General features: G+C 44.9%; 5 protein-coding genes across 12 annotated transcripts in view; 3 read left to right on the top strand and 2 right to left on the bottom strand.

Annotated features, from left to right (window-relative positions):
• The window catches only part of LOC124004207 (mitogen-activated protein kinase kinase kinase 12-like), a 65,466-nt gene extending 18,872 nt beyond the window's left edge, over positions 1 to 46,594 (top strand). The window contains exons 4-16 of the mRNA XM_046312971.1: positions 391 to 582; positions 6,078 to 6,236; positions 17,402 to 17,560; positions 17,823 to 17,931; positions 26,502 to 26,611; positions 28,769 to 28,885; positions 35,395 to 35,529; positions 36,478 to 36,714; positions 37,023 to 37,213; positions 41,288 to 41,592; positions 43,970 to 44,037; positions 45,633 to 45,930; positions 46,390 to 46,594. Coding sequence (XP_046168927.1) covers positions 391 to 582; positions 6,078 to 6,236; positions 17,402 to 17,560; positions 17,823 to 17,931; positions 26,502 to 26,611; positions 28,769 to 28,885; positions 35,395 to 35,529; positions 36,478 to 36,714; positions 37,023 to 37,213; positions 41,288 to 41,592; positions 43,970 to 44,037; positions 45,633 to 45,930; positions 46,390 to 46,485 — 2,176 coding nt within the window. The 3' untranslated portion in view covers positions 46,486 to 46,594. The remainder of the gene's footprint in view (positions 1 to 390; positions 583 to 6,077; positions 6,237 to 17,401; positions 17,561 to 17,822; positions 17,932 to 26,501; positions 26,612 to 28,768; positions 28,886 to 35,394; positions 35,530 to 36,477; positions 36,715 to 37,022; positions 37,214 to 41,287; positions 41,593 to 43,969; positions 44,038 to 45,632; positions 45,931 to 46,389) is intronic.
• Positions 46,492 to 48,609, top strand: LOC124004206 (proline-rich extensin-like protein EPR1). The gene has a single exon (XM_046312970.1). It carries the CDS (start codon positions 46,492 to 46,494, stop codon positions 48,607 to 48,609), a length of 2,118 nt encoding a protein of 705 aa, XP_046168926.1.
• Positions 48,610 to 51,313: 2,704 nt separating this feature from the next.
• On the bottom strand, positions 51,314 to 67,226 carry LOC124002534 (poly(rC)-binding protein 2-like). 8 transcript variants are annotated; one of them, XM_046309993.1, is made up of 12 exons: positions 66,939 to 67,226; positions 65,402 to 65,541; positions 64,248 to 64,304; positions 64,030 to 64,146; positions 63,571 to 63,702; positions 62,240 to 62,374; positions 61,996 to 62,070; positions 61,351 to 61,392; positions 58,178 to 58,277; positions 56,796 to 56,857; positions 56,459 to 56,628; positions 51,314 to 52,639 (listed from the first exon to the last, which is right to left on the bottom strand). In XM_046309993.1, the coding sequence occupies exons 2-12, from the start codon at positions 65,468 to 65,470 to the stop codon at positions 52,603 to 52,605; spliced, it is 996 nt and encodes a 331-aa protein (XP_046165949.1). In that variant the 5' UTR covers positions 65,471 to 65,541; positions 66,939 to 67,226; the 3' UTR covers positions 51,314 to 52,602. The 8 variants fall into 8 exon arrangements, with proteins under 8 accessions (XP_046165949.1, XP_046165951.1, XP_046165953.1 ...); XM_046309995.1 differs by having other exon boundaries at positions 56,796 to 56,851; XM_046309997.1 differs by having other exon boundaries at positions 58,178 to 58,250.
• Positions 67,227 to 67,389: 163 nt separating this feature from the next.
• On the bottom strand, positions 67,390 to 69,914 carry prr13 (proline rich 13). Its single transcript, XM_046310001.1, has 4 exons — positions 69,810 to 69,914; positions 69,450 to 69,504; positions 68,867 to 69,345; positions 67,390 to 67,861 (listed from the first exon to the last, which is right to left on the bottom strand). The coding sequence occupies exons 2-4, from the start codon at positions 69,463 to 69,465 to the stop codon at positions 67,712 to 67,714; spliced, it is 645 nt and encodes a 214-aa protein (XP_046165957.1). The 5' UTR covers positions 69,466 to 69,504; positions 69,810 to 69,914; the 3' UTR covers positions 67,390 to 67,711.
• Positions 69,915 to 75,585: 5,671 nt separating this feature from the next.
• LOC124004304 (NLR family CARD domain-containing protein 3-like) lies at positions 75,586 to 111,565 on the top strand. Its single transcript, XM_046313117.1, is given in 11 exon segments — positions 75,586 to 75,749; positions 81,682 to 81,865; positions 84,041 to 84,157; positions 87,120 to 87,204; positions 87,331 to 87,553; positions 98,794 to 99,712; positions 99,714 to 100,583; positions 100,719 to 100,892; positions 105,416 to 105,568; positions 106,379 to 106,425; positions 110,722 to 111,565. Coding segments are annotated over 10 exon segments (3,267 nt in total). The 5' UTR covers positions 75,586 to 75,749; positions 81,682 to 81,686; the 3' UTR covers positions 111,222 to 111,565.
• Positions 111,566 to 144,179: the final 32,614 nt, after the last annotated feature.

Here is a 144,179-nt window from a genome sequence, read left to right as displayed (position 1 = left end):
TACAGTACAGTAGAATACAGTACAGTAAAGTAGAATACAGTAGAATACAGTACAGTAGAGTATAATACAGTAGATTACAGTACAGTAGAATACAGTTGAATATAGTACAGTAGAGTATAATAAAGTACAATACATTAGAATACATCACATAAGAATACAGAAGAATACAGTACAGTAGAATACAGTACAGTAGAATTCAGTACAGTAGAATACTGTACAGTAGAATACTGTACAGTAAGGTATAATATAGTAGAAGACAGTACAGTAGAATACAATAGAATATACCCATGCCCCGTGTTACTGTATTCTGATGGAGAACTGTGTTACTAATCCTCCCTTGCTTCTCTCCTCGCTCTTCCCTCTCCTCCCTCTCTGCTCTCCTCCATTCAGGGGTATCTGCACCCAGGCCCCGTGTTACTGTATCCTAATGGAGTACTGTGCCCAGGGCCAGCTGTACGAGGTGCTGAGGGCGGGTAGGAACATTACCCCCTCCCTGCTCATCGACTGGGCCATGGGCATGGCAGGAGGCATGAACTACCTCCACCTCCACAAGATCATCCACAGAGACCTCAAGTCGCCCAAGTAAGTAGTCATGATAACTATGCTTTAGCTTGGTAGCAGATCTATATGTGATTGAGCCAATTACCTCTGTTGTGTTCCTTGTCATGCCAAACATATGGTGGTACAGAAAGTAGATAACATTGAATATCATATGTTTTAGGGGTGTTACCAGACCTCAATATCATATTCTTGTTTGAGTCATTTGAATAGTTCTAGGGACTGTGTTGGGTCTCTCTGTGGCTAGCGTACCTTCCCCTGACTGTCTCTCTGTGGCTAGCGTACCTTCCCCTGACTGTCTCTCTGTGGCTAGCGTACCTTCCCCTGACTGTCTCTCTGTGGCTATTTGTACCTTCCCCTGACTGTCTCTCTGTGGCTACCGTAACTTCCCCTGACTGTCTCTCTGTATCTACAGTACCTTCCCCTGACTGTCTCTCTGTATCTACCATACTTTCCCCTGACTGTCTCTCTGTGGCTACCGTACCTTCCCCTGACTGTCTCTCTGTATCTACAGTACCTTCCCCTGACTGTCTCTCTGTATCTACCATACTTTCCCCTGACTGTCTCTCTGTGGCTAGCGTACCTTCCCCTGACTGTCTCTCTGTGGCTATTTGTACCTTCCCCTGACTGTCTCTCTGTGGCTACCGTAACTTCCCCTGACTGTCTCTCTGTATCTACCGTACCTTCCCCTGACTGTCTCTCTGTATCTAGCGTACCTTCCCCTGACTGTCTCTCTGTGGCTACCATACCTTCCCCTGACTGTCTCTCTGTGGCTACCATACCTTCCCCTGACTGTCTCTCTGTATCTACCATACTTTCCCCTGACTGTCTCTCTGTGGCTATTTGTACCTTCCCCTGACTGTCTCTCTGTATCTAGCGTACCTTCCCCTGACTGCCTCTCTGTATCTAGCGTACCTTCCCCTGACTGTCTCTCTGTATCTACCGTACCTTCCCCTGACTGTCTCTCTGTATCTAGCGTACCTTCCCCTGACTGTCTCTCTGTATCTACCATACTTTCCCCTGACTGTCTCTCTGTGGCTACCGTACCTTCCCCTGACTGTCTCTCTGTGGCTATTCGTACCTTCCCCTGACTGTCTCTCTGTATCTACCGTACCTTCCCCTGACTGTCTCTCTGTATCTACCGTACCTTCCCCTGACTGTCTCTCTGTATCTAGCGTACCTTCCCCTGACTGTCTCTCTGTGGCTACAGTAACTTCCCCTGACTGTCTCTCTGTGGCTAGCGTACCTTCCCCTGACTGTCTCTCTGTGGCTAGCGTACCTTCCCCTGACTGTCTCTCTGTATCTACCATACCTTCCCCTGACTGTCTCTCTGTATCTACAGTACCTTCCCCTGACTGTCTCTCTGTGGCTACAGTAACTTCCCCTGACTGTCTCTCTGTGTCTATTCGTACCTTCCCCTGACTGTCTCTCTGTATCTACCGTACTTTCCCCTGACTGTCTCTCTGTGGCTACAGTAACTTCCCCTGACTGTCTCTCTGTGGCTAGCGTACCTTCCCCTGACTGTCTCTCTGTGGCTACCGTACCTTCCCCTGACTGTCTCTCTGTATCTACCGTACCTTCCCCTGACTGTCTCTCTGTGGCTACAGTAACTTCCCCTGACTGTCTCTCTGTGTCTATTCGTACCTTCCCCTGACTGTCTCTCTGTATCTACAGTACCTTCCCCTGACTGTCTCTCTGTGGCTACAGTAACTTCCCCTGACTGTCTCTCTGTGTCTATTCGTACCTTCCCCTGACTGTCTCTCTGTATCTACAGTACCTTCCCCTGACTGTCTCTCTGAGGCTATTCGTACCTTCCCCTGACTGTCTCTCTGTGGCTACAGTAACTTCCCCTGACTGTCTCTCTGTATCTACCGTACCTTCCCCTGACTGTCTCTCTGTGGCTACAGTACCTTCCCCTGACTGTCTCTCTGTATCTACCGTACCTTCCCCTGACTGTCTCTCTGTGGCTAGCGTACCTTCCCCTGACTGTCTCTCTGTGGCTACCGTACCTTCCCCTGACCGTCTCTCTGTATCTACCGTACCTTCCCGTGACTGTCTCTCTGTGGCTACAGTAACTTCCCCTGACTGTCTCTCTGTGTCTATTCGTACATTCCCCTGACTGTCTCTCTGTATCTACAGTACCTTCCCCTGACTGTCTCTCTGTGGCTACAGTAACTTCCCCTGACTGTCTCTCTGTGTCTATTCGTACCTTCCCCTGACTGTCTCTCTGTATCTACAGTACCTTCCCCTGACTGTCTCTCTGAGGCTATTCGTACCTTCCCCTGACTGTCTCTCTGTGGCTACAGTAACTTCCCCTGACTGTCTCTCTGTATCTACCGTACCTTCCCCTGACTGTCTCTCTGTGGCTACAGTACCTTCCCCTGACTGTCTCTCTGTATCTACCGTACCTTCCCCTGACTGTCTCTCTGTGGCTACAGTAACTTCCCCTGACTGTCTCTCTGTGTCTATTCGTACCTTCCCCTGACTGTCTCTCTGTATCTACCGTACCTTCCCCTGACTGTCTCTCTGTGGCTACAGTAACTTCCCCTGACTGTCTCTCTGTGTCTATTCGTACCTTCCCCTGACTGTCTCTCTGTGGCTACCGTACCGTCCCCTGACTGTCTCTCTGTATCTACCGTACCTTCCCCTGACTGTCTCTCTGTATCTAGCGTACCTTCCCCTGACTGTCTCTCTGTGGCTACAGTAACTTCCCCTGACTGTCTCTCTGTATCTACCATACCTTCCCCTGACTGTCTCTCTGTGGCTACCGTACCGTCCCCTGACTGTCTCTCTGCGGCTAGCGTACCTTCCCCTGACTGTCTCTCTGTGGCTACCGTACCGTCCCCTGACTGTCTCTCTGTGGCTAGCGTACCTTCCCCTGACTGTCTCTCTGTGGCTACAGTAACTTCCCCTGACTGTCTCTCTGTGTCTATTCGTACCTTCCCCTGACTGTCTCTCTGTATCTACAGTACCTTCCCCTGACTGTCTCTCTGAGGCTATTCGTACCTTCCCCTGACTGTCTCTCTGTGGCTACAGTAACTTCCCCTGACTGTCTCTCTGTATCTACCGTACCTTCCGCTGACTGTCTCTCTGTGGCTACAGTACCTTCCCCTGACTGTCTCTCTGTATCTACCGTACCTTCCCCTGACTGTCTCTCTGTGGCTACAGTAACTTCCCCTGACTGTCTCTCTGTGTCTATTCGTACCTTCCCCTGACTGTCTCTCTGTGGCTACCGTACCGTCCCCTGACTGTCTCTCTGTATCTACCGTACCTTCCCCTGACTGTCTCTCTGTATCTACCGTACCTTCCCCTGACTGTCTCTCTGTATCTACCATACCTTCCCCTGACTGTCTCTCTGTGGCTACCGTACCGTCCCCTGACTGTCTCTCTGCGGCTAGCGTACCTTCCCCTGACTGTCTCTCTGTGGCTACCGTACCGTCCCCTGACTGTCTCTCTGTGGCTAGCGTACCTTCCCCTGACTGTCTCTCTGTGGCTACAGTAACTTCCCCTGACTGTCTCTCTGTGTCTATTCGTACCTTCCCCTGACTGTCTCTCTGTGGCTACCGTACCTTCCCCTGACTGTCTCTCTGTGGCTACAGTAACTTCCCCTGACTGTCTCTCTGTATCTACCGTACCTTCCCCTGACTGTCTCTCTGTATCTACCGTACCTTCCCCTGACTGTCTCTCTGTGGCTACAGTAACTTCCCCTGACTGTCTCTCTGTGGCTACCGTACCGTCCCCTGACTGTCTCTCTGTATCTACCATACCTTCCCCTGACTGTCTCTCTGTGGCTACCGTACTGTCCCCTGACTGTCTCTCTGTGGCTAGCGTACCTTCCCCTGACTGTCTCTCTGTGGCTACCGTACCGTCCCCTGACTGTCTCTCTGTGGCTAGCGTACCTTCCCCTGACTGTCTCTCTGTATCTACCATACCTTCCCCTGACTGTCTCTCTGTATCTACAGTAACTTCCCCTGACTGTCTCTCTGTATCTACCATACCTTCCCCTGACTGTCTCTCTGTGGCTACCGTACCATCCCCTGACTGTCTCTCTGTGGCTAGCGTACCTTCCCCTGACTGTCTCTCTGTGGCTACCGTACCATCCCCTGACTGTCTCTCTGTGGCTAGCGTACCTTCCCCTGACTGTCTCTCTGTATCTACCATACCTTCCCCTGACTGTCTCTCTGTATCTACAGTACCTTCCCCTGACTGTCTCTCTGTGGCTATTCGTACCTTCCCCTGACTGTCTCTCTGTATCTACAGTACCTTCCCCTGACTGTCTCTCTGTATCTACCGTACCTTCCCCTGACTGTCTCTCTGTGGCTACAGTAACTTCCCCTGACTGTCTCTTTGTCTATTCGTACCTTCCCCTGACTGTCTCTCTGTATCTACCGTACCTTCCCCTGACTGTCTCTCTGTGGCTACAGTAACTTCCCCTGACTGTCTCTCTGTGTCTATTCGTACCTTCCCCTGACTGTCTCTCTGTGGCTACCGTACCGTCCCCTGACTGTCTCTCTGTATCTACCGTACCTTCCCCTGACTGTCTCTCTGTATCTACCGTACCTTCCCCTGACTGTCTCTCTGTGGCTACAGTAACTTCCCCTGACTGTCTCTCTGTATCTACCATACCTTCCCCTGACTGTCTCTCTGTGGCTACCGTACCGTCCCCTGACTGTCTCTCTGTGGCTAGCGTACCTTCCCCTGACTGTCTCTCTGTGGCTACCGTACCGTCCCCTGACTGTCTCTCTGTGGCTAGCGTACCTTCCCCTGACTGTCTCTCTGTATCTACCATACCTTCCCCTGACTGTCTCTCTGTATCTACAGTAACTTCCCCTGACTGTCTCTCTGTGACTACCATACCTTCCCCTAACTGTCTCTCTGTGGCTACCATACCTTCCCCTGACTGTCTCTCTGTGGCTACCGTACCTTCCCCTGACTGTCTCTCTGTATCTACAGTAACTTCCCCTGACTGTCTCTCTGTGACTACCATACCTTCCCCTAACTGTCTCTCTGTGGCTACCATACCTTCCCCTGACTGTCTCTCTGTGGCTACCGTACCTTCCCCTGACTGTCTCTCTGTATCTACCGTACCTTCCCCTGACTGTCTCTCTGTGGCTACAGTAACTTCCCCTGACTGTCTCTCTGTGTCTATTCGTACCTTCCCCTGACTGTCTCTCTGTGGCTACCGTACCGTCCCCTGACTGTCTCTCTGTATCTACCGTACCTTCCCCTGACTGTCTCTCTGTATCTACCGTACCTTCCCCTGACTGTCTCTCTGTGACTACCATACCTTCCCCTAACTGTCTCTCTGTGGCTACCATACCTTCCCCTGACTGTCTCTCTGTGGCTACCGTACCTTCCCCTGACTGTCTCTCTGTATCTACAGTAACTTCCCCTGACTGTCTCTCTGTGACTACCATACCTTCCCCTAACTGTCTCTCTGTGGCTACCATACCTTCCCCTGACTGTCTCTCTGTGGCTACCGTACCTTCCCCTGACTGTGCCTGTTTACTCTATTCTAGTATGTTGATCACCTATGATGATGCAGTGAAAATCTCTGACTTCGGGACGTCTAAGGAGATGAGTGATAAGAGCACCAAGATGTCGTTCGCCGGTACGGTGGCCTGGATGGCCCCAGAGGTGATCAGGAACGAACCTGTATCAGAGAAGGTCGACATCTGGTAAGATAAAACACCTTCTTACATTTTCCTTCGTGCTTTATAGCATTATTTAGTTTGATATCAACCCATCTGAAAAAGAGACCTGTTAAAATAAAGGTTAAATCAAATAAAATCTTTACAAATCATTTAAGTATAATATTTATAATTTTAGCGACCGCTCTTATCCAGAGTGCCTTGAGCCGACCCTGCCTTTCTGTTTATTTATTTCTGTTTCCTTCTCCCTCCCTCCCTCCCTCCCTCCCTCCCTCCCTCCCTCCCTCCCTCCCTCCCTCCCTCCCTCCTAAGAGAGGAATGCTGGCTAATTCAATTATTGATTTGCCAGATGCTCTTGTGCTCTGGAGAGGCTGAAATATCCTTTCTATAGCCTGTGTCCTGGCCCTGGGCCTAGAGCACACTACACTGGATATGGGGAGGGTCTGATTTCACACTGATCCTACACGACTGAAAGATGAGAGAGTGATTTCTCCCAGAGTCGGATGGTAGAGTCTGATTTCCACACATTTTAACATTTTTTTTGTGAACATTTTAGTAACACTCTAATTTAGGGTCTTACAATCAATGCTTTCAACTATATAAATGTAGGTCCATGATCATTTCTACACAGTTTTGATGTTTTTGTTTTCTCACTTAAATGTGGACTGACGTTGTTTTCCCCCCAACACCACCCTCGGGCCGGTACAAATAGGCTCGAGTTTGACACGCGAACTAAGAGGAGAATGTAGACAGTATGTATCTGTATCTATCTCTGGTTCTACATTACCAGTCTACATTATGTCCTGCCCTTATCGCTGTGTATTCTGAGAGAAAAGATGATTTGAGGTGTGCTGTTTGTTCTGTCTGGTCTGCCTTAACATGCTCTGACAGTTGTGCCAGACATCTGGCTATATAAAAAAGTACATTGGGTCTACTGTAGACGGTAAAATGAGAAGTCATTTTTACAAACTCCATTTAACGAGAGTGTTCCTAAGGAAACCATTGCATAAAGGGCAAAGACTGACAAAGACTGTGACAAAGACTGTGACAAAGACTGTGACAAAGACTGTGGCAGACTTTCTCCCTCCCACATGATGCTATTGGTGTTCTCTCCCTCCCACATGATGCTATTGGTGTTCTCTCCCTCCATCATGATGCTATTGGTGTTCTCTCCCTCCATCATGATGCTATTGGTGTTCTCTCCCTCCCACATGATGCTATTGGTGTTCTCTCCCTCCCACATGATGCTATTGGTGTTCTCTCCCTCCATCATGATGCTATTGGTGTTCTCTCCCTCCATCATGATGCTATTGGTGTTCTCTCCCTCCCACATGATGCTATTGGTGTTCTCTCCCTCCCACATGATGCTATTGGTGTTCTCTCCCTCCATCCTGATGCTATTGGTGTTCTCTCCCTCCCACATGATGCTATTGGTGTTCTCTCCCTCCCACATGATGCTATTGATGTTCTCTCCCTCCATCCTGATGCTATTGGTGTTCTCTCCCTCCATCCTGATGCTATTGGTGTTCTCTCCCTCCATCCTGATGCTATTGGTGTTCTCTCCCTCCCACATGATGCTATTGGTGTTCTCTCCCTCCCTCCATCCTGATGCTATTGGTGTTCTCTCCCTCCATCCTGATGCTATTGGTGTTCTCTCCCTCCATCCTGATGCTATTGGTGTTCTCTCCCTCCATCCTGATGCTATTGGTGTTCTCTCCCTCCCACATGATGCTATTGGTGTTCTCTCCCTCCCACATGATGCTATTGGTGTTCTCTCCCTCCATCCTGATGCTATTGGTGTTCTCTCCCTCCATCCTGATGCTATTGGTGTTCTCTCCCTCCATCCTGATGCTATTGGTGTTCTCTCCCTCCATCCTGATGCTATTGGTGTTCTCTCCCTCCCACATGATGCTATTGGTGTTCTCTCCCTCCATCCTGATGCTATTGCTGCTCTCTCCCTCAATCCTGATGCTATTGGTGTTCTCTCCCTCCATCCTGATGCTATTGGTGTTCTCTCCCTCCCACATGATGCTATTGGTGTTCTCTCCCTCCATCCTGATGCTATTGGTGCTATCTCCCTCCATCCTGATGCTATTGGTGCTCTCTCCCTCCCACATGTTGCTATTGGTGTTCTCTCCCTCCATCCTGATGCTATTGGTGTTCTCTCCCTCCCACATTATTCTATTGGTGTTCTCTCCCTCCATCCTGATGCTATTGGTGCTCTCTCCCTCCATCCTGATGCTATTGGTGCTCTCTCCCTCCCACATGATGCTATTGGTGTTCTCTCCCTCCATCCTGATGCTATTGGTGTTCTCTCCCTCCATCCTGATGCTATTGGTGTTCTCTCCCTCCATCCTGATGCTATTGGTGTTCTCTCCCTCCATCCTGATGCTATTGGTGTTCTCTCCCTCCATCCTGATGCTATTGGTGTTCTCTCCCTCCATCCTGATGCTATTGGTGTTCTCTCCCTCCATCCTGATGCTATTGGTGTTCTCTCCCTCCATCCTGATGCTATTGGTGTTCTCTCCCTCCATCCTGATGCTATTGGTGTTCTCTCCCTCCATCCTGATGCTATTGGTGTTCTCTCCCTCCATCCTGATGCTATTGGTGTTCTCTCCCTCCCACATGATGCTATTGGTGTTCTCTCCCTCCCACATGATGCTATTGCTGCTCTCTCCCTCCATCCTGATGCTATTGGTGTTCTCTCCCTCCATCCTGATGCTATTGGTGTTCTCTCCCTCCCACATGATGCTATTGGTGTTCTCTCCCTCCATCCTGATGCTATTGGTGCTATCTCCCTCCATCCTGATGCTATTGGTGCTCTCTCCCTCCCACATGTTGCTATTGGTGTTCTCTCCCTCCATCCTGATGCTATTGGTGCTCTCTCCCTCCATCCTGATGCTATTGGTGCTCTCTCCCTCCCACATGATGCTATTGGTGTTCTCTCCCTCCATCCTGATGATATTGGTGTTCTCTCCCTCCCACATTATTCTATTGGTGCTCTCTCCCTCCATCCTGATGCTATTGGTGTTCTCTCCCTCCCACATGATGCTATTGGTGTTCTCTCCCTCCCACATGATGCTATTGGTGTTCTCTCCCTCCATCCTGATGCTATTGGTGTTCTCTCCCTCCCACATGATGCTATTGGTGTTCTCTCCTCCATCCTGATGCTATTGGTGTTCTCTCCTCCATCATGATGCTATTGGTGTTCTCTCCCTCCATCATGATGCTATTGGTGTTCTCTCCTCCATCATGATGCTATTGGTGCTCTCTCCCTCCATCCTGATGCTATTGGTGTTCTCTCCCTCCCACATGATGCTATTGGTGTTCTCTCCCTCCATCCTGATGCTATTGGTGTTCTCTCCCTCCATCCTGATGCTATTGGTGTTCTCTCCCTCCATCCTGATGCTATTGGTGTTCTCTCCCTCCATCCTGATGCTATTGGTGTTCTCTCCCTCCATCCTGATGCTATTGGTGTTCTCTCCCTCCCACATGATGCTATTGGTGCTTCCTCCCTCCATCATGATGCTATTGGTGTTCTCTCCCTCCCACATGATGCTATTGGTGTTCTCTCCCTCCATAATGATGCTATTGGTGTTCTCTCCCTCCATCATGATGCTATTGGTGTTCTCTCCCTCCCACATGATGCTATTGGTGTTCTCTCCCTCGCACATGATGCTATTGGTGTTCTCTCCCTCCATCCTGATGCTATTGGTGTTCTCTCCCTCCCACATGATGCTATTGGTGTTCTCTCCATCACACATGATGCTATTGGTGTTCTCTCCCTCCATCCTGATGCTATTGGTGTTCTCTCCCTCCATCCTGATGCTATTGGTGTTCTCTCCCTCCATCCTGATGCTATTGGTGTTCTCTCCCTCCCACATGATGCTATTGGTGTTCTCTCCCTCCCACATGATGCTATTGGTGTTCTCTCCCTCCATCCTGATGCTATTGGTGTTCTCTCCCTCCCACATGATGCTATTGGTGTTCTCTCCCTCCCACATGATGCTATTGGTGTTCTCTCCCTCCATCATGATGCTATTGGTGTTCTCTCCCTCCATCATGATGCTATTGGTGCTCTCTCCCTCCATCCTGATGCTATTGGTGTTCTCTCCCTCCCACATGATGCTATTGGTGTTCTCTCCCTCCATCCTGATGCTATTGGTGTTCTCTCCCTCCATCCTGATGCTATTGGTGTTCTCTCCCTCCATCCTGATGCTATTGGTGTTCTCTCCCTCCATCCTGATGCTATTGGTGTTCTCTCCCTCCCACATGATGCTATTGGTGTTCTCTCCCTCCCACATGATGCTATTGGTGTTCTCTCCCTCCATCCTGATGCTATTGGTGTTCTCTCCCTCCCACATGATGCTATTGGTGTTCTCTCCCTCCCACATGATGCTATTGGTGTTCTCTCCCTCCATCCTGATGCTATTGGTGTTCTCTCCCTCCATCCTGATGCTATTGGTGTTCTCTCCCTACATCCTGATGCTATTGGTGTTCTCTCCTCCATCCTGATGCTATTGGTGCTCTCTCCCTCCATCCTGATGCTATTGGTGCTCTCTCCCTCCCACATGATGCTATTGGTGTTCTCTCCCTCCATCCTGATGCTATTGGTGTTCTCTCCCTCCCACATTATTCTATTGGTGTTCTCTCCCTCCATCCTGGTGCTATTGGTGCTCTCTCCCTCCCACATGATGCTATTGGTGTTCTCTCCATCACACATGATGCTATTGGTGTTCTCTCCCTCCATCCTGATGCTATTGGTGTTCTCTCCCTCCATCCTGATGCTATTGGTGTTCTCTCCCTCCATCCTGATGCTATTGGTGTTCTCTCCCTCCCACATGATGCTATTGGTGTTCTCTCCCTCCCACATGATGCTATTGGTGTTCTCTCCCTCCATCCTGATGCTATTGGTGTTCTCTCCCTCCCACATGATGCTATTGGTGTTCTCTCCCTCCCACATGATGCTATTGGTGTTCTCTCCCTCCATCATGATGCTATTGGTGTTCTCTCCCTCCATCATGATGCTATTGGTGCTCTCTCCCTCCATCCTGATGCTATTGGTGTTCTCTCCCTCCCACATGATGCTATTGGTGTTCTCTCCCTCCATCCTGATGCTATTGGTGTTCTCTCCCTCCATCCTGATGCTATTGGTGTTCTCTCCCTCCATCCTGATGCTATTGGTGTTCTCTCCCTCCATCCTGATGCTATTGGTGTTCTCTCCCTCCCACATGATGCTATTGGTGTTCTCTCCCTCCCACATGATGCTATTGGTGTTCTCTCCCTCCATCCTGATGCTATTGGTGTTCTCTCCCTCCCACATGATGCTATTGGTGTTCTCTCCCTCCCACATGATGCTATTGGTGTTCTCTCCCTCCATCCTGATGCTATTGGTGTTCTCTCCCTCCATCCTGATGCTATTGGTGTTCTCTCCCTACATCCTGATGCTATTGGTGTTCTCTCCCTCCATCCTGATGCTATTGGTGCTCTCTCCCTCCATCCTGATGCTATTGGTGCTCTCTCCCTCCCACATGATGCTATTGGTGTTCTCTCCCTCCATCCTGATGCTATTGGTGTTCTCTCCCTCCCACATTATTCTATTGGTGTTCTCTCCCTCCATCCTGATGCTATTGGTGCTCTCTCCCTCCATCCTGGTGCTATTGGTGCTCTCTCCCTCCCACATGATGCTATTGGTGTTCTCTCCCTCCATCCTGATGCTATTGGTGTTCTCTCCCTCCCACATTATTCTATTGGTGCTCTCTCCTCCATCCTGATGCTATTGGTGTTCTCTCCCTCCCACATGATGCTATTGGTGTTCTCCCCCTCCCACATGATGCTATTGGTGTTCTCTCCCTCCATCCTGATGCTATTGGTGTTCTCTCCCTCCCACATGATGCTATTGGTGTTCTCTCCCTCCATCCTGATGCTATTGGTGTTCTCTCCCTCCATCATGATGCTATTGGTGTTCTCTCCCTCCATCATGATGCTATTGGTGTTCTCTCCCTCCATCATGATGCTATTGGTGCTTCTCCCTCCATCCTGATGCTATTGGTGTTCTCTCCCTCCCACATGATGCTATTGGTGTTCTCTCCTCCATCCTGATGCTATTGGTGTTCTCTCCCTCCATCCTGATGCTATTGGTGTTCTCTCCCTCCATCCTGATGCTATTGGTGTTCTCTCCCTCCATCCTGATGCTATTGGTGTTCTCTCCTCCATCCTGATGCTATTGGTGTTCTCTCCCTCCATCATGATGCTATTGGTGTTCTCTCCCTCCCACATGATGCTATTGCTGCTTTTTCCCTCCCATGATGCTGTTGGTGTTCTCTCCCTCCCACACGATGCTATTGGTGCTTTCTCCCTCCATCCTGATGCTATTGGTGTTCTCTCCCTCCATCCTGATGCTATTGGTGTTCTCTCCCTCCATCCTGATGCTATTGGTGTTCTCTCCCTCCCACATGATGTTATTGGTGTTCTCTCCCTCCCACATGATGCTATTGGTGTTCTCTCCCTCCCACATGATGCTATTGGTGTTCTCTCCCTCCATCCTGATGCTATTGGTGTTCTCTCCTCCCATCCTGATGCTATTGGTGTTCTCTCCCTCCATCCTGATGCTATTGGTGTTCTCTCCCTCCATCCTGATGCTATTGGTGCTCTCTCCCTCCATCCTGATGCTATTGGTGCTCTCTCCCTCCCACATGATGCTATTGGTGTTCTCTCCCTCCATCCTGATGCTATTGGTGTTCTCTCCCTCCCACATTATTCTATTGGTGTTCTCTCCCTCCATCCTGATGCTATTGGTGCTCTCTCCCTCCATCCTGGTGCTATTGGTGCTCTCTCCCTCCCACATGATGCTATTGGTGTTCTCTCCCTCCATCCTGATGCTATTGGTGTTCTCTCCCTCCCACATTATTCTATTGGTGCTCTCTCCCTCCATCCTGATGCTATTGGTGTTCTCTCCCTCCCACATGATGCTATTGGTGTTCTCCCCCTCCCACATGATGCTATTGGTGTTCTCTCCCTCCATCCTGATGCTATTGGTGTTCTCTCCCTCCCACATGATGCTATTGGTGTTCTCTCCCTCCATCCTGATGCTATTGGTGTTCTCTCCCTCCATCATGATGCTATTGGTGTTCTCTCCCTCCATCATGATGCTATTGGTGTTCTCTCCCTCCATCATGATGCTATTGGTGCTCTCTCCCTCCATCCTGATGCTATTGGTGTTCTCTCCCTCCCACATGATGCTATTGGTGTTCTCTCCGTCCATCCTGATGCTATTGGTGTTCTCTCCCTCCATCCTGATGCTATTGGTGTTCTCTCCCTCCATCCTGATGCTATTGGTGTTCTCTCCCTCCATCCTGATGCTATTGGTGTTCTCTCCCTCCATCCTGATGCTATTGGTGTTCTCTCCCTCCCACATGATGCTATTGGTGTTCTCTCCCTCCCACATGATGCTATTGCTGCTTTTTCCCTCCCACGTGATGCTGTTGGTGTTCTCTCCCTCCCACACGATGCTATTGGTGCTTTCTCCCTCCATCCTGATGCTATTGGTGTTCTCTCCCTCCATCCTGATGCTATTGGTGTTCTCTCCCTCCATCCTGATGCTATTGGTGTTCTCTCCCTCCCACATGATGTTATTGGTGTTCTCTCCCTCCATCCTGATGCTATTGGTGTTCTCTCCCTCCATCCTGATGCTATTGGTGTTCTCTCCCTCCATCCTGATGCTATTGGTGTTCTCTCCCTCCCACATGATGCTATTGGTGTTCTCTCCCTCCCACATGATGCTATTGGTGTTCTCTCCCTCCATCCTGATGCTATTGGTGTTCTCTCCCTCCATCCTGATGCTATTGGTGTTCTCTCCCTCCCACATGATGCTATTGGTGTTCTCTCCCTCCATCCTGATGCTATTGGTGTTCTCTCCCTCCATCCTGATGCTATTGGTGTTCTCTCCCTCCATCCTGATGCTATTGGTGTTCTCTCCCTCCCACATGATGCTATTGGTGTTCTCTCCCTCCATCCTGATGCTATTGCTGCTCTCTCCCTCCATCCTGATGCTATTGGTGTTCTCTCCCTCCATCCTGATGCTATTGGTGTTCTCTCCCTCCCACATGATGCTATTGGTGTTCTCTCCCTCCATCCTGATGCTATTGGTGCTCTCTCCCTCCATCCTGATGCTATTGGTGCTCTCTCCCTCCCACATGTTGCTATTGGTGTTCTCTCCCTCCATCCTGATGCTATTGGTGTTCTCTCCCTCCCACATTATTCTATTGGTGTTCTCTCCCTCCATCCTGATGCTATTGGTGCTCTCTCCCTCCATCCTGATGCTATTGGTGCTCTCTCCCTCCCACATGATGCTATTGGTGTTCTCTCCCTCCATCCTGATGCTATTGGTGTTCTCTCCCTCCCACATTATTCTATTGGTGCTCTCTCCCTCCATCCTGATGCTATTGGTGTTCTCTCCCTCCCACATGATGCTATTGGTGTTCTCTCCCTCCCACATGATGCTATTGGTGTTCTCTCCCTCCATCCTGATACTATTGGTGTTCTCTCCCTCCCACATGATGCTATTGGTGTTCTCTCCCTCCATCCTGATGCTATTGGTGTTCTCTCCCTCCATCATGATGCTATTGGTGTTCTCTCCCTCCATCATGATGCTATTGGTGTTCTCTCCCTCCCACATGATGCTATTGGTGTTCTCTCCCTCCATCCTGATGCTATTGGTGTTCTCTCCCTCCATCATGATGCTATTGGTGTTCTCTCCCTCCATCATGATGCTATTGGTGTTCTCTCCCTCCATCATGATGCTATTGGTGCTCTCTCCCTCCATCCTGATGCTATTGGTGTTCTCTCCCTCCCACATGATGCTATTGGTGTTCTCTCCCTCCATCCTGATGCTATTGGTGTTCTCTCCCTCCATCCTGATGCTATTGGTGTTCTCTCCCTCCATCCTGATGCTATTGGTGTTCTCTCCCTCCATCCTGATGCTATTGGTGTTCTCTCCCTCCATCCTGATGCTATTGGTGTTCTCTCCCTCCCACATGATGCTATTGGTGCTTCCTCCCTCCATCATGATGCTATTGGTGTTCTCTCCCTCCCACATGATGCTATTGGTGTTCTCTCCCTCCATCATGATGCTATTGGTGTTCTCTCCCTCCATCATGATGCTATTGGTGTTCTCTCCCTCCCACATCATGCTATTGGTGTTCTCTCCCTCCCACATGATGCTATTGGTGTTCTCTCCCTCCATCCTGATGCTATTGGTGTTCTCTCCCTCCATCCTGATGCTATTGGTGTTCTTTCCCTCCATCCTGATGCTATTGGTGTTCTCTCCCTCCATCCTGATGCTATTGGTGTTCTCTCCCTCCCACATGATGCTATTGGTGTTCTCTCCCTCCCTCCATCCTGATGCTATTGGTGTTCTCTCCCTCCATCCTGATGCTATTGGTGTTCTCTCCCTCCATCCTGATACTATTGGTATTCTCTCCCTCCATCCTGATGCTATTGGTGTTCTCTCCCTCCCACATGACACTATTGGTGTTCTCTCCCTCCCACATGATGCTATTGGTGTTCTCTCCCTCCATCCTGATGCTATTGGTGTTCTCTCCCTCCATCCTGATGCTATTGGTGTTCTCTCCCTCCATCCTGATGCTATTGGTGTTCTCTCCCTCCATCCTGATGCTATTGGTGTTCTCTCCCTCCCACATGATGCTATTGGTGTTCTCTCCCTCCATCCTGATGCTATTGCTGCTCTCTCCCTCCATCCTGATGCTATTGGTGTTCTCTCCCTCCATCCTGATGCTATTGGTGTTCTCTCCCTCCATCATGATGATATTGGTGTTCACTCCCTCCATCATGATGCTATTGGTGTTCTCTCCCTCCCACATGATGCTATTGGTGTTCTCTCCCTCCATCCTGATGCTATTCGTGTTCTCTCCCTCCATCCTGATGCTATTGTTGCTTTCTCCCTCCCCACAATACTATTGGTGCTTCCTCCCTCCCCCATGATGCTATTGGTGTTCTCTCCCTCCCACATGATGCTATTGGTGTTCTCTCCCTCCCACATGATGCTATTGGTGTTCTCTCCCTCCATCCTGATGCTATTGGTGTTCTCTCCCTCCATCCTGATGCTATTGGTGTTCTCTCCCTCCCACATGATGCTATTGGTGTTCTCTCCCTCCATCCTGATGCTATTGGTGTTCTCTCCCTCCCACATGATGCTATTGGTGTTCTCTCCCTCCATCCTGATGCTATTGGTGTTCTCTCCCTCCATCCTGATGCTATTGGTGTTCTCTCCCTCCATCCTGATGCTATTGGTGTTCTCTCCCTCCCACATGATGCTATTGGTGTTCTCTCCCTCCATCCTGATGCTATTGGTGTTCTCTCCCTCCCACATGATGCTATTGGTGTTCTCTCCCTCCATCCTGATGCTATTGGTGTTCTCTCCCTCCCACATGATGCTATTGGTGCTTCCTCCCTCCCAAATGATGCTATTGGTGTTCTCTCCCTCCATCCTGATGCTATTGGTGTTCTCTCCCTTCATCCTGATGCTATTGGTGTTCTCTCCCTCCCACATGATGCTATTGGTGTTCTCTCCCTCCCACATAATGCTATTAGTGATTTCTCCCTCCCACACAAAGCTATTGGTGTTCTCTCCCTCCCACATGATGCTATTGGTGTTCTCTCCCTCCATCTTGATGCTATTGGTGTTCTCTCCCTCCCACATGATGCTATTGGTGTTCTCTCCCTCCATCCTGAAGCTATTGGTGTTCTCTCCCTCCCACATGATGCTATTGGTGCTTCCTCCCTCCCACATGATGCTATTGGTGCTTTCTCCCTCCCCCACGATACTATTGGTGTGCACCAGAGTTGCCGTGGTGATCCAGATCCAAGGTGTCATCAACAACAACCTTTCCATAGTTACTCCCCTGGGACGGGAACTCCCTTATCCCCCATCCTCTACCCGACGGCAGGGGAAGAGCCACACCCTGGCACCGGGCAGACTAGGGCTAAAAGCCAGGGGAGCCCAGTACACACATAAACACACACTGACCGACTGGCACTTTTTACACAAACATGTAGCCTACACAGCCTTGTTTTTGTATAAAATGGGAAACAATAATATAAAATGGGAAATCAGAAGTGTTCATTTTAAAGAGTAGTATGGACTCATGGCATCTCTCTCCTTCTCTCTGCAGGTCGTTTGGTGTGGTGTTATGGGAGATGTTGACCGGAGAGGTACCGTATAAAGACGTGGACTCTTCAGCCATCATCTGGGGGGTTGGAAACAATAGCCTGAACCTACCTGTCCCAGAGAGCTGCCCAGACGGATTCAAGATACTGCTGAGACAGTGCTGGTGAGACAGAGGGATGGGAGGGAGGGAGGGATGGGGGGAGGGAGGGAGGGGGAGGGAGGGGAGGGAGGGAGGGAGGGTGGTAGGGAGGGAGGGAGGGCAGGGCAGGGCCTAAAAGAAGGGGTGGGGTACAGGGTATAAAAGAGGGGATGGGAGGACAGGGCATGAACATGTTTAACAAATAGACAAGGATTTTAAGTAATCAGAAGATGTAGATTTTGTACATTGTAGTTGTATTTAAAGATATGTGTGTATCTGCCTCCAGGAGCAGTAAGCCCAGGAACAGACCTTCATTCAGACAGATCTTACTGCACCTGGACATCGCCTCCGCTGACCTGCTGTCCACCCCACAGGAGACATACTTTAAATCTCAGGTACTGTCACACGAGTAAACAGTACTAGAACTAGAGTACTAGACTAGAGTACTAGAATGGCCATTGACACGCTGGCAACATGACTACAGGACAGCCATCTTTAAATGAAATGTTCATTTTAGAGTTATAAAGGCTTATGTCACTAATATTTCCAAGAGAGACACTTTTGTAAAACAAAATCACTGGGCGAGCCGCCATACCCCATCAGAGAATATGGGTTGTGTGGGGGGGAGGGGGTCTCAAAGTCAAAATGATTCAAAACATGAAATTAAACAGATTCATACATGATATTTAAGATAATAAACTCACTGCCAACTGCGTTTATTTTCAGCAAACTTAACGTGTAAATAAGATTCAACAACTGAGAAAAAAACTAAACAAGTTTCACAGACATGTGACTAACAGAAATGGAATAATGTGTCCCTGAACAAAGGCGGTGTCAACATCAAAAGTAACAGTCAGTATCTGGTGTGGCCACCAGCTGCATTAAGTACTGCAGTACATCTCCTCCTCGTGGACTGCACCAGATTTGCCAGATATTGCTGTGTGGATTGAAGGAAGTGTGCTGTGGAGTGATTGAAATGTGCATCAGAAAGGTATTGAAAAGTTGAAGAAAACATCAGGGATGATCATCAAACAATCTTATCCTGTGCAGATTTCTCACTCTGCATTCCTACCGAGTCCTGCACAGCTTATGTTGTACATGGAAACAGAACACAGGTATAAGCTCCTATATGGGGCTCCTATGTATAAACTCAGGTTATGGGGCTCATAGTTGGTCATTCCTAGAATGAAAATGAATTCAAGACGCGCCAGAACCCGCTTTTATCTCTCTGTTTGTCCCAAGACGCTAAAGGTTATTTACATGACCACGGTTCTATGAAGTAAGTGGCACATTCAGCTGACTGAGGAAAACAAAACAAGTTCTTTCAGATTATTACCGCAAGCCGCCAATCAAGTCGCAGGGAGAAGCATGCGTCTCGCACGACGCGCAATGACTATGCCTGGTTTATGACTATGCCTGGTTTATGACAACGGCCACTCTAGTATAGTAGTGAGTCTCTATGAATACAGAAGAATACTGTTCCTACTAAAGCCAACTAGCAGCTCTTTCTGTCATGTTTTGTCATTGATTATCATGTCTTGTCCCTGTGCTTCCCCTTCTATTCGTTTCCCTCTGCTGGTCTTATTAGGTTCTTTCCCTCTTTCTATCCCTCTCTCTCCCCCTCCCTCTCTCACTCTCTCGCTCTCTCTTCTCTCTATCGTTCCGTTCCTGCTCCCAGCTGTTCCTATTCCCCTAATCAATCATTTAGTCTTCCCACACCTGTTCCCGATCCTTTTCCCTGATTAGAGTCCCTATTTCTCTCCTTGTTTTCCGTTCCTGCCCTGTCGGATCCTTGTCTATAATTCACCGTGCTGTGTCTATGTATTGCCCTGTCGTGTCGTGTTTCCCTCAGATGCTGCGTGGTGAGCAGGTGTCTGAGTCTGCTAGGTTCAAGTGCCTTCCCGAGGCAACCTGCAGTTCTTGATCAAGTCTCCAGTCTGTTCTCGTCTTTACGAGTAGTATTATGCCTTTTGTTTTGTAAAGTATCTTTACTGGATTAAAAACTCTGTTTTCGCCAAGTCGCTTTTGGGTCCTCATTCACCTGCATAACAGAAGGATCCGACCAAGGAATGGACCCAGCGACTACAGATGCTCGTAACACTGCCGTCGAGATCCAAGGAGCCATGCTCGGCAGACACGAGCAGGAATTGTCTGCTGCTCGCCATGCCGTGGAGAACCTGGCCGCTCAGGTTTCCGACCTCTCTGGACAGTTCCAGAGTTTTCGTCTCGTGCCACCTGTTACTTCCTGGCCTGCCGAGCATCCGGAACCTAGGGTTAATAACCCACCTTGCTACTCCGGGCAGCCCACGGAGTGCCGCTCCTTTCTCACCCAGTGTGATATTGTGTTCTCTCTCCAACCCAACACATACTCTAGCGAGAGAGCTCGGGTTGCTTCGACGTCATTTCACTCATTTTGTCAATTCACTGGCCGGGCTCGAGAGTGGGGCACAGCTATCTGGGAGGCAAGGGCTGATTGTTCTAACAATTACCAGAACTTTAAAGAGGAGATGATTCGGGTTTTTGACCGTTCAGTTTTTGGTGGGGAAGCTTCTAGGGCCCTGGCTTCCCTATGCCAAGGTGATCGATCCATAACGGATTACTCTATAGAGTTTCGCACTCTTGCTGCCTCTATTGACTGGAACTGAAGAGATTCTCTCTCGGAGGTTTCTTTGATTGCTCTTCGCCATCCGCATAGAACGACGGGTAGATTTAACTCCAAGGGCCCTCTCCTCCTCTGGCTCAGAGATTGGCCCATGCAGCTGGGAGGTTTAATGTCTGACCATCCCTCCCATTTCTTCTGGAGAGGGAACGGAGGATCACCAACCGCCTGTGCCTCTACAGGATTTGATGGACATTTTGTCAATTCATGTCCAGTAAAGGCCAGAGCTCATTCAGTAAGCGGAGGGCTACTTTGAGCGCTACTACTCTCTCTTCATCTAGATCCTGTACTACTATGTCGGTCCATCTACGCTGTGTCTCGGTTCGGGTGCTACATGCAGTGCCTTGATTGACTCTGGGGCTGAGGGTTGTTTCATGGACGAAGCATGGGCTGAATGACATTCCTTTCAGACAGTTATCCGCTTCCCCTTATGTTTCAGCCTTAGATGGTAGTCATCTTCTTACTCACAGTATCTGGTCAACCACGTGTGAGACTTTTTTTTTTTTTCGTTCACCTTTCACCTGTTTTTTGGGTCATCCCTGGCTAGTATGTCATAATCCTTCTAGTTAATTGGTCTAGAATTCTACATCCTGGAACGTTTTTGTCATGTGAAGTGTTTAATGTCTGCCATCACTCGAGATTCATTTCAAAGAAACCTGTCTCTGAAAGGCTGAGGAAGTTACTCCTCCGTTCCTTTTCTCGGTTCGTTATTTCCGCTGAAGGCATTCAGATGGATTCCCAAGCTGGGGTAGACTATACTCTCTGTTCCAACGTAAGGCTCCTGTGTCATTCGTAATTTCGCCGTAGTTGCTGCCCTCTCCGGCAACTTCATTGTTGAGGTTGACGCTTCGTTCCGCTCCTAGAGGTGGCGTGGGAGCCATTCTATCCCAGCGCTTCCAGTCTGACGATAAGGTTCATCCTTGCGCTTATTTTTCTCATCGCCTGTCGCCATCTGAGCGCAACTATGATGTGGGTAACCGTGAACTGCTTTTGGTTCGCCATCCGCTGTTTTTCAGCATTAGTTAATGATGTTCTGAGAGACATGCTGAGGCTTGAATGGCGAGATTCAGTGGTTGGAGGCCTTTTAGAGAATTGTCTCTACGACTGAGAAGTGCTCTTTTCATGTCTCCTTTACTTTTCTCGTTCCGTTTGGACAGACCATAAGAACCTTGAGTACATCCGTTCTGCCAAACGACTGCCCCTAATGCCCGGTTCAAGCTCGTTGGGCGTTGACAATTCATTGTTGAGGTTGACGCTTCAGAGGTTGGGAGCCATTCTATCCCAGCGCTTCCAGTTTGTTCATCCTTGCGATTTTTCTCATACCGTCTGAGCGCAACTATGATGTAACCGCAAAAACACAGTGGTTGGAGGGGGCCTGTCGTTTGGACAGACCATGAACCTTGATCCCGTTCTGTTTAGTTCTTGTTTTTCTGTGGTTTGTGATTTCTTCTACTGATCCCCCGTCTGTTTAGTTCTTCTGTGGCTTCTACTTCTTCCTTATGGGCGTGTTGTCGGGTTAACAGTCTGGGGAATTGAAAGACAGGTTAAGCAAGCACTCACGCACACTGCGTCGCCGCGCGCTTGTCCTAGTAACCTCCTTTTCGTTCCTGTTTCCACTCGTCTGGCTGTTCTTCAGTGGGCTCACTCTGCCAAGTTAGCTGGTCATCCCGGTGTTCGAGGCACTCTTGCGTCTATTCGCCAGCGCTTTTGGTGGCCGACTCAGGAGCGTGACACGCGCCGTTTCGTGGCTGCTTGTTCGGACTGCGCGCAGACTAAGTCGGGTAACTCTCCTCCTGCCGGTCGTCTCAGACCGCTCCCCATTCCTTCTCGACCATGGTCTCACATCGCCCTAGACTTCATTACCGGTCTGCCTTTGTCTGCGGGGAAGACTGTGATTCTTACGGTTGTCGATAGGTTCTCTAAGGCGGCACATTTCATTCCCCTCGCTAAACTTCCTTCCGCTAAGGAGACGGCACAAATCATCATCGAGAATGTGTTCAGAATTCATGGCCTCCCGTTAGACGCCGTTTCAGACAGAGGCCCGCAATTCACGTCACAGTTTTGGAGGGAGTTCTGTCGTTTGATTGGTGCGTCCGTCAGTCTCTCTTCCGGGTTTCATCCCCAGTCTAACGGTCAAGCAGAGAGGGCCAATCAGACGATTGGTCGCATACTACGCAGCCTTTCTTTCAGAAACCCTGCGTCTTGGGCAGAACAGCTCCCCTGGGCAGAATACGCTCACAACTCGCTTCCTTCGTCTGCTACCGGGTTATCTCCGTTTCAGAGTAGTCTGGGTTACCAGCCTCCTCTGTTCTCATCCCAGCTTGCCGAGTCCAGCGTTCCCTCCGCTCAAGCGTTTGTCCAACGTTGTGAGCGCACCTGGAGGAGGGTGAGGTCTGCACTTTGCCGTTACAGGGCACAGACTGTGAGAGCCGCCAATAAACGCAGGATTAAGAGTCCAAGGTATTGTTGCGGCCAGAGAGTGTGGCTTTCCACTCGCAACCTTCCTCTTACGACAGCTTCTCGTAAGTTGACTCCGCGGTTCATTGGTCCGTTCCGTGTCTCCCAGGTCGTCAATCCTGTCGCTGTGCGACTGCTTCTTCCGCGACATCTTCGTCGCGTCCATCCTGTCTTCCATGTCTCCTGTGTCAAGCCCTTTCTTCGCACCCCCGTTCGTCTCCCCCCTCCTTGTCGAGCGCACCTATTTACAAGGTACGTAAGATCATGGACATGCGTTCTCGGGGACGGGGTCACCAATACTTAGTGGATTGGGAGGGTTACGGTCCTGAGGAGAGGAGTTGGGTTCCGTCTCGGGACGTGCTGGACCGTTCGCTTATTGATGATTTCCTCCGTTGCCGCCAGGGTTCCTCCTCGAGTGCGCCAGGAGGCGCTCGGTGAGTGGGGGGTACTGTCATGTTTTGTCATTGATTATCATGTCTTGTCCCTGTGCTTCCCCTTCTATTCGTTTCCCTCTGCTGGTCTTATTAGGTTCTTTCCCTCTTTCTATCCCTCTCTCTCCCCTCCCTCTCTCACTCTCTCGCTCTCTCTTCTCTCTATCGTTCCGTTCCTGCTCCCAGCTGTTCCTATTCCCCTAATCAATCATTTAGTCTTCCCACACCTGTTCCCGATCCTTTTCCCTGATTAGAGTCCCTATTTCTCTCCTTGTTTTCCGTTCCTGCCCTGTCGGATCCTTGTCTATAATTCACCGTGCTGTGTCTATGTATTGCCCTGTCGTGTCGTGTTTCCCTCAGATGCTGCGTGGTGAGCAGGTGTCTGAGTCTGCTAGGTTCAAGTGCCTTCCCGAGGCAACCTGCAGTTCTTGATCAAGTCTCCAGTCTGTTCTCGTCTTTACGAGTAGTATTATGCCTTTTGTTTTGTAAAGTATCTTTACTGGATTAAAAACTCTGTTTTCGCCAAGTCGCTTTTGGGTCCTCATTCACCTGCATAACACTTTCTCTCTCTCTCACTCAATACCAATTTCCCTGCTGTCTGTCGAGGAAAGATATATGTTGCCTTGTAAAATTACAAGCTGATGGACAAGTGCCCGTGCATGCAATTACACAGGCAGTCACATAAGCACGACCCCAATAAACACACATCAGTTTTCCTGATTCATTTCCTTCTGTCTGCGCCCCGTTGCTTCTGAACCTGATGGCATCTAGTGACGCAAATACCAGCCCCATAACTGCCATCTCTCTGCCTCTCCTCCTCCCTCTCCTCCTTCTCTCCTCCTCTCTCTGCCTCTCCTCCTTCCCTACTCCTCTCTCTGCCTCTCCTCCTTCCCTACTCCTCTCTCTCCTTACTCCTCTCTCTCTCTTCCTTCCCTACTCTCTCTCTTCTCTCTCCCCCCCTTCTCCTCTCTCTCTTCTCTCTCCATCTCCTCCTTTCCTACTCATCTCTCTCTCTTCTCTCTCACTTCCACTTTATTCTCTCCCCTCTCCTCTTCCTCCCCCTCTCTTTTCGCCTTTCCCTTTCTCTTCTCCTCCTGCCCTCTCACTCACCCCTCCTGCCCCCTCCCTTTCTTCTCTCTTTCTTTCTCCACCCTCCCCCTTTCATCCTCCCCCCCTCTCCTCTCATAATGGATTTTTCCTGTGATGGCAGCAAGAAGTATTAGCTGCTACAGTCTATTCTATTGATTGCTTTAATGTGGAGGAGAGGCAGGTAGAAGGGGTTGGGAGGAGAGGAGAAGAGGTGGAGAGAAGGATGGGAGGAGGGAAGGAGAGGCAGGGAGGAGGGAAGGAGAGGCAGGGAGGAGGGGAGGAGAGGCAGGGAGGAGGGGAGGAGAGGCAGGGAGGAAGGAGAGGCAGGGAGGAAGGAAGGAAGGAGAGGCAGGGGAGGAGGGAAGGAGAGGCAGGGAAGGAGAGGCAGGGAGGAGGGGAGGAGAGGCAGGGGGAGGGAAGGAGAGGCAGGGAGGAGGGAAGGAGAGGCAAGGAAGGAATAGCAGGGAGAAGGGGAGGAGAGGCGAGGGGAGGGAAGGATGTTTCCCATGCCAATAAAGCCCTTGAATTGAATTGAAGGAGAGGCAGGGAAGGAGAGGCAGGGGAGGAGGGAAGGAGAGGCAAGGAAGGAATGGCAGGGAGAAGGGGAGGAGAGGCGAGGGGAGGGAAGGATGTTTCCCATGCCAATAAAGCCCTTGAATTGAATTGAAGGAGAGGCAGGGAAGGAGAGGCAGGGGGAGGGAAGGAGAGGCAGGGAGGAGGGAAGGAGAGGCAGGGGGAGGGAAGGAGAGGCAGGGAGGAGGGAAGGAGAGGCAGGGAAGGAGAGGCAGGGAGGAGGGAAGGAGAGGCAGGGGGAGGGAAGGAGAGACAGGGGGAGGGAAGGAGAGGCAGGTAAGGAGAGGCAGGGAGGAGGGAAGGAGAGGCAGGGGGAGGGAAGGAGAGGCAGGGGGAGGGGGAGGGAAGGAGAGGCAGGGGGAGGGAAGGAGAGGCAGGTAAGGAGAGGCAGGGAGGAGGGAAGGATGTTTCCCATGCCAATAAAGCCCTTGAATTGAATTGAAGGAGAGGCAGGGAAGGAGAGGCAGGGAGGAGGGGAGGAGAGGCAGAGGGAGGGAACGAGAGGCAGGGAGGAGGGAAGGAAGGAGAGGCAGGGAGGGGAGGCAGGGCAAGGAGGACATAAAGGAATGAGGGATGAGAGGGGTGGCTGCAGGCAGAGCAGAGTGCTCTCAAACTCCATTAGCTTAATAACAAGAGCCACACACACACAGATGGACCGTGACGGACGAACGGACCTGCACACGACCACACACAAACACTCTCTTAAAAACCCTTATGTCCTTGGACAAGACTAGACAGACAGCAGCTAAAAAGGCACTTGTCAAAGTCAGAATGGTACACAGGCAGGAAAATGTCCACGGTGTATTTTCGTTCAGAAAGTGTTCTGAGATGCTCTGTGACATGGATTCATTTTGACTGACACACATGGTATGTCTATGCTGCTGTCTAACTGTTATGATTTACACTATAATCTGTGTTTTAATTGACACTATAATCTGTGGTGCTGTGTTTTAACTGACACTATAATCTGTGTTTTAACTGACACTATAATCTGTGGTGCTGTGTTTTAACTGACACTATAATCTGTGTTTTAACTGTCACTATAATCCGTGGTGCTGTGTTTTAACTGTCACTATAATCTGTAGAGCTGTGTTTTAACTGTCACTATAATCTGTGATGCTGTGTTTTAACTGACACTATAATTTGTGGTGCTGTGTTTTAACTGACACTATAATCTGTGGTGCTGTGTTTTAACTGACACTATAATCTGTGTTTTAACTGACACTATAATTTGTGGTGCTGTGTTTTAATTGTCACTATAATCTGTGATGCTGTGTTTTAACTGTCACTATAATCTGTGATGCTGTGTTTTAACTGACACTATAATTTGTGGTGCTGTGTTTTAACTGTCACTATAATCTGTGATGCTGTGTTTTAACTGACACTATAATTTGTGGTGCTGTGTTTTAACTGTCACTATAACTTGGTCCTTCTGTAGCTCAGTTGGTAGAGCATGGCGCTTGTAACGCCAGGGTAGTGGGTTCGATCCCCGGGACCACCCATCCGTAGAATGTATGCACACATGACTGTAAGTCGCTTTGGATAAAAGCGTCTGCTAAATGGCATATATTATTATTATTATTATATTATTATTATATTATATAATCTGTGATGCTGTGTTTTAACTGACACTATAATCTGTGGTGCTGTGTTTTAACTGACACTATAATCTGTATTGCTGTGTTTTAACTGTCACTATAATCTGTGGTGCTGCGGTTTAACTGACACGGCGTCTGTTGCTGTATCTGTGTTGCAGGCAGAGTGGCGTGAGGAGGTGAAGCAACACTTTGAGAAGATCAAGTCAGAGGGGACGTGTATACACAGACTGGACGAGGAGATGATTATACGACGCAAAGAGGAGCTCAGGTACAGGAAGAGGGTCATGGATGGATGGATGGTGGATTCATGGATGGATGGATGATAGATGGATGGATGGATGGATGGATGGATGGATGGATGGATGGATGGATGGATGGATGGATGGATGGATGATGGATTAATGGATGGATGGGTGATAGATGGATGGATGGATGATGGATGATGGATGGATGGATGGATGGATGGATGATAGATGGATGGATGATGGATGGATGATGGATGGATTAATGGATGGATGGATGATAGATGGATGGATGGATGATGGATGGATGGATGATGGATGGATAGATGGATGGATTAATGGATGGATGGATGATAGATTGATGGATGCATGGATGCATGGATGGATGGATGAATGGATGGATGATGGATTAATGGATGGATGGATGATAGATGGATGGATGGCTGGATGATAGATGGATGGATGGATGGATGATGGATTAATGGATGGATGATGGATGGATGGATGGATGGATGATGGATGGATTAATGGATGGATGGATGATAGATGGATGGCTGGATGATAGATGGATGGATGGATGATGGATTAATGGATGGGTGATGGATGGATGGATGGATGATGGATGGATGATGGATGGATTAATGGATGGATGGGTGATAGATGGATGGATGAATGGATGGATGGATGATCGATGGATGATGGATGATGGATGATAGATGGATGGATGATGGATGCATGGATGGATGGATGAATGGATGGATGATGGATTAATGGATGGATGGATGATAGATGGATGATAGATGGATGGCTGGATGATAGATGGATGGATGGATGGATGATGGATTAATGGATGGATGATGGATGGATGGATGGATGGATGGATGATGGATGGATGATGGATGGATTAATAGATGGATGGATGATAGATGGATGGCTGGATGATAGATGGATGGATGGATGATGGATTAATGGATGGGTGATGGATGGATGGATGGATGATGGATGGATGATGGATGGATTAATGGATGGATGGGTGATAGATGGATGGATGAATGGATGGATGGATGGATGATCGATGGATGGATGGATGGATGGATGATGGATGGATTAATGGATGGATGGATGATAGATGGATGGCTGGATGATAGATGGATGGATGGATGATGGATTAATGGATGGGTGATGGATGGATGGATGGATGATGGATGGATGATGGATGGATTAATGGATGGGTGATAGATGGATGGATGAATGGATGGATGGATGATCGATGGATGGATGATCGATGGATGGATGATGGATGATAGATGGATGGATGATGGATGCATGGATGGATGGATGAATGGATGGATGATGGATTAATGGATGGATGGATGATAGATGGATGATAGATGGATGGCTGGATGATAGATGGATGGATGGATGATGGATTAATGGATGGATGATGGATGGATGATGGATGGATGGATGATGGATGGATTAATGGATGGATGGATGATAGATGGATGGCTGGATGATAGATGGATGGATGGATGATGGATTAATGGATGGGTGATGGATGGATGGATGGATGATGGATGGATGATGGATGGATTAATGGATGGATGGGTGATAGATGGATGGATGAATGGATGGATGGATGATCGATGGATGGATGGATGGATGGATGATAGATGGATGGATGATGGATGCATGGATGGATGAATGGATGATGGATGCATGGATGAATGGATGGATGATAGATGGATGATAGATGGATGGATGATGGATGAATGGATGGATGCATGGATGGATGGATGGATGAATGGATGATGGATGGATGATAGATGGATGGATGATGGATGCATGGATGATGAATGGATGGATGATGGGTGGATGGATGATGGATTAATGGATGGATGATAGATGGATGGATGGATGATGGATGGATGATGCATGGATGGATGGATGAATGGATGGATGATGGATGGAAGATGGATGGATGAATGGATGGATGGTTTAATTCCTTAATATTTAAGTGAATGAGTGAGTTAGTGAGGGAGCGAATGAACATGCAGAAAGAATCCTACAGTAGATACATAAATACCGTACAGACAGACAGTACATTAATAGCTAGCTGCATTGTGATGTGTTTGCATTAACCCCTATTTGTCTCGTTGGCTTTGTCTCTCCCTCTCTACCAGACATGCCCTGGATATACGCGAGCACTATGAGCGGAAGCTGGAGAGAGCCAACAACCTCTACATGGAGCTCAACGCCGTTATGCTACAGCTGGAACTCAAAGAGAAGGAGCTACTCAAGTAATAACCTTAGTCATTGTTGCACACCTTACACACAATATCCATGTTAAAACTGTACGAGTGTGAGTGGACCATGTTAAGTCCTTAGTGATGTGGACACCGAGGAACTTGAAGCTCTCAACCCACTCCACTACAGCCCCGTTGATGTGGATTGGGGTGTCGTCGTCGTCGTCCCCCCCCCCCCCTCCGTTTCCTGTAGTCCACGATCAGCTCCTTGGTCTTACTGACGTTTCGGGGGAGGTTGTTGTCCCGGCACCACACTGCCAGGTGACTGATCTCCCCCTGTAGGCCGTCTCGTTGTCACCAGTGATCAGCAAACTTAACGATGGTGTCGGAGTCCCACGCAGTCATGGGTGAACAGGAAGTACAGGAGGGGACTAAGCACGCACCCCTGGGGGGCCTCTGTGTTGAGAGTCAGCATGGCAGGAAGTGGTGTCGCCTACCCTCACGAGCTGGGGTCGTCCTGTCAGGAAGTCCTGGATCCAGTGGCAGAGGGAAGTGTTCAATCCCAGGGTCTTAAGCTTGGTGACGAGCTTGGAGTGGACAATGGAGTTGAACACTGAGCTGTAATCGATGCAGAGCATTGTCTAAATGACAAAAGACTTAAAATGGTCCAGTCACACACGTACAGTTGTAGAGAAGGCGCTACAGCACCTCTCCCCCCTCAGGAAATGGAAAAGGTTTGGCATTGGCCTTCAAATCCTCAAAAAAGTTATACAGCTGCACCATTGAGAGCATCTTCCCGCTATACATATCTATCTATATCCAGTATCCCTGTCTCCTTCCCCCTATACATAACTACCTCCATCACTCCAGTATCCCTGTCCCCTTCCCCCTATACATATCTACCTCCATCACTCCAGTATCCCTGTCTCCTTCCTCCTATACATATCTACCTCCATCACTCCAGTATCCCTGTCTCCTTCCTCCTATACATATCTACCTCCATCACTCCAGTATCCCTGTACATTGTTAATATGGTACTGACCCTGTATATAGTCTCCTTACCCCAATACATATCTACCTCCATCACTCCAGTATCCCTGTCTCCTTCCTCCTATACATATCTACCTCCATCACTCCAGTATCCCTGTCTCCTTCCTCCTATACATATCTACCTCCATCACTCCAGTATCCCTGTACATTGTTAATATGGTACTGACCCTGTATATAGTCTCCTTCCCCCTATACATATCTACCTCCATCCCTCCAGTATCCCTGTCCCCTTACCCCTATACATATCTACCTCTATCACTCCAGTATCCCTGTCTCCTTCCCCCTATACATATCTACCTCCATCACTCCAGTATCCCTGTCTCCTTCCCCCTATACATATCTACCTCCATCACTCCAGTATCCCTTTCTCCTTCCCCCTATACATATCTACCTCCATCCCTCCAGTATCCCTGTCCCCTTACCCCTATACATATCTACCTCCATCCCTCCAGTATCCCTGTCCCCTTACCCCTATACATATCTACCTCCATCCCTCCAGTATCCCTGTCTCCTTACCCCTATACATATCTACCTCCATCACTCCAGTATCCCTGTACATTGTAAATATGCTCTTGGAACTGACCCTGTATATAGTCTCCTTACCCCTATACATATCTACCTCCATCCCTCCAGTATCCCTGTCTCCTTACCCCTATACATATCTACCTCCATCCCTCCAGTATCCCTGTACATTGTAAATATGCTCTTGGAACTGACCCTGTATATAACCCTGTCCCCTTACCCCTATACATATCTACCTCCATCCCTCCAGTATCCCTGTACATTGTAAATATGCTCTTGGAACTGACCCTGTATATAACCCTGTCCCCTTACCCCTATACATATCTACCTCCATCCCTCCAGTATCCCTGTACATTGTAAATATGCTCTTGGAACTGACCCTGTATATAACCCTGTCCCCTTACCCCTATACATATCTACCTCCATCCCTCCATTATCCCTGTACATTGTTAATATGCTCTTGGAACTGATCCTGTATATAGTCCCCTTCCCCCTATACATATCTACCTCCATCCCTCCAGTATCCCTGTCCCCTTACCCCTATACATATCTACCTCCATCCCTCCAGTATCCCTGTCCCCTTACCCCTATACATATCTACCTCCATCCCTCCAGTATCCCTGTACATTGTTAATATGCTCTTGGAACTGACCCTGTATATAGTCCCCTTCCCCCTATACATATCTACCTCCATCCCTCCAGTATCCCTGTACATTGTTAATATGCTCTTGGAACTGATCCTGTATATAACTTCTTCCCCCTATACATATCTACCTCCATCCCTCCAGTATCCCTGTACATTGTTAATATGCTCTTGGAACTGATCCTGTATATAGTCTCCTTACCCCTATACATATCTACCTCCATCACTCCAGTATCCCTGTACATTGTTAATATGCTCTTGGAACTGATCCTGTATATAACCCTGTCTCCTTCCCCCTATACATATCTACCTCCATCCCTCCAGTATCCCTGTACATTGTAAATATGCTCTTGGAACTGATCCTGTATATAGTCTCCTTACCCCTATACATATCTACCTCCATCCCTCCAGTATCCCTGTCCCCTTACCCCTATACATATCTACCTCCATCCCTCCAGTATCCCTGTACATTGTTAATATGCTCTTGGAACTGACCCTGTATATAGTCCCCTTACCCCTATACATATCTACCTCCATCCCTCCAGTATCCCTGTACATTGTTAATATGCTCTTGGAACTGATCCTGTATATAGTCTCCTTACCCCTATACATATCTACCTCCATCCCTCCAGTATCCCTGTACATTGTAAATATGCTCTTGGAACTGACCCTGTATATAGTCTCCTTACCCCTATACATATCTACCTCCATCCCTCCAGTATCCCTGTACATTGTAAATATGCTCTTGGAACTGACCCTGTATATAGTCCCCTTCCCCCTATACATATCTACCTCCATCCCTCCAGTATCCCTGTACATTGTAAATATGCTCTTGGAACTGATCCTGTATATAGTCTCCTTCCCCCTATACATATCTACCTCCATCCCTCCAGTATCCCTGTACATTGTAAATATGCTCTTGGAACTGACCCTGTATATAGTCCCCTTACCCCTATACATATCTACCTCCATCCCTCCAGTATCCCTGTCCCCTTACCCCTATACATATCTACCTCCATCACTCCAGTATCCCTGTCCCCTTCCCCCTATACATATCTACCTCCATCCCTCCAGTATCCCTGTACATTGTTAATATGCTCTTGGAACTGATCCTGTATATAACTTCTTCCCCCTATACATATCTACCTCCATCCCTCCAGTATCCCTGTCCCCTTACCCCTATACATATCTACCTCCATCCCTCCAGTATCCCTGTCCCCTTACCCCTATACATATCTACCTCCATCCCTCCAGTATCCCTGTACATTGTAAATATGCTCTTGGAACTGACCCTGTATATAGTCTCCTTACCCCTATACATATCTACCTCCATCCCTCCAGTATCCCTGTACATTGTAAATATGCTCTTGGAACTGACCCTGTATATAGTCTCTTTACCCCTATACATATCTACCTCCATCCCTCCAGTATCCCTGTACATTGTAAATATGCTCTTGGAACTGACCCTGTATATAGTCCCCTTCCCCCTATACATATCTACCTCCATCCCTCCAGTATCCCTGTACATTGTTAATATGCTCTTGGAACTGATCCTGTATATAGTCCCCTTACCCCTATACATATCTACCTCCATCCCTCCAGTATCCCTGTACATTGTTAATATGCTCTTGGAACTGACCCTGTATATAACCCTGTCTCCTTACCCCTATACATATCTACCTCCATCCCTCCAGTATCCCTGTACATTGTTAATATGCTCTTGGAACTGATCCTGTATATAGTCTCCTTACCCCTATACATATCTACCTCCATCCCTCCAGTATCCCTGTCCCCTTACCCCTATACATATCTACCTCCATCCCTCCAGTATCCCTGTACATTGTTAATATGCTCTTGGAACTGATCCTGTATATAGTCTCCTTACCCCTATACATATCTACCTCCATCCCTCCAGTATCCCTGTACATTGTAAATATGCTCTTGGAACTGACCCTGTATATAGTCCCCTTACCCCTATACATATCTACCTCCATCCCTCAAGTATCCCTGTACATTGTTAATATGCTCTTGGAACTGATCCTGTATATAGTCCCCTTCCCCCTATACATATCTACCTCCATCCCTCCAGTATCCCTGTCCCCTTACCCCTATACATATCTACCTCCATCAAATCAAATCAAATCAAATCAAATCAAATTTATTTATATAGCCCTTCGTACATCAGCTGATATCTCAAAGTGCTGTACAGAAACCCAGCCTAAAACCCCAAACAGCAAACAATGCAGGTGTAAAAGCACGGTGGCTAGGAAAAACTCCCTAGAAAGGCCAAAACCTAGGAAGAAACCTAGAGAGGAACCGGGCTATGTGGGGTGGCCAGTCCTCTTCTGGCTGTGCCGGGTAGAGATTATAACAGAAAATGACCAAGATGTTCAAATGTTCATAAATGACCAGCATGGTCAAATAATAATAAGGCAGAACAGTTGAAACTGGAGCAGCAGCACAGTCAGGTGGACTGGGGACAGCAAGGAGCCATCATGTCAGGTAGTCCTGGGGCACGGTCCTAGGGCTCAGGTCCTCCGAGAGAGAGAAAGAAAGAGAGAATTAGAGAGAGCATATGTGGGGTGGCCAGTCCTCTTCTGGCTGTGCCGGGTGGAGATTATAACAGAACGTGGCCAAGATGTTCAAATGTTCATAAATGACCAGCATGGTTGAATAATAGTAAGGCAGAACAGTTGAAACTGGAGCAGGAGCATGGCCAGGTGGACTGGGGACAGCAAGGAGTCCTCATGTCAGGTAGTCCTGGGACATGGTCCTAGGGCCCAGGCCAGTTGAAACTGGAGCAGCAGCATGGCCAGGTGGACTGGGGACAGCAAGGAGTCATCATGTCAGGTAGTCCTGGGGCATGGTTCTAGGGCTCAGGTCCTCCGAGAGAGAGAAAGAAGGAGAGAAGGAGAGAATTAGAGAACGCACACTTAGATTTACACAGGACACCGAATAGGACAGGAGAAGTACTCCAGATAAACAAACTGACCCTAGCCCCCCGACACATAAACTACTGCAGCATAAATACTGGAGGCTGAGACAGGAGGGGTCAGGAGACACTGTGGCCCCATCCGAGGACACCCCCGGACAGGGCCAAACAGGAAGGATATAACCCCACCCACTTTGCCAAAGCACAGCCCCCACACCATCCCTCCAGTATCCCTGTACATTGTTAATATGCTTTGGAACTGACCCTGTATATAGTCCCCTTCCCCCTATACATATCTACCCCCATCCCTCCAGTATCCCTGTACATTGTTAATATGCTCTTGGAACTGATCCTGTATATAGTCTCCTTACCCCTATACATATCTACCTCCATCCCTCCAGTATCCCTGTACATTGTTAATATGCTCTTGGAACTGATCCTGTATATAGTCTCCTTACCCCTATACATATCTACCTCCATCCCTCCAGTATCCCTGTACATTGTAAATATGCTCTTGGAACTGATCCTGTATATAGTCCCCTTCCCCCTATACATATCTACCTCCATCCCTCCAGTATCCCTGTCCCCTTACCCCTATACATATCTACCTCCATCCCTCCAGTATCCCTGTACATTGTTAATATGCTCTTGGAACTGACCCTGTATATAGTCCCCTTCCCCCTATACATATCTACCCCCATCCCTCCGGTATCCCTGTACATTGTTAATATGCTCTTGGAACTGATCCTGTATATAGTCTCCTTACCCCTATACATATCTACCTCCATCCCTCCAGTATCCCTGTACATTGTTAATATGCTCTTGGAACTGATCCTGTATATCACTTCTTATGTTCTCATGTTTTTATTATCTGGTGTACTTTTGTTTCTACCGTATGTTATACTACATTAATATAGATTATTGCATTGTTGAGTTTTGAGTTTGCAAGAAAAGAATTTCGCAGTACTTTGAGGACTTAACATTAAAACTTGTGTATACAATACTCATCGTCATCTGTCACATGGAACTAGAGGGAATAGCAGACATGGTATAATTAACATATAAGGCACGGGGGGTGTGGTTTATGGCAAATATACCATGACTAAGGGCTGTTCTTGTGCGCGACGCAGCGCGGAGTGCCTGGACACAGCCCTTAGCCGTGGTATATTGGCCATATACCGCAAACTCCCGAGGTGCCTTATTGCTATTATAAACTGGTTACCAACGTAATTAGAGCACGAAAAATAAATGTTTTGTCATACCCGTGAAATACGGTCTGATATAGCATGGCTGTCAGCCAATCAGAATTCAGGGTTCGAACCACCCAGTTTATAATATATAATACCAACTATATGTTTCTTTTGTGGCTTAGAAATGAACGAGCAAACTAACAAAGCGATGTTGCGTGTTTCCCAGGAGGGAGCAGTCACTGGATAAGTACCCAGGATGCATCAAGCACCACAGCTCCAGACAGGAACGCTCGTCCAACTCCATGGAGAAGCTCATCAAGAAACGCAACGTACCTCAGAAACTTCCCGCGCACAGCAAGAGGTGAGACTGAGGAGGGAGAAACCAACGTGGTGTTCACACTTCTCACTAGTTTGTCACCATTTGTTATTCAAATCCACGTCAGTGTAGTTTTGATTAGTGAAATACATTGTGGTAACGGGAACAAATCAAATCAAATCAAATGTTATTGGTCACATAAACATGGTTAGCAGATGTTAATGCGAGTGTAGCGAAATGCTTGTGCTTCTAGTTCCGACAATGCAGTAATAACCAACAAGTAATCTAACTAACAATTCCAAAACTACATGGCGTAGTTATAATCTAGTATTACTTGTTATAGGCATGTACACAGTCTTTACTGTTGATAGTTTCGTTGGATACCAGGGGAAAAGGAAACGTCTGCATTCATTTCTCCTCTCTACATTTTAGTCATTTAGCAGATATCTTATCCAGAGCAACTTACAGTTAGTGCATTCATCTGAAGATAGCACCTTTTTTTAAAGAATTTAGAATATATACATAACCATAATAATATATATATATATAATATAAACTATACATATATATATATATATATATATATATATATATATATAAACTGAGCGTGCCATTGGAACACAGGACTGATGGTTGCTGATAATGGGCCTCTGTACGCCTATATAGATATTCCATTTAAAAAATCATCCGTTTCCAGCTACAACAGTCATTTACAACATTAACAATGTCTATACTGTATTTCTGATAAATATTATGTTATTTTAATGGACAAAAAAAATGTGCTTTTCTTTCAAAAACAAGGACATTTCTATGTGACCCCAAACTTTTGAACTGTAGTGTAGGTGGGACAACCACATAACTTAGTCATAGTAAGTACATTTTCCCTCAATAAAGTAGCTACGGCAGACAACTTGACTGACTTTATTGAGCCATGCTCAGTGTAGAGAAACTAAAGACTTTACTCACTGTGAATCCACTGTGTTGTTCCAGTAGACCAGACCTGTTAAAGTCAGAGGTGATCCTTCCCAAGCTGGACTCCTCCATGACTCAGGTGACCATCCCCTCCTGCCCCCAGAAGGGATCCACGTCTCCGGGGAGGTCACGTCGGGCCAAGCCCCGCTACAGGAAGGCGGGGAAGGGCAGCAGTGGAGACCTAGCTGGGCTGAAGGCTGCGTTATCGTCCACACTGGGTCTGGCTAATACTACGTCTCTAACCACCTCCACACCCAGGTATTTATGTTGACAACTCTCCATACTGGATGTGTGGTTGGATGAATTTGTTTAATCTAAGACATGTATATAAACCTTTTATGTATCATTGTGTCCATTCTGTCGATGTCTCAAGGAATCTTTCCTGGATTCCTAACATCCTCTATGCTTGCCTTCTTCTCAAAACCCATTAGAGGTTGAAGGTCGTAGAGGAGGGCAAGAATGCGAGGAATCGGAAAAACGACAAATTGAGATAGAGCCAGAGTGTAATTTTGCTGCAAACCAAATCGCCCTTCAGGGCCCACAATAAAGATGTATTCTTCCCCCAGCAGCAAGCAGCATCTGGACCCCAGCGCAGCTCTGAGAGGTCTCCAGCATGATCTGCTGCTGAAGAAGATGTCCTCGTCCAGCCCAGACCTCATCTCTACCAGCATGGAGGCAGAGGGTCGCCGCAGGGGACTGGAGAGACCTGGTCTGGAGAGAGGGGGTAGCCAGAGCGCATCCGCAGGCCTAGGAGGAGGTGAGTTTATATCATTAATATTGTCCGATAGGAACATTTGTATACAGTGCAGTCTGAAAGTATTCAAAACCCTTGACTTTTTCCAAATGTTGTTACGTTACAGCCTTATTCTAAAAAGGATTCAATTAAAATATTTCCTCATCAAGCTACACACAATACACTATAGACTCAAAGATGAAACAGGTTTTTAGAAAGTTTTGTAAATGTATTAAAAAATTTAAAAAACAGATACCTTATTTCCATAAGTATTCAGACCCTTTGCTATGAGGCTCGAAATTGAGCTGAGGTGCATCCTGTTCCCATTGATCATCCTTGAGATGTTTCTACAACTTGATTGGAGTCAACTGGTAAATTGGTAAATTCAATTGATTGGACATGATGTAGAAAGGCACACACCTGTCTATAGAAGGTCCCACAGTTGACAGTGCACGTCAGAGCAAAAACCAAGCCATGATGGCATTGTCCGTAGAGCTCCGAGACAAGATTGTGTCGAGGCACAGATCTGGGGAAGGGAACAATATCTGCAACATTGAAGGTCCCCAAGAACACAGTGGCCTCCATCCTACTTAAATGGAAGAATTTTGGAACCAGCAAGACTCTTCCTAGAGCTGGCTGCCCGTCCAAACTGAGCAATCGGGGGAGAAGGGCCTTGGTAAGGGAGGTGACCAAGAACACGATGGTCCCTCAGACAGAGCTCCAGAGTTCATCTGTGGACATTGGAGAACCTTCCAGAAGGACAGCTCGCTTGGACATAAAGGACACTCAGACCATGAGAAACAAGATTCAAGATTCTCTGGTCTGATGAAACCAAGATTGAACTCTTTGCCCTGAATGCCATGCGTCACGTCTAGAGGAAACCTGGCACCATCCCTACAGTGAAGCATGGTGGTGGCAGCATCATGCAGTGGGGATGTTTTTCAGCGGCAGGGACTGGAAGACTAGTCAGGATCGAGGGAAAGATGAACGGAACAAAGTACAGAAAGGTCCTTGATGTAAACCTTCTCCAGAGCGCTCAGGACCTCAGACTGAGGCGAAGGTTCAACTTCCAACAGGATAACGACCCTATTCACACAGCCAAGACCACGCAGGTGTGGCTTTGGGACAAGTCTCTGAATGTCCTTGAGTGGCCCAGCCAAAGCCTGGACTTGAACCCAATTGAACATCTCTGGAGAGACTTGAAAATAGCTGTGCAGCGACGCTCCCCATTCAACCTGACAGAGCTTGAGAGGATCTGCAGAGAAGAATGGGAGAAACTCCCCAAATACAGTTGCACCAAGCTGGTAGCATCACACCCAAGAAGACTCGAGGCTGTAATCGCTGAAAAAAGGTGCTTCAACAAAATACTGAGTAAACGGTCTGAATAACATAAGACAGTCACAGAACTATAGACAGTCACAGAACACACATCACTATAGACAGTCACAGAACACACATCACTATAGACAGTCACAGAACACACATCACTATAGACAGTCACAGGACATACAGCACTATAGACAGTCACAGGACATACAGCACTATAGACAGTCACAGGACATACATCACTATAGACAGTCACAGGACACACATCACTATAGACAGTCACAGGACATACAGCACTATAGACAGTCACAGGACATACAGCACTATAGACAGTCACAGGACATACATCACTATAGACAGTCACAGGACACACATCACTATAGACAGTCACAGGACATACATCACTATAGACAGTCACAGGACACACATCACTATAGACAGTCACAGGACATACAGCACTATAGACAGTCACAGGACATACATCACTATAGACAGTCACAGGACACACATCACTATAGACAGTCACAGGACACACATCACTATAGACAGTCACAGGACATACAGCACTATAGACAGTCACAGGACATACAGCACTATAGACAGTCACAGGACATACATCACTATAGACAGTCACAGGACACACATCACTATAGACAGTCACAGGACATACATCACTATAGACAGTCACAGGACACACATCACTATAGACAGTCACAGGACATACAGCACTATAGACAGTCACAGGACATACATCACTATAGACAGTCACAGGACATACATCACTATAGACAGTCACAGGACACACATCACTATAGACAGTCACAGGACATACAGCACTATAGACAGTCACAGGACACACATCACTATAGACAGTCACAGAACAAACATAAGACATGATGAGCCAAACATACGTAAATAAATAGAGTGCAAATAAATATCGTAAATAAATATAACCTAAATAAATATAGTGTAAATAAATATAACCTAAATAAATATAGTGTAAATAAATATAACCTAAATAAATATAACCTAAATAAATCTAGTGTAAATAAATATTGTGTAAATAAATATAACCTAAATAAATATTGTGTAAATAAATCTAGTGTAAATAAATATAGTGTAAATAAATATTGTAAATAAATAGTGCAAATAAATATAGTGTAAATCAATTTAGTGTAAATAAATAGAGTAAATAAATCTAGTGTAAATAAATCTAGTGTAAATAAATATAACCTAAATAAATATTGTGTAAATAAATCTAGTGTAAATAAATATAACCTAAATAAATATAGTGTAAATAAATATAGTGTAAATAAATATAACCTAAATAAATATTGTGTAAATAAATCTAGTGTAAATAAATATAACCTAAATAAATATAGTGTAAATAAATATAGTGTAAATAAATATAACCTAAATAAATATTGTGTAAATAAATCTAGTGTAAATAAATATAACCTAAATAAATATTGTGTAAATATATATAGTGTAAATAAATATAACCTAAATAAATCTAGTGTAAATAAATATAACCTAAATAAATATTGTGTAAATATATATAGTGTAAATAAATATAACCTAAATAAATAGTATAAATAAATCTAGTGTAAATCAATTTAGTGTAAATCAATTTAGTGTAAATAAATCTAGTGTAAATAAATATAGTGTAAATAAATATAGTTTAAATAAATATAGTGTAAATAAATATAGTGTAAATAAATATAGTGTAAATAAATATAGTGTAAATAAATATAGTGTAAATAAATATAGTGTATAGTGTAAATAAATATAGTGTAAATAAATATAGCCTAAATAAATAGTGTAAATAAATATAGTTTAAATAAATATAGTGTAAATAAATATAGTTTAAATAAATATAGTGTAAATAAATATAGTGTATAGTGTAAATAAATATAGTGTAAATAAATATAACCTAAATAAATATAACCTAAATAAATATAACCTAAATAAATAGTGTAAATAAATCTAGTGTAAATCAATTTAGTGTAAATCAATCTAGTGTAAATAAATATAGTGTAAATAAATATAGTGTAAATAAATATAACCTAAATAAATATAACCTAAATAAATAGTGTAAATAAATCTAGTGTAAATCAATTTAGTGTAAATCAATCTAGTGTAAATAAATCTAGTGTAAATAAATATAGTGTAAATAAATATAGCCTAAATAAATATAGTGTAAATAAATATAGTTTAAATAAATATAGTGTAAATAAATATAGTTTAAATAAATATAGTGTAAATAAATATAGTGTATAGTGTAAATAAATATAGTGTAAATAAATATAACCTAAATAAATATAACCTAAATAAATATAACCTAAATAAATAGTGTAAATAAATCTAGTGTAAATCAATTTAGTGTAAATCAATCTAGTGTAAATAAATATAGTGTAAATAAATATAGTGTAAATAAATATAACCTAAATAAATATAACCTAAATAAATAGTGTAAATAAATCTAGTGTAAATCAATTTAGTGTAAATCAATCTAGTGTAAATAAATCTAGTGTAAATAAATATAGTGTAAATAAATATAGCCTAAATAAATATAGTGTAAATAAATATAGTTTAAATAAATATAGTGTAAATAAATATAGTTTAAATAAATATAGTGTAAATAAATATAGTGTATAGTGTAAATAAATATAGTGTAAATAAATATAGTGTAAATAAAGTCAGTTATGGTTTATAGTCTTCTGTATTTAGGAAACTAGGAAACTGATGCTGGTTGGTATTAATGACTTACAGGCGGAGGAGGAGGTGGTGGAGGAGGGACGGAGGATGGAGGGGTGGGGACAGATGACCAGACAGAGACCCCACCGCGTAGCAACACCCCCAGCGAGGACGCGGCATCCATACCGTTCTCCAGCAGCCCAGACTCCCCCTGTGGGAGGGGGGCAGCGGCAGGGAGGGGGTCGGTGCTGGGAGGCCCAGGAAGGTTACTTCAGGAGGGGGAGGACAAGGAGGAGGGCACAGGGATCATCAGGTCACCCAGGAGCCAACACCTCACACCTGCAGCCCTGCTCTACCGGAAACAAGTCACCCGCAAACAGGTAGTCATCAGTAGTACGGCACAATGGATGGTATCTGGTGGCTTTAATATACTAACTAACCTAGAACCAGGAGATTCTCCTGACCAGTTATACTAACTAACCTAGAAACAAGAGATTCTCCTGACCAGTCATACTAATTAACTAACCTAGAACCAGGAGATTCTCCTGACCAGTTATACTAACTAACCTTCAGACAAGAGATTCTCCTGACCAGTTATACTAACTAACCTTCAGACAAGAGATTCTCCTGACCAGTTATACTAACTAACCTAGAAACAAGAGATTCTCCTGACCAGTTATACTAATTAACTAACCTAGAACCAGGAGATTCTCCTGACCAGTTATACTAACTAACCTTGAGACAGGAGATTCTCCTGACCAGTTATACTAACTAACCTTGAGACAGGAGATTCTCCTGACCAGTTATACTAACTAACCTAGAACCAGGAGATTCTCCTGACCAGTTATACTAACTAACCTTCAGGCAAGAGATTCTCCTGACCAGTTATACTAACTAACCTTGAGAAAGGAGATTCTCCTGACCAGTTATACAAACTAACCTAGAAACAAGAGATTCTCCTGACCAGTTATACTAATTAACTAATCTAGAACCAGGAGATTCTCCTGACCAGTTATAATAACTAACCTAGAAACAGGAGATTCTCCTGACCAGTTATACTAACTAACCTTCAGACAAGAGATTCTCCTGACCAGTTATACTAACTAACCTAGAACCAGGAGATTCTCCTGACCAGTTATAATAACTAACCTAGAAACAGGAGATTCTCCTGACCAGTTATACTAACTAACCTTGAAACAACAGATTCTCCTGACCAGTTATACTAACTAACCTAGAAACAGGAGATTCTCCTGACCAGTTATACTAACTAACCTAGAAACAGGAGATTCTCCTGACCAGTTATACTAACTAACCTAGAAACAGGAGATTCTCCTGACCAGTTATACTAACTAACCTAGAACCAGGAGATTCTCCTGACCAGTTATACTAATTAACTAACCTAGAACCAGGAGATTGTCCTGACCAGTTATATTAATGAACTAACCTAGAACCAGGAGATTCTCCTGACCAGTTATACTAACTAACCTTGAGACAGGAGATTCTCCTGACCAGTTATACTAACTAACCTAGAACCAGGAGATTCTCCTGACCAGTTATACTAACTAACCTTCAGGCAAGAGATTCTCCTGACCAGTTATACTAACTAACCTTGAGAAAGGAGATTCTCCTGACCAGTTATACAAACTAACCTAGAAACAAGAGATTCTCCTGACCAGTTATACTAATTAACTAACCTAGAACTAGGAGATTCTCCTGACCAGTTATAATAACTAACCTAGAAACAGGAGATTCTCCTGACCAGTTATACTAACTAACCTTCAGACAAGAGATTCTCCTGACCAGTTATACTAACTAACCTAGAACCAGGAGATTCTCCTGACCAGTTATACTAACTAACCTAGAAACAGGAGATTCTCCTGACCAGTTATACTAACTAACCTTGAAACAACAGATTCTCCTGACCAGTTATACTAACTAACCTAGAAACAGGAGATTCTCCTGACCAGTTATACTAACTAACCTAGAAACAGGAGATTCTCCTGACCAGTTATACTAACTAACCTAGAAACAGGAGATTCTCCTGACCAGTTATACTAACTAACCTAGAACCAGGAGATTCTCCTGACCAGTTATACTAATTAACTAACCTAGAACCAGGAGATTCTCCTGACCAATTATATTAATTAACTAACCTAGAACCAGGAGATTCTCCTGACCAGTTATACTAACTAACCTTCAGACAAGAGATTCTCCTGACCAGTTATACTAACTAACCTTCAGACAAGAGATTCTCCTGACCAGTTATACAAACTAACCTTCAGACAAGAGATTCTCCTGACCAGTTATACTAACTAACCTTGAAACAACAGATTCTCCTTACCAGTTATACTAACTAACCTAGAAACAGGAGATTCTCCTGACCAGTTATACTAACTAACCTAGAACCAGGAGATTCTCCTGACCAGTTATACCAACTAATCTTCAGGCAAGAGATTCTCCTGACCAGTTATACTAACTAACCTAGAACCAGGAGATTCTCCTGACCAGTTATACTAACTAACCTTCAGACAAGATATTCTCCTGACCAGTTATACTAACTAACCTAGAAACAGGAGATTCTCCTGACCAGTTATACTAACTAACCTAGAAACAGGAGATTATCCTGACCAGTTATACAAATTAACTAACCTAGAACCAGGAGATTCTCCTGACCAGTTATACTAACTAACCCAAGAAGTAGTCTTGATTCCTCTTATCTTTCCTTTTCACTTACACATCTTCCCTTTTCTTCTGCAGAGACGTGGTGTGTCCTCAGAGGAAGAGGAGGGAGAGGTGGACAGTGAGGTGGAGTTACCACGGAGACGGTAAGAAAATACATCTTATACATTATACAGTATATAGTCATGATTCCTTATACAGTATATAGTCATGATTCCTTATACAGTATATAGTCATGATTCATTATACAGTATATAGTCATGATTCATTATACAGTATATAGTCATGATTCTGTAGTAGTATATAGTCATGATTCATTATACAGTATATAGTCATGATTCATTATACAGTATATAGTCATGATTCTATAGTACTATATAGTCATGATTCATTATACAGTATATAGTCATGATTCATTATACAGTATATAGTCATGATTCTATAGTACTATATAGTCATGATTCATTATACAGTATATAGTCATGATTCATTATACAGTATATAGTCATGATTCTATAGTAGTATATAGTCATGATTCTATAGTACTATATAGTCATGATTCATTATACAGTATATAGTCCTGATTCTATAGTACTATATAGTCATGATTCATTATACAGTCATGAGTCTATAGTACTATATAGTCATGATTCATTATACAGTATATAGTCATGATTCATTATACAGTATATAGTCATGATTCATTATACAGTATATAGTCATGATTCTGTAGTAGTATATAGTCATGATTCATTATACAGTATATAGTCATGATTCATTATACAGTATATAGTCATGATTCTATAGTACTATATAGTCATGATTCATTATACAGTATATAGTCATGATTCATTATACAGTATATAGTCATGATTCTATAGTACTATATAGTCATGATTCATTATACAGTATATAGTCATGATTCATTATACAGTATATAGTCATGATTCTATAGTAGTATATAGTCATGATTCTATAGTACTATATAGTCATGATTCATTATACAGTATATAGTCCTGATTCTATAGTACTATATAGTCATGATTCATTATACAGTCATGAGTCTATAGTACTATATAGTCATGATTCATTATACAGTATATAGTCATGATTCATTATACAGTATATAGTCATGATTCATTATACAGTCATGAGTCTATAGTACTATATAGTCATGATTCATTATACAGTCATGAGTCTATAGTACTATATAGTCATGATTCATTATACAGTCATGAGTCTATAGTAGTACATAGTCATGATTCATTATACAGTCATGAGTCTATAGTACTATATAGTCATGATTCATTATACAGTCATGAGTCTATAGTAGTACATAGTCATGATTCATTATACAGTCATGAGTCTATAGTACTATATAGTCATGATTCATTATACAGTATATAGTCATGATTCATTATACAGTCATGAGTCTATAGTACTATATAGTCATGATTCATTATACAGTCATGAGTCTATAGTACTATACAGTCATGAGTCTATAGTAGTACATAGTCATGATTCATTATACAGTCATGAGTCTATAGTACTATATAGTCATGATTCATTATACAGTCATGAGTCTATAGTACTATATAGTCATGATTCATTATACAGTCATGAGTCTATAGTAGTACATAGTCCAGCAGAAAGAACCTCTTGGGATATCAACATTGAGCTTGTGTCTGTGAGAGCCCAGGGATTTAATCTATGTCCTGCTCCTCTTGTCTTCCTAATGCAGTCGCCCGGTAAGCATAACCAAGTGCCAGTCCCTGTCCACCTTCAGCTCTGAGAACCTGTCTGCCGTGTCCGTGTCGGACGGAGAGGAGGGCAACACCAGTGACCACTCCCACAGCGGCACGCCGGACGTGGTCAGTACCAACACAGACGAGCGGCTGGACGACAAGAGCGACGACCTTCTGTCCCAGGGGTCGGAGATCCCCGCCGACCCCGCCCTCGACCCGGCCGACGGTTTATCAGAGAAGGAGGCCGCCATACGCCAGGTCAAGACCCAGCTCAACACGGGGCAGAACTATGAGGTAGGTAAGGGCTCTGGTTACTATGACAACTATACGACTGGAACTGAAACTACGAGGTAGGGTTACTATGACAACTAGAACTGTGAGGTAGGGTTACCATGGGAACTGGTATGTTTAGCCATAAACGACAGAGAAATGAGGAGAGCAGGAATTCCATTATAATACATTCTCTCATCGTTATAGGGCCAACATCACTATTACAGCACATATGGTAACATTTGGATTTTGCTCTAGTGTAGGGACCTTAGTTTTCCCTGATCACCAGGGTCCTGTTTTAGGAGGACATCATATTTACAAACCAGGTAATGCACAGGTAGCCTGGGTACCGTTCTGTTTGTGCTATCGTTCCAGAGGGGAATGATAGCACAAGCAAACTGGTATCCAGGCTAATATGAAGGTGAGATGGATGGCCCATTGCCATTGTCTAACTCGACCTCTCCCTCTATTCCTCTAACCTAGGGCCTGTATGATGACTCTGACTGTGACAGTGCAGAGCTGGACCACTCAGGCTGCACAGAGCCCCAGCACCATAGGCCCCCCAGCACCAACTGGTGAGACCAGATGCAGATCTTAGCCCCACTCCCCAGCCCTACTCCCCAGTCCTACTCCCCAGCCCTACTCCCCCAGCCCTACCATATTCCCCCAGTCCTACTCCCCAGTCCTACTCCCCAGCCCTACTCCCCCAGCCCTACCCTACTCCCCCAGTCCTACTCCCCCAGCCCTACTCCCCAGTCCTACTCACCAGCCCTACTCCCCAGTCCTACTCCCCCAGCCCTACTCCCCAGCCCTACTCCCCAGCCCTACCCTACTCCCCCAGCCCTACTCCCCAGTCCTACTCCCCAGCCCTACTCCCCCAGCCCTACCCCCCAGCCCTACCCTACTCCCCCAGTCCTACTCCCCCAGCCCTACTCCCCAGTCCTACTCACCAGCCCTACTCCCCAGTCCTACTCCCCCAGTCCTACTCCCCAGCCCTACTCCCCCAGCCCTACCCTACTCCCCAGTCCTACTCCCCAGTCCTACTCCCCAGCCCTACTCCCCCAGCCCTACCCTACTCCCCCAGTCCTACTCCACCAGCCCTACCCTACTCCCCCAGTCCTACTCCCCCAGCCCTACTCCCCCAGCCCTACTCCCCAGCCCTACTCCCCCAGCCCTACCCTACTCCCCCAGCCCTACTCCACCAGCCCTACCCTACTCCCCCAGTCCTACTCCCCCAGTCCTACTCACCAGCCCTACTCCCCAGTCCTACTCCCCCAGCCCTACTCCCCCAGCCCTACTCCCCCAGCCCTACTCCCCAGCCCTACTCCCCCCAGCCCTACTCCCCCAGCCCTACTCCCCCAGCCCTACTCCACCAGCCCTACTCCCCCAGTCCTACTCCCCCAGCCCTACTCCCCAGTCCTACTCCCCAGCCCTACTCCCCAGTCCTACTCCCCAGTCCTACTCCCCCAGTCCTACTCCCCCAGCCCTACTCCCCCAGCCCTACTCCCCCAGTCCTACTCCCCCAGCCCTACTCCCCAGCCCTACCCTACTCCCCCAGTCCTACTCCCCCAGCCCTACTCCCCCAGCCCTACTCCCCAGGCCTACCCTACTCCCCCAGCCCTACTCCCCAGTCCTACTCCCCAGCCCTACTCCCCCAGTCCTACTCCCCCAGCCCTACTCCCCCAGCCCTACTCCCCCAGCCCTACTCCCCAGCCCTACTCCCCCAGTCCTACTCCCCCAGCCCTACTCCCCCAGTCCTACTCCCCCAGCCCTACTCCCCCAGTCCTACTCCCCCAGCCCTACTCCCCCAGTCCTACTCCCCAGCCCTACTCCCCCAGTCCTACTCCCCCAGCCCTACTCCCCCAGCCCTACTCCCCCAGCCCTACTCCCCAGCCCTACCCTACTCCCCCAGTCCTACTCCCCCAGTCCTACTCACCAGCCCTACTCCCCAGTCCTACTCCCCCAGCCCTACTCCCCCAGCCCTACTCCCCAGCCCTACTCCCCAGCCCTACCCTACTCTCCCCAGTCCTACTCCCCCAGTCCTACTCACCAGCCCTACTCCCCAGTCCTACTCCCCCAGCCCTACTCCCCCAGCCCTACTCCCCCAGTCCTACTCCCCCAGTCCTACTCCCCCAGCCCTACTCCCCAGCCCTACTCCCCCAGCCCTACTCCCCCAGCCCTACTCCCCCAGCCCTACTCCCCAGTCCTACTCCCCAGCCCTACTCCCCCAGCCCTACTCCCCCAGCCCTACTCCCCCAGTCCTACTCCCCCAGCCCTACTCCCCAGCCCTACTCCCCCAGCCCTACTCCCCCAGCCCTACCCTACTCCCCCAGCCCTACTCCCCCAGCCCTACCCTACTCCCCCAGCCCTACTCCCCCAGCCCTACCCTACTCCCCCAGCCCTACTCCCCCAGCCCTACCCTACTCCCCCAGCCCTACCCTACTCCCCCAGCCCTACCCTACTCCCCCAGCCCTACTCCCCCAGCCCTACTCCACCAGCCCTACCCTACTCCCCCAGCCCTACTCCCCCAGCCCTACTCCCCCAGCCCTACTCCACCAGCCCTACTCCACCAGCCCTACTGGACAGATCTGTTTCTGCTTCCTTCCAACTCCTTTGGTCATTATAACACATAAACTGGTCTTAGACCATGCTAACACTCCCCAAACCCAGCCTTGCAAAAACACTTCAACTCACCTACAGTGACCTCTGCACCACCAGACAATTGATATAATGTCTACATGTTGTAGTGATTCCTTCACTATCCACCCTGTGGTTTCTTACTTCTTGATTTTGTAAACAAAAAAACTAAAAAAACAACAACCAAAAAGTGTCATATTTCAACATCTCCCCATGTAATGTCTCCCATTCAGATTTCACAATATTAGTGTCATTACACCTTCCAATTGTCAATGTCCACATCATCGGTGAGGCACCTAATGTTTTTTTTTTTGTTGCACTTAATGTTTACTTCATTTGTAGTGATTATTTATGTTCAAATTCCTGTGTTTCCTCACCAGCATTATGCACTGAGTGTCATTTCATTTATTTATTGAGTACAAGAGAAAATCAATGTCTACATTATTTAAGTTGTTTACAATTTCATGTATTTATAGTTTTGCATCAGGGATTTTGTTGTCCTAATTTTGTATACAATTTGTATTTTATTTATTTTAACATTAACTGTATGTAAATATCTGACCTCTTGACACACTATACAAGGAAGAAATATCATTTGTATGAGTTAAAATGTTATCACTGTATCATGTAATGGTGCTGACTGATGTTTTACACTAGAGGGCGTTATTGTATTGTACCAGACAGAACAGGGGTGTATTCATAACGGAAACCGTTGTGCAACGAAAACAAGACTTTCTATTGGACAAATTCAGGTAGGTCCCTCCCCGTTTCATTCCGTTTGCTTCCGTTTGGCTCCTAGAGTAAACGGTAAACGGTTTCCGTTGCAGAACTGGGTTGCGTTAAGCAGGGCACGACGTTGTGGAATGCTCAGATAGAAATATGTTATATAGAACAAGCATGCCTCTCTGACAAAGAAATCATGTCAGCTCTATTCATGACATTTCTATCTGAAGCATGCAACAGTTGCCTACTGAATCTGAACATAGATATTCTAACATAGAAATTCTATTTGGTATGGTACCGGATGCTGTTCATAATGACAGGGCATTAGTAAGCATAGAAATAGAATCTAATCGAGTGCTTCTATTTCTTTGGCATTAAGACACAGGCTGGAGAACAGAACAATAATAGCTAAAGAACAAGCAATATGTCCACAAACTCAGAATCATTCCCCTGGCTACAGCATGGAGCAAAACTAACCTATAGCCCAGCCCTTTTCTTTCAGGGTCTGTCTTGACATGTTTTTGTAGATCAACTATTGTATTTCTTTGGTATTGCAGTGTTTATACTGTATTAAAATGCAATACCACCTACTAGGATACCTTTGAGAACAAAACCTCAGGTCAAATCTCAAATGGCATCCTTATCTATATATAGTGTGCTACTTTTCCCCACAGCTTTGGGTCAAAAGTAGCGCACTTCTTAAGGAATAGGGTGCCATTCGGGACGAAACCTCGGTCACAGACCATGTGCATCTAGAAGTGTACAGATAGATCACTAGAGCATGCTTGTAATATAGTATGTATGGGTTGGATTGTACTTCCTGTCCAAATGCAGATGTCAGTCAGAGCATGAGGCTCAGATCAAAGGGACTTACTTATCACCCATAGAAACAGAATCTAAAGGGATTCTAGTTCTATGACATCACCACCACTCACCAATGACCTATCTATCCCATCTCTATGGAAACTAACCAACTCAACAGCAACAGATGAGTTTGTTCCTAACTAGTTCCCTGGCAACTAGTTAGTTCCCTGGCAACTAGTTAGTTCCCTGGCAACTAGTTAGTTCCCTGGTAACTAGTTAGTTCCCTGGCAACTAAAGGTTGCATCCCGATTCTCCACCCTTCCCTAAATGTGCACTGGTTCTTTTCCGTTCATGGATTGAAAAGGACTGGATTAAGAAATGTGGTGGAACCATCCACCAGACCCATGTTTTGTTTTGCTCCACAGGGAGTGTGGAAGTGTAAACTTGGGCAGAACTGGGACACAATAGAGGCCCATGTTTGAACAGTCTCCGTTAAATCCTCTGTAGCATTGGGGATTCCACTCCAACTTCACAGTCCACTCTGTCGGGATGACGCAGCAGGTTCCATTTGATAAGCTATAAAATGGCAGCTCCTTAATATATTAAGGTTTTATAGTGTTTATTTTGAATGTTCTGATCTCAGAATGTATTCTGTCCCATAAAGTCAAGCATTAACTTCATTAACTACTAGGTCTTATGCTGAATGACATCCAGACAGATGTCATCAAACGGATAAATAATTCATTGTTTTGTTGCCAATACAGCAAAAAGATCAATGCCCTCTGGTGACTGGAGAAATAGAGGGTCATTCTTGTATGTTTTCAAATTAGCCTGGTCCCAGATCTGTTTGTTAGTATTGTCTTACTAACTCCTATGGTCATTGTCAGGAACACCAATGTTTGGCAAGAGCGTTACAGACAGATCTGGGATCAGGCTCGTTTCCGTAATGCTGAATCAAAAACAGACTCCTACTTTATTAAAAAGAGAAAAAAAAAGACCTGTTTGTTTTATATTGCATTATGTATTGTATCTGTGTACAATAAATATATTTAAGAAGCAAATTAAGAAATAAATAAACGACTCACTGTTCAAAAACTGGCAATGTTTCAGTTTTGGTTATTAATGCAGAATTATTTTTAGAATAACGTAGCAGGGAACATTCCAGATAACCGAATGCATAGAGTAGACCCCCCACCCCACCCCACACACACACCACACAATGAAGCAACACAAAGACCGAGAATTTGAAGTTTGAGCATTTCACATCTTTATTTCTGTAGTTTATTTTAACAATGTGGTGGCACCCAGGTCTACAGTCTTTCCAAAAACGTGCACAAAAGATTTATTTCCTGCAAATAATAAAAAATAAATTCTGACTTCAGCAAAGAGCAGGAAACTAGTGTTAACCAATTTAAAACACCCTTTTCTTTGTCTAAGTTTCAGCTTAATAACGATCATCCATAATATTAGTTTCAGCTTAATAACGATCATTCATAATATATCTTAGTTTCTCTCCTCACACTTAGACACACACGCCTGTCATTATTCAGGATTCGATCCCCTTTGGTAGTTAAAACAAAAATATTTCCTCCATTTAAAACAAATATTGCAACTTTTTTTTTGTGGTAATTATCTTTAAAGAAAAATGAGGATCGTCCTCTCTGCTTCCTAGCCCTCGAGCAGAACCCCAACAACCTTCTGACCCCAGCAATATAGTCGGCATCCCAAATGGCACCCTCATTACGTTAATAGTGCACTACATAGGAACTAGTGTGCAATTTGGGACACATCCTGAACATGACACGGGGTAAAAGAGAAGATAGAAAAATAGGAATGACAAGGAAACAAAGGTTTAAGGTGAAATGTGTTTGTATGTGTTTTTAGAGCATTTTCCATGAATGCTAGTACTGTTAGGAGATATTTGTCATACCCAAAGCACCAGTAGTGACGACAACACAAGCTCCACATTTCCCCCTTTGGTGACAAACATTAAAATCAAGGTGAGTTTCTGCAGATATTCAATGAATAAATTGAGGGGTTTAAATATGCACGGGAAAAAAACAGTCAATCTATTTTTATTTTAGAGGCTTTTATTTATTTTTTCCTTTTCATTTTTAAAGAAGAAAAAAAAAATCTACCTTTTACAGAATTAAACCTTCAGAATATTCTCTGTCTTTTGTGACAGTGTAAAGACAGACAAGGAGAGCTTTCATTCCCCCCCCCAAAAAATAAATCTAAGAATAAATCATTTAAAAACTTTCAACACGGACTCAAAAAAGGGACCTAAAAACCAAATTGTTTTCTTCGTAAAAACAAACGAATGCAGATAAACAAGTTATTATTATTTTAAAATGGGTGGGTGGTGTGATTATTAAATGACAAAAAAAAAAAAAAAAACTATGTTGGATAGTTGCATTGACCACTAAAGGAGAGAGCTGAGTGATGGAACGATGAGTGGTAGAAGGTAAAATGTGTGTGTGTGTGTGTGGGGGGGGGGTTAGTGCAGATCACATCTATGCAGAGCCTGTTCTATCAGTTGGTCGCCAGTCCTGTTGCTTCAGATGAGAGCCTGGAGAGACACACATTGAGAGATCGAAGGGGGCAGAGAATAAGCCAAGCTGTGCATTTCAAATCAGACACGATAAAACCTTTTTACAATTCAAAACTTTTACAAACTCATCGAAAAGGTTCTTACAATTCACAATGCAAAAACATCTACCCCAATAGAAACAAACCCCCCTCTGTTGATTCAAATATCCAAATCAGCTGAGAGGATCCAGTGTCCTTGACATCACATCCAAATGCTAACAACTCATTCAACTTCGTTCCCATACTGTGAATTGTTGTCGCTGACTTCTGCCCAGTACTAAAGGATTATAAAGCAGTGGTGAGCAGCATTTGAGCTGGCCATGCAGTAGGTCTACGCCTCGATTCAATCATTCTAAACTACTTTACTTACGAAGACATCAATTTCCTGAAGTCATAAGAGAGGTCCAATGACCCAAAAATGAGGGTGATTTAAAATGAGATAACATATGATACTCGAGGATGAACTATTAAAGTGAGCATGACACCCAGCGAGACTACTTCAACATGTTACACTAAATGTGTTCAATCAAGGATATCAGCAATACAATAAACAGTTTACAACTAAATGCAACTAGCTACCACACATATTACCCAGGTATGGCAAAGTTCATATTCCAATCTTTTCCTCAGGATAAATGAAATCCAGTTTAAGATGTTAATACCTGAGCTTACAGAAAGAAGAGGAACCAACAACAAGATTTTAGTCAATAAGTCAGTCTGAGAACAGAGTGTCCATGCTGATGCAGAGTGTCGTTAGATTGAAAGAACAGGGACTCGAGAGTCCTTTAGTGAAGGTGACAAAACCAAGCAGTGGATCCACAACACATGGGGAATAGACCTCAGGCCACATCTGGGCATTTAGCTTTTTTGTGTGTGTGTGTGTGTGTGTGTGTGCTTTTTTTCCATTTTATTATTATTATTATTATTTAAAGTTAAGAAGCATGATGCACAGCCAGGTACAACGGTAGAGTAAGACCCAGTACAGACAACACTAAGCTTGACTACATCCCAAATAGAACCCTATTGGGCATAGGGCCATGGTCAAAAGTAGAGCACTATACAGTAAGTGTCATTTGGGACGTCTGTAGTGTTAGTAAGGGGAAAGCCTTCGCCTCTTAGACTTGGAACCCAGCTCTGGGGAGAGCTTTGGCTCAGGATTGGCTGAGTGGAGGGCCAGGAGGGGGAGGGGCTTAAGACTGAGCAGACTAGAGACACAGGGGATAGTAGGGGAGTCAGAGGGAGTGTCTGGAGGAACCAACAAGGACAGAGAGATGGAGGAAGGGGGCGCCAAACAGGAGGAAGAAGAGGAGGAGGAAGAAGCAGTAGAGGAAGTAGCAGCAGGAGAGGAGGTGGTAGTGGTGGAGAGAAGAGGAGGGCAGAGGAGGCTGGTGCTGTGGGTCTGTTCGGGGTTCGAGGAGGAGGGTTTAGAGGACTCTACGCTGTAGAAACAACAGAGACAAGGAAAAAGAGGGACAGTCGGGACGGGTTACAGGGAAGGCTGGTGAGTATGAAGGGAGAGATGAGGGGAGGGTGGGAGACAGACTGACAGTCAGGGGAGGGAGGGAGACAGACTGACAGTCAGGGGAGGGAGGGAGACAGACTGACAGTCAGGGGAGGGAGGGAAACAGACTGACAGTCGGGACGGGTTACAGGGAAGGCTGGTGAGTATGAAGGGAGAGATGAGGGGAGGGTGGGAGACAGACTGATAGTCAGGGGAGGGAGGGAAACAGACTGACAGTCGGGACGGGTTACAGGGAAGGCTGGTGAGTATGAAGGGAGAGATGAGGGGAGGGAGGGAGACAGACTGACAGTCAGGGGAGGGAGGGAGACAGACTGACAGTCAGGGGAGGGAGGGAGACAGACTGACAGTCAGGGGAGGGAGGGAAACAGACTGACAGTCAGGGGAGGGAGGGAGACAGACTGACAGTCGGGACGGGTTACAGGGAAGGCTGGTGAGTATGAAGGGAGAGATGAGGGGAGGGAGGGAGACAGACTGACAGTCAGGGGAGGGAGGGAAACAGACTGACAGTCAGGGGAGGGAGGGGGGAAACAGACAGTCGGGACGGGTTACAGGGAAGGCTGGTGAGTATGAAGGGAGAGATGAGGGGAGGGAGGGAGACAGACTGACAGTCAGGGGAGGGAGGGAAACAGACTGACAGTCAGGGGAGGGAGGGGGGAAACAGACAGTCGGGACGGGTTACAGGGAAGGCTGGTGAGAATGAAGGGAGAGATGAGGGGAGGGAGGGAAACAGACTGACAGTCGGGACGGGTTACAGGGAAGGCTGGTGAGTATGAAGGGAGAGATGAGGGGAGGGAGGGAGGGAAACAGACTGACAGTCAGGGGAGGGAGGGAGACAGACTGACAGTCAGGGGAGGGAGGGAGACAGACTGACAGTCGGGACGGGTTACAGGGAAGGCTGGTGAGTATGAAGGGAGAGATGAGGGGAGGGAGGGAGGGAGACAGACTGACAGTCAGGGGAGGGAGGGAAACAGACTGACAGTCAGGGGAGGGAGGGAGACAGACTGACAGTCAGGGGAGGGAGGGAGACAGACTGACAGTCAGGGGAGGGAGGGAGACAGACTGACAGTCAGGGGAGGGAGGGAAACAGACTGACAGTCGGGACAGGTTACAGGGAAGGCTGGTGAGTATGAAGGGAGAGATGAGGGGAGGGAGACAGACTGACAGTCAGGGGAGGGAGGGGGGAAACAGACTGACAGTCAGGGGAGGGAGGGGGAAACAGACAGTCGGGACGGGTTACAGGGAAGGCTGGTGAGTATGAAGGGAGAGATGAGGGGAGGGGGGGCAGACTGACAGTCAGGGGAGGGAGGGAGACAGACTGACGGGAGGGGGATGGGGGGAACAGACTGACGGAGTGGGGGGGGACAGACTGACGGAGGGGGTTGGGGGGGAGACAGTCTGATAGACAAGGCAAAAGGACAACTAGGCATATCAGCCGTCAGTGAGGACACGGGAAGATGACATCATTACAAGTCTGACTCATGTTTCTAGAGACAAGTGTTCGTATTTGAGACAGACAATGTTGCAGCCGGACTGCACAGAGTCGCTGAACTACAAATCACCTTGAATAACAAATAGCTACTCATTATGTGATCAAGACAAATGATTGTGTTCACCGTCTTGTTTTTAAACTGATGCCCTCAAAACACAGTGAACTATTCAGCAGAGAGCCAGTACAATAACAGTACATGATTTTAGAGGTTGGTGTTAGGAGGCGAGGAGGTCAGTCGAACACAAACACATTGTACTGTATTACTGGGAGGCGCCCAAATGTCAACGGCCCAAGTACAGTGGTGCGGGGTGGTGGGTTGATACCAGAAAGGTCATGGTAGAATACTGCGTTACTATAGTTCTGGAGAGCTGCAGGCTTCTGTTCCAACCCAGCTCTGTATTAGTTAGTGTTGGGCCAGATCAAAAGCCTGCTCCACCAACCAAGACCAGAAACTAATAGTCACGAATGTCCCAGAACCCAAAGACCACCGGTTGGAGGATTCCAGGAACCAGGAGGGACCATGCAGGAAGTGCTCCAACGGGGAAACAGTCATCCTAGGAATTTTGGGGAACGTTTCTGGAATTTTGCAACGGTCAGACTGACTGACTCCCTCTCCTGACTCCCTCTCCTGACTCCCTCTCCTGACTCCCTCTCCTGACTCCCTCTCCTGACTCCCTCTCCTGACTCCCTCTCCTGACTCCCTCTCCTGACTCCCTCTCCTGACTCCCTCTCCTGACTCTAGGAATAACAGATGTGGTATTTGATCGAACTGTGATGTTGTGTCTGACCTGGCGTTGATGAGGTACTCTGCCAGGCTGATGGAGGCAGCAGAACCAGTGATGGTGACCGGTCTGTCTGCGGAGCCATCCACAGGGTTGGCGATCTTTATCTGGGCACCCGACATCTGACGGATCTCATTGATCTTAGAACCCTGGCGACCGATTATGCAGCCAATCAACTAGAGGGAGGGGAGGAACAGGAAATCAGTTAAGCCAATCAACTAGAAAGAGGGAGAAAACCAGGTAGTCAGTTGAGCCAATCAACTAGAATGGATGTGATTGACAGTTTGAACTGTCCAACCACTTAAAATGGGCGGGTCAGAGTCGTCACTGTGGAAATACTTACATCATTTGGAATGGTCATCTCATGGGAACTGGTCTGGGCAGACGCATCCATCCCTCCTAAATCAACAGGACAAAAATACAACAATGTAGAAATAAACAACCAGGACCAAGAGGAACGTGGGACTATTCATTATATTAAAACACTGTTAATGTAGTGTCATTATATTAAAACACTGTTAATGTGGTGGCATGTGGGACTATTCATTATATTAAAACACTGTTAATGTGGTGGCATGTGGGACTATTCATTATATTAAAACACTGTTAATGTGGTGTCATTATATTAAAACACTGTTAATGTGGTGTCATTATATTAAAACACTGTTAATGTGGTGTCATTATATTAAAACACTGTTAATGTGGTGTCATTATATTAAAACACTGTTAATGTGGTGGCATGTGGGACTAGTCATTATATTAAAACACTGTTAATGTGGTGGCATGTGGGACTATTCATTATATTAAAACACTGTTAATGTGGTGGCATGTGGGACTATTCATTATATTAAAACACTGTTAATGTAGTGGCATGTGGGACTATTCATTATATTAAAACACTGTTAATGTGGTGTCATTATATTAAAACACTGTTAATGTGGTGTCATTATATTAAAACACTGTTAATGTAGTGTCATTATATTAAAACACTGTTAATGTGGTGTCATTATATTAAAACACTGTTAATGTAGTGTCATTATATTAAAACACTGTTAATGTGGTGGCGTGTGGGACTATTCATTATATTAAAACACGGTTAATGTGGTGGCATGTGGGACTATTTATTATATTAAAACACTGTTAATGTGGTGGCATGTGGGACTATTCATTATATTAAAACACTGTTAATGTGGTGGCATGTGGGACTATTCATTATATTAAAACACTGTTAATGTGGTGGCATGTGGGACTATTCATTATATTAAAACACTGTTAATGTAGTGTCATTATATTAAAACACTGTTAATGTGGTGGCATGTGGGACTATTCATTATATTTAAAACACTTAATGTAGTGTCATTATATTAAAACACTGTTAATGTGGTGGCATGTGGGACTATTCATTATATTTAAAACACTTAATGTAGTGGCGTGTTCATTGAAACAAAATGTTACAAAACAGGAGATGAAGCCTTCGTCAAGGAGTTTGTTTCTATCAGGGTGACACACGAACGATGACCGTAGCAGCCAAAACATTGGTCTTTCACAACCTGTTGCCTTCATGAATAAAACATATTTTTTTTTTTTTAAAGCATCAAATATCTTGAGTGAAACCTACTGCTGATCTCATTTTGGTCCCAACACACCAGTTCTGAGCGCAGTGGTTTACAAAACCTTTTAAAAACTGTATTTCTACAAGCGAGTGTATCGTCAAGTCCCCAGTACCTTGGAACCCTGTGTTGTTGGGGCCCATGGGAAAGGGGCTCTGCTGCATGGCCAGCTGGTGGAGCTTGGTGAGCTGTGGAGAGATAGAGGCAGAGGAAGACTGTGAGGGTAAGAGATGGGGCGGGGGGAGGGGGGAGAAACGGGCAAAGAAGCATGGTCAGTACAGAAACCATTTCATTCACCACAACATTCATCCAGACATGTATAATAGTAGATGAGGTCGTGCTCATTGGGTACCAAACACCTACGTGAGAATACTGTTCATTGACTACAGCTCAGAGTTCAACACCATAGTGCCCATGAAGCTCATCACTACGCTAAGAACCCTGGGACTGAACAATTCCCTCTGCAACTGGATCCTGAACTTCCTGACGTGTCCAATAAGAAATGCTACTTCACTATTGGCAAAACCTTTTTTTTTTTGCCAATAGTTGCAATGCATGGCGTAACCTCGTGAACAAGAGCCAGTTGTCTTGACCAGTTAGCGCATGTTATCCACAAACTGTTGCTCTAAAATGGACGATTGTTGCGTGGCTTTGGGGAATCATTCTATTCATTTATACTCCACGGTCTTTCCACTGCAGCTCAGGACAACTCGGGACTCCGTTTGGAATGGTTTCTTAGTCTTCTGGCGGATGGATAGGACAGAACGTATGTAGTCTCCCTCTCTCTCCTGGGCCCCGACCAAAACCAACCAGGCATAACCAACACAGTATCACCGAGGCAGTAATAAAAGGCTCATCCTGAACTAACACCTCAATCCTAAACCCATAGTGATATGCTGAGGTGGTGAGCTGTCAATACACCAGCAAAACTGAAAGGATAGGTAGAGTAGAGTAGAGATGGTAGATCAGAGAGGATAGGTAGAGTAGAGATGGAGACAGGATAGGTAGAGATGGAGACAGGATAGGTAGAGTAGAGATGGTAGATCAGAGAGGATAGGTAGAGTAGAGATGGAGACAGGATAGGTAGAGATGGACAGGATAGGATAGGTAGAGTAGAGTAGAGATGGTAGATCAGAGAGGATAGGTAGAGTAGAGTAGAGTAGAGATGGTAGATCAGAGAGGATAGGTAGAGTAGAGATGGAGACAGGATAGGTAGAGATGGAGACAGGACAGGATAGGTAGAGTAGAGTAGAGATGGAGACAGGATAGGATAGGTAGAGTAGAGTAGAGATGGTAGATCAGAGAGGATAGGTAGAGTAGATGGAGACAGGATAGGTAGAGATGGAGACAGGACAGGATAGGTAGAGTAGAGTAGAGATGGAGACAGGATAGGTAGAGTAGAGTAGAGATGGAGACAGGATAGGTAGAGTAGAGTAGAGATGGAGACAGGATAGGTAGAGTAGAGTAGAGATGGAGACAGGATAGGTAGAGTAGAGTAGAGATGGTAGATCAGAGAGGATAGGTAGAGTAGAGTAGAGATGGAGACAGGATAGGTAGAGTAGAGTAGAGATGGTAGATCAGAGAGGATAGGTAGAGTCGAGTAGAGATGGAGACAGGATAGGATAGGTAGAGTAGAGTAGAGATGGAGACAGGATAGGTAGAGTAGAGTAGAGATGGTAGATCAGGGAGGATAGGTAGAGTAGAGTAGAGATGGAGACAGGATAGGATAGGTAGAGTAGAGTAGAGATGGAGACAGGATAGGATAGGTAGAGTAGAGTAGAGACAGGATAGGATAGGTAGAGTCGGGTAGAGATGGAGACAGGATAGGATAGGTAGAGTAGAGTAGAGATGGAGACAGGATAGGATAGGTAGAGTAGAGTAGAGATGGAGACAGGATAGGATAGGTAGAGTAGAGTAGAGATGGAGACAGGATAGGATAGGTAGAGTAGAGTAGAGATGGAGACAGGATAGGATAGGTAGAGTAGAGTAGAGATGGAGACAGGATAGGATAGGTAGAGTAGAGTAGAGATGGAGACAGGATAGGATAGGTAGAGTCGGGTAGAGATGGTAGATCAGGGAGGATAGGTAGAGTCGGGTAGAGATGGTAGATCAGGGAGGATAGGTAGAGTCGGGTAGAGATGGAGACAGGATAGGATAGGTAGAGTCGAGTAGAGATTGAGACAGGATAGGATAGGTAGAGTCGGGTAGAGATGGTAGATCAGGGAGGATAGGTAGAGTCGGGTAGAGATGGTAGATCAGGGAGGATAGGTAGAGTCGAGTAGAGATGGAGACAGGATAGGTAGAGTCGAGTAGAGATGGAGACAGGATAGGATAGGTAGAGTCGAGTAGAGATGGAGACAGGATAGGATAGGTAGAGTCGAGTAGAGATGGAGACAGGATAGGATAGGTAGAGTCAGGTAGAGATGGAGACAGGATAGGTAGAGTAGAGTAGAGATGGTAGATCAGGGAGGATAGGTAGAGTCTAGTAGAGATGGAGACAGGATAGGTAGAGTAGAGTAGAGATGGTAGATCAGGGAGGATAGGTAGAGTCGAGTAGAGATGGAGACAGGATAGGTAGAGTAGAGATGGTAGATCAGGGAGGATAGGTAGAGTCGAGTAGAGATGGAGACAGGATAGGATAGGTAGAGTCGAGTAGAGATGGAGACAGGATAGGTAGAGTAGAGTAGAGATGGTAGATCAGGGAGGATAGGTAGAGTCGAGTAGAGATGGAGACAGGATAGGATAGGTAGAGTAGAGTAGAGATGGAGACAGGATAGGATAGGTAGAGTCAGGTAGAGATGGAGACAGGATAGGATAGGTAGAGTCGAGTAGAGATGGTAGATCAGGGAGGATAGGTAGAGTAGAGATGGTAGATCAGAGAGGATAGGTAGAGTAGAGTAGAGATGGAGACAGGATAGGTAGAGTAGAGTAGAGATGTTAGATCAGGCAGGATAGGTAGAGTCGAGTAGAGATGGAGACAGGATAGGTAGAGTCGAGTAGAGATGGAGACAGGATAGGTAGAGTAGAGATGGTAGATCAGAGAGGATAGGTAGTGTAGAGATGGTAGATCAGGGAGGATAGGTAGAGTAGAGATGGTAGATCAGGGAGGATAGGTAGAGTAGAGATGGTAGATCAGAGAGGATAGGTAGCGTAGAGATGGTAGATCAGAGAGGATAGGTAGAGTAGAGATGGTAGATCAGAGAGGATAGGTAGAGTAGAGATGGTAGATCAGAGAGGATAGGGACACAGGAAGCATCAATGGAAAGGTGACAACAGAACATTACTTACGTCTGGCTGGGGTATGGCATGCTGTCCTTGAACTGCGTACGCCTGAAACAACAGCAACAACGTGTTCACAGGCATCCCATCAACATCGTGATACAGACACAAGAGCCACTTCCACACACACAGAGCATCTCAAATGGAACACTACAAATTAAACTTTATTAGTTACATGTGCCTATTACAACAGGCGTAGTAGACCTTAGTGAAATGCTTACTTACAAACGCTTAACCAACAATGCAGTTTTTTTTTTTAAAGTAACAAGTAATTAAAGAGTAGCAGTAAAATAACAATAGTGAGACTATACACAGGGGGGGGCTAGTTAGTTGAGGTAATATGTACATCTAGGTAGAGTTATGAAAGTGACTGTGAATATGCATGAGTAAAAGAGGGGGAGAGGACAATGCTAATAGTCTGGGTATCCATTTTATTAGCTGTTCAGGAGTCTTATGGCTCGGGGGTAGAAGCTGTTTAGAAGCCTCTTGGACCTAGACTTGGCCCCCACCACCACCACCTCTGAACCCTCTTAATAAGTACACGGGTAGAGGAGGAGGAGGATAACAGAACGTTGTTTTCTTCTCTAAGCAACCCCCCCGCGTCCCCTTTCAAGCACCGGTAGTTTGAATAAAATACAAATATATCAAACATACCTGTCCTCCAGCAAAGATGACAGGGGATCCTGAAGGTTTGGGTCGGTACGGGATGGTGACCCCCTTAGGGGGAGACTGTAGGACACACAAGAGAGAATGGGTTCAATTCAACAACTGCTTTCAAAAACTTTTTGTAGAATTGAGCAAGAGATACTATTACCAAAGAGAATGGAAGGGTAATTTCTTAATGAAGAAAATGTATATTTATGATGAATTAAATAGATGATCTGAGGATATTACTTACACTTACCTCGAGCATAACGACACAGATCTGCTTGACACACTCGATAATGGACTGAGGCGTCCCTGCGATAGTAATGGCCCGTTCTGTAGAGTTAGGAAGCATGTCCCCTGCCACCTGTACCTGAGCACCTGTCGACTAGAGAGGACAGAGCGAGAGAGGACAGATAGAGGACAGAGAGAGAGGTTGACTGGTCTGGACTTCATTTGCTACAATGTGCAAATAGCCTTGTAAGTTCAAAAAAAGTCGTATTGATTTTTGCCGTTTCCTGATGGCTCCTCTAGTAGATAGAAACCAGAGTAGATCTCTCGCTCTCCCTCCACCCACCAGTGTTACTGACAGCTCCTCTAGTAGATAGAAACCAGAGTAGATCTCTCTCTCTCCCTCCACCCACCAGTGTTACTGACAGCTCCTCTAGTAGATAGAAACCAGAGTAGATCTCTCTCTCTCCCTCCACCCACCAGTGTTACTGACAGCTCCTCTAGTAGATAGAAACCAGAGTAGATCTCTCTCTCCCCCTCCACCCACCAGTGTTACTGACAGCTCCTCTAGTAGAATGAAACCAGAGTAGATCTCTCTCTCCCTACACCCACCAGTGTTACTGACAGCTCCTCTAGTAGATAGAAACCAGAGTAGATCTCTCTCTCCCCCTCCACCCACCAGTGTTACTGACAGCTCCTCTAGTAGAATGAAACCAGAGTAGATCTCTCTCTCTCCCTACACCCACCAGTGTTACTGACAGCTCCTCTAGTAGATAGAAACCAGAGTAGATCTCTCTCTCCCTCCACCCACCAGTGTTACTGACAGCTCCTCTAGTAGATAGAAACCAGAGTAGATCTCTCTCTCCCTCCACCCACCAGTGTTACTGACAGCTCCTCTAGTAGATAGAAACCAGAGTAGATCTCTCTCTCTCCCTCCACCCACCAGTGTTACTGACAGCTCCTCTAGTAGATAGAAACCAGAGTAGATCCCTCTCCCCCTCCACCCACCAGTGTTACTGACAGCTCCTCTAGTAGATAGAGCTCTACTCTGGTCTCTCTCTCTCTCTCTGTCTCTCCCTCCACCCACCGGTGTTACTGGGAGAATTAATTGAATCCCTAAAGACATCTGCTAGGCAGTGAATAGGTCCCATAAGAATTAAAACATTTAGGGATTATAATCTGTCGGCATTTTCGTTTGCTTTAATATCTCTTTAAAATGTATTTTATATATGGCATTGATCATGTCCATTATTTTTAATTGAGATTCTATATATCGATTGTGTTTCAAGTGATGATCAGGGGTCAGTTGTTTGGGATTCCATTCTACATCCTCCTTTATAGGCTACTACCAACCTCTCTTATTTCTTTGATCTTGCAGCCCCCCTTGCCGATGAGGGAGCCACACTGGCTGGCTGGCACCACGATGCGTAGGGTGACCGGGGGCTTGCTGGTGGCCGTGCTGTTCGTCATGGAGCTGCTGATGTCCTGGGAGACAAAGGGGGGGGGGGGTTAAAAATACATATAAATAAACGGATTACTTTACTCTCCAGCTCCACCTTTAACCACAATGGTTGATGGATATGAGGTGTTCAGTCATTGAGGACAACTAGAACTTGACATACAAAAACAAGATAATTAAAAACATTTTATATTAACTTCCATTTTTCTTAAAAGAGCAGCTGAACACGTCTCCAGTCTGTTCATCTATCCCGCACCTTGGCTGGACTGAGGAAGCAACATCATATTTCCTACAGGTGCCATAACGACAAATGAACAGTCTGTCCGATCTAGTACAGTGTTACCGCAAGTTACCTCTTCCAGCTTTTCGATGATCATGGAGAATGCTTTGAAGATGGCGGTGGTGGGGCCTGCCAGAGTGATGATCCTCTCAGGACAGTTCCCCTCTGAGATGTTAATGCGAGCCCCGCTCTGGAAACCACAGGGGAGACGAGAAATTAGGCATCGAGGAAACATGACTTTCTAGCGGCAGCATATGCACAAACAAAAAACAACGTGTGTGCGCTTCTCACCTCTTCTCTCATCTTCTTCACAGATTCACCTTTCTTGCCGATGATGCTTCCGACTTCCTAAAAGAGAACAGATGATTTTTTAGGCTATATACAGGGGGTACTGGTACAGAGTCAATGTGGAGGCTATATACAGGGGTAGGGGCTACTGGTACAGAGTCAATGTGGAGGCTATATACAGGGGGTACTGGTACAGAGTCAATGTGGAGGCTATGTGGAGTCAATGTGGAGGCTATATACAGGGGTACTGGTACAGAGTCAATGTGGAGGCTATATACAGGGGGTACTGGTACAGAGTCAATGTGGAGGCTATATACAGGGGTACTGGTACAGAGTCAATGTGGAGGCTATATACAGAGTCAAGAGTCAATGTGGAGGCTATATACAGGGGGTACTGGTACAGAGTCAATGTGGAGGCTATATACAGGGGGGTACAATGTGGAGGCTATATACAGGGGGTACAGAGTCAATGTGGAGGCTATATACAGGGGGTACTGGTACAGAGTCAATGTGGAGGCTATATACAGGGGTGGAGGCTACTGGTACAGAGTCAATGTGGAGGCTATATACAGAGTCAATGTGGAGGCTATATACAGGGGGTACCGGTACAGGTCAATGTGGAGGCTATATACAGTACAGAGTCAATGTGGAGGCTATATACAGGGGGTACTGGTACAGAGTCAATGTGGAGGCTATATACAGGTGGTACCAGTACAGAGTCAATGTGGAGGCTATATACAGGGGGTACTGCTACAGAGTCGATGTGCAGGGGCACCGGTTAGTCAGACTAATTGAGGTAGTATGTACATGTAGTTAGAGTTAAAGCGACTATGATAAACAGAGTTGCAGCGTAAAAGAGGAGTTTGGTCATTTGAAAAGATCACGTGGACCATTAATAGGGGTGGTTTGGCGAACCATGTTTAAATGGGTAACCTGGTCTGAGAGCTCTAGACTTGTGTTTGCTCGCCGAGCTTAAATGCCTGAGAGGCTTTAGCTCAGCGGGCCAAAACATTCTAGTCACACCCTGCTGTCACCTGCTCTGGGAGGTCACACACAGTGCCCGTGCATCAGCAATCGAAAGGTCATGGTGACATTGCCTAGCCTTTATCTCTGTGGGCTAACACTCAAGTCGCACCTGCTGTGTGGCGGTCACTCACCTTGCCGTGCATCAGCAATCGAATGGTGAGGGTGACATTGAGTCCTCCTTCAATCACACCGGAGTCCATAATTAGTACTGGATGGGAGAAGCTGTAGTTTAAGGGTCAAAACTGGGGGTCTTTGGTCACAAAGATGGGATCTGGAGGTCGGACAAGAGAACAGTAAGACATTTTAGAATAGTGCATAGGATGAAGAGTATAGGGCTGAGGGTCGAGCAGGAGAACAATTGAGTATAGAATGTGAGATCAGTGAAAAGTATAGAATAGCTGGGTTTTTGGTTTTTACCCATCAGCCTTTTGCACACTAACACCAAATAGCTAGCTATTGATCTCAAGAAACTTGATAGCATATTACGGTTTAGCAAGAGGGTCTCTTAAACTATGGGTAGGAAACACAAAGTGGGCACTGGGCATGTAAGAGGTGGGGCACGAGTTACGAGAATACATCTATAAAATCACACGCCATTTATTTTTCCATTTGGGTCATGGGAGGACGTTACATTTTCAAATTGTGTCTAGAGCTGAAATAATTTAAGGACCCTGTTTTACAAGTAAGCTGCTAAAAAAAAAAACATCCAAATAAATGCCATTTCTTTCAGCAACAGCAGCTTTTAGTTCTAAAAACGGATTGCCATTATTATAAGAGGGGAAATAAATTAATTTGCAAAAACGAGAATTTAGTCAAATATCTGAACTCCATGGTAGTATCGTGTGGAGTTGAGATATGATTGGCAAACAAGAATGGGGCCTTCTAGTGTGAGGCTGTTTGCACGCATGATCATTATTAGTACTAGATCATGAGTCATGCACAGTAACTTGCCTTTAGGCTAAAAGTAACAATCTAACTTCGTTATAGTGGTCATCATAGCAATGATTCATGTTCACGTGCATCTTTTAAGTTTGCTAGTAACTAAAGCACATTGCTGGCGAGAGATGCATTTCGCTAGTTAGCATGTTAGGCTAACAAGCTGGTTTAATAGTCCCCCCCCCCCCAAGAGTGAATCCCGAGCGAAACAAACTTGCAGTTCAAGTTCGTGAATTAATAAGACAACATGTTCGATTACTTGGCTGCAATGAATTCAATTTCACTCATGAATAGCTGGGTGCAGTTGAGCCTCACCGGCCGGCGCCCTCCGTGCTAGCTTCATGACCTAGCATAGCATACTAATTGGGTGGCTATAGGATCCGTGTGTGGAGCATGTGGAGCTATATCGTTTGAATGACTGTCCACTTGACATTCACGCTAGCAAATATATATATATATTTTTTAAAGAATATACATCGGTTTCATATTGGCTACGCACACCCTAACACTGATCATTTACAAATAAACACGCGTAAATAGCAACCAAATGACTGATAAATCAGCTCGTGCTGGCTTTATTATGAGCTGCGTGCAAGTACTGCGGCCTGGCAAATCCACGTGAAGCCTGGCTGTGCGTGCTACCAGCTAGCCGGATGCAAGATGCGGTGTGCGTTTCTTTACATTTTATTGCACACGTATATATATAGAGAGAGATATATTAAATGTTCTTACCTGATCCGTGTTTTGAGATGTGTTGTCGGGGGGAGGGTGGGGTAGAAGGGGAGAGGTTCGGGAGGGTAGAAACCCAGGGGAGAGTTTTAAAAGGATTCGGGGAAGAGGGAAGAGTGATAGCGTGAGATCGGGCGCTCCACTGCTTTACACAAAGACAACAGAAGTAGAAGGTCTGAACTTCCCCCTTTCAGCGAACCCTCCCACAGCCACGATAAACCCGCCTATCTGGTTACAAAGAAACTGCGCACAAAGTTACAGTAGGTAATGTTGAATGCGACGTTCCGAAGCTATGCATGTTGCAATTCGCTGCTACAATGTAACAAACTACTCGATAATGTGTTCACGTGGATACAAACGTAGCCAATATTTGTCTCTGTCAGAGCTGAAATATAAAGTCAAACCGATACTTTTTGTGATGTAAATACAGTACTTCAAAAAACAAAACAATCAATCCAGTATTAAAATAAATATTTATTTGTTTTTTTTTTTACTGGGGAAATTCCACACATCTCGCTCACTCGCTCAGCTATAGCCTATATATTATTTATAGTTGTAAATATAATCAACCATTTGAAATATTACTTATCATCAGTGTAAAGTCATAATATTATACATTATAGTGCATATCCGCATGACTGTGCACACATTCATATGCCTATATCCCTAAAATGTTAAGACTATGGGAAGGCATAATTGTGTTCATTATACATACTTTTGTTACAGTGTTATACAATTAATGTTCAAATCATTTTACAATCAATTTTTTCCCATTCTTAATAATTAAAGTAGTACAATTTAGGTAGAGGAAGAGGCCATTTTCCCCCATTTAATTCAAGGATGTCTTTTCCGACACTGTGTTGGATGTTGTTAGTGACGTCACTCCTCGTCGCTGCTGCTGCTGCTGCTGCTGCTGCTGAAGAGTGCTGGGGGGGGGGGAATTGAACATTTAGGTCATTTAGCAGACTCTCTTACCCACAGTGACTTACAGTCAGTTCATTCAACTAGGTAAGACAACCACATAACAGTTGTCAGTTCATCAATAAGGAAGTTATCAGTGAAATCCGTGCTAGTAAGAGCTAGTACATGACAAGTTGTCTCGACGACTGAATAAAGAAAGGAGGCATCACTCACACAACCCCACCAATGAAACAAGAAGAAAATAGGTGGACAGAACCTCGGAAACCCAGAAATAAAAATCACATCAGATGCTCAATTAAGTCCTGGGGGTAGACATTTTTAAAAGATACAGGCAGCTCTACCCCCTCTCAGGCAAGCCTCACTCTCTCACAACAAAACAGGCAGGGTGACAGCTCTACCCCCTCTCAGGCAAGCCTCAATCTCTCACAACAATGTAGGCAGGGTGACAGCTCTACCCCCTCTCAGGCAAGCCTCACTCTCTCACAACAATGTAGGCAGGGTGACAGCTCTACCCCCTCTCAGGCAAGCCTCAATCTCTCACAACAAAGTAGGCAGGGTGACAGCTCTACCCCCTCTCACAACAAAACAATAACATTTTTGACAGCAGGATGAGAAACGATATACTCACACAAATAAATAAAAAGTTTGGTACACACACACATGATTAGTTCTCAGGGCAATAGCATCGATTTCCAGTCTTCCTAGTCGTGTGATGAACAAAACTTGTGAGTATGTTAACGCAAAGCAAACAGGTCAGTACAAATACCTCAGAGGGGACCAGACTTAACTCAGAGTACACACAGCGGCTTGATCCCAAATGGCACCCTATAGCACTACTTGTGACCTGGGCACTATAGGGAATAGGGTGCCAATTGGGAAGCACAGAGTGAGTCATGGTACCATCAGTGGGAGGTACAGTCACCTGTCAACTGCACTCAAAATCCACAGACCCTCCCTGTTATTGATTGACACACAGACACACAAACAAACAAACACAGAGAGACACCCACCTTCCTGTGGCCTCCATGATGCTTCAGGTGTTTGTCGGCTTTGTGCGCCTTCTTCCCCTTCGCCTTCTTCATTTTTTTGTGTGCCTTGTGTCCAGTGACTCCCATCCCGAATCCCGCCACACCCCCAGCCATGCCGGGATGCATGCCCCCGGGGTAGACTCCACCTGGATGGACCCCACCAGGGTAGGGCCCTGGGTGAACTCCTGGGTAACCAGGTGCACCTGGTCCAGCTGGATAAGGCTGTTGTCCTCCTGGGTATTGTCCATAAGGCATGGATCCTGGAGGCATGGCTGGATTCATACCAGGGGCCATACCGGGGGCCATACCAGGGGCCATACCAGGGGCCATACCAGGGGGATAAGCAGGGTTTGTGCCAGGTGCGTACATGGGGTTCTGGCCTTGAGGGTGTGCTGGGTTTGGACCAGAAGCGAATCCAGGGTTGTAGGCTGGGGGGAAGGCCGGGTTCTGGCCAGGGGGACCTGAACAGGATTTCATAAAGGTTGTAATATATCCGACTGATATAACTTTGGCGATAACATGAAGATAGTTATGGCATAATATAGTATTAATATATTCTACCTACCTTGGTTAGGCCACATGTTGTGCCCTGAATATGAATATGAAAAAGTGATGATCTCCTGGAAGAAACAAAAGTACTTTAAACAAACGAATAGCAGAAAGATAAATGATATGCAACTTATTCATAGTCCAGTTATTATATAGCCTATTCTAATGATAGCAACATCGAGTGGATGTATCACAACCACATTCCCACGATACACATAACATGAACAGGTTAGTCCACTATAGAGCTTGGCCAATTATAACAAAATATCGACAAGTTACTATTCAATAATATGATTCTATAAGAAATACTGTCGATTATCCTATTGTAGATAACACATTTAATGCTTATCAATGATCTGCAGTTTGACTTTCATACCTGCGGTAGCTTCTTGATGTCGATCTGAGAAAGTTTCTCACGAATTCGTTGCTGTTTCTCTTCCGGATAGGGGTGTGACTAGCAAGGAAATACAATCCTCGGAATTGGCAAGCAAGCCCCGCCCGTCAATAAAATGTTACGTGTACTCTCTCACCAGTCTCTTCGATATTATTTATTGCGATGATGCGCTTGTATCGTTGGTAATGGATAGGTAGACACACCTAGGGAATTCAACTCAACAATACTGAATTGTAGGCTATTGCACAATTGGACATTAGAGTCAAGTGGATTTCAATAGGGTACTGTATGTGCGTAAACGTGTCGTAAAAGATGTGCTTATCATCAGACAACCCCATAACATGTAGGTGTGCAGTATGTGAACACAACTCTATGGGTAGGCCTAATGGACAGAATGCGTAAAAGTGTCGTAAAAGATGTGCTTGTTGTCAGACAAACCCATAACATGTAGGTGTGCAGTATGTGAACACAACTCTATGGGTAGGCCTAATGGACAGAATGCGTAAAAGTGTCGTAAAAGATGTGCTTGTTGTCAGACAACCCCATAACATGTAGGTGTGCAGTATGTGAACACAACTCTATGGGTAGGCCTAATGGACAGAATGCGTAAAAGTGTCGTAAAAGATGTGCTTGTTGTCAGACAACCCCATAACATGTAGGTGTGCAGTATGTGAACACAACTCTATGGGTAGGCCTAATGGACAGAATGCGTAAAAGTGTCGTAAAAGATGTGCTTGTTGTCAGACAAACCCATAACATAATGAACATACGTGCTAAAGTAATGTGCGAGAAGATAACATATGACGCGTAGACAAAGTTCAGATTCTGCAGTCTTGAAGATTCCATAAGCGCCAAAAAAAATGAGCAGTGTTTCAATCGAATTGGGTTTCTCAATGTCTAGGCTATTGCAGTGATTTGGTCCCTTTATCGTACTGTATATATATTTAAGGGAAAGATCTAGTCAGTTGTACAACTGAATGCCTTCAACTGAAATGTGTCTTCCGCATTTAACCCAACCCCTCTGAGTCAGAGGGGTTGGGTTTGGGTTAACTGGTGGGTTAACTGCCTTGCTCAGGGGCAGAACGACATATTCTTACATTGTCAGCTCGGGGATTGGAGCTAGCAACCTTTCGGTTACTGGCCCAACGCTCTAATCACTAGCTAGTTTACCTGCCGCCCCTCCTCACCAAGGTAAAATGTGTTTTATATAGGATATTCGGATTTCTCTTATCTATAGCTATTGAACATGACTATGAGATGGTATATTCTGAATCAGGGTGGATGTAGAATAATCCACATCTTTTTTAAATACTTTTTAAAATAATACGATTTCTGTTTTTTAAATCTTCAAAAGCTCCTAGACAAAGTGTGCCATAACTATGAAAATTATACACTACATGGCCAAAAGTATGTGGACACCCTTTCAAATGAGTTAGATTCAGCTATTTCAGCCACACCCATTGCTGACCGGTGTATAAAATCGAGAGAACCGCCATCTCCATAGACAAACATTGACAGTAGAATGGCCCGTGATGAAGAGCTCAGTGACTTTTAACTTGGCACTGTCATAGGATGCCACCTTTCCAACAAGTCAATTCGTCAAATGTATGCTTTTCTAGAGCTGCCCCATTCGACTGTAAGTGCTGTTATTGTGAAGTAGAAATGTCTAGGAGCAACAACTGCTCAGCCGCGAAGTGGTAGGCCACACAAGCTCACAGAATGGGACCGCCGAGTGATGAAGCGCAAAGCGAGTAAATTTTGTCTGTCCTCAGTTGCAACACTCACTATAGAGCTCCAAACTGCCTCTGGAAGCAACATCAGCACAAGAACTGTTCGTCGGGAGCTTCAAGATGTCACAAGCCTAAGAAGTGTTGTAAAGCTCACCACCATTGCACACTGGAGCAGTGGAAACTTGTCCTCTGGAGTGATGAATAACGCTTCACCATCTGGCAGTCCGACAGAAAAATCAGAGTTTGACGGATGCCAGGAGAACGCTACCAGCCCGAATGCATAGTGCCAACTGTAAAGTTTGGTGGAAAGGGAATAATGGCCTGCAGCTGTTTTGTCATGGTTCGGGCTAGTCCCCTTAGTTCCTTTGAAGGAAAATCTTAATGCTACAGTAGACAATGACATTCTAGACTATTCTGTGCTTCCAACTTTGAGGAAGGCCCTTTCCTGTTTCCACATGACAATGCCCTTGTGCACAAAGTGAGGTCAATACAGAAATGTTTTTTAGAGATCGGTGTGAACTTGACTGTTCTGCACAGAGCCCTGACCTCAACCCCATTGAATACCCTTGGGATGAATTGGAACGCCGACTGCGAGCCAGGCCTAATCGCCCAACATCAGTGCCCGACCTCACTAATGCTCTTGTGGCTGAATGGAAGCAAGTCCCTGCAGCAATGTTCCAACATCTAGTGGAAAGCCTTCCCAGAAGAGTGGAGGCTGTTATAGCAGCAATGTTCCAACATCAAGTGGAAAGCCTTCCCAGAAGAGTGGAGGCTGTTATAGCAGCAATGTTCCAACATCTAGTGTAAAGCCTTCCCAGAAGAGTGGAGGCTGTTATAGCAGCAAAGGGAGGGACCAACTCAATATTAATGCCCATGATTTTGGAATGAGATGTTTGACGAGCAGGAGTCCACAAAGTCCACAAAATATTGTCCACATAGTGTCCACATATTATTTACAAGGTGTCCACATAGTGTCTACAAGGTGTCCACATATTGTCCACAAGGTGTCTACATAGTGTCCACATATTGTCTACAAGGTGTCCACATAGTGTCCACATATTGTCCACAAGGTATCTACATAGTGTCCACATATTGTCCACAAGGTGTCCACATATTGTCCACAAGGTGTCCACATATTGTCCACAAGGTATCTACATAGTGTCCACATATTGTCCACATAGTGTCCACAAGGTGTCCACATATTGTCCACAAGGTGTCCACATATTGTCCACAAGGTGTCCACATAGTGTCCACAAGGTGTCCACATAGTGTATATTCTGAATCAGGGGACAAAAATCCACTGCTTTTTTGTTGTTGTTGAAATGTCCTTTATTTTTGATTCTTTTAACTTTCAATCTTCAAAAGCTCTTACACAAAGCGTGCCATGACTATGAACATTATATATTCTGGGGAAGAAGGGCAAAAATGCATAGCTTTTTTGTTGTCGTTGAAATTATTGTTAGATTGTCTTTTAAGCCTGGAATTTTTGTCCATCCTCCCTCGATTCAGAATATATTTATTTTCATAGTCATGGTATGCTTGGTTCAGTAGCTATCGAGGAGACAATACAGAATATCCACTGAATATCCAGTATAAAACACATTTTACCTAGGTTCCCAAACCTGTTGCAATCATATTATCCACTATAGCTCTCACTCTGATGATACTAAAATTGACAGTATTAATCATTACACAGTCCATTAACCCTACGTGGGACGGAAGGTAGCCTAGTGGTTAGAGCATTGGAATGGTAACCGAAAGGTTGCGAGATTGAATCCCCGAGCTGACAAGGTGAAAATCTGTCGTTCTTCCTCTGAACCAGGCAGCTAATCCACTGTTCTTAAGCCGTCAATGAAAATAAGAATTTGAATAACTGATTTGCCTAGTTAAATAAAAGATACAAATAAAATACATCATGCCCTGAGCCTAATATTAGAGGAATGTGGGTTGGCAGGTAGCCTAGCCGTTAATAACATTGGACCAGTAACCAAAAGTTTGCTGGTTCAAATCCCTGAGCCGACTATATGCCACTGAGCAAAACACTTAAACCTCAACTAAGTTGCCCTATAACTACATTGTAATGTGAATGCTAGTGGACCATTTTCCAGCTCCTCTTTTAAAAATAATTGACAGACTTGTGAACAAAGATTCTGAAGTGACAATTACTGGATGTTAATGTGGGAAGACTGTGATGGATGGAAATTTTTAACATAGTCAATGTTAAGTAAGGCATAGTGGTTAAGATAGATCACACTGCCCTCACCCACCTAGTTAAGAGGAATACCTACAGTACCAGTCAAAACTTTGAACACACCTACTCATTCAGAGGTTATTCTTTATTTTTTACTATTTTCTACATTGTAGAATAATAGTGAAGACATCAAAACTATGAAATAACACATATGGAATCATATGGTAACCAAAAAAGTGTTAAACAAATCAAAATATATTTTATATGTGAGATTCTTCAAAGTAGACACCCTTTGCCTTGATGACAGTGTTGAACAATCTTGGAATTCTTTCAACCAGCTTCATGTGGTAGTCACCTGGAATGCATTTCAATTAACAGGTGTGCCTTGTTAAAAGTTCATTTGTGGAATTTCTTTCCTTCTTAATGCTTTTGAGCCAATCAGTTGTGTTGTGACAAGGTAGGGGTGGTATTTGGTAAAAGACCAAGTCTATATTATGGCAAGAACAGCTCAAATAAGCAAAGATAAACAACAGTCCATAAGCAAAGATAAACTACAGTCCTGGTTGAGCGAAAGCCAAGAGTCTGAAAAGCTGTCATCAAGGAAAAGGGTGGCTACTTTGAAGAATCTAAAATAATATTTAGATTTGTTTAACACTTTTTTGGTTACAACATGATTCCTTATGTGTTATTTCACAGTTTTGATGTTGTCACTGTTATTCTGCAATGTAGAAAATAGTAAAAATAAACTTGAATGAGTAGGTGTGTCCAAACTTTTGACTGGTACTGTATCATTGACAACAGCTCAGGGTTCAACACCATAGTCCTCTCCAAGCTTTGGATCCCGGGACTGAACACCTCCCTTTGCAACTGGATCCTGGACTTCCTGATGGGCCGACCCCAGCTGGTGATGGTAGGCGACACCACTTCTGCCACACTGACAATGAGAGAGGACATCAGTGACCTGGCAGTGTGGTGTCGGGGCAACAACCTCTCCCTAAACGTCAGTAAGACCAAGGAGCTGATCGTGGACTACAGGAAACGGAGGGGGGGGACACCCCCATCTACATCAACGGGGCTGTAGTGGAGCGAGTCGAGAGCTTCAAGTTCCTCCGTGTCCAAATCACTAAGGTCTTAACGTACAGTCGCGAAGAAGGTGCGACATCACCTCTTCCCCCTCAGGAGGTTGAAAAGATTTGGCAATGGGCCCTCAAATCCTCAAATGACTAAATACTCAGAAGTAAATGAAATACATATTTAAAATACATGTAACAGAAATACTGTCCTTTTACAACAACAAAAAACCTACATATAAATACTTTAGTAGCCTAAACCCAACACATGGCAACCTCGTTAAGAGGTATGGAACTGTTGGCATAACAGGGGTTGGGTTGACAGTCGCTGGAGCTGGTTTTGAGTTCTGATCGGGGCTACACCTCCCAATTCGCTACATCGGTGTCAGAAGTGGGATGATGCCTGTGAGGCCATCTGAGAGGCGTGATATGCCTGAGGGACTTGGTATAGAGAAGCATTGGGGGGGGGGGGGCGCTCTCCCAAAGGAAGTTGGTAGTGTAGCGACCTTAAACCAACACTATTATCGACCTTATCAAGAGGTTAAGATATCTTGGCTTAATGGTTTGACAGTGACTGGACCTGGGTTTGATTCCAGTCGGAGCTGCCCTTGGAATTCGCTACAATACTATCCCAAGGAATAGTCCGTGTGGACATTTTTACAGTTGGGTTGATGTTTCAAAGGTTATTCATTGCCATAAATATAAACAACAATTGTACACCCAGAACATTCCCTGGCTGACATGATGTATTGCTGGTGGTGTTATGGTATCCAGAGTTCAGCTGGCTGCCCAACCCAGAAGGTGAAAGAGCGATATGCTATCTCAGAGGTGCACAAACACATTTTCTCAAGCAGTCTTCAAGAACAGACCATGAAAACGTTTCAGGGATTTGATGTCCTGATGTTCGCGTTGTGATTCTAGCCATAACGGGGTAAGGAACCAAATGTATTATATGAAATCATATGGATTGGATTGTGTCATCTTTTTTAATTGAGGAAATCTGTTTCCTAGTTTTCCCAAGCATAAATAGAGAGACTATGTAGTCATATCCCGAAGTAATCTAGGTTTGAAATTATTATGTTTTTGCTAAATACTGTATCTGTTTGGGCTTCTTGCAGTTAATTTGCAGTGTACAAATTATTTGTAAATTGCGATTTCAAATCTCATCACTGACAACTTTAGCATTTTAGCTAAATATGAACTTTTTTTTAGCTACATTGCAACTGCTTGACATGTTAGCTAACCTTTCCCATAACGTTAACCCTTTTAACTAACCTTAACCCCTAACCTAACCCCTAACCTTAACCCCTAACCTAACTCCTAACCTTAACCCTTTTAACTAACCCTTCCCCTAACCCTAACCGAACCTTAACCCCTAACCTAACTCCTAACCTGAGCGTTTGGCTGTGAATGCCCTCACCCGTCTGAGCGGTCGGCTGTGAATGCCCTCACCCGTCTGAGCGGTCGGCTTTGAATGCCCTCACCCGTCTGAGCGGTCGGCTGTGAATGCCCTCACCCGTCTGAGCTGTCGGCTGTGAATGCCCTCACCCGTCTGAGCGGTCGGCTGTGAATGCCCTCACCCGTCTGAGCGGTCGGTTGTGAATGCCCTCACCCGTCTGAGCGGTCGGCTGTGAATGCCCTCACCCGCTATATACTTCTAACTGATTGGTCTGGTTCTGTTGTCTATAGTGCTGTCCTATTAGAACATGATGTTGAGGTCCATCACTGTACTCTTGATAGTCACCACCACACACAGACACAGACACACAGACACATACACACAGACACAGACACACAGACACAGACACATACACACAGACAGCTGTTTCCATTTGAAGATGTTGATATGATTCTGGTCATTCAGATGGCATGGAATGTTACTGTTGTGGTTCTATAAGACGAAGATGTGAACACCTGTAAACAGTATTAGTTGAGGGTTGTAACTATGCAGTGTACATGTACATGAGTAAATGCATATGGCATTACACTTATAACATGTCTCTAAAGGTCTATAAGAGAGAGAGAGAGAGAGAGAGAGACAGACAGACAGACAGACAGACAGACAGACAGACAGACAGACAGACAGACAGACAGACAGACAGACAGACAGACAGACAGACAGACAGAGACAGAGAGAGACAGACAGACAGAGAGAGAGAGAGACAGACAGAGAGAGAGACAGAGAGAGAGAGAGAGAGACAGAGAGAGAGAGAGAGAGGGAGAGAGAGAGAGAGAGAGAGAGACAGAGAGAGAGACAGACAGACAGACAGACAGACAGACAGACAGACAGACAGACAGACAGACAGACAGACAGAGAGGGAGAGAGAGAGGGAGAGAGAGAGAGGGAGGGAGAGAGAGAGGGAGAGAGAGAGAGAGAGAGAGAGAGAGAGATGATGTCATTATGGGGTATTGTGATGTCATTATGGGGTATTGTAATGTCATTATGGGGTATTGTCATTACGGGGTATTGTGATGTCATTATGGGGTATTGTGATGTCATTACGGGGTATTGTGATGTCATTATGGGGTATTGTGATGTCATTATGGGGTATTGTGATGTCATTACGGGGTATTGTGATGTCATTACGGGGTATTGTGATGTCATTATGGGGTATTGTATGTAATTGATGAGGGGGGAAAAAACATGTAATCCATTTTAGAATAAGGTTGTAATGTAACAAAATGTGGAAAATGTCAAGGGGGAAAAGTCTTTAATATTTTCTGAAGACACAGCTTTCTAAGGTGCAGGGTTGAGTAGCCTGGTGGTAGCTGGCTAGTGATGGCTATTTAACAGTCTGATGGCCTTGAGATTGAAGCTGTTTTTCAGTCTTTCGGTCCCAGCTCGATAAACAATACACAAAGTAGCAGTGGTAACTCTAACACTGAAGAATAGTAACAGTTATACAGTAGAACAAACGTCTGAAACTTATCAAAGTAACAGGAAGTAATTAGTGGTAATGACTTATTATTACACCGCATGTAAAAACCTCAATAAACCTCCCCCCCTGCAACTTACATTTTGATGCAGGCACAACATTCAGACATACGTGTTACTGTTGAAAAATAAAACGTCCTCTGAAACATTCGTCTTTTCCCTTCGGATGACGATAACACTCTGACCTGAATGGGTGAGTGTACAGATTCGCACTTCATTTGGAAAACTGTTCGGGAACAATAATAGTCTCATGTTTTCACAACAAAGCATTTAATTAAACCGTTGACAGCCACTTTCTCTGCGCGCTCGAGAAAGGTCAAGAAGGAGAGAGAGAGGAGGAGGAGTTGGAAACGTACCCGGTGGTGAGATATTCTGTCGCTATTACAGGTAACGTGTCAGCCTATTAGATATGGTAATATAACAAATTCCCTATTACTAGACTATCGAAAATGAAATAGGCCTACAAATTCAATATAATTGTAGGCTAACTCTGTAAGCAACCAACATCATCGCCTCGGGCCAATACGTTCTCTTCCAGACTCATGGATGTAAGGTTTGGATGGTAGCATATATTAACCAGTCCATCTACTATGATTATTTTATATCCGTTGTTTTTTCAGGCTTGGGCTCATATAGGCCTGTGCATATTGAATAAACTGTAATATGGGTGTTTTTAATTAATCATCACCTTAGAAAGCATCACTTTCTTCAAATTGATCGATCACAAGTTAAAGTGAGTTTTAAAAGCACTGATACTGTTTTGATGATAAGTGTTTTGATGTGATTTTCCATCTCATTTGCATTGATGTCAGAGAGGTTAGAGGGACAATAGATCCCTGACTACCAGGCCGTTAGCGACCTGATGATCACGAGCGAGTTGGGTACTACTAACACATGTCCAGAGTGAATAAAAGGAGATGACCGTGGAATTTGACTGCTGTCATGACTCATCACTACCAGTATGACGCTTATAAGGTCACCTTGTTGTTGGGGACCCCTGGTTGTCTCACCTAGCTATCTGAAGATGAATGCATTGACTAAGCCTGTGCTATGTAGTTGTCTCACCTAGCTATCTGAAGATGAATGCATTGACTAAGCCTGTGCTATGTAGTTGTCTCACCTAGCTATCTGAAGATGAATGCATTGACTAAGCCTGTGCTATGTAGTTGTCTCACCTAGCTATCTGAAGATGAATGCATTGACTAAGCCTGTGCTATGTAGTTGTCTCACCTAGCTATCTGAAGATGAATGCATTGACTAAGCCTGTGCTATGTAGTTGTCTCACCTAGCTATCTGAAGATGAATGCATTGACTAAGCCTGTGCTATGTAGTTGTCTCACCTAGCTATCTGAAGATGAATGCATTGACTAAGCCTGTGCTATGTAGTTGTCTCACCTAGCTATCTGAAGATGAATGCATTGACTAAGCCTGTGCTATGTAGTTGTCTCACCTAGCTATCTGAAGATGAATGCATTGACTAAGCCTGTGCTATGTAGTTGTCTCACCTAGCTATCTGAAGATGAATGCATTGACTAAGCCTGTGCTATGTAGTTGTCTCACCTAGCTATCTGAAGATGAATGCATTGACTAAGCCTGTGCTATGTAGTTGTCTCACCTAGCTATCTGAAGATGAATGCATTGACTAAGCCTGTGCTATGTAGTTGTCTCACCTAGCTATCTGAAGATGAATGCATTGACTAAGCCTGTGCTATGTAGTTGTCTCACCTAGCTATCTGAAGATGAATGCATTGACTAAGCCTGTGCTATGTAGTTGTCTCACCTAGCTATCTGAAGATGAATGCATTGACTAAGCCTGTGCTATGTAGTTGTCTCACCTAGCTATCTGAAGATGAATGCATTGACTAAGCCTGTGCTATGTAGTTGTCTCACCTAGCTATCTGAAGATGAATGCATTGACTAAGCCTATGCTATGTAGTTGTCTCACCTAGCTATCTGAAGATGAATGCATTGACTAAGCCTGTGCTATGAAGTTGTCTCACCTAGCTATCTGAAGATGAATGCATTGACTAAGCCTATGCTATGTAGTTGTCTCACCTAGCTATCTGAAGATGAATGCATTGACTAAGCCTGTGCTATGTAGTTGTCTCACCTAGCTATCTGAAGATGAATGCATTGACTAAGCCTGTGCTATGTAGTTGTCTCACCTAGCTATCTGAAGATGAATGCATTGACTAAGCCTGTGCTATGAAGTTGTCTCACCTAGCTATCTGAAGATGAATGCATTGACTAAGCCTGTGCTATGTAGTTGTCTCACCTAGCTATCTGAAGATGAATGCATTGACTAAGCCTGTGCTATGAAGTTGTCTCACCTAGCTATCTGAAGATGAATGCATTGACTAAGCCTATGCTATGTAGTTGTCTCACCTAGCTATCTGAAGATGAATGCATTGACTAAGCCTGTGCTATGTAGTTGTCTCACCTAGCTATCTGAAGATGAATGCATTGACTAAGCCTGTGCTATGTAGTTGTCTCACCTAGCTATCTGAAGATGAATGCATTGACTAAGCCTGTGCTATGTAGTTGTCTCACCTAGCTATCTGAAGATGAATGCATTGACTAAGCCTGTGCTATGTAGTTGTCTCACCTAGCTATCTGAAGATGAATGCACTAACTGGTAAATTGCTCTGCTAAAGGACAAACATGTAAATGTTGTACTAATGTCACAGTGTCAGTTTGTTTCACTGTTACTGTGTCTTAGGTTTATTGATAAGACACTTGCAACAGTCTGTATGTCAGGGAAAAGGAGGATACCTAGTCAGAATGCCTTCAACTGAATTGTGTCTTCTGCATTTAACCCAACCCCTCTGAATCGGAGAGGTGTGTCTTCTGCATTTAACCCAACCCCTCTGAATCAGAGAGGTGTGTCTTCTGCATTTAACCCAACCCCTCTGAATCGGAGAGGTGTGTCTTCTGCATTTAACCCAACCCCTCTGAATCAGAGAGGTGTGTCTTCTGCATTTAACCCAACCCCTCTGAATCAGAGAGGTGTGTCTTCTGCATTTAACCCAACCCCTCTGAATCGGAGAGGTGTGTCTTCTGCATTTAACCCAACCCCTCTGAATCGGAGAGGTGTGTCTTCTGCATTTAACCCAACCCCTCTGAATCAGAGAGGTGTGTCTTCTGCATTTAACCCAACCCCTCTGAATCAAAGAGGTGTGTCTTCTGCATTTAACCCAACCCCTCTGAATCGGAGAGGTGTGTCTTCTGCATTTAACCCAACCCCTCTGAATCAGAGAGGTGTGTCTTCTGCATTTAACCCAACCCTTCTGAATCGGAGAGATGTGTCTTCTGCATTTAATCCAACCCCTCTGAATCAGAGAGGTGTGTCTTCTGCATTTAATCCAACCCCTCTGAATCGGAGAGGTGTGTCTTCTGCATTTAACCCAACCCCTCTTAATCAGAGAGGTGTGTCTTCTGCATTTAATCCAACCCCTCTGAATCAGAGAGGTGTGTCTTCTGCATTTAACCCAACCCCTTTGAATCAGAGAGGTGCGGGTGGCTGGTGGCCTTAATCCACATCCACGGCACCCAGGGAATAACAATCAATCAATCATATTTATAAAGCTCTTCTTACATCAGCTGATGTCACAAAGTGCTATACAGAAACCCAGCCTAAACCCCCAAACAGCAAGCAATGCAGGTGTAGAAGCACGGTGGCTGGTGGGTTAAAAGCCTTGCTCAGGGGCAGAATGACAGATTCTTACCTTGCCAGCTCGTGGATTCAATCCAGCAACCTTTTGGTTACTGGCCCAACGCTCTAACCAACAAGCTACCATTGACCTTGGATCAGAGGAGCTTTGTATGGCTAATGTTATTGTGCCTCATTGTGCTTCGACTGTTGTGTTTCATGACCGTCTGTATTTTGGCCTAACGTTACTGTCACGTTCTGCTTCATGTCTTTGGTTAGATTCAATGAGTCTCTCTGAGGAGGGAGAGCAGTGGGCCACTGCCTCTAAGATGAGTCTCTCTGAGGAGGGAGAGCAGTGGGCCACTGCCTCTAAGATGAGTCTCTCTGAGGAGGGAGAGCAGTGGGCCACTGCCTCTAAGATGAGTCTCTCTGGAGAACATGACTCCAACTCAAAAGCTGAAAGGTGGGAGGAAAGGGATAGATAGAGAGAGAGAGAGTGTGTGTGTGTGTGTGTGTGTGTGTGTGTGTGTGTGTGTGTGTGTGTGTGTGTGTGTGTGTGTGTGTGTGTGTGTGTGTGTGTGTGTGTGTGTGTGTGTGTGTGTGTGTGTGTGTGTGTGTCCTTGTGTGTGTCTGTGTGTCTGTGTGTCTGTGTGTCCGTGTGTCCGTGTGTCCGTGTGTCCGTGTGTCTGTGTGTCCGTCTGTGTGTCTGTGTGTCTGTGTGTCCGTGTGTCCGTGTGTCTGTGTGTCCGTCTGTGTGTCCGTGTGTGTGTCCGTGTGTGTGTCCGTGTGTCCGTGTCCGTGTGTGTGTCCGTGTGTCCGTGTGTCTGTGTGTCTGTGTGTCCATGTGTCCGTGTGTCTGTGTGTCCGTGTGTCCGTGTGTCCGTGTGTGTGTCTGTGTGTCCGTGTGTCCGTGTCTGTGTCTGTGTGTCTGTGTCCGTGTGCGTGTCTGTGTGTCCGTGTGTGTGTCTGTGTGTCCGTGTCTGTGTGTCTGTGTCTGTGTGTCTGTGTCCGTGTGTCTGTGTGTGTGTCCGTGTGTCTGTGTGTCCGTGTGTCTGTGTCCGTTTGTGTGTCTGTCTGTCTGTCTGTGTGTTTCTCTGTGTGTGTGTTTCTCTGTGTGTGTGTTTCTCTGTGTGTGTGTTTCTCTGTGTATGTGTATCTCTGTGTCTGTCTGTCTGTCTGTCTGTCTGTCTGTCTGTCTGTCTGTCTGTCTGTCTGTCTGTCTGTCTGTCTGTCTGTCTGTCTGTCTGTCTGTCCGTGTCTGTCTGTCTGTCTGTCTGTCTGTCTGTCTGTGTGTCTGTGTGTCCTGTGTGTCTGTCTGTCTGTCTGTCTGTCTGTCTGTCTGTCTGTCTGTTCTGTCTCAACCTTTACACTTTGTGACATCATCATCATCATTACACAGAACAGATTAGAGGCTGTGTCTGTCTCTGTGTGTTGAAGCCGTCTCACCTGTGTGTGTGTCCATGTGACCAATCTATGTCCAGAGCTTTTCAGGAAGAGATGGTTCTACTAAACAAAGGTATGAGAAATGTATTACACAGGTAGATCATCCGTGACAGTTTGTGTGTGTGTACATGTGTGTGTGTGAGTGCATGTGTTTTTGTACACTGTAGCCTATGTGTGTGTGTGTACGTGTGTGTGTCTGTGTGTCCGTGTGTGTGTCCGTGTGTGTGTCCGTGTGTCCGTGTGTGTGTCTGTGTGTCCGTGTGTCCTTGTGTGTGTCTGTGTGTCTGTGTGTCCGTGTGTCCGTGTGTCTGTGTGTCCGTGTGTGTGTCCGTGTGTGTGTCTGTGTGTCCGTGTGTGTGTCCGTGTGTGTGTCTGTGTGTCCGTGTGTCCGTGTGTCCGTGTGTGTCTGTGTGTCCGTGTGTCCGTGTGTCTGTGTGTCCGTGTGTGTGTCTGTGTGTCCGTGTGTGTGTCCATGTGTCCGTGTGTCTGTGTGTCCGTGTGTGTGTCCGTGTGTCCGTGTGTGTGTCCGTGTGTCTGTGTGTCCGTGTGTGTGTCTGTGTGTCCGTGTGTCCGTGTGTGTGTCTGTGTCTGTGTGTCTGTGTCCGTGTGCGTGTCTGTGTGTCCGTGTGTGTGTCTGTGTGTCCGTGTGTGTGTCTGTGTGTCCGTGTGTGTGTCTGTGTGTCCGTGTGTGTGTCTGTGTGTCTGTGTCTGTGTGCGTGTCTGTGTCTGTGTGTCTGTGTCTGTGTGTCCGTGTGTGTGTCTGTGTCCGTGTGTGTGTCTGTGTGTCCGTGTGTGTGTCCGTGTGTCTGTGTGTCCGTGTGTCTGTGTCCGTTTGTGTGTCTGTCTGTCTGTGTGTTTCTCTGTGTGTGTGTTTCTCTGTGTGTGTGTTTCTCTGTGTCTGTCTGTCTGTCTGTCTGTCTGTCTGTCTGTCTGTCTGTCTGTCTGTCTGTCTGTCTGTCTGTCTGTCTGTCTGTCTGTCTGTCTGTCTGTCTGTCTGTCTGTCTGTCTGTCTGTCTGTCTGTCTGTCTGTCTGTCTGTCTGTCTGTCTGTCTGTCTGTCTGTCTGTCTGTCTGTCTGTCTGTCTGTCTGTCTGTCTGTCTGTGTGTTCTGTCTCAACCTTTACACTTTGTGACATCATCATCATCATTACACAGAACAGATTAGAGGCTGAATGTCTGTCTCTGTTGTGTTGAAGCCCAATCCAGCAGAAGAGACCAGTCTCACCTGTAACTAGCTGTGTGTCCATGAAGAGTGACCAATCTATGGGACATCCAGAGCTTTTCAGGAAGAGAGATGGTTCTACTAAACAAAGGTATGAGAAATGTATTACACAGGTAGATCATCCGTGACAGTTTGTGTGTGTGTACATGTATGTGTTTTTGTACACTGTAGCCTATTTACATTTACATTTAAGTCATTTAGCAGACGCTCTTATCCAGAGCGACTTACAAATTGGTGCATTCACCTTATGACATCCAGTAGAACAGTCACTTTACAATAGTGCATCTAAATCTTAAAGGGGGGGTGAGAAGGATTACTTATCCTATCCTAGGTATTCCTTAAAGAGGTGGGGTTTCAGGTGTCTCCGGAAGATGGTGATTGACTCCGCTGTCCTGGCGTCGTGAGGGAGTTTGTTCCACCATTGGGGGGCCAGAGCAGCGAACAGTTTTGACTGGGCTGAGCGGGAACTGTACTTCCTCAGTGGTAGGGAGGCGAGCAGGCCAGAGGTGGATGAATGCAGTGCCCTTGTTTGGGTGTAGGGCCTGATCAGAGCCTGGAGGTACTGAGGTGCCGTTCCCCTCACAGCTCCGTAGGCAAGCACCATGGTCTTGTAGCGGATGCGAGCTTCAACTGGAAGCCAGTGGAGAGAGCGGAGGAGCGGGTTGACGTGAGAGAACTTGGGAAGATTGAACACCAGACGGGCTGCGGCGTTCTGGATGAGTTGTAGGGGTTTAATGGCACAGGCAGGGAGCCCAGCCAACAGCGAGTTGCAGTAATCCAGACAGGGGATGACAAGTGCCTGGATTAGTACCTGCGCCGCTTCCTGTGTGAGGCAGGGCCGTACTCTGCGGATGTTGTAGAGCATGAACCTACAGGAACGGGCCACCGCCTTGATGTTAGTTGAGAACGACAGGGTGTTGTCCAGGATCACGCCAAGGTTCTTAGCGCTCTGGGAGGAGGACACAATGGAGTTGTCAACCGTGATGGCGAGATCATGGAACGGGCAGTCCTTCCCCGGGAGGAAGAGCAGCTCCGTCTTGCCGAGGTTCAGCTTGAGGTGGTGATCCGTCATCCACACTGATATGTCTGCCAGACATGTAGAGATGCGATTCGCCACCTGGTCATCAGAAGGGGGAAAGGAGAAGATTAATTGTGTGTCGTCTGCATAGCAATGATAGGAGAGACCATGTGAGGTTATGACAGAGCCAAGTGACTTGGTGTATAGCGAGAATAGGAGAGGGCCTAGAACAGAGCCCTGGGGGACACCAGTGGTGAGAGCGCGTGGTGAGGAGACAGATTCTCGCCACGCCACCTGGTAGGAGCGACCTGTCAGGTAGGACGCAATCCAAGCGTGGGCCGCGCCGGAGATGCCCAACTCGGAGAGGGTGGAGAGGAGGATCTGATGGTTCACAGTATCGAAGGCAGCCGAAAGGTCTAGAAGGATGAGAGCAGAGGAGAGAGAGTTAGCTTTAGCAGTGCGGAGCGCCTCCGTGATACAGAGAAGAGCAGTCTCAGTTGAATGACTAGTCTTGAAACCTGACTGATTTGGATCAAGAAGGTCATTCAGAGAGAGATAGCGGGAGAGCTGGCCAAGGACGGCACGTTCAAGAGTTTTGGAGAGAAAAGAAAGAAGGGATACTGGTCTGTAGTTGTTGACATCGGAGGGATCGAGTGTAGGTTTTTTCAGAAGGGGTGCAACTCTCGCTCTCTTGAAGACGGAAGGGACGTAGCCAGCGGTCAGGGATGAGTTGATGAGCGAGGTGAGGTAAGGGAGAAGGTTTCCGGAAATGGTCTGGAGAAGAGAGGAGGGGATAGGGTCAAGCGGGCAGGTTGTTGGGTGGCCGGCCGTCACAAGACGTGAGATTTCATCTGGAGAGAGAGGGGAGAAAGAGGTCAGAGCACAGGGTAGGGCAGTGTGAGCAGAACCAGCGGTGCCGTTTGACTTAGCAAACGAGGATCGGATGTCGTCGACCTTCTTTTCAAAATGGTTGACGAAGTCATCTGCGGAGGGGGGGAGGGGGAGGAGGATTCAGGAGGGAGGAGAAGGTGGCAAAGAGCTTCCTAGGGTTAGAGGCAGATGCTTGGAATTTAGCGTGGTAGAAAGTGGCTTTAGCAGCAGAGACAGAGGAGGAAAATGTAGAGAGGAGGGAGTGAAAGGATGCCAGGTCCGCAGGGAGGCGAGTTTTCCTCCATTTCTGCTCGGCTGCCCGGAGCCCTGTTCTGTGAGCTCGCAATGAGTCGTCGAGCCACGGGGCGGGAGGGGAGGACCGAGCCGGCCTGGAGGATAGGGGACATAGAGAGTCAAAGGATGCAGAAAGGGAGGAGAGGAGGGTTGAGGAGGCAGAATCAGGAGATAGGTTGGAGAAGGTTTGAGCAGAGGGAAGAGATGATAGGATGGAAGAGGAGAGAGTAGCGGGGGAGAGAGAGCGAAGGTTGGGACGGCGCAATACCATCCGAGTAGGGGCAGTGTGGGAGGTGTTGGATGAGAGCGAGGGAAAAGGATACAAGGTAGTGGTCGGAGACTTGGAGGGGAGTTGCAATGAGGTTAGTGGAAGAACAGCATCTAGTAAAGATGAGGTCGAGCATATTGCCTGCCTTGTGAGTAGGGGGGGAAGGTGAAAGGGTGAGGTCAAAAGAGGAGAGGAGTGGAAAGAAGGAGGCAGAGAGGAATGAGTCAAAGGTAGACGTGGGGAGGTTAAAGTCGCCCAGCACTGTGAGAGGTGAGCCGTCCTCAGGAAAGGAGCTTATCAAGGCATCAAGCTCATTGATGAACTCTCCGAGGGAACCTGGAGGGCGATAAATGATAAGGATGTTAAGCTTGAAAGGGCTGGTAACTGTGACAGCATGGAATTCAAAGGAGGCGATAGACAGATGGGTAAGGGGAGAAAGAGAGAATGACCACATGGGAGAGATGAGGATCCCGGTGCCACCACCCCGCTGACCAGAAGCTCTCGGGGTGTGCGAGAACACGTGTGTGTGTGTGTGTGTGCGCGCGCATATCTTCCAGTTACTGTATGTAGGGTAAGGTGTATAATATTGTGTTTTGTCCACAGACACCAACAGAACAGACCAAAGTCAGAGATTCCTAGTGGTCAGTCTGCCCAGAGTCATCAACAAGACCTGCCCGCTATACTAAAAGTGAGATGTTTTACATTGGTCTCGATTACCTCAGTAAAAGAAACTTGATATAAAAGCATAGTTTTACAATATGCTGAAATTACATTGGTATTCTTTTGATCTGAATTTATGTATCTTTGTGTTCAGTCACTTGAAGAAAATGTCATCACATTTGTGAAGAATGAGTTGAAGAACATCAACAGGATTCTATGTTCTGAGAGTTCAGATCACCCAGTATTCTCCGGGAGTCAGACAGAGGATAAAGAAGTGGATAAACCGGAGAGGATTGCCCGAGAGGGTGCTCTGGACATTTCACTGTACATCCTGAGGAACATTAACCAGATGGAGCTCGCTGACAAACTGGAGAAAAGTACATTTCTCAAAATGTAGTTTAAGGCTCAATTTATGATATGCGTGCCAAAGAAAGTGTGTTGGTTTAAAACAAAATCCCATTTGTTTAGGTTAGGTGCTTATAATCAGATTGTACAATTACCCCCCGGGGCGGCATGGTAGCCTAGTGGTTAGAGTGTTGGACTAGTAACCGGAAGGTTGCAAGTTCAAATCCCTGAGCTGACAAGGTACAAATTTGTCGTTCTGCCCCTGAACAGGTAGTTAACCCACTGTTCCTAGGCCGTCATTGAAAATAAGAATTTGTTCTTAACTGACTTGCCTAGTTAAATAAAGGTAAAATGTAAATATCTAAGTCGTATGCTAAATATATAATATGTGTGCAAACATTCAGACTTTAATCTTGAGATACAGTAAATCAAAACTCTAGTAACCTTTCATCTTGAGATCCTAGATCCAGTAAATCAAAACTCTAGTAACCTTTCATCTTGAGATCCTAGATCCAGTAAATCAAAACTCTAGTAACCTTTCATCTTGAGATCCTAGATCCAGTAAATCAAAACTCTAGTAACCTTTCATCTTGAGATCCTAGATCCAGTAAATCAAAACTCTAGTAACCTTTCATCTTGAGATCCTAGATCCAGTAAATCAAAACTCTAGTAACCTTTCATCTTGAGATCCTAGATCCAGTAAATCAAAACTCTAGTAACCTTTCATCTTGAGATCCTAGATCCAGTAAATCAAAACTCTAGTAACCTTTCATCTTGAGATCCTAGATACAGTAAATCAAAACTCTAGTAACCTTTCATCTTGAGATCCTAGATCCAGTAAATCAAAACTCTAGTAACCTTTCATCTTGAGATCCTAGATCCAGTAAATCAAAACTCTAGTAACCTTTCATCTTGAGATCCTAGATCCAGTAAATCAAAACTCTAGTAACCTTTCATCTTGAGATCCTAGATCCAGTAAATCAAAACTCTAGTAACCTTTCATCTTGAGATCCTAGATCCAGTAAATCAAAACTCTAGTAACCTTTCATCTTGAGATCCTAGATCCAGTAAATCAAAACTCTAGTAACCTTTCATCTTGAGATCCTAGATCCAGTAAATCAAAACTCTAGTAACCTTTCATCTTGAGATCCTAGATCCAGTAAATCAAAACTCTAGTAACCTTTCATCTTGAGATCCTAGATCCAGTAAATCAAAACTCTAGTAACCTTTCATCTTGAGATCCTAGATCCAGTAAATCAAAACTCTAGTAACCTTTCATCTTGAGATCCTAGATCCAGTAAATCAAAACTCTAGTAACCTTTCATCTTGAGATCCTAGATCCAGTAAATCAAAACTCTAGTAACCTTTCATCTTGAGATCCTAGATCCAGTAAATCAAAACTCTAGTAACCTTTCATCTTGAGATCCTAGATACAGTAAATCAAAACTCTAGTAACCTTTCATCTTGAGATCCTAGATCCAGCAAATCAAAACTCTAGTAACCTTTCATCTTGAGATCCTAGATCCAGTAAATCAAAACTCTAGTAACCTTTCATCTTGAGATCCTAGATCCAGTAAATCAAAACTCTAGTAACCTTTCATCTTGAGATCCTAGATCCAGTAAATCAAAACTCTAGTAACCTTTCATCTTGAGATCCTAGATCCAGTAAATCAAAACTCTAGTAACCTTTCATCTTGAGATCCTAGATCCAGTAAATCAAAACTCTAGTAACCTTTCATCTTGAGATCCTAGATCCAGTAAATCAAAACTCTAGTAACCTTTCATCTTGAGATCCTAGATCCAGTAAATCAAAACTCTAGTAACCTTTCATCTTGAGATCCTAGATCCAGTAAATCAAAACTCTAGTAACCTTTCATCTTGAGATCCTAGATCCAGTAAATCAAAACTCTAGTAACCTTTCATCTTGAGATCCTAGATACAGTAAATCAAAACTCTAGTAACCTTTCATCTTGAGATCCTAGATCCAGTAAATCAGTAAATCAAAACTCTAGTAACCTTTCATCTTGAGATCCTAGATCCAGTAAATCAAAACTCTAGTAACCTTTCATCTTGAGATCCTAGATACAGTAAATCAAAACTCTAGTAACCTTTCATCTTGAGATCCTAGATCCAGTAAATCAAAACTCTAGTAACCTTTCATCTTGAGATCCTAGATCCAGTAAATCAAAACTCTAGTAACCTTTCATCTTGAGATCCTAGATCCAGTAAATCAAAACTCTAGTAACCTTTCATCTTGAGATCCTAGATCCAGTAAATCAAAACTCTAGTAACCTTTCATCTTGAGATCCTAGATCCAGTAAATCAAAACTCTAGTAACCTTTCATCTTGAGATCCTAGATCCAGTAAATCAAAACTCTAGTAACCTTTCATCTTGAGATCCTAGATCCAGTAAATCAAAACTCTAGTAACCTTTCATCTTGAGATCCTAGATCCAGTAAATCAAAACTCTAGTAACCTTTCATCTTGAGATCCTAGATACAGTAAATCAAAACTCTAGTAACCTTTCATCTTGAGATCCTAGATAGTAAATCAAAACTCTAGTAACCTTTCATCTTGAGATCCTAGATACAGTAAATCAAAACTCTAGTAACCTTTCATCTTGAGATCCTAGATCCAGTAAATCAAAACTCTAGTAACCTTTCATCTTGAGATCCTAGATCCAGTAAATCAAAACTCTAGTAACCTTTCATCTTGAGATCCTAGATCCAGTAAATCAAAACTCTAGTAACCTTTCATCTTGAGATCCTAGATCCAGTAAATCAAAACTCTAGTAACCTTTCATCTTGAGATCCTAGATACAGTAAATCAAAACTCTAGTAACCTTTCATCTTGAGATCCTAGATACAGTAAATCAAAACTCTAGTAACCTTTCATCTTGAGATCCTAGATACAGTAAATCAAAACTCTAGTAACCTTTCATCTTGAGATCCTAGATACAGTAAATCAAAACTCTAGTAACCTTTCTCTTGAGATCCTAGATCTAAATCAAAACTCTAGTAACCTTTCATCTGAGATCCTAGATCCAGTAAATCAAAACTCTAGTAACCTTTCATCTTGAGATCCTAGATCCAGTAAATCAAAACTCTAGTAACCTTTCATCTTGAGATCCTAGATCCAGTAAATCAAAACTCTAGTAACCTTTCATCTTGAGATCCTAGATCCAGTAAATCAAAACTCTAGTAACCTTTCATCTTGAGATCCTAGATCCAGTAAATCAAAACTCTAGTAACCTTTCATCTTGAGATCCTAGATCCAGTAAATCAAAACTCTAGTAACCTTTCATCTTGAGATCCTAGATCCAGTAAATCAAAACTCTAGTAACCTTTCATCTTGAGATCCTAGATACAGTAAATCAAAACTCTAGTAACCTTTCATCTTGAGATCCTAGATCCAGTAAATCAAAACTCTAGTAACCTTTCATCTTGAGATCCTAGATCCAGTAAATCAAAACTCTAGTAACCTTTCATCTTGAGATCCTAGATCCAGTAAATCAAAACTCTAGTAACCTTTCATCTTGAGATCCTAGATCCAGTAAATCAAAACTCTAGTAACCTTTCATCTTGAGATCCTAGATCCAGTAAATCAAAACTCTAGTAACCTTTCATCTTGAGATCCTAGATCCAGTAAATCAAAACTCTAGTAACCTTTCATCTTGAGATCCTAGATCCAGTAAATCAAAACTCTAGTAACCTTTCATCTTGAGATCCTAGATCCAGTAAATCAAAACTCTAGTAACCTTTCATCTTGAGATCCTAGATCCAGTAAATCAAAACTCTAGTAACCTTTCATCTTGAGATCCTAGATACAGTAAATCAAAACTCTAGTAACCTTTCATCTTGAGATCCTAGATACAGTAAATCAAAACTCTAGTAACCTTTCATCTTGAGATCCTAGATCCAGTAAATCAAAACTCTAGTAACCTTTCATCTTGAGATCCTAGATCCAGTAAATCAAAACTCTAGTAACCTTTCATCTTGAGATCCTAGATCCAGTAAATCAAAACTCTAGTAACCTTTCATCTTGAGATCCTAGATCCAGTAAATCAAAACTCTAGTAACCTTTCATCTTGAGATCCTAGATCCAGTAAATCAAAACTCTAGTAACCTTTCATCTTGAGATCCTAGATCCAGTAAATCAAAACTCTAGTAACCTTTCATCTTGAGATCCTAGATGCAGTAAATCAAAACTCTAGTAACCTTTCATCTTGAGATCCTAGATACAGTAAATCAAAACTCTAGTAACCTTTCATCTTGAGATCCTAGATCCAGTAAATCAAAACTCTAGTAACCTTTCATCTTGAGATCCTAGATCCAGTAAATCAAAACTCTAGTAACCTTTCATCTTGAGATCCTAGATCCAGTAAATCAAAACTCTAGTAACCTTTCATCTTGAGATCCTAGATCCAGTAAATCAAAACTCTAGTAACCTTTCATCTTGAGATCCTAGATCCAGTAAATCAAAACTCTAGTAACCTTTCATCTTGAGATCCTAGATACAGTAAATCAAAACTCTAGTAACCTTTCATCTTGAGATCCTAGTAACCTTTCATCTTGAGATCCTAGATCCAGTAAATCAAAACTCTAGTAACCTTTCATCTTGAGATCCTAGATACAGTAAATCAAAACTCTAGTAACCTTTCATCTTGAGATCCTAGATCCAGTAAATCAAAACTCTAGTAACCTTTCATCTTGAGATCCTAGATACAGTAAATCAAAACTCTAGTAACCTTTCATCTTGAGATCCTAGATCCAGTAAATCAAAACTCTAGTAACCTTTCATCTTGAGATCCTAGATACAGTAAATCAAAACTCTAGTAACCTTTCATCTTGAGATCCTAGATACAGTAAATCAAAACTCTAGTAACCTTTCATCTTGAGATCCTAGATACAGTAAATCAAAACTCTAGTAACCTTTCATCTTGAGATCCTAGATACAGTAAATCAAAACTCTAGTAACCTTTCATCTTGAGATCCTAGATACAGTAAATCAAAACTCTAGTAACCTTTCATCTTGAGATCCTAGATACAGTAAATCAAAACTCTAGTAACCTTTCATCTTGAGATCCTAGATCCAGTAAATCAAAACTCTAGTAACCTTTCATCTTGAGATCCTAGATCCAGTAAATCAAAACTCTAGTAACCTTTCATCTTGAGATCCTAGATCCAGTAAATCAAAACTCTAGTAACCTTTCATCTTGAGATCCTAGATACAGTAAATCAAAACTCTAGTAACCTTTCATCTTGAGATCCTAGATACAGTAAATCAAAACTCTAGTAACCTTTCATCTTGAGATCCTAGATACAGTAAATCAAAACTCTAGTAACCTTTCATCTTGAGATCCTAGATCCAGTAAATCAAAACTCTAGTAACCTTTCATCTTGAGATCCTAGATCCAGTAAATCAAAACTCTAGTAACCTTTCATCTTGAGATCCTAGATCCAGTAAATCAAAACTCTAGTAACCTTTCATCTTGAGATCCTAGATCCAGTAAATCAAAACTCTAGTAACCTTTCATCTTGAGATCCTAGATCCAGTAAATCAAAACTCTAGTAACCTTTCATCTTGAGATCCTAGATACAGTAAATCAAAACTCTAGTAACCTTTCATCTTGAGATCCTAGATACAGTAAATCAAAACTCTAGTAACCTTTCATCTTGAGATCCTAGATCCAGTAAATCAAAACTCTAGTAACCTTTCATCTTGAGATCCTAGATCCAGTAAATCAAAACTCTAGTAACCTTTCATCTTGAGATCCTAGATACAGTAAATCAAAACTCTAGTAACCTTTCATCTTGAGATCCTAGATACAGTAAATCAAAACTCTAGTAACCTTTCATCTTGAGATCCTAGATCCAGTAAATCAAAACTCTAGTAACCTTTCATCTTGAGATCCTAGATCCAGTAAATCAAAACTCTAGTAACCTTTCATCTTGAGATCCTAGATACAGTAAATCAAAACTCTAGTAACCTTTCATCTTGAGATCCTAGATACAGTAAATCAAAACTCTAGTAACCTTTCATCTTGAGAACCTCCTAGATACAGTAAATCAAAACTCTAGTAACCTTTCATCTTGAGATCCTAGATACAGTAAATCAAAACTCTAGTAAATCTTGAAAATACAGTAAATCAAAACTCTAGTAACCTTTCATCTTGAGATCCTAGATCACAGTAAATCAAAACTCTAGTAACCTTTCATCTTGAGATCCTAGATACAGTAAATCAAAACTCTAGTAACCTTTCATCTTGAGATCCTAGATCAGTAAATCAAAACTCTAGTAACCTTTCATCTTGAGATCCTAGATCCAGTAAATCAAAACTCTAGTAACCTTTCATCTTGAGATCCTAGATCCAGTAAATCAAAACTCTAGTAACCTTTCATCTTGAGATCCTAGATCCAGTAAATCAAAACTCTAGTAACCTTTCATCTTGAGATCCTAGATCCAGTAAATCAAAACTCTAGTAACCTTTCATCTTGAGATCCTAGATCCAGTAAATCAAAACTCTAGTAACCTTTCATCTTGAGATCCTAGATCCAGTAAATCAAAACTCTAGTAACCTTTCATCTTGAGATCCTAGATACAGTAAATCAAAACTCTAGTAACCTTTCTAGATACAGTAAATCAAAACTCTAGTAACCTTTCATCTTGAGATCCTAGATACAGTAAATCAAAACTCTAGTAACCTTTCATCTTGAGATCCTAGATCCAGTAAATCAAAACTCTAGTAACCTTTCATCTTGAGATCCTAGATCCAGTAAATCAAAACTCTAGTAACCTTTCATCTTGAGATCCTAGATCCAGTAAATCAAAACTCTAGTAACCTTTCATCTTGAGATCCTAGATACAGTAAATCAAAACTCTAGTAACCTTTCATCTTGAGATCCTAGATACAGTAAATCAAAACTCTAGTAACCTTTCATCTTGAGATCCTAGATCCAGTAAATCAAAACTCTAGTAACCTTTCATCTTGAGATCCTAGATACAGTAAATCAAAACTCTAGTAACCTTTCATCTTGAGATCCTAGATCCAGTAAATCAAAACTCTAGTAACCTTTCATCTTGAGATCCTAGATCCAGTAAATCAAAACTCTAGTAACCTTTCATCTTGAGATCCTAGATCCAGTAAATCAAAACTCTAGTAACCTTTCATCTTGAGATCCTAGATCCAGTAAATCAAAACTCTAGTAACCTTTCATCTTGAGATCCTAGATCCAGTAAATCAAAACTCTAGTAACCTTTCATCTTGAGATCCTAGATCCAGTAAATCAAAACTCTAGTAACCTTTCATCTTGAGATCCTAGATCCAGTAAATCAAAACTCTAGTAACCTTTCATCTTGAGATCCTAGATACAGTAAATCAAAACTCTAGTAACCTTTCATCTTGAGATCCTAGATACAGTAAATCAAAACTCTAGTAACCTTTCATCTTGAGATCCTAGATCCAGTAAATCAAAACTCTAGTAACCTTTCATCTTGAGATCCTAGATACAGTAAATCAAAACTCTAGTAACCTTTCATCTTGAGATCCTAGATCCAGTAAATCAAAACTCTAGTAACCTTTCATCTTGAGATCCTAGATCCAGTAAATCAAAACTCTAGTAACCAGTCTAGTAACCTTTCATCTTGAGATCCTAGATCCAGTAAATCAAAACTCTAGTAACCTTTCATCTTGAGATCCTAGATACAGTAAATCAAAACTCTAGTAACCTTTCATCTTGAGATCCTAGATACAGTAAATCAAAACTCTAGTAACCTTTCATCTTGAGATCCTAGATCCAGTAAATCAAAACTCTAGTAACCTTTCATCTTGAGATCCTAGATACAGTAAATCAAAACTCTAGTAACCTTTCATCTTGAGATCCTAGATACAGTAAATCAAAACTCTAGTAACCTTTCATCTTGAGATCCTAGATACAGTAAATCAAAACTCTAGTAACCTTTCATCTTGAGATCCTAGATACAGTAAATCAAAACTCTAGTAACCTTTCATCTTGAGATCCTAGATCCAGTAAATCAAAACTCTAGTAACCTTTCATCTTGAGATCCTAGATCCAGTAAATCAAAACTCTAGTAACCTTTCATCTTGAGATCCTAGATCCAGTAAATCAAAACTCTAGTAACCTTTCATCTTGAGATCCTAGATCCAGTAAATCAAAACTCTAGTAACCTTTCATCTTGAGATCCTAGATCCAGTAAATCAAAACTCTAGTAACCTTTCATCTTGAGATCCTAGATCCAGTAAATCAAAACTCTAGTAACCTTTCATCTTGAGATCCTAGATCCAGTAAATCAAAACTCTAGTAACCTTTCATCTTGAGATCCTAGATCCAGTAAATCAAAACTCTAGTAACCTTTCATCTTGAGATCCTAGATACAGTAAATCAAAACTCTAGTAAATCTTGAGATCCTAATACAGTAAATCAAAACTCTAGTAACCTTTCATCTTGAGATCCTAGATCCAGTAAATCAAAACTCTAGTAACCTTTCATCTTGAGATCCTAGATACAGTAAATCAAAACTCTAGTAACCTTTCATCTTGAGATCCTAGATCAAAACTCTAGTAACCTTTCATCTTGAGATCCTAGATCCAGTAAATCAAAACTCTAGTAACCTTTCATCTTGAGATCCTAGATCCAGTAAATCAAAACTCTAGTAACCTTTCATCTTGAGATCCTAGATCCAGTAAATCAAAACTCTAGTAACCTTTCATCTTGAGATCCTAGATACAGTAAATCAAAACTCTAGTAACCTTTCATCTTGAGATCCTAGATCCAGTAAATCAAAACTCTAGTAACCTTTCATCTTGAGATCCTAGATACAGTAAATCAAAACTCTAGTAACCTTTCATCTTGAGATCCTAGATACAGTAAATCAAAACTCTAGTAACCTTTCATCTTGAGATCCTAGATACAGTAAATCAAAACTCTAGTAACCTTTCATCTTGAGATCCTAGATACAGTAAATCAAAACTCTAGTAACCTTTCATCTTGAGATCCTAGATACAGTAAATCAAAACTCTAGTAACCTTTCCTCTTGAGATCCTAGATCCAGTAAATCAAAACTCTAGTAACCTTTCATCTTGAGATCCTAGATCCAGTAAATCAAAACTCTAGTAACCTTTCATCTTGAGATCCTAGATCAAAACTCTAGTAACCTTTCATCTTGAGTAAATCAAAACTCTAGTAACCTTTCATCTTGAGATCCTAGATACAGTAAATCAAAACTCTAGTAACCTTTCCTCTTGAGATCCTAGATACAGTAAATCAAAACTCTAGTAACCTTTCATCTTGAGATCCTAGATCCAAAACTCTAGTAAATCAAAGTAAATCAAAACTCTAGTAACCTTTCATCTTGAGATCCTAGATCCAGTAAATCAAAACTCTAGTAACCTTTCATCTTGAGATCCTAGATCCAGTAAATCAAAACTCTAGTAACCTTTCATCTTGAGATCCTAGATCCAGTAAATCAAAACTCTAGTAACCTTTCATCTTGAGATCCTAGATACAGTAAATCAAAACTCTAGTAACCTTTCATCTTGAGATCCTAGATCCAGTAAATCAAAACTCTAGTAACCTTTCATCTTGAGATCCTAGATCCAGTAAATCAAAACTCTAGTAACCTTTCATCTTGAGATCCTAGATCCAGTAAATCAAAACTCTAGTAACCTTTCATCTTGAGATCCTAGATCCAGTAAATCAAAACTCTAGTAACCTTTCATCTTGAGATCCTAGATCCAGTAAATCAAAACTCTAGTAACCTTTCATCTTGAGATCCTAGATCCAGTAAATCAAAACTCTAGTAACTTTTCATCTTGAGATCCTAGATCCAGTAAATCAAAACTCAAAACTAGTAACCTTTCATCTTGAGATCCTAGATACAGTAAATCAAAACTCTAGTAACCTTTCATCTTGAGATCCTAGATCCAGTAAATCAAAACTCTAGTAACCTTTCATCTTGAGATCCTAGATCCAGTAAATCAAAACTCTAGTAACCTTTCATCTTGAGATCCTAGATACAGTAAATCAAAACTCTAGTAACCTTTCATCTTGAGATCCTAGATAGAGTAAATCAAAACTCTAGTAACCTTTCATCTTGAGATCCTAGATCCAGTAAATCAAAACTCTAGTAACCTTTCATCTTGAGATCCTAGATCCAGTAAATCAAAACTCTAGTAACCTTTCATCTTGAGATCCTAGATACAGTAAATCAAAACTCTAGTAACCTTTCATCTTGAGATCCTAGATACAGTAAATCAAAACTCTAGTAACCTTTCATCTTGAGATCCTAGATCCAGTAAATCAAAACTCTAGTAACTTTTCATCTTGAGATCCTAGATACAGTAAATCAAAACTCTAGTAACCTTTCATCTTGAGATCCTAGATCCAGTAAATCAAAACTCTAGTAACTTTTCATCTTGAGATCCTAGATACAGTAAATCAAAACTCTAGTAACCTTTCATCTTGAGATCCTAGATCCAGTAAATCAAAACTCTAGTAACCTTTCATCTTGAGATCCTAGATCCAGTAAATCAAAACTCTAGTAACCTTTCATCTTGAGATCCTAGATCCAGTAAATCAAAACTCTAGTAACCTTTCATCTTGAGATCCTAGATCCAGTAAATCAAAACTCTAGTAACCTTTCATCTTGAGATCCTAGATCCAGTAAATCAAAACTCTAGTAACCTTTCATCTTGAGATCCTAGATCCAGTAAATCAAAACTCTAGTAACACGTATGTTTTAGTTAAGTTTAGCTTTATTTTGCATACATGTACAAACGAACTGTCAATGTTGGTGAAGCTACTCAGAATATTTGATTTATTTTACCTTTATTTAACCAGGCAAGTCAGTTAAGAACAAATTCTTATTTTCAATGACGGCCTGGGAACAGTGGGTTAACTGCCTGTTCAGGGGCAGAACGACAGATTTGTACCTTGTCAGCTCAGGGATTTGAACTTGCAACCTTCCGGTTACTAGTCCAACACTCTAACCTGCCGCCCCATATAGATAGTTTACCAATGTGGCATTCTAATCATTTAAAATCCAAACAGTCCCCAAGCTTGCTTCATTCAAGATTACCAATTCATCAATAATTCTCAAAAAGCAGTCAAAGAACAAAAAGCTGATACAAAATGGCAGTGCATTTAAAATAAAATAAAATAAAAATACCATTAAATATCAATGTAAAAAAGGGTTACCGGGAGCGATCATCCTCTGATCATCATTCCTCTGCATTGTTTTTTACATTTTGTAGATACACCTGCCATGAAGTGCCAACGTAAGCTAAAATCTCATCTGAAAAATAAGTTTGAATGTGTATTGGAGGGAATAGCGAAACAAGGAAACTCCAGACTTCTCAGTAAGATCTATACAGAGCTCTATATCACAGAGGGTCGAAGTGGAGGAGTCAATCATGAAAATGAGATGACACAGATTGAGGCAGCATCCAGGAGACCAGCAACACATGCGACACCAATAAAATGCAATGACATCTTTCAGCCCTTACCTGGACAAGATAAATCTATCAGAACTGTGCTGACAACGGGAGTCGCTGGCATTGGAAAAACAGTCTCTGTGCAGAAGTTCATTCTGGACTGGGCTGAAGGGAAAGCAAACCAGGAGCTTCAATTCATATTTCCACTTTCGTTTCGGGAGATGAATTTGATGAAGGAGAGAAACCACAGCATGACGGAACTTCTTCATCGCTTTGTCATGGAAACCAAAGAATCAGGAATCTCTAACTATGACAAGTACAACGTTCTGTTTGTCCTTGATGGTCTGGATGAGTGTCGACTTCCTCTAGACTTCAAGAACAACAAGATCTGTTTTGATATCACAGAGTCTACCTCAGTGGACGTGCTGCTGACAAATCTCATCAAGGGGAATCTGTTTCCCTCCGCTTTCCTCTGGATAACCTCCCGACCTGCAGCAGCCAATCAGATCCCTCCGGGGTGTGTTGACCAGGTGACAGAGGTACGAGGGTTCAATGATCCACAGAAGGAGGAGTACTTCAGGAAGAGAATCAATGATGAGAATTTGGTCAGCAGAATCATCTCACATATCAAGATATCAAGGAGCATCCACATTATGTGCCACATACCTGTCTTCTGTTGGATTTCTGCTACAGTTTTTGAGAACATAATGAAGACAGAAAAAAGAGTGATGCCCAAGACTGACTGAGATGTACATGTATTTCCTCATATTTCAGTCCAAACAGACACTGGTGAAGTTTGAAGGGAAAGAGCAGATCGATCAACACTGGGATAAAGAGAGCATTATGTCACTGGGGAAACTGGCTTTCCAACAGTTGGAGATAGGCAATCTGATTTTCTATGAGGAAGACCTGAAAAAATGTGGTATTGATGTCAGAGAGGCATCAGTGTATTCAGGACTGTGCACACAGATCTTCAGAGAGGAGAATGGGCTGTACCAGGAGAAGGTCTACTGCTTTGTTCATCTGAGCATCCAGGAGTTCATGGCTGCTGTGTATGTGTTCCTCTCAGTCGTCAACAACAACGTGAATCTAATGGCCAATCCGCAATCAACCTCTGCCAAGCTGCGTACCCTGTCTATTGACAACCGTCTAATCGACCTGGCAAGGAGTGCAGTGGACAAGGCTTTAGAGAGTGAGAGTGGACACCTGGACCTGTTCCTCCGCTTCCTTCTGGGCCTCTCATTGAAGTCCAATCAGGCTCTCCTACGAGGCCTACTGACACAGACAAGTAGCAGCTCACAGACCAATGAAATGATTGTCAAGTACATCAAGGCAAAGATCAGGGACAAGCCCACCTCGGAGAGATGCATCAATCTGTTCCACTGTCTGAATGAGTTGAATGACCATTCTTTAGTGGAGGAGATCCAAAGCTACCTGAGATCAGGAAGTCTCTCAGAAGCCAGCCTCTCATCTGCTCATTGGTCAGCTCTGGTCTTTGTGTTGCTGACTTCAGAAGAGAAGCTGGAAGTGTTTGACCTGAAGAAATACTCCAGATCAGAGGAAGGTCTTGTTAGGCTGCTGCCAGTGGTGAAAGCCTCCAGAACAGCACTGTAAGTACATGGATATTAAAAACGTAAACATCTGAAATAATGTTAATATTTACACCACAATAAAACATAATTACTGTTTTTTTTAATCAAATGACACACAATTGTGAACATTTCCTATTTCTACTTTCCATTTAGGCTGAATGGATGTAACCTCACAGACAACTGCTGTGCTTCTTTGGCCTCGACTCTCAGCTCAAACTCCTCCCAACTGAGGGTGCTGGACCTGAGTAACAATGACTTGCAGGATTCAGGAGTGAAGCTGCTCTCTGCTGGACTGGAGAGTCCACACTGTCAACTGGAGACACTGAGGTCAACATGTACTTATTACAGTTCCACTATACTGTAGGCTGATATACACACTAAACACAAATGTTTCTGTGCCCCCCCCCCAAAAAAAGGGTTATTTGGCTTGTTGCCATAGTGGATCCCATTTTGGTTCTTTATAGAACCTTTTATGAATGTTCTATAAAGAACCATGCTAATAAGGTTCTATATGGAACCTATAAGGAACCCTTTCCTAATCACCCCCCCAAAAAAGGGTTCCCTTTTCTATGGTTCTTTATCAAACCTTTATGGAGAATGGTTCTATAGAGATAGATCCTATTGAAGAACCACACATATATATATTTTTAAATTCTGGCTATCCATATTATATACATTTTAAAAAGGTTGAATCAGGTTTGTTAGTTCTGTAACAGCAGGGAGTCTCTGAGGAGATCATTATGAACTACTGAGTTACTCAACCGTTCTGAATTGACAGAAGGACATACAGTATATGACGCTATCCCAAGACACCGTCACAGGCCACTGTCATGTGATGGTGTAACGGTTTTCATGTGGTCGGACCAAACTGCAGCGTGTAGATTGCGATCCATGTTTAATAAAACAACGTAACACGAATCAAAACACAAACTCAACAAAACGTAATGAAAACCGAAACAGCCTAAACTGGTGCAAACTACCACAGACTAAGGACATCAAGACACTAAGGACATTCACCCACAACACAACCAAAGAATATGGCTGCCTAAATATGGGTCCCAATCAGAGACAACGATAAACACCTGCCTCTGATTGAGAACCACTTCAGACAGCCATAGACTTACCTAGAACACCCCACTAAGCTAAAATCCCACTACATACACACCACATACAAAAACCCATGTCACACCCTGGCCTGACCAAATAACTGAAGATAAACACAAAACACTTGGACCAGGGCGTGACAGATGGCCTAACACAGGGGTGTCAAAGTCAAATGGACGGAGGGCCAAATAAAAAATTTAGCTACAAGCCGAGGGCCGGACTGTTCGAATGTTCATTGAAAAATGTTTAAATGACGCATATAGTCTAGTGAACCTAATTGAACCTACTGAAAACCTAACAAATATATTCCAATATGATCAGATAAATAAAGCAATATTTTCTTATGGCTCTGTCAGTAATCTTTAATTTTCAACAGACACAAAAGACAAATTTCCTTTATATAAAAATCCCCATAACATGAACATTAAATGAAAGAAACCGGTATTCAAGGCACCATCAGTAGCCTATATTTTCTATTTTAGCAAAAGTGGGCTAAATTTACTTCAAAGAAAAAAACAATAATAGCAATTTTCTATCATCCACTCAACTGAAATTTTTTAAAAATATAATTGGATTGAAATACAATAAAATAAAGTGCAAAAATCTATTAATCAAAAACAACACTTTGTTTAAGGAGAAGTAACATGCAGTGAAAACAAATATTAAACTTTAACTTTTAAACTTGAACTGAGTAAAAACTCTAAATATGTGATTGCACAGTAATGTTCACTTGTTTGAGGTTGAGGGTGATACTTGGTGGTGTCCCATCTTTTCCACAAGTTCATCAATGTTCGGGGTAAGGCTCTGAGCTGAGGAAATCCTCAGAATTGAGTGGAGGTGTTCAGCAGTAAGTCGACTTCTGTGTGATGTTTTGTTCAAGTTCATCAAAGAAAACAGTTGTTCACACAGGTATGTGCTGCCAAACATAGACAACGTTTGAGCAGCCTGGATGCGCAGCTGGGGCATTGTGTCGGGGAGGAAACGGGCGAACTCCGCAGCACCCACTGCCGCATATTTTGCCCTCAGTGCATCATTGCATTGGAGGTCAATCAACTCCATTTGGAGGTTTGGTGGTGAGCTTTCCACGTCAACAGCAAATGGGTTACCAAGCAGTTCCAACCTGCTTTTTTGTGCTTCAAAGTCAGCAAATCGGCGTCGAAAGTCAGCGGCAAGCATACCTATTTTATCAGCCAACTGTGCGCTCTGGAACGCACTGGTAGAGAGCTTCTCTTTCATGGTCTGGCAGCTGGGAAAGTGGCTCAAATTTTCTTTCCGCATCTGCGTCTCCCACAGAGTCAGTTTGGTTTTAAATGCCTTCACTGTACTGTACATATCAGAGATGACACGATCCCGACCCTGCAGCTGCAAGTTCATTGCATTCAGATGACTCGTAATGTCACACAGAAAAGCCATTTCACACAGAAACATTTCGTCTCGGAGTTGTGTTGTGTCTTTCCCTTTGCTGTCCAAGAACAGACAAATCTCCTCACGAAGCTCAAAACATCTTTGAAGCACCTTTCCCTGGCTTAGCCATCGCACCTCTGTGTGATAAGGCAAATCACCATGCTCCGTTTCTAACTCCGTCAGAAATGCCTTGAACTGGCGGTGATTCAAACCTTTGGCTCTGATAAAGTTAACTGTGCGCGTGATGATGCTCATTACATGCTCCATTTTCAAGGCTTTACCGCACAACGCTTCCTGGTGTATGATACAATGATAAGCTGTCAGCTCACCTGTCGCGTTTTCCTCTTGCATCTTTTCCCGTATCTTCCCCACCAGTCCGCTCCTGTGTCCACACATCGCAGGTGCTCCGTCGGTTGTCAAACCCACGAGTTTTTCCCAAGGCAGCTCCATCTCATTTACACATCTTGACACCTCTTCATACAAATCATGCCCCGTAGTTGTGCCATGCATAGGACGTAAAGCCAAAAACTCCTCTGTCACGCTTAGGCTGGAGTCCACTCCGCGGATGAAAATTGACAACTGGGCAATGTCAGAAATGTCGGTGCTCTCATCCACAGCCAAGGAATATGCAATGAAATCTTTTCCCTTTTTCACAAGCTGCTCTTTTAGATTGATGGACAACTGGTCTACTCTCTCGGCAATGGTGTTTCTGCTCAGACTCACATTTAAAAAGAGTTGCCTTTTTTCTGGGCAAACTTCGTCACAAACTTTAATCATGCAGTTTTTGATGAAATCCCCCTCCGTAAATGGCCGGGCTGATTTAGCGATCTCTTCTGCCAAAATAAAACTGGCCTTGACAGCAGCCTGGCCTTGTGATTTGGCTTTTTTGAACAGAGCCTGTCGAGATTTGAGGCCTCGTTTTAATTCCTCTGCCTTTTGTAGCCTTTGTTCCATGTCCATATTCTTGTTTTTGTCCGCGTGTTTCGTTTCATAATGTCGTCTCAGATTATACTCTTTCAGTACCGCCACACTTTCTCCACACAGAAGACACACAGGTTTTCCAGCTACCTCCGTGAACAAATACTCCGACTCCCACCTTGTTTGAAACCCCCGGTTCTCAGTGTCCACCTTCCGTTTTGCCATTTTTGATGGGTATCTGAAAGTTAATTTTACTGTGATGCTGACAACTGCTGTGCCAATAAATATTGAAATGAAGCAGCCTACTGCTCGGTGCGTCACCGTTGCATTGTGGGAAATGTAGTATTGGTGCGTGTAAAAGATCTGCGGGCTGCCGGCTTGCTGCGGTCTGCGGGCCGGTTCTAATAATAAATCAAGATCATCCCAGGGGCCGTAAAAAACCTTCTCGCGGGCCGGATGTGGCCCGCGGGCCTTGACTCTGACATATGTGGCCTAACACAACATTAGATATACTGGTCAACACGGGTGCACAAAAAGAGCTGTGTTTGCAAACCACACCCCAAAATATTAGAAAGGGCCACCACCCCTACATTTTAATCATCACTCAAAGAGGAAAGGGAACCTTTTGTGAACCGCAAAGAACCATTAAAGGTCCCACGTTTCCCAAAGAACCATTAAAGGTCCCACGTTTCCCAAAGAACCATTAAAGGTCCCACGTTTCCCAAAGAACCATTAAAGGTCTCAAAGGGTTCTCTGAGTCATCATGGTTCCACATAGAACCATCACATTTCCCAAAGAACCATTAAAGGTCTCACATTTCCCAAAGAACCATTAAAGGTCCCACGTTTCCCAAAGAACCATTAAAGGTCTCAAAGGGTTCTCTGAGTCATCATGGTTCCACATAGAACCATCACATTTCCCAAAGAACCATTAAAGGTCCCACATTTCCCAAAGAACCATTAAAGGTCCCACATTTCCCAAAGGACCATTAAAGGTCTCAACGAGTTCTGCGAGTCATTATGGTTCCACATAGAACCATCACACTTCACAAAGAACCCTTGAGGAACCCTCTTTTCTTAGTGTGTACCAGCCTAATATATTTGGGCATGAGAACTGAGTGTTCACTGCTTCCAGTCTGTATTTTGTTGTCTTCCTTGTCATGTTATATGTTACATGTTATATGTTACATGTTATAAGTTACATGTTATATGAAGAGATGTATTAACTCAAATCAATGTGCAATAAACCACTCATTCTCTTTTGTAAAAAATAATAATAATAATGTTTTCATTGCAGTTGTTTATCTGGCAAAAAGAATGAAAAGATAGCTGCCCACTTAAGATTTTAGCAGTCCGTGTATAAAATAATGTTGGTGTGTAATGTGGAAATGCTTACGTGTAGAAATTATGATCAACTCTCTGCAGGCTGTCAGGCTGCCTGGTCACAGAGGAAGGCTGTGCTTCTCTGGCCTCAGCTCTGAAGTCAAACCCCTCACATCTAAGAGAGCTGGACCTGAGCTACAATCACCCAGAAGACTCAGCACTGAAGCTGTTCTCTGCAGGACTGGAGAAACTCAAGTATTTTGAGTGTTTGCCTCTATCTGTATTGTCTGCCTGCATGGGAGTGTGTTCCTGTGTGTCTGCCTGCATGGGAGTGTGTTCCTGTGTGTCTGCATGCATGTGAGTGTGTTCCTGTGTCTGCCTGCATGTGAGTGTGTTCCTGCCTGCATGCATGTGAGTGTGTTCCTGCGTGTCTGCATGCATGTGAGTGTGTTCCTGCGTGTCAAACCTGAGTTAGTAACCAGCCTATCAGATGGAAGGAGACACTAGTGATCAAACCTGAGTTAGTAACCAGCCTATCAGATGGAAGGATGAACTAGTGATCAAACCTGAGTTAGTAACCAGCCTATCAGATGGAAGGATGAACTAGTGATCAAACCTGAGTTAGTAACCAGCCTATCAGATGGAAGGATGAACTAGTGATCAAACCTGAGTTAGTAAGCAGCCTATCAGATGGAAGGATGAACTAGTGATCAAACCTGAGTGAGTTAGTAAGTAGCCTATCAGATGGAAGGAGACATTAGTGATCAAACCTGAGTGAGTTAGTAAGTAGCCTATCTTTGGTAGCGTGGGCACGGCTCGCCTTGTTCCTCCCAACAGTCAAACAAACAGTGAGATATTGATTTTTTTTCTTCTTTTTTTCGTGAAAGTAACTCAACGTAATGTAACTAGTAATATAATGTGTTACCTTCCAGTAATATTGTCTGTAATATTGTTAAATGTAACGAGTAACTAATCCCAACACTTCATGTGTGTAAATCTGATATATATGAATCATTATCTTTTTTTAAATCCTTTAAACATTTTTTTTTACATAATCTTTTACAGTTTGGACAATGGTGAAGAGCGCCGGTTACAACCAGGGCTTAAAAAATGTAAGTGATGAATGCTTAAGTTAAACAATGTATTGAGCTGAAACAGGGCTGTGGAGGCTCTGATGCAAAGTTCTGATTCAAGTTCCATATAGTGACCTGCGTTTCTTCCTAGACTCTAGGGCAGGGCTTAGACTCTAGGGCAGGGCTTAGACTCTAGGGCAGGGCTTAGATTCTAGGGCAGGGCTTAGACTCTAGGGCAGGGCTTAGACTCTAGGGCAGGGCTTAGACTCTAGGGCAGGGCTTAGACTCTAGGGCAGGGCTTAGATTCTAGGGCAGGGCTTAGATTCTAGAGCAGGGCTAGACAACCCTGTTCCTAGGCAGCGTTTCTTCCTAGATTCTAGGGCAGGGCTTGGCAACCTGGTTCCTAGGCTGTGTTTCTTCCTAGACTCTAGGGCAGGGCTTGGCAACCCTGTTCCTAGGCTGCGTTTCTTCCTAGACTCTAGGGCAGGGCTAGACAACCCTGTTCCTAGGCAGGGTTTCTTCCTAGATTCTAGGGCAGGGCTAGGCAACCCTGTTCCTAGGCTGCGTTTCTTCCTAGATTCTAGGGCAGGGCGAGGCAACTCTGTTCCTAGGCTGCGTTTCTTCCTAGATTCTAGGGCAGGGCGAGGCAAACCTGTTCCTAGGCTGTGTTTCTTCCTAGATTCTAGGGCAGGGCGAGGCAACCCTGTTCCTAGGCTGCGTTTCTTCCTAGATTCTAGGGCAGGGCGAGGCAACCCTGTTCCTAGGCTGCGTTTCTTCCTAGATTCTAGGGCAGGGCTTGGCAACCCGGTTCCTAGGCTGTGTTTCTTCCTAGATTCTAGGGCAGGGCTTGGCAACCCTGTTCCTAGGCTGCATTTCTTCCTAGACTCTAGAGCAGGGCTTGGCAACCCTGTTCCTAGGCTGCGTTTCTTCCTAGACTCTAGAGCAGGGCTTGGCAACCCGGTTCCTAGGCTGTGTTTCTTCCTAGATTCTAGGGCAGGGCTAGACAACCCTGTTCCTAGGCTGCGTTTCAAACTCATTAAAGACACACCCTCATCCACTTACCCTTGGGGGAATCCCCAAGGCAATATTTGTCATCGGTCCAAATGATTAGCCAAGCAAGAGAAGTTTGCAATGCAAGTCCTTCTGCCTTCCTTTTTAATGGAGTTTACGAGTGCACAATTCTGTTCACTTCAGGGCCTGAAACACCCCATAACTCAATTCGCGGTGATTGTACATCCGCTAACAAAAGTTCACCAAAACCTCAACGTCAATATGGAGTCGACATACAAGTGTAAAAACAAATGGAAATAACTTAGAAATTGTGCCACTAATGCACAAACACGTTTCGTAAAATTAATTATATTTTTCTTTGGTTAGCTTTTGGAAATTCTTCAGAAGTTCCAGCTAGGCAGGCTAACGTCAGTTAGCTAATTAATTTGCTCGCTATCGTACAGTATGCGTATATTAATAATTATACAGTTAAAATAAGTAGACATGCAATCATAATTGACTGTAGGGCATATAAAGCACCCACAAGCTACCAGCGGCTGAAAAAACAATAATCTCGGGATGAACAAGTGACGAATTTCAGGGCAAGGACGGTCCATTTCAAATTCATTCCTTCCTTCCTCGCCCCTTTGCCTGCAAGTGTAAACTCATCAGACGTTGTGAATCGTCATCGACTGTGTCCACTAAAATTTGAGGGCTGAGGGGAGAGGGTGTGTCTGTTAAGTGTTTGGAATGCAGCCCTGGAGTGCCGTAAGTTTGCAGGGTTTTGTTCCAACTAGGCACCACACCTGAACAACTGAGATAATTGATCAGTTTAGTGATTGCCTAAATTCAACACACCTGATTTTCAAATCAAAAGTCAAATCAAATGTTATTTGTCAAATGCGCCGAATACAACAGGTGTAGTAGACCTTACAGTGAAATGCTGAATACAACAGGTGTAGAAGACCTTACAGTGAAATACTGAATACAACAGGTGTAGTAGACCTTACAGTGAAATGCTGAATACAACAGGTGAAGTAGACCTTACAGTGAAATGCTGAATACAACAGGTGAAGTAGACCTTACAGTGAAATGCTGAATACAACAGGTGTAGTAGACCTTACAGTGAAATGCTGAATACAACAGGTGAAGTAGACCTTACAGTGAAATGCTGAATACAACAGGTGTAGTAGACCTTACAGTGAAATGCTGAATACAACAGGTGTAGTAGACCTTACCGTGAAATGCTGAATACAACAGGTGTAGTAGACCTTACAGTGAAATGCTGAATACAACAGGTGTAGTAGACCTTACCGTGAAATGCTGAATACAACAGGTGTAGTAGACCTTACCGTGAAATGCTGAATACAACAGGTGTAGTAGACCTTACCGTGAAATGCTGAATACAACAGGTGTAGTAGACCTTACAGTGAAATGCTGAATACAACAGGTGTAGTAGACCTTACAGTGAAATGCTGAATACAACAGGTGTAGAAGACCTTACAGTGAAATGCTGAATACAACAGGTGTAGTAGACCTTACCGTGAAATGTTGAATACAACAGGTGTAGTAGACCTTACCGTGAAATGCTGAATACAACAGGTGTAGTAGACCTTACAGTGAAATGCTGAATACAACAGGTGTAGTAGACCTTACAGTGAAATGCTGAATACAACAGGTGTAGTAGACCTTACAGTGAAATGCTGAATACAACAGGTGTAGTAGACCTTACAGTGAAATGCTGAATACAACAGGTGTAGTAGACCTTACAGTGAAATGATTACTTACAAGCCCTAAACCAACAATGCAGTTCAAATAAATAGAGTTAATAAAATATTTACTAAATAAACTAAAGTTTAAAAAAATCAAATCAATCAAAACACATTTACCTAACAATAAAGAGGCTGGTACTGGTACAGAGTCAATGTGGAGGCTATATACAGGGGGTACTGGTACAGAGTCAATGTGTGGAGGCTATATACAGGGGGTACCGGTACTGAGTCAATGTGGAGTCTATATACAGGGGGTACTGTTACAGAGTCAATGTGGAGGCTATATACAGGTGGTACCGGTACAGAGTCAATGTGGAGGCTATATACAGGGGGTACCGGTACTGAGTCAATGTGGAGTCTATATACAGGGGGTACTGGTACAGAGTCGATGTGGAGGCTATATACAGGGGGTACTGGTACAGAGTCAGTGTGGAGGCTATATACAGGGGGTACCGGTACCGAGTCAATGTGGAGGCTATATACAGGGTGTTACGGTACTGAGTCAATGTGGAGGCTATATACAGGGTGTTACGGTACCGAGTCAATGTGGAGGCTATATACAGGGTGTTACGGTACAGAGTCAATGTGGAGGCTATATACAGGGTGTTACGGTACAGAGTCAATGTGGAGGCTATATACAGGGTGTTACGGTACTTAGTCAACGTGGAGGCTATTTCCAGGGGGTACAGGTACCTTGTCAATGTGCGGGAGTGCAGGTTAGCCGAGGTAATTTGTAAAGTGACTATGTATAGATAATAAACAGCGAGTAGCAGCAGTGTAAAAACATAAGGTGGGGTCAATATTAATAGTCCAGGTGGCCATTTTGATTAGTTGTTCAGCAGTATGGCATTATGGCTTGGGGGTAGAAGCTGTTACAGAGCCTTTTGGTGCTAGACTTGGTGCTCCGGTACTGCTTGCCGTAGCAGAGACAACAGTCTATGACCATTTTTTGGAACCTTCCTCTGACACCGCCTGGTCCAGGTCGGTTAACTTAAAAACATGAAGTGTCTATGGCACTCCGGGACCAGGGTTACCTGTCCCTGCTCTAGTGACCCAGGGCCGGCGCCAGAATAAATCAGTTGGACGGGGCCTCTGGTTTCCATTGGTCGGGCACGTTATTTTCACTGTGCCTCCTGTGTGTGCACAATTTGTTTTTAATAGTAAAAGATCATAGGCAACTGGTGAGTTTCAAGGTTGGGGATTCTAAGTGACCTTTAATCTTTAATTTCATTTAATTTAATTCTCAATTTCAGCCAAAGAAGTGTTATATACAGAGTTTGGTCTACAGTTCGACATAAACAAAGAAAAATAAATACAAAAAGTAACACAATAACATCACAATAACAAGGATATATATACAGGAGTGTACCGGTACCGAGTCAGTGTGTGAGGGTACCGGTTAGTTGAGGTAATTTGTACATGTAGCTGGGGGTGTAGTGACTACGCATAGATAAACAATAACCAATGTTGTTTATGGTGTGATATGAAGCTGGAGACCAGTGAATAATGTTAGTTGACTAGATGGGACAAATGTAACTTGTAATGTGTTTCTTTTTGTTGGTTTCGCCATCAGATGCCTGTGAACTCACACTGGATCCAAACACAGCAGGCAGACAGCTCATTCTGTCTGAGGACAACAGAAAAGTGACATCGGTGGAGAGTTTTAAGGACCGGCCACAGGTGCTGTGTAGAGAGGGTCTGAATGGGTGTTGCTACTGGGAGGTAGAGTGGAGTGGGGAAAAAACTTGTTTGGCAGTGACCTATAAAAGAAAAAGTAGTTTTGATTCCAATCTACTTGGAAGCAATGACATATCTTGGGGTCTGGGATGCTACAGTGATGGTTACACTGCCTGGCACAATGGTAATCACACGACCATACTGGCACCTTACTCCAGTAGAGTTGGAGTGTATCTGGACTGGCAGGCTGGTTCTCTTACCTTCTATAGCATCTCCTCTGACACACTGACCCACCTGCACACATTCCACACCTCGTTCAATGAGCCCCTCTATGCAGGGTTTTTGGTTGAGGAGACGGTGTCCCTGTGCAGGGTGGTTTTTAGCTCGAGCTGCTAGACCTGTTAGACCTGCTAGACCTTATTGTTTCTTAGCAACTGGACCTTCCAGGTAAATCTAGCTATTCAAATCCATCTTTCTTCTTCTTCTTTGGTACAAAATACAGTTTCCCCATCAATAGAAGAAAATGTTACGTAGCATATTATGTATTCAAGCCTACATATATTATACAATTAAAAATAATGAAGTTAAGCGATGTTGCCATAGACCTGATATATTGACCTTTACACGGAACCCAAACCCGCTGAGCGCGTGCGCCATCGTGCATAAATTGATTTTGCCCCCCCCCACACACCAAATGCGATCACGACACGCAGGTTAAAATATCAAAACAAATTCTGAACCAATGACATTAATTTGGGGACAGGTCGAAAAGCATTAAACATGTATGGCAATTTAGCTAGTTAGCTTGCACTTGCTAGCTAACGTTAATTTGTCCTATTTAGCTAGCTTGCTGTTGCTAGCTAATTTGTCCTGGGATATAAACATTGATTTGTTATTTTACCTGAAATGCACAAGGACCTCTAATCCGACAATTAACCCACACATAAAACAGACAACCGAATCGTTTCTAGTCATCTCTCCTCCTTCCAGGCTTTTTCATCTTTGAACTTATATGGTGATCGCATTTAAACTTTCATTGTATTACCACAACAACCGGCAACAAAGGTTGTCTTTCAATCACCCACGTGGGTATAACCAATGAGGAGATGGCACGAGGGTACCTGCTTCTATAAACCAATGAGGAGATGGGAGAGGCAGGACTTTCCGGGCGATCTGCGTCAGAAATAGAAATGACTTCTATTTTAGCCCTTGGTAACGCAGACGTCGTTGGCGGTTGCAATAGTTGAATAACATGGATTTCTACATGTATTTTACGACATGTCCGGTCTGGTCAGCATGCAAGGTTAGATAATAATAGCCTATGGACCTAATAGATAGGCCTAATAATATTGAAACAGCTCAGACAGAGTCTAATGGCTTAATACTAGGTAGGTCTATCGATTGAACATACATGAAAGTGATGTCAATATATATCCTAATAATCTAGCTATTATATAATTCAGTTATTTTGCTTCGATTTTTTTTTTTAGCATTGCAAACTTTTTAAGCTATTTATATTCAACTATGAAGTTTTTTGGTGAAACAGAGAAACATCTTCATAAACGGTGATCTAACGATGAATTTAGCTGTTCTACGAGTTGTCTGAGGCAGGCGTTAGATTACGAGCAATTTCAAGTGTTAATAAAGACGGTTTTGGGAAACGCTCGGTAATGTAAATATTGTTTTACGAGCGTTCTAACGATGAATTTAGCCTTAAGATGTATTTGGGAAACCGGACCCTAATCGGGAAAAAATATGTATGTTTCTACGGTATATTACTATACACTTATGTTCCTAGTCAGTTTGAATGCCTATCTCTAAACCCAATTTACGGGTGTAGGGGTATACCGCCACCCTCTGCTCACTCCAGGGAATTTCAGGGTATTGGTAAATTACCTGGGCCTCGTTTCCCACTTGCGATGTAGCCTAACTTAAAACAATACGATGATCGTACACGCTACCAGCTTTCACTAAGTGTATCGTTAGACAACCTGGTCTCAGAGCTTTTCGTTTTATTCTGTAGATCAATTCAATACACTACACTTAGTATGATTTTTGATTTAACCTTTATTTAACTAGGCAAGTCAGTTAAGAGCAAATTCTTACTTACAATGATAGCCTACCCCAGCCTGTTGTGATACAGCCTAGAATCAAACCAGGGTCTGTAGTGACACCTCTAGCACTGAGATGCAGTACCTTAGACTGCTGCGCCTCGCGAGCCCAAAATGATGTGTTTTGTATGGTATGTATTAGTCCTAATTTGTGGATTTCCATCACCCATGTTGTATGATATGTTACGAATTTGTGAAATGTATGATATGTTACACATTTTTTAAATGTATGATATGTTGTAAATTTGAAAAACGTTTTTTATTTTTTATTATTATTTTTTACATTTCCTGTGTTACGTCTAGTCTATGAGACCAGGCTGCGTTAGACTGTAGATATTGATAGGATCGAAAGAAAATCAGCGCTGCTCAAGGATCAGCTTTCTCCATTAAAATCTGACCTTTAACATTACAATTATACAACAATATTGACGACAGAAAAGTTCCTAGTGAGATATTACCTATGGCTGCAAATATTGAAGGTGCTTGTTATGCTTAGCCAATAATAGAGCTAATACATCACAGATTGGGCACATGTTGTCACACATCATGAAACATATTGAGGCAAAAAAAGTACAGACAGTAAGTAGCCTAGTGGAAAAATATAACTCGATATGATTTCAAGGCTCAATTATCCTATTTATCTTTTAATGAAGTCATAATAATAATAATAATATTAATATATGCCATTTAGCAGACGCTAGTCATCTCGGTTTTCATTTGAAGCATTGTGTTATTTTTCACTTGTTTGCACTGGCAACCCGTCATTCACCTGTTTAGCTTAAAAAATAAAAACGTTTGGTTGTTGTTTCCTGTTTTTCATGTTATTTTGCCATTAATACGAGTCACATATCAGTTTGCAAAATAAATAAATAATTGAGTTAATGAAGATGCATACAGACGTGGTCTGTTTTTTGTTTTCTTGAGAAAGGCAGCTCTAAAATGCAGATGTTTCAGCCCAGTTCAGTGCTTTCTGTGGTGATGGGGCAGACAGCGGAAAATATGGAGTTTAGGGGATTGGTAATGTTCTCTAGTTGCGCTGTGATTGGCTCAGTGTTCTGTTACACATGGGGATACTACGTCACTGCAAAATCTACGGGTAGAGCTCGAAAATTCAAGCCCCTTGGGTGCTGCCATAGAGTTACATTAGAATTGTCCATCCAAGAAGGCTCAAGGTCATTGGACAGATCGTCGTCAAATCACGTTATATCTACTTTAGCTTTGATTGGACATGTCAACATCATACTTACAAAATATTAGCTAGCAAGCTAGTAGTCATCATCATGAATCAAGTAGACAATCTACTGGCAAATCCTTTTTAATCCTTGTCATATGACGAGAAATTATAGATAAAATGTATCGGTGCTCATCGGCCATAAACATTATACGACAAGTTGGAAATCGACTATTCAACACTGAGTGGTTTGGAAGGAATCAGTGAGGTGGGTTTGTGGTCCAAGTCTGGGTTTAACGATCTCTTTTCCAAAGCTTAAAAGGATAAACATTCAACATTTGCCATGCTGTCAATCCAGATTGACTTCTGGAACGTCTGGAAACTCGGAACTGGGAAATCTCATACTTCAGTGAGTTCAAGACAACTGGGAACTCTGAAGAAAAAAACGACTGGAAAAATATGATTCGAACGGTCATCCAACTCGGAATTCCAAGTCAGGAACTCTGGCCTCCTTCTAGAACTCCGACCTGAAGATCACTGATGTCATGATTCCAAGTGGGGAACTCTGGCCTCCTTCTAGAACTCCGACCTGAAGATCACTGATGTCATGATTCCAAGTGGGGAACTCTGGCCTCCTTCTAGAACTCCGACCTGAAGATCACTGATGTCATGATTCCAAGTCAGGAACTCTGGCCTCTTTCTAGAACTCCGACCTGAAGATCACTGACGTCATCATGATTTGACCTTGTTTTCCCCCCAGAGTTCCCAGTTGTCTTACGGTTTGCCTCTTATCCTCACGTCGTCCCCTTACGCCATAGTTTGTACATCTCAATTGTCAGTAGAAACCACATTTGTTGAAGCAAGTCAGCCATATCAGCTATGTTTTTTTTATATCAGCTGAGGCATTAAATTAGGCTGCCAGACAAGACTCCGCTGAAAGCCAGGTGTAGCAGTGGTAAGGTGTTGGGACTGCTGTTGTAGGCCCTAACAGTTTGTGGGCACCGTTTGTCACTGTTATAGTATAAGTCATGTATTGTTTAGTGTTGTGTTGTGTAGTGGCTTTGCTGGCATGCATCTAAAAAAATATGTGGGTAGTTTGCCCCACCATGATTTACACAGTGTTGTAAAGTCCTTAAGCAAAAATACTTTAAAGTTGTTTTTGGGGTATCTGTACTCTGCTTTACTATTCATATTTTTGCCAACTTTTACTTTGACTTCACTACATTTCTAAAGAAAATAAGGTACTTTTTAGTCCATGCATTTTCACTGACACCCAAAAGTACTCATTACATTTTGACAGGAAAATTGTCAAATTTACACACTTATCAAGAGAACATCCCTGGTCATCCCTACTGCCTCTGATCTGGCAGACTCACTAAACAGAGAACATCCCTGGTCAACCCTACTGCCTCTGATCTGGAGGACACACTAAACCGAGAACATCCCTGGTCATCCCTACTGCCTCTGATCTGGCAGACTCACTAAACAGAGAACATCCCTGGTCATCCCTTCTAGCCTCTGATCTGGCAGACTCACTAAACACAAATGCTTCGTTTATAAATTATGTCTGAATGTTGGAGTGTCCCCCTGGCTGTCCGTCAATTTTTTAAAAAGCATTGTGCCATCTGGTTTGCTTAACATAAGGCATTTTTGTTATGCAGGTGAATGAGGACCCAAAAGCGACTTAGCGAAAACAGAGTCTTTATTCCAGTAAAACTCAAGACGAAAACAAAACAGGAAAAAAACTTAAATCCACTCGTAGTAACGAGGACAGACTGGAGACTCGAGCATTGACTGCAGGTTGCTTCGGGAAGGCACCGACCGTAGCAGACTAAGGCACCTGCTCACACGCAGCATCTGAAGGAGACAAGACACGACAGGGCGAGACAAGGACACAGCACAGCGAACATCATACAAGGATCCGACAAGGACAGAAGCGGAAAACAAGGGGAGAAATAGGGACTCTAATCAGAGGACAAAATAGGGGACAGGTGTGAAAAGACTAAATGAGTGAGTAGGAGAATGAGGAACAGCTGGGAGCAGGAACGGAACGATAGAGAGAGGAGAGAGAGGGAGGGGGAGAGAGAGGGATAGAAAAAGGGAACGAACCTAATAAGACCAGCAGGGGGAAACGAACAGAAGGGAAAGCATAATGATAAGACAAAACATGACAATTTTAAATAGTTTTTACTTTTGATACTTAAGTACATTTGAGGAATTCCATTTACTTTCAATACTTAAGTATATTAAACACCAAATACTTTTAGACTTTTACTCAAGTAGTATTTTACTGGGTGACTTTCACTTTTACTTGAGTCGTTTTCTATTAATGTATCTTTACTTTTACTCAAGTATGACAATTGAGTACTTTTTCCACCTCTGGATATACATGCTAAAATCGCCACTACTTGTTTGTAACAATTGCAAATGTTTTTATCAACTTTGTATGTGTAGTCAATTTAAAATTCTGAAGTTATAGATCGTCACAGTCAGACAGAACAGGCCAGGCATAGACATCTTGATTCTATGTTTAGCGGAGATCTTCTGTGGAAAAAGTGTCGTGGAAGGGCCCAAAAAAAAAAGAGTATCTAAGATGCACTTAGTCTGGATCACTTGTAGATGTGGAAAGGTTTTAATGAGACAAAAAAAGGCTCTGGGGAACAGCTTGGCTACTAAAGATTCATCATAAGATGGTTCTTTATTTACTTTCCACGACACTTTTTCCACAGAAGATCTCCGCTAAACATAGAACAGGCCAGGCATTAACATCTTGACTCTATCTTAATTAACTACTAAGCTCTGAGAAAGGAGTCCCTGTTCACATTTATTTTTGTATTTCTCATGCTTCCGCCTCTGTTATAATTGTGCCACTAATTTCTTATAATGTACAGTGGGGCAAAAAAGTATTTAGTCAGCCACCAATTGTGCAAGTTCTCCCACTTAAAAAGATGAGAGGCCTGTAATTTTCATCATAGGTACACTTCAACTATGACAGACAAAATGAGAAAAAAAATCCAGAAAATCACATTGTAGGATTTTTTATTAATTTATTTGCAAATTATGGTGGAAAATAAGTATTTAGGACATCTACTTTGTGCATGACACAAGTCATCTTTCCAACATTTGTTTACAGACAGATTATTTCACTGTACAATTCCAGTGGGTCAGAAGTTTACATACACTATGTTGACTGAGCTTTTAAACAGCTAGGAAAATTCCAGAAAAGGATGTCTTGGCTTTAGAAGCTTCTGATAGGCTAATTGACAGAATTTGAGTCAATTGGAGGTGTACACGTAGAATCATAAAACACGGGACGAGATGTTAAAAACTGTCCATTGTGCCAATAGATGGAATGCACTCGCATGAGATTTGCCGTGATGTTGACAGAGTGGCATGGGAGGTTTATTTCTTAGACTGGGGTAAGATGTCAATTTTTGGGACACATCCTCAGTAGTGTGCCTTCGAATCAGTGGGTGTTTCGGCCTTTAATCACTAAACACCCTCATCAAAGGTGGCCAGCTAAAGGGTGATCAAGCCTTAGCTTGTGTCCCATGCCCAATTAAGATGTCCCACAGGACTGTGCAAGGCAGGGGCGTCCTCTTCCCTGAGCCAGCCATACAGCTGACCTCATATGCCCTCCTCAAGTTGGAGGGATCTGAATTGAGTTCTCAGGTGGGGGTGAGGGGTCATGAAGTTATAGCACAGCAAGGGTCCTTCCGTTTGATCCAGATCCACTGGCTACCTCTTTCAGCTGCTTGAGAAACTGTCCATGGATTCCAAGTTATTTCAGCAACCTGATGATGGAAGAAGCCACGAATCCTCTGCATCCCACTTCAACTGGCCAGACTTTTGCATTCCAGCCACGCTGAGTTGCGTCTGCTGCCAACTCTGTGTAACGCAGTTTCTTACGCTCGTAGGCCTCTTCAACAGAGTTTTCCCATTGGACTGTGAGCTCTATGATGTACACAGCCTTTCGTGAAGGGGACCAGAGTACCATGTCTGGCCTAAGGTTGGTAGAAGCAATCTCAGGTGGAAAAATGAGTTGCTGGCCAATATCGACAAGCATCTTCCAGTCCCGGGCCATGGCTAGGTGTCCAGTTTCTGGCTTTGTAGGAGGATACTTGGGCCTTTTCTGTCCCTCCCGGATGAATGTTGTTGTTTTGACGGGATTGCTTGTTTTTGGAGGTAATGAATTGGTTGCACTCCTCTTGGTCTCAAGTGCTGCAGCCAGGCTCTTGAGGACCTGATTGTGCCTCCAGGTGTAGCGGCCTTGTGAGAGGCTGGTCTTGCAACCTGTCATTATATGCCTGAGAGTCGCTGGAGCTGGGCAGAGGGGGCAGGTCGAGTCCTCGCCATACCATTGATGTAGATTTTTTGGTGATGGAAGGACGTCATAAACAGCTCTTATGATGAAGCTGATGTTGCTTGCCTCCATTTGCCAAAGCTCACTCCAGTTGATCTTTCTCCTCTCCAGGCCTTCCCACCGCGTCCATTGCCCTTGTTTAGCAAGAGAGACAGCCTTTGCACTTCTTGCAGTCTCCTCCTGTCTGCGCACCTCCTCGACCACCAGCTTCCTGCGTTCAGATGTTGTTGCCTTATGGAACGTTGGTTTGCTTGCTGCCAGGCCAAAGCCTCCTCTTCCATGCTGGATATTCCCCACAATGTCTTGGTGTCTCAGGGCTGATGTTGCTTGCTGCACAGCCTTGGATGATGTCCATTTCCGTCCGACTGATTTGACTGGCTGCTTCGTAAGAAGTACTGGTCAATGCGAGGTCCCTGTCTCTGCTTCTCTAACAAGCACCTTTTCCTCCCTTGATGGATCCTTAACCCCCTTGCCGATGTTACTCTCTCCCAACCACAGCTGCACACCTGAAGTGTGTGTCCTGCTGCTGTTATGGTTGTCTCATGTGCTGTGTTCCTACTCATAATCGTTTCCGTTCCTGGGTCCGTAACCGTGTGATCAGTCGTTGAGCCATCTTGCGCGCCAGCTCTCGCAGGCTCTAGGGGTATGTTCCTTTGTTGACTTTCAGTAGCACTTAGCGGGTGTCTCCAACATACTGAAACAGCGTCGGAGACTGCCAACATGGGTAGCTAACCCATGACAGCCCCAGTGGGGTCTATTCCCTCCGGTCAGCTGTCTCTCCAAGCTGTCACACAGACTTTCCTATGTTGTCAGCTGTCCTTTCACAGCAGTCACTGGACTGGTCCAGATAATCAGAATCATAAAACACGGGACGAGATGTTAAAAACTGTCCATTGTGCCAATAGATGGAATGCACTCGCATGAGATTTGCCGTGATGTTGACAGAGTGGCATGGGAGGTTTATTTCTTAGACTGGGGTAAGATGTCAATTTTTGGGACACATCCTCAGTAGTGTGCCTTCGAATCAGTGGGTGTTTCGGCCTTTAATCACTAAACACCCTCATCAAAGGTGGCCAGCTAAAGGGTGATCAAGCCTTAGCTTGTGTCCCATGCCCAATTAAGATGTCCCACAGGACTGTGCAAGGCAGGGGCGTCCTCTTCCCTGAGCCAGCCATACAGCTGACCTCATATGCCCTCCTCAAGTTGGAGGGATCTGAATTGAGTTCTCAGGTGGGGGTGAGGGGTCATGAAGTTATAGCACAGCAAGGGTCCTTCCGTTTGATCCAGATCCACTGGCTACCTCTTTCAGCTGCTTGAGAAACTGTCCATGGATTCCAAGTTATTTCAGCAACCTGATGATGGAAGAAGCCACGAATCCTCTGCATCCCACTTCAACTGGCCAGACTTTTGCATTCCAGCCACGCTGAGTTGCGTCTGCTGCCAACTCTGTGTAACGCAGTTTCTTACGCTCGTAGGCCTCTTCAACAGAGTTTTCCCATTGGACTGTGAGCTCTATGATGTACACAGCCTTTCGTGAAGGGGACCAGAGTACCATGTCTGGCCTAAGGTTGGTAGAAGCAATCTCAGGTGGAAAAATGAGTTGCTGGCCAATATCGACAAGCATCTTCCAGTCCCGGGCCATGGCTAGGTGTCCAGTTTCTGGCTTTGTAGGAGGATACTTGGGCCTTTTCTGTCCCTCCCGGATGAATGTTGTTGTTTTGACGGGATTGCTTGTTTTTGGAGGTAATGAATTGGTTGCACTCCTCTTGGTCTCAAGTGCTGCAGCCAGGCTCTTGAGGACCTGATTGTGCCTCCAGGTGTAGCGGCCTTGTGAGAGGCTGGTCTTGCAACCTGTCATTATATGCCTGAGAGTCGCTGGAGCTGGGCAGAGGGGGCAGGTCGAGTCCTCGCCATACCATTGATGTAGATTTTTTGGTGATGGAAGGACGTCATAAACAGCTCTTATGATGAAGCTGATGTTGCTTGCCTCCATTTGCCAAAGCTCACTCCAGTTGATCTTTCTCCTCTCCAGGCCTTCCCACCGCGTCCATTGCCCTTGTTTAGCAAGAGAGACAGCCTTTGCACTTCTTGCAGTCTCCTCCTGTCTGCGCACCTCCTCGACCACCAGCTTCCTGCGTTCAGATGTTGTTGCCTTATGGAACGTTGGTTTGCTTGCTGCCAGGCCAAAGCCTCCTCTTCCATGCTGGATATTCCCCACAATGTCTTGGTGTCTCAGGGCTGATGTTGCTTGCTGCACAGCCTTGGATGATGTCCATTTCCGTCCGACTGATTTGACTGGCTGCTTCGTAAGAAGTACTGGTCAATGCGAGGTCCCTGTCTCTGCTTCTCTAACAAGCACCTTTTCCTCCCTTGATGGATCCTTAACCCCCTTGCCGATGTTACTCTCTCCCAACCACAGCTGCACACCTGAAGTGTGTGTCCTGCTGCTGTTATGGTTGTCTCATGTGCTGTGTTCCTACTCATAATCGTTTCCGTTCCTGGGTCCGTAACCGTGTGATCAGTCGTTGAGCCATCTTGCGCGCCAGCTCTCGCAGGCTCTAGGGGTATGTTCCTTTGTTGACTTTCAGTAGCACTTAGCGGGTGTCTCCAACATACTGAAACAGCGTCGGAGACTGCCAACATGGGTAGCTAACCCATGACAGCCCCAGTGGGGTCTATTCCCTCCGGTCAGCTGTCTCTCCAAGCTGTCACACAGACTTTCCTATGTTGTCAGCTGTCCTTTCACAGCAGTCACTGGACTGGTCCAGATAATCAGAATCATAAAACACGGGACGAGATGTTAAAAACTGTCCATTGTGCCAATAGATGGAATGCACTCGCATGAGATTTGCCGTGATGTTGACAGAGTGGCATGGGAGGTTTATTTCTTAGACTGGGGTAAGATGTCAATTTTTGGGACACATCCTCAGTAGTGTGCCTTCGAATCAGTGGGTGTTTCGGCCTTTAATCACTAAACACCCTCATCAAAGGTGGCCAGCTAAAGGGTGATCAAGCCTTAGCTTGTGTCCCATGCCCAATTAAGATGTCCCACAGGACTGTGCAAGGCAGGGGCGTCCTCTTCCCTGAGCCAGCCATACAGCTGACCTCATATGCCCTCCTCAAGTTGGAGGGATCTGAATTGAGTTCTCAGGTGGGGGTGAGGGGTCATGAAGTTATAGCACAGCAAGGGTCCTTCCGTTTGATCCAGATCCACTGGCTACCTCTTTCAGCTGCTTGAGAAACTGTCCATGGATTCCAAGTTATTTCAGCAACCTGATGATGGAAGAAGCCACGAATCCTCTGCATCCCACTTCAACTGGCCAGACTTTTGCATTCCAGCCACGCTGAGTTGCGTCTGCTGCCAACTCTGTGTAACGCAGTTTCTTACGCTCGTAGGCCTCTTCAACAGAGTTTTCCCATTGGACTGTGAGCTCTATGATGTACACAGCCTTTCGTGAAGGGGACCAGAGTACCATGTCTGGCCTAAGGTTGGTAGAAGCAATCTCAGGTGGAAAAATGAGTTGCTGGCCAATATCGACAAGCATCTTCCAGTCCCGGGCCATGGCTAGGTGTCCAGTTTCTGGCTTTGTAGGAGGATACTTGGGCCTTTTCTGTCCCTCCCGGATGAATGTTGTTGTTTTGACGGGATTGCTTGTTTTTGGAGGTAATGAATTGGTTGCACTCCTCTTGGTCTCAAGTGCTGCAGCCAGGCTCTTGAGGACCTGATTGTGCCTCCAGGTGTAGCGGCCTTGTGAGAGGCTGGTCTTGCAACCTGTCATTATATGCCTGAGAGTCGCTGGAGCTGGGCAGAGGGGGCAGGTCGAGTCCTCGCCATACCATTGATGTAGATTTTTTGGTGATGGAAGGACGTCATAAACAGCTCTTATGATGAAGCTGATGTTGCTTGCCTCCATTTGCCAAAGCTCACTCCAGTTGATCTTTCTCCTCTCCAGGCCTTCCCACCGCGTCCATTGCCCTTGTTTAGCAAGAGAGACAGCCTTTGCACTTCTTGCAGTCTCCTCCTGTCTGCGCACCTCCTCGACCACCAGCTTCCTGCGTTCAGATGTTGTTGCCTTATGGAACGTTGGTTTGCTTGCTGCCAGGCCAAAGCCTCCTCTTCCATGCTGGATATTCCCCACAATGTCTTGGTGTCTCAGGGCTGATGTTGCTTGCTGCACAGCCTTGGATGATGTCCATTTCCGTCCGACTGATTTGACTGGCTGCTTCGTAAGAAGTACTGGTCAATGCGAGGTCCCTGTCTCTGCTTCTCTAACAAGCACCTTTTCCTCCCTTGATGGATCCTTAACCCCCTTGCCGATGTTACTCTCTCCCAACCACAGCTGCACACCTGAAGTGTGTGTCCTGCTGCTGTTATGGTTGTCTCATGTGCTGTGTTCCTACTCATAATCGTTTCCGTTCCTGGGTCCGTAACCGTGTGATCAGTCGTTGAGCCATCTTGCGCGCCAGCTCTCGCAGGCTCTAGGGGTATGTTCCTTTGTTGACTTTCAGTAGCACTTAGCGGGTGTCTCCAACATACTGAAACAGCGTCGGAGACTGCCAACATGGGTAGCTAACCCATGACAGCCCCAGTGGGGTCTATTCCCTCCGGTCAGCTGTCTCTCCAAGCTGTCACACAGACTTTCCTATGTTGTCAGCTGTCCTTTCACAGCAGTCACTGGACTGGTCCAGATAATCAGAATCATAAAACACGGGACGAGATGTTAAAAACTGTCCATTGTGCCAATAGATGGAATGCACTCGCATGAGATTTGCCGTGATGTTGACAGAGTGGCATGGGAGGTTTATTTCTTAGACTGGGGTAAGATGTCAATTTTTGGGACACATCCTCAGTAGTGTGCCTTCGAATCAGTGGGTGTTTCGGCCTTTAATCACTAAACACCCTCATCAAAGGTGGCCAGCTAAAGGGTGATCAAGCCTTAGCTTGTGTCCCATGCCCAATTAAGATGTCCCACAGGACTGTGCAAGGCAGGGGCGTCCTCTTCCCTGAGCCAGCCATACAGCTGACCTCATATGCCCTCCTCAAGTTGGAGGGATCTGAATTGAGTTCTCAGGTGGGGGTGAGGGGTCATGAAGTTATAGCACAGCAAGGGTCCTTCCGTTTGATCCAGATCCACTGGCTACCTCTTTCAGCTGCTTGAGAAACTGTCCATGGATTCCAAGTTATTTCAGCAACCTGATGATGGAAGAAGCCACGAATCCTCTGCATCCCACTTCAACTGGCCAGACTTTTGCATTCCAGCCACGCTGAGTTGCGTCTGCTGCCAACTCTGTGTAACGCAGTTTCTTACGCTCGTAGGCCTCTTCAACAGAGTTTTCCCATTGGACTGTGAGCTCTATGATGTACACAGCCTTTCGTGAAGGGGACCAGAGTACCATGTCTGGCCTAAGGTTGGTAGAAGCAATCTCAGGTGGAAAAATGAGTTGCTGGCCAATATCGACAAGCATCTTCCAGTCCCGGGCCATGGCTAGGTGTCCAGTTTCTGGCTTTGTAGGAGGATACTTGGGCCTTTTCTGTCCCTCCCGGATGAATGTTGTTGTTTTGACGGGATTGCTTGTTTTTGGAGGTAATGAATTGGTTGCACTCCTCTTGGTCTCAAGTGCTGCAGCCAGGCTCTTGAGGACCTGATTGTGCCTCCAGGTGTAGCGGCCTTGTGAGAGGCTGGTCTTGCAACCTGTCATTATATGCCTGAGAGTCGCTGGAGCTGGGCAGAGGGGGCAGGTCGAGTCCTCGCCATACCATTGATGTAGATTTTTTGGTGATGGAAGGACGTCATAAACAGCTCTTATGATGAAGCTGATGTTGCTTGCCTCCATTTGCCAAAGCTCACTCCAGTTGATCTTTCTCCTCTCCAGGCCTTCCCACCGCGTCCATTGCCCTTGTTTAGCAAGAGAGACAGCCTTTGCACTTCTTGCAGTCTCCTCCTGTCTGCGCACCTCCTCGACCACCAGCTTCCTGCGTTCAGATGTTGTTGCCTTATGGAACGTTGGTTTGCTTGCTGCCAGGCCAAAGCCTCCTCTTCCATGCTGGATATTCCCCACAATGTCTTGGTGTCTCAGGGCTGATGTTGCTTGCTGCACAGCCTTGGATGATGTCCATTTCCGTCCGACTGATTTGACTGGCTGCTTCGTAAGAAGTACTGGTCAATGCGAGGTCCCTGTCTCTGCTTCTCTAACAAGCACCTTTTCCTCCCTTGATGGATCCTTAACCCCCTTGCCGATGTTACTCTCTCCCAACCACAGCTGCACACCTGAAGTGTGTGTCCTGCTGCTGTTATGGTTGTCTCATGTGCTGTGTTCCTACTCATAATCGTTTCCGTTCCTGGGTCCGTAACCGTGTGATCAGTCGTTGAGCCATCTTGCGCGCCAGCTCTCGCAGGCTCTAGGGGTATGTTCCTTTGTTGACTTTCAGTAGCACTTAGCGGGTGTCTCCAACATACTGAAACAGCGTCGGAGACTGCCAACATGGGTAGCTAACCCATGACAGCCCCAGTGGGGTCTATTCCCTCCGGTCAGCTGTCTCTCCAAGCTGTCACACAGACTTTCCTATGTTGTCAGCTGTCCTTTCACAGCAGTCACTGGACTGGTCCAGATAATCAGAATCATAAAACACGGGACGAGATGTTAAAAACTGTCCATTGTGCCAATAGATGGAATGCACTCGCATGAGATTTGCCGTGATGTTGACAGAGTGGCATGGGAGGTTTATTTCTTAGACTGGGGTAAGATGTCAATTTTTGGGACACATCCTCAGTAGTGTGCCTTCGAATCAGTGGGTGTTTCGGCCTTTAATCACTAAACACCCTCATCAAAGGTGGCCAGCTAAAGGGTGATCAAGCCTTAGCTTGTGTCCCATGCCCAATTAAGATGTCCCACAGGACTGTGCAAGGCAGGGGCGTCCTCTTCCCTGAGCCAGCCATACAGCTGACCTCATATGCCCTCCTCAAGTTGGAGGGATCTGAATTGAGTTCTCAGGTGGGGGTGAGGGGTCATGAAGTTATAGCACAGCAAGGGTCCTTCCGTTTGATCCAGATCCACTGGCTACCTCTTTCAGCTGCTTGAGAAACTGTCCATGGATTCCAAGTTATTTCAGCAACCTGATGATGGAAGAAGCCACGAATCCTCTGCATCCCACTTCAACTGGCCAGACTTTTGCATTCCAGCCACGCTGAGTTGCGTCTGCTGCCAACTCTGTGTAACGCAGTTTCTTACGCTCGTAGGCCTCTTCAACAGAGTTTTCCCATTGGACTGTGAGCTCTATGATGTACACAGCCTTTCGTGAAGGGGACCAGAGTACCATGTCTGGCCTAAGGTTGGTAGAAGCAATCTCAGGTGGAAAAATGAGTTGCTGGCCAATATCGACAAGCATCTTCCAGTCCCGGGCCATGGCTAGGTGTCCAGTTTCTGGCTTTGTAGGAGGATACTTGGGCCTTTTCTGTCCCTCCCGGATGAATGTTGTTGTTTTGACGGGATTGCTTGTTTTTGGAGGTAATGAATTGGTTGCACTCCTCTTGGTCTCAAGTGCTGCAGCCAGGCTCTTGAGGACCTGATTGTGCCTCCAGGTGTAGCGGCCTTGTGAGAGGCTGGTCTTGCAACCTGTCATTATATGCCTGAGAGTCGCTGGAGCTGGGCAGAGGGGGCAGGTCGAGTCCTCGCCATACCATTGATGTAGATTTTTTGGTGATGGAAGGACGTCATAAACAGCTCTTATGATGAAGCTGATGTTGCTTGCCTCCATTTGCCAAAGCTCACTCCAGTTGATCTTTCTCCTCTCCAGGCCTTCCCACCGCGTCCATTGCCCTTGTTTAGCAAGAGAGACAGCCTTTGCACTTCTTGCAGTCTCCTCCTGTCTGCGCACCTCCTCGACCACCAGCTTCCTGCGTTCAGATGTTGTTGCCTTATGGAACGTTGGTTTGCTTGCTGCCAGGCCAAAGCCTCCTCTTCCATGCTGGATATTCCCCACAATGTCTTGGTGTCTCAGGGCTGATGTTGCTTGCTGCACAGCCTTGGATGATGTCCATTTCCGTCCGACTGATTTGACTGGCTGCTTCGTAAGAAGTACTGGTCAATGCGAGGTCCCTGTCTCTGCTTCTCTAACAAGCACCTTTTCCTCCCTTGATGGATCCTTAACCCCCTTGCCGATGTTACTCTCTCCCAACCACAGCTGCACACCTGAAGTGTGTGTCCTGCTGCTGTTATGGTTGTCTCATGTGCTGTGTTCCTACTCATAATCGTTTCCGTTCCTGGGTCCGTAACCGTGTGATCAGTCGTTGAGCCATCTTGCGCGCCAGCTCTCGCAGGCTCTAGGGGTATGTTCCTTTGTTGACTTTCAGTAGCACTTAGCGGGTGTCTCCAACATACTGAAACAGCGTCGGAGACTGCCAACATGGGTAGCTAACCCATGACAGCCCCAGTGGGGTCTATTCCCTCCGGTCAGCTGTCTCTCCAAGCTGTCACACAGACTTTCCTATGTTGTCAGCTGTCCTTTCACAGCAGTCACTGGACTGGTCCAGATAATCAGAATCATAAAACACGGGACGAGATGTTAAAAACTGTCCATTGTGCCAATAGATGGAATGCACTCGCATGAGATTTGCCGTGATGTTGACAGAGTGGCATGGGAGGTTTATTTCTTAGACTGGGGTAAGATGTCAATTTTTGGGACACATCCTCAGTAGTGTGCCTTCGAATCAGTGGGTGTTTCGGCCTTTAATCACTAAACACCCTCATCAAAGGTGGCCAGCTAAAGGGTGATCAAGCCTTAGCTTGTGTCCCATGCCCAATTAAGATGTCCCACAGGACTGTGCAAGGCAGGGGCGTCCTCTTCCCTGAGCCAGCCATACAGCTGACCTCATATGCCCTCCTCAAGTTGGAGGGATCTGAATTGAGTTCTCAGGTGGGGGTGAGGGGTCATGAAGTTATAGCACAGCAAGGGTCCTTCCGTTTGATCCAGATCCACTGGCTACCTCTTTCAGCTGCTTGAGAAACTGTCCATGGATTCCAAGTTATTTCAGCAACCTGATGATGGAAGAAGCCACGAATCCTCTGCATCCCACTTCAACTGGCCAGACTTTTGCATTCCAGCCACGCTGAGTTGCGTCTGCTGCCAACTCTGTGTAACGCAGTTTCTTACGCTCGTAGGCCTCTTCAACAGAGTTTTCCCATTGGACTGTGAGCTCTATGATGTACACAGCCTTTCGTGAAGGGGACCAGAGTACCATGTCTGGCCTAAGGTTGGTAGAAGCAATCTCAGGTGGAAAAATGAGTTGCTGGCCAATATCGACAAGCATCTTCCAGTCCCGGGCCATGGCTAGGTGTCCAGTTTCTGGCTTTGTAGGAGGATACTTGGGCCTTTTCTGTCCCTCCCGGATGAATGTTGTTGTTTTGACGGGATTGCTTGTTTTTGGAGGTAATGAATTGGTTGCACTCCTCTTGGTCTCAAGTGCTGCAGCCAGGCTCTTGAGGACCTGATTGTGCCTCCAGGTGTAGCGGCCTTGTGAGAGGCTGGTCTTGCAACCTGTCATTATATGCCTGAGAGTCGCTGGAGCTGGGCAGAGGGGGCAGGTCGAGTCCTCGCCATACCATTGATGTAGATTTTTTGGTGATGGAAGGACGTCATAAACAGCTCTTATGATGAAGCTGATGTTGCTTGCCTCCATTTGCCAAAGCTCACTCCAGTTGATCTTTCTCCTCTCCAGGCCTTCCCACCGCGTCCATTGCCCTTGTTTAGCAAGAGAGACAGCCTTTGCACTTCTTGCAGTCTCCTCCTGTCTGCGCACCTCCTCGACCACCAGCTTCCTGCGTTCAGATGTTGTTGCCTTATGGAACGTTGGTTTGCTTGCTGCCAGGCCAAAGCCTCCTCTTCCATGCTGGATATTCCCCACAATGTCTTGGTGTCTCAGGGCTGATGTTGCTTGCTGCACAGCCTTGGATGATGTCCATTTCCGTCCGACTGATTTGACTGGCTGCTTCGTAAGAAGTACTGGTCAATGCGAGGTCCCTGTCTCTGCTTCTCTAACAAGCACCTTTTCCTCCCTTGATGGATCCTTAACCCCCTTGCCGATGTTACTCTCTCCCAACCACAGCTGCACACCTGAAGTGTGTGTCCTGCTGCTGTTATGGTTGTCTCATGTGCTGTGTTCCTACTCATAATCGTTTCCGTTCCTGGGTCCGTAACCGTGTGATCAGTCGTTGAGCCATCTTGCGCGCCAGCTCTCGCAGGCTCTAGGGGTATGTTCCTTTGTTGACTTTCAGTAGCACTTAGCGGGTGTCTCCAACATACTGAAACAGCGTCGGAGACTGCCAACATGGGTAGCTAACCCATGACAGCCCCAGTGGGGTCTATTCCCTCCGGTCAGCTGTCTCTCCAAGCTGTCACACAGACTTTCCTATGTTGTCAGCTGTCCTTTCACAGCAGTCACTGGACTGGTCCAGATAATCAGAATCATAAAACACGGGACGAGATGTTAAAAACTGTCCATTGTGCCAATAGATGGAATGCACTCGCATGAGATTTGCCGTGATGTTGACAGAGTGGCATGGGAGGTTTATTTCTTAGACTGGGGTAAGATGTCAATTTTTGGGACACATCCTCAGTAGTGTGCCTTCGAATCAGTGGGTGTTTCGGCCTTTAATCACTAAACACCCTCATCAAAGGTGGCCAGCTAAAGGGTGATCAAGCCTTAGCTTGTGTCCCATGCCCAATTAAGATGTCCCACAGGACTGTGCAAGGCAGGGGCGTCCTCTTCCCTGAGCCAGCCATACAGCTGACCTCATATGCCCTCCTCAAGTTGGAGGGATCTGAATTGAGTTCTCAGGTGGGGGTGAGGGGTCATGAAGTTATAGCACAGCAAGGGTCCTTCCGTTTGATCCAGATCCACTGGCTACCTCTTTCAGCTGCTTGAGAAACTGTCCATGGATTCCAAGTTATTTCAGCAACCTGATGATGGAAGAAGCCACGAATCCTCTGCATCCCACTTCAACTGGCCAGACTTTTGCATTCCAGCCACGCTGAGTTGCGTCTGCTGCCAACTCTGTGTAACGCAGTTTCTTACGCTCGTAGGCCTCTTCAACAGAGTTTTCCCATTGGACTGTGAGCTCTATGATGTACACAGCCTTTCGTGAAGGGGACCAGAGTACCATGTCTGGCCTAAGGTTGGTAGAAGCAATCTCAGGTGGAAAAATGAGTTGCTGGCCAATATCGACAAGCATCTTCCAGTCCCGGGCCATGGCTAGGTGTCCAGTTTCTGGCTTTGTAGGAGGATACTTGGGCCTTTTCTGTCCCTCCCGGATGAATGTTGTTGTTTTGACGGGATTGCTTGTTTTTGGAGGTAATGAATTGGTTGCACTCCTCTTGGTCTCAAGTGCTGCAGCCAGGCTCTTGAGGACCTGATTGTGCCTCCAGGTGTAGCGGCCTTGTGAGAGGCTGGTCTTGCAACCTGTCATTATATGCCTGAGAGTCGCTGGAGCTGGGCAGAGGGGGCAGGTCGAGTCCTCGCCATACCATTGATGTAGATTTTTTGGTGATGGAAGGACGTCATAAACAGCTCTTATGATGAAGCTGATGTTGCTTGCCTCCATTTGCCAAAGCTCACTCCAGTTGATCTTTCTCCTCTCCAGGCCTTCCCACCGCGTCCATTGCCCTTGTTTAGCAAGAGAGACAGCCTTTGCACTTCTTGCAGTCTCCTCCTGTCTGCGCACCTCCTCGACCACCAGCTTCCTGCGTTCAGATGTTGTTGCCTTATGGAACGTTGGTTTGCTTGCTGCCAGGCCAAAGCCTCCTCTTCCATGCTGGATATTCCCCACAATGTCTTGGTGTCTCAGGGCTGATGTTGCTTGCTGCACAGCCTTGGATGATGTCCATTTCCGTCCGACTGATTTGACTGGCTGCTTCGTAAGAAGTACTGGTCAATGCGAGGTCCCTGTCTCTGCTTCTCTAACAAGCACCTTTTCCTCCCTTGATGGATCCTTAACCCCCTTGCCGATGTTACTCTCTCCCAACCACAGCTGCACACCTGAAGTGTGTGTCCTGCTGCTGTTATGGTTGTCTCATGTGCTGTGTTCCTACTCATAATCGTTTCCGTTCCTGGGTCCGTAACCGTGTGATCAGTCGTTGAGCCATCTTGCGCGCCAGCTCTCGCAGGCTCTAGGGGTATGTTCCTTTGTTGACTTTCAGTAGCACTTAGCGGGTGTCTCCAACATACTGAAACAGCGTCGGAGACTGCCAACATGGGTAGCTAACCCATGACAGCCCCAGTGGGGTCTATTCCCTCCGGTCAGCTGTCTCTCCAAGCTGTCACACAGACTTTCCTATGTTGTCAGCTGTCCTTTCACAGCAGTCACTGGACTGGTCCAGATAATCAGAATCATAAAACACGGGACGAGATGTTAAAAACTGTCCATTGTGCCAATAGATGGAATGCACTCGCATGAGATTTGCCGTGATGTTGACAGAGTGGCATGGGAGGTTTATTTCTTAGACTGGGGTAAGATGTCAATTTTTGGGACACATCCTCAGTAGTGTGCCTTCGAATCAGTGGGTGTTTCGGCCTTTAATCACTAAACACCCTCATCAAAGGTGGCCAGCTAAAGGGTGATCAAGCCTTAGCTTGTGTCCCATGCCCAATTAAGATGTCCCACAGGACTGTGCAAGGCAGGGGCGTCCTCTTCCCTGAGCCAGCCATACAGCTGACCTCATATGCCCTCCTCAAGTTGGAGGGATCTGAATTGAGTTCTCAGGTGGGGGTGAGGGGTCATGAAGTTATAGCACAGCAAGGGTCCTTCCGTTTGATCCAGATCCACTGGCTACCTCTTTCAGCTGCTTGAGAAACTGTCCATGGATTCCAAGTTATTTCAGCAACCTGATGATGGAAGAAGCCACGAATCCTCTGCATCCCACTTCAACTGGCCAGACTTTTGCATTCCAGCCACGCTGAGTTGCGTCTGCTGCCAACTCTGTGTAACGCAGTTTCTTACGCTCGTAGGCCTCTTCAACAGAGTTTTCCCATTGGACTGTGAGCTCTATGATGTACACAGCCTTTCGTGAAGGGGACCAGAGTACCATGTCTGGCCTAAGGTTGGTAGAAGCAATCTCAGGTGGAAAAATGAGTTGCTGGCCAATATCGACAAGCATCTTCCAGTCCCGGGCCATGGCTAGGTGTCCAGTTTCTGGCTTTGTAGGAGGATACTTGGGCCTTTTCTGTCCCTCCCGGATGAATGTTGTTGTTTTGACGGGATTGCTTGTTTTTGGAGGTAATGAATTGGTTGCACTCCTCTTGGTCTCAAGTGCTGCAGCCAGGCTCTTGAGGACCTGATTGTGCCTCCAGGTGTAGCGGCCTTGTGAGAGGCTGGTCTTGCAACCTGTCATTATATGCCTGAGAGTCGCTGGAGCTGGGCAGAGGGGGCAGGTCGAGTCCTCGCCATACCATTGATGTAGATTTTTTGGTGATGGAAGGACGTCATAAACAGCTCTTATGATGAAGCTGATGTTGCTTGCCTCCATTTGCCAAAGCTCACTCCAGTTGATCTTTCTCCTCTCCAGGCCTTCCCACCGCGTCCATTGCCCTTGTTTAGCAAGAGAGACAGCCTTTGCACTTCTTGCAGTCTCCTCCTGTCTGCGCACCTCCTCGACCACCAGCTTCCTGCGTTCAGATGTTGTTGCCTTATGGAACGTTGGTTTGCTTGCTGCCAGGCCAAAGCCTCCTCTTCCATGCTGGATATTCCCCACAATGTCTTGGTGTCTCAGGGCTGATGTTGCTTGCTGCACAGCCTTGGATGATGTCCATTTCCGTCCGACTGATTTGACTGGCTGCTTCGTAAGAAGTACTGGTCAATGCGAGGTCCCTGTCTCTGCTTCTCTAACAAGCACCTTTTCCTCCCTTGATGGATCCTTAACCCCTTGCCGATGTTACTCTCTCCCAACCACAGCTGCACACCTGAAGTGTGTGTCCTGCTGCTGTTATGGTTGTCTCATGTGCTGTGTTCCTACTCATAATCGTTTCCGTTCCTGGGTCCGTAACCGTGTGATCAGTCGTTGAGCCATCTTGCGCGCCAGCTCTCGCAGGCTCTAGGGGTATGTTCCTTTGTTGACTTTCAGTAGCACTTAGCGGGTGTCTCCAACATACTGAAACAGCGTCGGAGACTGCCAACATGGGTAGCTAACCCATGACAGCCCCAGTGGGGTCTATTCCCTCCGGTCAGCTGTCTCTCCAAGCTGTCACACAGACTTTCCTATGTTGTCAGCTGTCCTTTCACAGCAGTCACTGGACTGGTCCAGATAATCAGAATCATAAAACACGGGACGAGATGTTAAAAACTGTCCATTGTGCCAATAGATGGAATGCACTCGCATGAGATTTGCCGTGATGTTGACAGAGTGGCATGGGAGGTTTATTTCTTAGACTGGGGTAAGATGTCAATTTTTGGGACACATCCTCAGTAGTGTGCCTTCGAATCAGTGGGTGTTTCGGCCTTTAATCACTAAACACCCTCATCAAAGGTGGCCAGCTAAAGGGTGATCAAGCCTTAGCTTGTGTCCCATGCCCAATTAAGATGTCCCACAGGACTGTGCAAGGCAGGGGCGTCCTCTTCCCTGAGCCAGCCATACAGCTGACCTCATATGCCCTCCTCAAGTTGGAGGGATCTGAATTGAGTTCTCAGGTGGGGGTGAGGGGTCATGAAGTTATAGCACAGCAAGGGTCCTTCCGTTTGATCCAGATCCACTGGCTACCTCTTTCAGCTGCTTGAGAAACTGTCCATGGATTCCAAGTTATTTCAGCAACCTGATGATGGAAGAAGCCACGAATCCTCTGCATCCCACTTCAACTGGCCAGACTTTTGCATTCCAGCCACGCTGAGTTGCGTCTGCTGCCAACTCTGTGTAACGCAGTTTCTTACGCTCGTAGGCCTCTTCAACAGAGTTTTCCCATTGGACTGTGAGCTCTATGATGTACACAGCCTTTCGTGAAGGGGACCAGAGTACCATGTCTGGCCTAAGGTTGGTAGAAGCAATCTCAGGTGGAAAAATGAGTTGCTGGCCAATATCGACAAGCATCTTCCAGTCCCGGGCCATGGCTAGGTGTCCAGTTTCTGGCTTTGTAGGAGGATACTTGGGCCTTTTCTGTCCCTCCCGGATGAATGTTGTTGTTTTGACGGGATTGCTTGTTTTTGGAGGTAATGAATTGGTTGCACTCCTCTTGGTCTCAAGTGCTGCAGCCAGGCTCTTGAGGACCTGATTGTGCCTCCAGGTGTAGCGGCCTTGTGAGAGGCTGGTCTTGCAACCTGTCATTATATGCCTGAGAGTCGCTGGAGCTGGGCAGAGGGGGCAGGTCGAGTCCTCGCCATACCATTGATGTAGATTTTTTGGTGATGGAAGGACGTCATAAACAGCTCTTATGATGAAGCTGATGTTGCTTGCCTCCATTTGCCAAAGCTCACTCCAGTTGATCTTTCTCCTCTCCAGGCCTTCCCACCGCGTCCATTGCCCTTGTTTAGCAAGAGAGACAGCCTTTGCACTTCTTGCAGTCTCCTCCTGTCTGCGCACCTCCTCGACCACCAGCTTCCTGCGTTCAGATGTTGTTGCCTTATGGAACGTTGGTTTGCTTGCTGCCAGGCCAAAGCCTCCTCTTCCATGCTGGATATTCCCCACAATGTCTTGGTGTCTCAGGGCTGATGTTGCTTGCTGCACAGCCTTGGATGATGTCCATTTCCGTCCGACTGATTTGACTGGCTGCTTCGTAAGAAGTACTGGTCAATGCGAGGTCCCTGTCTCTGCTTCTCTAACAAGCACCTTTTCCTCCCTTGATGGATCCTTAACCCCCTTGCCGATGTTACTCTCTCCCAACCACAGCTGCACACCTGAAGTGTGTGTCCTGCTGCTGTTATGGTTGTCTCATGTGCTGTGTTCCTACTCATAATCGTTTCCGTTCCTGGGTCCGTAACCGTGTGATCAGTCGTTGAGCCATCTTGCGCGCCAGCTCTCGCAGGCTCTAGGGGTATGTTCCTTTGTTGACTTTCAGTAGCACTTAGCGGGTGTCTCCAACATACTGAAACAGCGTCGGAGACTGCCAACATGGGTAGCTAACCCATGACAGCCCCAGTGGGGTCTATTCCCTCCGGTCAGCTGTCTCTCCAAGCTGTCACACAGACTTTCCTATGTTGTCAGCTGTCCTTTCACAGCAGTCACTGGACTGGTCCAGATAATCAGAATCATAAAACACGGGACGAGATGTTAAAAACTGTCCATTGTGCCAATAGATGGAATGCACTCGCATGAGATTTGCCGTGATGTTGACAGAGTGGCATGGGAGGTTTATTTCTTAGACTGGGGTAAGATGTCAATTTTTGGGACACATCCTCAGTAGTGTGCCTTCGAATCAGTGGGTGTTTCGGCCTTTAATCACTAAACACCCTCATCAAAGGTGGCCAGCTAAAGGGTGATCAAGCCTTAGCTTGTGTCCCATGCCCAATTAAGATGTCCCACAGGACTGTGCAAGGCAGGGGCGTCCTCTTCCCTGAGCCAGCCATACAGCTGACCTCATATGCCCTCCTCAAGTTGGAGGGATCTGAATTGAGTTCTCAGGTGGGGGTGAGGGGTCATGAAGTTATAGCACAGCAAGGGTCCTTCCGTTTGATCCAGATCCACTGGCTACCTCTTTCAGCTGCTTGAGAAACTGTCCATGGATTCCAAGTTATTTCAGCAACCTGATGATGGAAGAAGCCACGAATCCTCTGCATCCCACTTCAACTGGCCAGACTTTTGCATTCCAGCCACGCTGAGTTGCGTCTGCTGCCAACTCTGTGTAACGCAGTTTCTTACGCTCGTAGGCCTCTTCAACAGAGTTTTCCCATTGGACTGTGAGCTCTATGATGTACACAGCCTTTCGTGAAGGGGACCAGAGTACCATGTCTGGCCTAAGGTTGGTAGAAGCAATCTCAGGTGGAAAAATGAGTTGCTGGCCAATATCGACAAGCATCTTCCAGTCCCGGGCCATGGCTAGGTGTCCAGTTTCTGGCTTTGTAGGAGGATACTTGGGCCTTTTCTGTCCCTCCCGGATGAATGTTGTTGTTTTGACGGGATTGCTTGTTTTTGGAGGTAATGAATTGGTTGCACTCCTCTTGGTCTCAAGTGCTGCAGCCAGGCTCTTGAGGACCTGATTGTGCCTCCAGGTGTAGCGGCCTTGTGAGAGGCTGGTCTTGCAACCTGTCATTATATGCCTGAGAGTCGCTGGAGCTGGGCAGAGGGGGCAGGTCGAGTCCTCGCCATACCATTGATGTAGATTTTTTGGTGATGGAAGGACGTCATAAACAGCTCTTATGATGAAGCTGATGTTGCTTGCCTCCATTTGCCAAAGCTCACTCCAGTTGATCTTTCTCCTCTCCAGGCCTTCCCACCGCGTCCATTGCCCTTGTTTAGCAAGAGAGACAGCCTTTGCACTTCTTGCAGTCTCCTCCTGTCTGCGCACCTCCTCGACCACCAGCTTCCTGCGTTCAGATGTTGTTGCCTTATGGAACGTTGGTTTGCTTGCTGCCAGGCCAAAGCCTCCTCTTCCATGCTGGATATTCCCCACAATGTCTTGGTGTCTCAGGGCTGATGTTGCTTGCTGCACAGCCTTGGATGATGTCCATTTCCGTCCGACTGATTTGACTGGCTGCTTCGTAAGAAGTACTGGTCAATGCGAGGTCCCTGTCTCTGCTTCTCTAACAAGCACCTTTTCCTCCCTTGATGGATCCTTAACCCCCTTGCCGATGTTACTCTCTCCCAACCACAGCTGCACACCTGAAGTGTGTGTCCTGCTGCTGTTATGGTTGTCTCATGTGCTGTGTTCCTACTCATAATCGTTTCCGTTCCTGGGTCCGTAACCGTGTGATCAGTCGTTGAGCCATCTTGCGCGCCAGCTCTCGCAGGCTCTAGGGGTATGTTCCTTTGTTGACTTTCAGTAGCACTTAGCGGGTGTCTCCAACATACTGAAACAGCGTCGGAGACTGCCAACATGGGTAGCTAACCCATGACAGCCCCAGTGGGGTCTATTCCCTCCGGTCAGCTGTCTCTCCAAGCTGTCACACAGACTTTCCTATGTTGTCAGCTGTCCTTTCACAGCAGTCACTGGACTGGTCCAGATAATCAGAATCATAAAACACGGGACGAGATGTTAAAAACTGTCCATTGTGCCAATAGATGGAATGCACTCGCATGAGATTTGCCGTGATGTTGACAGAGTGGCATGGGAGGTTTATTTCTTAGACTGGGGTAAGATGTCAATTTTTGGGACACATCCTCAGTAGTGTGCCTTCGAATCAGTGGGTGTTTCGGCCTTTAATCACTAAACACCCTCATCAAAGGTGGCCAGCTAAAGGGTGATCAAGCCTTAGCTTGTGTCCCATGCCCAATTAAGATGTCCCACAGGACTGTGCAAGGCAGGGGCGTCCTCTTCCCTGAGCCAGCCATACAGCTGACCTCATATGCCCTCCTCAAGTTGGAGGGATCTGAATTGAGTTCTCAGGTGGGGGTGAGGGGTCATGAAGTTATAGCACAGCAAGGGTCCTTCCGTTTGATCCAGATCCACTGGCTACCTCTTTCAGCTGCTTGAGAAACTGTCCATGGATTCCAAGTTATTTCAGCAACCTGATGATGGAAGAAGCCACGAATCCTCTGCATCCCACTTCAACTGGCCAGACTTTTGCATTCCAGCCACGCTGAGTTGCGTCTGCTGCCAACTCTGTGTAACGCAGTTTCTTACGCTCGTAGGCCTCTTCAACAGAGTTTTCCCATTGGACTGTGAGCTCTATGATGTACACAGCCTTTCGTGAAGGGGACCAGAGTACCATGTCTGGCCTAAGGTTGGTAGAAGCAATCTCAGGTGGAAAAATGAGTTGCTGGCCAATATCGACAAGCATCTTCCAGTCCCGGGCCATGGCTAGGTGTCCAGTTTCTGGCTTTGTAGGAGGATACTTGGGCCTTTTCTGTCCCTCCCGGATGAATGTTGTTGTTTTGACGGGATTGCTTGTTTTTGGAGGTAATGAATTGGTTGCACTCCTCTTGGTCTCAAGTGCTGCAGCCAGGCTCTTGAGGACCTGATTGTGCCTCCAGGTGTAGCGGCCTTGTGAGAGGCTGGTCTTGCAACCTGTCATTATATGCCTGAGAGTCGCTGGAGCTGGGCAGAGGGGGCAGGTCGAGTCCTCGCCATACCATTGATGTAGATTTTTTGGTGATGGAAGGACATCATAAACAGCTCTTATGATGAAGCTGATGTTGCTTGCCTCCATTTGCCAAAGCTCACTCCAGTTGATCTTTCTCCTCTCCAGGCCTTCCCACCGCGTCCATTGCCCTTGTTTAGCAAGAGAGACAGCCTTTGCACTTCTTGCAGTCTCCTCCTGTCTGCGCACCTCCTCGACCACCAGCTTCCTGCGTTCAGATGTTGTTGCCTTATGGAACGTTGGTTTGCTTGCTGCCAGGCCAAAGCCTCCTCTTCCATGCTGGATATTCCCCACAATGTCTTGGTGTCTCAGGGCTGATGTTGCTTGCTGCACAGCCTTGGATGATGTCCATTTCCGTCCGACTGATTTGACTGGCTGCTTCGTAAGAAGTACTGGTCAATGCGAGGTCCCTGTCTCTGCTTCTCTAACAAGCACCTTTTCCTCCCTTGATGGATCCTTAACCCCCTTGCCGATGTTACTCTCTCCCAACCACAGCTGCACACCTGAAGTGTGTGTCCTGCTGCTGTTATGGTTGTCTCATGTGCTGTGTTCCTACTCATAATCGTTTCCGTTCCTGGGTCCGTAACCGTGTGATCAGTCGTTGAGCCATCTTGCGCGCCAGCTCTCGCAGGCTCTAGGGGTATGTTCCTTTGTTGACTTTCAGTAGCACTTAGCGGGTGTCTCCAACATACTGAAACAGCGTCGGAGACTGCCAACATGGGTAGCTAACCCATGACAGCCCCAGTGGGGTCTATTCCCTCCGGTCAGCTGTCTCTCCAAGCTGTCACACAGACTTTCCTATGTTGTCAGCTGTCCTTTCACAGCAGTCACTGGACTGGTCCAGATAATCAGAATCATAAAACACGGGACGAGATGTTAAAAACTGTCCATTGTGCCAATAGATGGAATGCACTCGCATGAGATTTGCCGTGATGTTGACAGAGTGGCATGGGAGGTTTATTTCTTAGACTGGGGTAAGATGTCAATTTTTGGGACACATCCTCAGTAGTGTGCCTTCGAATCAGTGGGTGTTTCGGCCTTTAATCACTAAACACCCTCATCAAAGGTGGCCAGCTAAAGGGTGATCAAGCCTTAGCTTGTGTCCCATGCCCAATTAAGATGTCCCACAGGACTGTGCAAGGCAGGGGCGTCCTCTTCCCTGAGCCAGCCATACAGCTGACCTCATATGCCCTCCTCAAGTTGGAGGGATCTGAATTGAGTTCTCAGGTGGGGGTGAGGGGTCATGAAGTTATAGCACAGCAAGGGTCCTTCCGTTTGATCCAGATCCACTGGCTACCTCTTTCAGCTGCTTGAGAAACTGTCCATGGATTCCAAGTTATTTCAGCAACCTGATGATGGAAGAAGCCACGAATCCTCTGCATCCCACTTCAACTGGCCAGACTTTTGCATTCCAGCCACGCTGAGTTGCGTCTGCTGCCAACTCTGTGTAACGCAGTTTCTTACGCTCGTAGGCCTCTTCAACAGAGTTTTCCCATTGGACTGTGAGCTCTATGATGTACACAGCCTTTCGTGAAGGGGACCAGAGTACCATGTCTGGCCTAAGGTTGGTAGAAGCAATCTCAGGTGGAAAAATGAGTTGCTGGCCAATATCGACAAGCATCTTCTAGTCCCGGGCCATGGCTAGGTGTCCAGTTTCTGGCTTTGTAGGAGGATACTTGGGCCTTTTCTGTCCCTCCCGGATGAATGTTGTTGTTTTGACGGGATTGCTTGTTTTTGGAGGTAATGAATTGGTTGCACTCCTCTTGGTCTCAAGTGCTGCAGCCAGGCTCTTGAGGACCTGATTGTGCCTCCAGGTGTAGCGGCCTTGTGAGAGGCTGGTCTTGCAACCTGTCATTATATGCCTGAGAGTCGCTGGAGCTGGGCAGAGGGGGCAGGTCGAGTCCTCGCCATACCATTGATGTAGATTTTTTGGTGATGGAAGGACATCATAAACAGCTCTTATGATGAAGCTGATGTTGCTTGCCTCCATTTGCCAAAGCTCACTCCAGTTGATCTTTCTCCTCTCCAGGCCTTCCCACCGCGTCCATTGCCCTTGTTTAGCAAGAGAGACAGCCTTTGCACTTCTTGCAGTCTCCTCCTGTCTGCGCACCTCCTCGACCACCAGCTTCCTGCGTTCAGATGTTGTTGCCTTATGGAACGTTGGTTTGCTTGCTGCCAGGCCAAAGCCTCCTCTTCCATGCTGGATATTCCCCACAATGTCTTGGTGTCTCAGGGCTGATGTTGCTTGCTGCACAGCCTTGGATGATGTCCATTTCCGTCCGACTGATTTGACTGGCTGCTTCGTAAGAAGTACTGGTCAATGCGAGGTCCCTGTCTCTGCTTCTCTAACAAGCACCTTTTCCTCCCTTGATGGATCCTTAACCCCCTTGCCGATGTTACTCTCTCCCAACCACAGCTGCACACCTGAAGTGTGTGTCCTGCTGCTGTTATGGTTGTCTCATGTGCTGTGTTCCTACTCATAATCGTTTCCGTTCCTGGGTCCGTAACCGTGTGATCAGTCGTTGAGCCATCTTGCGCGCCAGCTCTCGCAGGCTCTAGGGGTATGTTCCTTTGTTGACTTTCAGTAGCACTTAGCGGGTGTCTCCAACATACTGAAACAGTGTCGGAGACTGCCAACATGGGTAGCTAACCCATGACAGCCCCAGTGGGGTCTATTCCCTCCGGTCAGCTGTCTCTCCAAGCTGTCACACAGACTTTCCTATGTTGTCAGCTGTCCTTTCACAGCAGTCACTGGACTGGTCCAGATAATCAGAATCATAAAACACGGGACGAGATGTTAAAAACTGTCCATTGTGCCAATAGATGGAATGCACTCGCATGAGATTTGCCGTGATGTTGACAGAGTGGCATGGGAGGTTTATTTCTTAGACTGGGGTAAGATGTCAATTTTTGGGACACATCCTCAGTAGTGTGCCTTCGAATCAGTGGGTGTTTCGGCCTTTAATCACTAAACACCCTCATCAAAGGTGGCCAGCTAAAGGGTGATCAAGCCTTAGCTTGTGTCCCATGCCCAATTAAGATGTCCCACAGGACTGTGCAAGGCAGGGGCGTCCTCTTCCCTGAGCCAGCCATACAGCTGACCGCATACCTCATATGCCCTCCTCAAGTTGGAGGGATCTGATGAGAGGCCTGTAATTTTCATCATAGGTACACTTCAACTATGACAGACAAAATGAGAAAAAAAATCCAGAAAATCACATTGTAGGATTTTTTATTAATTTATATGCAAATTATGGTGGAAAATAAGTATTTAGGACATCTACTTTGTGCATGACACAAGTCATTTTTCCAACATTTGTTTACAGACAGATTATTTCACTGTACAATTCCAGTGGGTCAGAAGTTTACATACACTATGTAGACTGAGCTTTTAAACAGCTTGGAAAATTCCAGAAAAGGATGTCTTGGCTTTAGAAGCTTCTGATAGGCTAATTGACATAATTTGAGTCAATTGGAGGTGTACACGTGGATGTATTTCAAGGCCTACCTTCACACTCAGTGCCTCTTTGCTTGACATCATGGGAAAATCTAAAGAAATCAGCCAAGACCTCAGAAAACAATTTGTAGACCTCCACAAGTCTGGTTCATCCTTGGGAGAAATTTACAAGAGCCTGAAGGTACCACGTTCATCTGTACAAACAATAGTATGCAAGTATAAACACCATGGGACCACGCAGCCGTCATACCGCTCAGGAAGGAGACATGTTCTGTCTCCTAGAGACAGAATAGAACTGTTTGTCCATAATGACCATCGTTATGTTTGGAGGAAAAAGGGGGAGGCTTGCAAGCCAAAGAACACCATCCCAACTGTGAAGCACGGGGGTGGCAGCATCATGTTGTGGGTGTGCTTTGCTGCAGGAGGTACTGGTGCACTTCACAAAATAGATGGCATCATGAGGCAGAAAAATGATGTGGATATATTGAAGTAACATCTCAAGACAAATGGGTCTTCCAAATGGACAATGACCCCAATCATACTTCCAAAATTGCGGCAAAATGGCTTAAGGACAACAAAGTCAAGGTATTGGAGTGGCCATCACAAATCCCTGACCTCAATCCTATAGAAAATTTGTGGGCAGAACTGAAAAAGCGTGTGGGAGCAAGGAGGCCTACAAATCTGTGTCACGCATGTGTCGTTGGATGTAGACCAAAGTGCAGAGTGGTGAGCGTACATTTTATTTTAAAATGTCGCCAACAAACGAAAGAAAGAAACAACCGTGACGCTTACAGGGCTAAGTGCCACAAACAAAGTTCACTACCCACACTCAAAGGAGGGGAAAAGGGCTACCTAAATATGATTCCAAATCAGAGACAAAGATAGACAGCTGTCCCTGATTGAGAACCATACCCAGCCAAAACATAGAAATAAAGAAACATAGAAAACAAAACATAGAATGCCCACCCCACATCACACCCTGACCAAATCAAAATAGAGAAATAAAACGCCTCTCTAAGGTCAGGGCGTGACAACCTGACTCAGTTACACCAGCTCTGTCAGGAGGAATGGGCCAAAATTCACCCAACTTATTGTGGGAAGCTTGTGGAAGGCTACCCAAAACATTTGACCCAAGATAAACAATTTAAAGGCAATAATACCAAATACTAATTGAGTGTATGTAAACTTCTGACTCACTGGGAATGTGATGAAAGTAATAAAAGCTGAAATAAATTATTATTTCTACTATTATTCTGACATCTCACATTCTTAAAATAAAGTGGTGATCCTAACTGACCTAAAACAGGGAATTTTTACTAGGATTAAATTGGAGGAATTGTGAAAAACTGAGTTTAAATGTATTTGGCTAAGGTGTATGTAAACTTCCGACTTCAACTATATATAATAAGCTTGCAGAGTCAGGATCAAGAGTTCAATTACCACTGGAGCCACCCATATGAAAATGTAAGCGTGCCATACGTATTAACTATGCAATGTGTCATGTTTTTGGAGACCCCACCAAATTCACTTAGAAATGTGAGTTATAGATCTGTCATTCTCATTGAAAGCAAGTCTAAGAAGCGGTAGATATGTTCTATGTGCTCTATTGCTATGCTTCCTGTGTTTAGTTTTTGTTCTTTTACTTTCGGGTTTATACACCAGCTTCAAACAGATGAAAATACAACATTTTTGGTTTTGGAAAATATATTTCACCACATATTAGATGGTACAATGATTCTCTACACTATGAATGTTTGTTTTGTCACACAAACTTAAATTAGGCGAAATATTAGAATTTAAGCAAACCAGCAAATGGCAAAGTGCTATAGAAACAAGCATACAGTATATGGTTCTATATTATTGCTATAGAAACAAGCATACAATATATGGTTCTATATTATTGCTATAGAAACAAGCATACAGTATATGATTCTATATTATTGCTATAGAAACAAGCATACAGTATATGATTCTATATTATTGCTATAGAAACAAGCATACAGTATATGATTCTATATTATTGCTATAGAAACAAGCATACAGTATATGATTCTATATTATTGCTATAGAAACAAGCATACAGTATATGATTCTATATTATTGCTATAGAAACAAGCATACAGTATATGGTTCTATATTATTGCTATAGAAACAAGCATACAGTATATGGTTCTATATTATTGCTATAGAAACAAGCATACAGTATATGATTCTATATTATTGCTATAGAAACAAGCATACAGTATATGATTCTATATTATTGCTATAGAAACAAGCATACAGTATATGATTCTATATTATTGCTATAGAAACAAGCATACAGTATATGATTCTATATTATTGCTATAGAAACAAGCATACAGTATATGATTCTATATTATTGCTATAGAAACAAGCATACAGTATATGGTTCTATATTATTGCTATAGAAACAAGCATACAGTATATGGTTCTATATTATTGCTATAGAAACAAGCATACAGTATATGGTTCTATATTATTGCTATAGAAACAAGCATACAGTATATGATTCTATATTATTGCTATAGAAACAAGCATACAGTATATGATTCTATATTATTGCTATAGAAACAAGCATACAGTATATGATTCTATATTATTGCTATAGAAACAAGCATACAGTATATGATTCTATATTATTGCTATAGAAACAAGCATACAGTAAATGATTCTATATTATTGCTATAGAAACAAGCATACAGTATATGATTCTATATTATTGCTATAGAAACAAGCATACAGTATATGATTCTATATTATTGATATATAAATAAGCATACAGTATATGATTCTATATTATTGCTATATAAACAAGCATACAGTATATGATTCTATATTATTGCTATAGAAACAAGCATACAGTATATGATTCTATATTATTGCTATAGAAACAAGCATACAGTATATGATTCTATATTATTGCTATAGAAACATCAACATATGACACAGTGATCATTCAAGGTGAACACATTATGCCTATGATGTTCATCACTATGAGCTTTATTCAAGCCTTCTGCAC

The sequence above is a fragment of the Oncorhynchus gorbuscha genome, linkage group LG18 (genome assembly GCF_021184085.1).
Source record: "Oncorhynchus gorbuscha isolate QuinsamMale2020 ecotype Even-year linkage group LG18, OgorEven_v1.0, whole genome shotgun sequence".
Taxonomy (NCBI): Eukaryota; Metazoa; Chordata; class Actinopteri; order Salmoniformes; family Salmonidae; genus Oncorhynchus; species Oncorhynchus gorbuscha.
This window is presented reverse-complemented; position numbering and strand designations above follow the sequence as displayed.

Coding starts and splice junctions, on each gene's coding strand:
- LOC124004206 (XM_046312970.1), top strand. CDS start 46,492: ATGCAGATCTTAGCCCCACTCCCCAGCCCTACTCCCCAGTCCTACTCC.
- prr13 (XM_046310001.1), bottom strand. Junction 67,862..68,866: donor ATCATGGAGGCCACAGGAAG/GTGGGTGTCTCT, acceptor CCCCCCCCCCAG/CACTCTTCAGCAGCAGCAGC.
- LOC124002534 (XM_046309993.1), bottom strand. CDS start 65,470: ATGGACTCCGGTGTGATTGAAGGAGGACTCAATGTCACCCTCACCATT. Junction 62,375..63,570: donor AGATCAAAGAAATAAGAGAG/GTTGGTAGTAGC, acceptor TGTCCTCTCTAG/TCGACAGGTGCTCAGGTACA. Junction 52,640..56,458: donor GAGTACCTCATCAACGCCAG/GTCAGACACAAC, acceptor GTGTCTCTCCAG/GCTCTCATCTGAAGCAACAG.